The sequence below is a fragment of the Aulonocara stuartgranti genome (genome assembly GCF_965226115.1).
Source record: "Aulonocara stuartgranti genome assembly, chromosome: 14".
In the NCBI taxonomy this organism is placed as follows: domain Eukaryota; kingdom Metazoa; phylum Chordata; class Actinopteri; order Cichliformes; family Cichlidae; genus Aulonocara; species Aulonocara stuartgranti.
Window position 1 is genome coordinate 38711506 of NC_138950.1, and position 127076 is coordinate 38838581.

At 42.2% G+C, this 127076-nt stretch overlaps 3 protein-coding genes across 4 annotated transcripts; 1 reads left to right on the forward strand and 2 right to left on the reverse strand.

Annotated features, from left to right (window-relative positions):
- Positions 1 to 35453: 35453 nt before the first annotated feature.
- On the reverse strand, positions 35454 to 78577 carry brip1 (BRCA1 interacting helicase 1). Of its 2 annotated transcripts, XM_082502712.1 has the most exons (20): positions 78289 to 78577; positions 77861 to 77959; positions 76977 to 77088; positions 74600 to 74794; positions 72588 to 72730; positions 72300 to 72437; positions 65600 to 65872; positions 64236 to 64457; positions 63600 to 63799; positions 63385 to 63517; positions 63085 to 63239; positions 62805 to 62979; positions 62503 to 62643; positions 61998 to 62159; positions 48360 to 48522; positions 47629 to 47750; positions 38651 to 38763; positions 38489 to 38571; positions 38066 to 38383; positions 35454 to 36444 (listed from the first exon to the last, which is right to left on the reverse strand). In XM_082502712.1, the coding sequence occupies exons 2-20, from the start codon at positions 77951 to 77953 to the stop codon at positions 35714 to 35716; spliced, it is 3672 nt and encodes a 1223-aa protein (XP_082358838.1). In that variant the 5' UTR covers positions 77954 to 77959; positions 78289 to 78577; the 3' UTR covers positions 35454 to 35713. The 2 variants fall into 2 exon arrangements, with proteins under 2 accessions (XP_082358838.1, XP_082358839.1); XM_082502713.1 differs by lacking the exon at positions 65600 to 65872.
- Positions 78578 to 84180: 5603 nt separating this feature from the next.
- On the reverse strand, positions 84181 to 92440 carry ppm1da (protein phosphatase, Mg2+/Mn2+ dependent, 1Da). The gene is made up of 6 exons (XM_082504123.1): positions 91390 to 92440; positions 90273 to 90501; positions 87225 to 87349; positions 86794 to 86975; positions 86417 to 86641; positions 84181 to 86329 (listed from the first exon to the last, which is right to left on the reverse strand). The coding sequence occupies exons 1-6, from the start codon at positions 91913 to 91915 to the stop codon at positions 85943 to 85945; spliced, it is 1674 nt and encodes a 557-aa protein (XP_082360249.1). The 5' UTR covers positions 91916 to 92440; the 3' UTR covers positions 84181 to 85942.
- A 2805-nt stretch (positions 92441 to 95245) lies between these two features.
- On the forward strand, positions 95246 to 113876 carry appbp2 (amyloid beta precursor protein (cytoplasmic tail) binding protein 2). The gene is made up of 13 exons (XM_082504122.1): positions 95246 to 95677; positions 99912 to 100000; positions 101181 to 101332; positions 104595 to 104718; positions 106905 to 107073; positions 107163 to 107252; positions 107357 to 107424; positions 107504 to 107609; positions 107695 to 107819; positions 108209 to 108294; positions 108672 to 108862; positions 109627 to 109792; positions 110102 to 113876. The coding sequence occupies exons 1-13, from the start codon at positions 95540 to 95542 to the stop codon at positions 110362 to 110364; spliced, it is 1767 nt and encodes a 588-aa protein (XP_082360248.1). The 5' UTR covers positions 95246 to 95539; the 3' UTR covers positions 110365 to 113876.
- The last annotated feature ends 13200 nt before the right edge of the window (positions 113877 to 127076 follow it).

Genomic DNA, 127076 nt, shown 5'->3' on the forward strand with positions numbered 1-127076 from the left:
AGCAGAAGTTAACTAAGCCCAGTATGTATCTCCAGCCAGAGAAGCTGGGACTTGCAGTCCATCTGGAAGTCATTGAGGGGAGATCCGCTCCCCTCTCCCCTACGTCGCACTGCCCTTCTCTACTGTCGTCCCATAATCCCATCTAACAGCCGCCTGGGCTTGGCTGGCCCGTTCAGCACACTGATGGGCTTAGCTTGGCCCTCTTGTAAAAAAGGAAAGGCTTGGTTTTTCGGCAAGCCCCTCCAAAAAGACACTTTAAATATCTAAGGGGGATTTAATATCAAGTCCATTAGGGGTTTTCTGGGGCCCTGTAAATAGTCAATTAGTGGATAATTCTGATTCGATCCACATGCAGAGAGATCTGCCATACAAAGAATAGAGCCAGTCCAGGGGTGTTCTCATTTAGCTTCCTACCAGATTACCATTCGTGCGTCACAAGCACAGGGTGACACTGTGCATTAGCTGAGTGCAGGATAATGAACATGCTAAGGTGTTTTAAGTTGTCTTTGTTTTACTCCTTCATAAAAATGATTAATCGCATACAGGAGGCCAGAAGAGCACAACGCTTACACACAGATTACCCACAGTGGGCAATGCTTAGAAGAGTGGGAGGTTTGAGGACTGGGCCAAAAGGACACAGGCTAGGTTCAAAGCTCTGGTAGGGGGACATTAAACTGTTTGTGTCCATTGATCAAACATACAGCTGGTTGGCAGCGATATAAACCAAAGCTAAATCTCCTGTATAAAACAAGATTCCAGCATTTCAAAGTGGCTTCGGATAAAAGCGTCTGTAAAAACTAATTATCATTAACATAAATTCTGGGATTAGACACGTAGACAGCATTATTTACTTTTTACACCGGACAAAAACATTTCGAATCGGAAACTCGCGTTCTTTAGAAATGACGTACAAAGTAGTCCAGGTCATGTTGTGTTTCAGCTTTCGGTGCTTTTAAAGCAACTGAAATGTGAAACAAAACAAGAATTACTATCACAGTCCATGCCAAGCTAAGGCATGCAAATAATGTGTACTTTTGTGGCGTAATACAAATGAAACACTGCAGATTGCAACACAATGAAAGCCAGGCTGCATATCCTCCAAGTGCAGTCATAAATTAGCAAAGGTTTGGAGCAACAGTGCTCTCCAAATGTTCGTCGACCTCTTGTGAATAAGTCTAAGGACTCAACATGAAGCAAACTGAGAATACTTACTGACCACGTTCAAAGAAATGCTCAAACAAAAGAATTTTAAAAGAAAAAGCACAGATGGACTTGCTGCTGACAGAAAATGAGCGGATTTTTTGGCAAGAAGGGCAAGTGTGGACCTGTATGGGAGCAGCCATTATACATTTTTTATAAATAATTTTGAGGGTTAACATTAATAAAAAGTTGTACTGGCTCAATTTAGAGTAAAATATTATTCTTTATGTTATTTAATAGAAAGAAAGGAAACTGTACCCACAACTGTACGTAATTAAATCTTCCTGCAAAATGATGCAGTTTCATGAATTTAGATTTAATCCATTAAAAATACATAAGAGCAGATTTGTGGTTTGTACAAGCCGCCATGTTCCCCCAACTCAATCTGAATACACAAGCACATCTGCCTTCCAACTGACACGGGCTGCAGAGGTTGGGGAATTTGAAACTCATGCCTGCACCTTCAGATTAAAGATACGAACATATATGTTTCATCCTCTGAGAGCGGATCCCTTTCATCAAAGAAGCACAAATGCAGAGGAAAGAGACAACGCCACCAGCACCATATAATCCTCTTCCTTCTTGTGTCAGGTACATCTCCTGAACTGAAGTCAGGGCTCTGGCACATGAAAATATGCATAAATATGCTTATTTATTCCCAATGTTCTTTTTGTCAACAGACTAGACATGCAACCCTCCCATCTCCAGACAACTGACAAAAGACAGCTAAACAACACCAAGACCTCGTTATAAGCTAACATTATGCTAGCTGACGTTATGTTTGAGTGGCCTAAAAATCACGATTATATTATTACATTCTCACTTTGTATGACAGTTTATTCATTAAGAACTGGAGAGTCCAATGCTAGATTCATTACACTAACACTGGCAAAATATTTAAATAGCCGTGAATAGGTCTTATCCATTTTTCATTTCCTGATTAACAGCAAAGTGTTGATATTATTCAAATATGTTAAAATACAGTGAGTGCAAAATGTACTTTTTACAATTGTAGAAACATGCTAGCCAGTCACGGGAGTTATACGGTGCAGTCTAAATGTAACATGTTTCATCTCTTAGCTGGCTAAAACTTTTAACAGCCTAGCTAGGTTTGTGCAGTTCAGTTGGGAGGAGTAAGAAACTGAGACCCGCAGACTGCGATTAATGCAAACTAAGGACTTATAGCGGTGAAAATGTTATACATTGCTTTACACTTTTATACACTTTATATAGTCTAGACCATGAACTTCGGGGTGGTCTACAGTTCGCTGTAAGGCAGCTACGATGAGTCGGCAACTACTGAGACCATGGTTCCGTTTGACCAATAATTGTAAAGTATTATTTCTAATTATTGGTCAAACAAGAGACTGACAGGTAACTTGATGTGCCATCAGCAGTAATGAAATTTTACTTAGTTTTGAGTTTTGTGTAGTAAACAGAAGGGCCAAAATGAGTTTCTCCCTGGTTCCTGGATCACACTTAGAGATCGGGTAAGAAGTTCTGATATTTGGAATGGAACATGTACCACCGCACCTTTGTGTGTGTTCATAGTATTTTAAAGGTCTTAACATTAAACTTACCATTGGTTTCCCAGTCATAATACGAGTGCATATTCCTTTAGCATCAATGTTTCCCAGCTCCTCATTATTCTTACTATTTGTTTTTGTTCTCCAGCATGTGTATCTACCTTAGGTTTAGTTTTTAGTATGACTTTGTTTGATTTTTACAGATTCTAAAGTGGCTACAATATCTTCTCCGTTATTTGTTCCAACATTCAGGTATAAATTATTATTATTATTAAGCTCTGGTTTTTGTGGTTTTTACAAATATCCTGTTAGTCTGCTTCCAAAATTGAAAAAATGAGTAGGCAGAATTTAAAACAAATAAAAAATTTAAACACGCTTCCTTCTGCCCGATCTGATTTCTGATCTGATTTGGAAACACGGTGCTAAAATGCTGAATCCTGATAAAAATCTTCTTGAAAATCTTTCGATTGGTAATAAAGACAGCTAAACCATGAGCATGCCTAGATCTCCATTAAGACTTAACCTTTGGATCCCTAATAATGCCTTTTAATTAAGTCAACCCTCTTTCACCTCAAGTTGGAGCATATTTCATGCCTGACTTTCTAGGAAGGCATCCTGACAATGGAAAAACCTTTCCAACCCAACCAGATGCACTGCAGATTACCAGGTCAATTTAAAGTGCATGAAGGTGGTAGAGGAAACTTTCTTATTCTTACTTCTGCTTTTTTTCTTGCAAAACAGTATAACTGTTAACAAGGGAGAGAAAAACGACACACAAAGTGCCAGTTGTCCCTGCTCGTCTCTTGGGAAGACACACAATGTACAAACAGATTACGAAGGCATGTGGAATTGCAAGACAGTGGTATCCAATAAGGCAGCAACCCCTGGTGGCAGTGCTCCTCTTGGAGCACCTATACCCTCTACTGGATGAAATGTGTTATCTCAAATAGGGAGGAATTTCAGGCCACTCAAACATCTGAATTGGAGTGTGACATTTTTCTTTAAGAGACTAACCGAGTGCTAGAAAGCAAGTGGAATTCATTTCATAAGGTATTTTTAAACATGATTTATTCATTTTGAATGATGTATTCACAAAAAAAAAGTGTATTATATTCTTTGCCGACTGCCCCAAATGCATACCAACACACTGCATTCCTGAATGGACGAGCAGGTCACAAACAAGGTTCGTGTTTGAGTGTTCAAAGGATATGCTTCTTTTTTTCTGTCACGTCACATTTTGGGAACAATACGACTCTTTTATGCGATCATCTTAGTAAACACAACTGCTTTAGAAAACATTGTGTCTTTATAATTTTGTGCAGTTTTGAAAACTCTGTCACCACCTCCATGCACTTATATCTTATGTGCAATGCGTCATTTTCATAGGGCACAGAGGTCACGCCCATGCCACTAAGATGATTGTCCTCCATTTAGTCTGTAATCACAATACTCAGAAGCTCCTTACTGCTTCATGTTTAGCTGCCAGCCTGGTCCGGATCAAGTATTTACTTTGATAAGTACGGTTTACCGGGGATAGCATGCGTCTCATGGGCAGGTTAGCCAAGGGAGGAGCAATCCTCCTGAAGGTGATTAAGTACCTAAAGAAAGGCTGGTTGACAGGAATAAGGCACTAAGTTCGTCATTTTGCACGCTCTTACATAGGTGGAGCTCACGACTGGGTCAAAAAAGCACAGCAGCTATTGGTGAACCCTGTTTCCTCAGTTGAACAATGGAACATCTAGTAGTTTGAAAGGATTTGTCTATGTAAGTCTATTGACCTATAAATAAAGTTTCGTAGCTTTATCGGCCTTATATTTGTGAGAAGCAGCCTCTTTGATATTCTTCTTCTTCTTGGTTTACTTACTTTCGACACCGACTTGCTCCATCCAGACCTGACATGGCACATATAGTATTTTTGCAAAAGTATTTCATTCTGAAACATTCGCACAGACATCTCCTTGTCCAGCTGAATACAGAGGACACTTTTCTCTGGAGATTACACATCGTTTGCTCCACAAAAGAAATTGAGTTTGCCCCCCTGCCCCCCATTAACCTCATATCGCTGTTAATCAGGGTCTTGAGATGTTTTATGCTTAATTCTTACCAACTGCACAAACTGGCTGAGAAGGAGTGCGTACATTAAAAATGAATGCATAACTTTTTGGCTAGTTGTGCACTGTAATAATAATGTACACGTGGAACCTCGACAATGCGGTGCACGCCACTTTCCTGGAACCGCTGATGGGAAAAGCGTGCGATGCCTTTACAAAGTGTAAATTTCTACTTTACTTGGAATGTTCGAGCATTTTGGAACGCAACTCCATAACACAGTCACACCGGCACACAACTGCACGTATTTTTGATAAGATTTTGTGTTCATCGTGTCAAAGGGTTATGCAATTTCCCAAACATGCTGTGACAGAAAGAAGGAAAGCCTACTCTCATTGGTCGAATACTCATTTGTATAGTTAAAACACTGTGAACTGTAGCCAGTCCTTTTAAAACAGCAGATTAACAGCAGACACCAGTTTTCATTGTCCAATCTTAATCAGATGAAAGAGCACTAAGTTGTCAAATAACTCGAAAGTATTTAATCCTGTAATTAATGTGCTTGCAGGTGCTTGTGTATGTCACATTTTGATTTCTTAATGACTTACCAACGCACACAAAAATTGCTGTTAGGTTAGGCAACTGAAGGTGTAAAGTACAGGCCTTCCTGTTGTAGCACAGTCTTAGTAAATCTGGACACCAGGTGTCCTTACAGCAGGTGTCGGATTTTCAGCCAGCCTTTCCAGGACAGAGCCCTGTGTCCTGCAAAGTGAGCGCATAGTAAGAGGCCTAAGCACAGGTAAGAGAGGTAAACTTGGGGATTAAGGTCCTCAGCTCTGACTCCAAAGAGTCTTAGCAGGTGATTTGTGGCTCATCCCCTCTGGGCTTATGCTGGGACGATCTGACAAAGCTCGACCATCAAATCAGGTGTCTACTTAACGCAGTCCAGCCAGGTTGATGGTGGAGAATGCTCAAGAGTAGGTCACACATCCTGTTAGTATAGCTGTTTCAAAGGGTATTTAAAGGGTGATCCTATTATCCTGGATTGAAATCTGCATGTGTTCCAAAACAGGTCCAGGAAGGATTCTGACAGTGGTTGTTGGAAGGGAACATTTACAGGACACATGCTTACATGCATCAAGGTCATCGTGTCGGAAGGAATATGCAGTTCTTGGTCTGTGGGCGAGCAATGATCAGATGCTGCAAAAAGGTTAGACAAAACTGCAAAATGCAATATTTGTGCACATTCAAAATTGCCACTGTTGCCACTGGGCAGCATGAACAACTTAAGTGAGATCAAGATTATATCACCTGGAGTGAAGGATTGTGATGTGCACCCAAAAATGTACGAAGTCACAATATGACTTGTGGTTTGGTCACTTCCAGTGAAACCGGGAAATATGTTGTATGTTTTTTGTGTGTCCACAGGAAAAAAAATGAAAGAGGAGCTGGACAGGAACGTGCAGTGGAAGAGCATGGGGCCATTAAAGAACAGTATTAGCTAGAGCGTGAGTAGTCTCACTTGTGTAAACTGACTGCCTGCCTTTTATCAGCTCAAGAGTTTGTTTAGAGTCCTGTCGTGTAGCCCTTGGCCTCTATCACGAAGTAGGCAAAACAAGTAGAGTGATTATCATCACCAAGGCCAGGAAGGGTGGACGGCAACATTGGAACTAATCACAGCCATCTTGCAGTCCTTTTTGCGTTGTGACCTAAACTCATTTGCACCTCCTCTCCGGCTGGCCCCAGAGCATCATGTCTGATGTGAGAGGACGACACCTCCCCTTCCGCCGCCTTCTTCCTGCCAGCCTCTCCTCGTCGAATGAACTCTAAACATGCGCAATTACAGTTTAGGATCTCTGTCCTCATCTTGGGTTCAAAAGACATCTGCTCAGGCCACAAACGCACCGTCTCATGAGCTTTGAGCCAAAGATGAAGCGTTTCGACTGCTTGAGCTTTTCCTGACACCGTGTGTCTCAGTTGTCCAAAACAAGGAGCTGTTACGTGAAGAAGTCACAGAGTGTAGAGGCCGCTATCTCTGATGGCTCAGATAGCAAACCTTGGCTCCATGCTTTTGCTATCATGGACACTCATCTCACACAAACACACACAGCCCAAACAATGACTAGCAACATCTCTGATAGCACAAACAACATCCTGATATAATTACACAATCAGGAAATTAACAAGCCAGCGTGTCTGCTGCAGCAGAAGGATGGGCCCTGCGCTGTATGCCAGAGAGAAACCGGAAGGCAGAGAATGGGTGGGAGAGAGAAGGAGGGGTCAAACACCATTTTGATTGCAGAGTCCCTGAGGCCCAGGCCACTCTGTGCATCCATACAGATAACTGTCTGCCTGGGCTGAGAGATGACAACGGGGATAACCACAACGATTTGCCGTGCTGCTGTGAAATCTTGCATGGATGCTCTTTGTCCCCAGAGGATGTTTCCAACCATTCTGGTGACCCCATGACATTTTCTTTAATTCCTAATCAGGCTGACATTTTTACTTCTATGGAGGAAAATGTCAGAATGATCTCCCGAGGCAGACACTGATATCCATGTTTAGTATTTTGTTTTTTTAAATAGCCGTCCTGTAGTTTCTTTCTTCTGGTTTATCGCTCATTTTTGGACACCCTGTGAGCACGTCATCTAATCAGCAGATTGTGACAGACTCTGATATACTGATGTTCCAAAGAGAAACGGGCAGTTTTGTTACTTATTGGAACGTGACATTTAACCGACTTCCAAATTCTCCACAATTGCAGGTGCAGTTTGGGCCACAAGGCCAGCCTGTAGCCAGAGGAAGCTGGGTGGACCCTTCTTTAACAAAGAAAAAAAATAGTGGGGGATAAGTGAGCAATAAAAATTCTGATAATGGCAGCTCTGATTGAAAAGGAGAAACCGAAGCTCATGTGGCCAAAGAGGCCCCAGCAGCAACTGCATTACAAACTGCAACTACTGCAGTGTGTCAGATGGATAAATATCATCAGTGTTATTTTAATATTAATAAGGACTTGACATTATCAAGCAGCCAAATTAGCGTGTTGTGTGAGCATTCAACAACCGTTGTTACATTTGTGTAAAGCAATTATTGACCAACTGCAGGAAAATTATTAGGACAGTGATCAATGACGGCGCATTTCTCAACGTCGTCCAACACAAAGGCTGACTGCAAATTAATGAGTTCTCTCACGTTGCCTCTCCTTTCAAAGCTTATTTTTTTCCATTCACACTCGGCAACACTGAAAGGCCAAGACTGGAGAGAGCTTTAGCTAAGAGACAGCTGTCAAGCAGACTAAGAAGGCAAACACTATACTTTTATCCATGCTTATGGGTAAACATACACACACACAGACTGGCAGGCAAACATGTGCGCAAACACTATTGAAAAGGTGAGAGGTACAGCTCTCTCCGACACCCATGGGCGCTTCAGCCTGAGAATGTTTTTAAGGTTTAGGCTCCACTCCCTTGTTTGCTCTGCAGCTTACTCTCGTTGCACCTGCGTGCGTTTGTCTTGCTGTTGTATGTGTCAAAGTGTGCCCTCGCTAGGTGAGAGTGTAAGGGCCATGTTTTTCTTCAGATGACACGTGTTTACTTTGTTTCTTACGTTTGGGTTGTATGCTGAGGAGCTGACACCTTTATGACATCATATTATCAATGTCTTCTGTCCAAAGCAGCAAGTTTAACGAAACAAATCTGTTTAGTCAGAGCAGGAAGTAGAACCTAAAAAATGTACTGGTTTTAATATTTCTTTTTTTGCAAACCTACAAAACCTACCGATGGCTCTCGAATGGACCCTGGCTTGGCACAAAACATGAATAAATAAACCTTAAGAAGCTCGGACACTCTTTGTTACCTGTGGAGCACTTTATGTTTCACAGTGTACTGAATTAACTCCTTCAACATAAAGACACTGGTTCAACTCAAATTTGCAAGAGCATTGTCTTAATGTGATTATTATTTATTATTATTATAATACAAGCCCTGCAGCTGAGCCAGGAATAAACTGACCCTGGTCAAGACAGCAAAAAAAGTAACACAGGGTAGATCGCAGTGTGTGTCTACGTGGAAAAAAAATACAAACTACTTGATTTGTATCCAGTAAGGATGCCCAATATAGCCTCAAAATTATGTCACAATATTTCAAGGAAATTTGTGATTTGTGATATTTCTAATAATCCAGAAAAAAACAACATTTGATCATTTTGTCAAATCTATCAGAGCAGTGAGTTAAATATAAGAACAAAAAAAGCCTAGGTAGCATTTTTCCTGTAACTTGTAAGTTAAAGTATAACATAACTCAGTGGTGTGCAGTGACTTTTACAGAAAGCCACTCTACCCGAAGCTCACAGCTGATCTCAGAGCAGTGAAAGCAGAGCCAGCGGCAGCTTGTCTACCACACTAATCTCCCATCAGTCTTCCGTCAAAGACAGGAGGGTTATCCGCTACGTGCATGCGGAAACAACCAGAAAAAGCTGCTGGCCTCTCAGCTTGACAAGCTCAAGTGATTGTTAATGGGAGACGGGCAGGCCTGTGACATTGAGTCACACTACAGTTTCCAAAGGGATCCAAGGCAAGCGCGTTTCCAGCTACAATAGCCAGTTATGGCCACAAGATGGCAGTAATCTAAGAAGAGACACAAACAGGTGAGAAGCTTAATGACCGAATACTGTCTGAGACAAAGGAGAGAGGTCGCTTTCACGTTTGTATCTTTTAATTAATAATAATAATAATAATGACTTTATTTATAAAGCGCTTTCAAACAAAGTGCTGTACAACTAAAGGGATAAATAAAATAAAAGCGATACATAGCAATACAGGTAAGAGACACAATACAAGTTAAAAACAATAAAAATGTAAAAACTAAAAGCCATAGAATTAAGACATATAGGATAAGGTGAACAAATGTGTCTTCAGCTTAGTTTTAAAAACCTCCACAGAGCAGCCTGCCGAATATCTTGAGGGAGGTTGTTCCACAGAAACGGGGCATGAAAAGAAAAAGCTCTCCAATTGTCTTTTTTCTGGCTCTAGGAACTTTTAGAAGGCCAGAGTCCTGAGATCGTAGAGCACGAGATGGAACATAAAGATGTAAAAGGTCGGAGAGGTATAAAGGTGCCAGTCCATTTAAAGCCTTGTAGGTGAGCAGCAGGACCTTAAAATCTGCTCGAAGCTGACAAGGTAGCCAATGCAGAGATCTCAGTACAGGGGTAATGTGCTCAAATTTCCAAGTTCTTGTTAAAATGCGAGCAGCTGCATTTTGCACCATCTGTAGACCTCTGAAACTTTTCTTTGGTAGGCCAGAAAGAAGAGCATTGCAATAATCAATGCAGGAAGACACAAATGCATGGCCAAGAACCTCTGCAGTGTCGCTTGACAAAACTTGTCTGGCTATGTTCCTCAAATGATAAAAGGCGGTCTTTGTTATCTCTTTTACATGAGATTCAAAGGAGAGCACCATGTCAAACCACACGCCCAAGGTTTTTACCTTGTTCCTGCAATTTATGACACTGTCATCAATTTTCAAGCTGAAATTTTGGGACAAGTGCTGAAATTTGTGTGGCCCAATGACCATCAACTCTGTCTTATCAGTATTTAGGAGCAAGAAATTATCCGATAACCAGCCCTTAATTGCAGATAGACAACATTCTAGTTTAGAGACTTCAGCACAATTTCCAATGGTTAAAGGAACATAAAGCTGCAGGTCATCAGCGTAACAATGAAAGGTTACATTAAAAGAACGTAAAAGAACACCAAGAGGCAGCAGCTACATAGAAAACAGCAATGGTCCAAGTACGGAGCCCTGAGGAACCCCATGCCTCACTGCACAGGTCTCAGAGAGATCATTTTTAAAACTAACAGTCTGAGACCTCCCAAGCAGGTAAGATCTTAGCCATGATAAAACATTTCCTGTAATTCCAATAAAATGTTCAAGCCTATCCAATAAAATGCAGTGATGCACAGTGTCAAACGCAGCACTTAGATCCAGCAGTACCGTGTTCTGACTGAGATATTTTTGAAACTAATTCAAACGTACAGCTCTGCTACCACTTCCAACATAAATGAAGACAGAAACTAAACAGCAGTGACGTTTGTAGGGTTACTGAAGTTGGACTACCTGGTGTATAATGTTGTGCTACGTGATTGCTAGCGACACAGCTATGTTAGCATAACATTAGCACAGTGAAGCTGGAGGATGAACGCCAACTTTTTTTCCACTCGATAAAAGTTAACGTGAGGGATTCTGGTGGTCAGGGACAAATGCAATCGCATAGCAGGATGCTGTACACGGGCCAAACTTCAGTCAGGAGAACAACTGACATTATTCATCCACAATATGAGGTTAGTTATTAATATACTGCAATAACATGGGAATAGAGCAGCTGCGAGAGAATTCAACATTAATGAATCAATGTTACGGAAGTGGAGGAAGCGCAGTTTTTGGCTTTCCCCATATTTCAAAAGTGCTTCATCTCTTTGCTGTGACTGTCGCCCGCCATAATTTGCAGATGATAATGGTTGTAGCCGCTGCGATGCTTTCAACCAAAACAGACGCAGCTTGATGACATCATGTCTGTCGCGATAGAGCGATATAGTCAAAATCTCTATCGTTGGCCAAACCTTTCACGATTTTGAAGGACAAATAAAATGTTTGGGGAAACTTTGTAAAGGTTTTGGATCCATACGAAGTCAGTCTAAACAGTTTTCAAAATTCATTATGCAGTATTTTGAAATAAAACTGCTGCTGTAACATGACTTTTAAGACCCATCCAGACTGAATTTAACATAATTTAACACTTTCAAGCTCAGTTGGTGTGCCCGTGTCTGCTGCACTTAAATACTGTAGAGAAAATAGAAATCAGAACTCTACACACAATCTTAAATATGAATGTGAAGTGAAAGTATAAAACTGAACTACAGTAAGTTAAACCAACAAAAATAGGTCACAAAATGTACATTTTAATCATCAGTGAGGTTAAACTCCTAGACTTTAAAATACAGGAGCTCTAAAAACTATAGCCTCTGTGAACTGGAATCAATACTAATACTAATAAACAGTGTGACTGAGTGTCTGTAGCAGCTGAAATTGTACAGCATTTCCCTGTGACGGTGCTTCGGTGCAGGTAAAGAGAATAAAATAAATCACATACAGTGTCAAACTGTGCATGACTGCGAATCATCAGCAATCCCTTTGGTCATCCGAGCAAGCATCCCCTGTGGCTAGAAAGCAAAAACCCAAGCAGAGCAGTCAGAAGTTATGAGTCTTAGTAAGGAGCTGTGCTGATGTCATCTGCGTTGGCATTTTTCAAAATAAACTCTTCGTGGCTTCTCTTCACCTAGTGGCACCCCAAGCAAAACACACCAGTCTGGCTGCAATCTATCTCCGCATGTTTATGTGGCAAGCTAAAGCAGTGCCATAACAGTAAATGGTTTAGAACAACCCCAGGCTCACACGGAGCCATATTCTACAGATCGGCTGTGACCAGTTCTTTTTCCTGCTAGGTGGTGTTTTGAATGGCTCATCCCCGAGGACGCCGCTGTTTGTTTAAGCCCAGAAATGCTCTGCTTGTTTCATTATAGATGGCGTCTCAGCCTGGGACCCTTGACCGCCTCATCACTTTCTTTCATCATTTTTTCTCGCCCCTAATTTCAGTAACATTAAAACTGTTTGGACAGACTGGCAAAACAAAAGTGACAAGATGAACTGAACAATGGTGATGCCTTATCTTTCAGTAAGCCACTCACTTTAGGGAGCTTTATTGGGACAGCAAATGAGCAGAATTAGCTTAAGAAACAGATGTCTCTTTATTGCTGCTGACACAATAGACAACAGGGTAAAACCTAGCAACACAAGCCCAACGCTGAAGCCTTGGCGGCTACAGCTCTATCCACAACTTAATCAGGAGGGTCTCCTCAGGAAAAGTAGGAAAACAGTGCCCCTCTCTGTCCACACTGAGTTACACAAACAGGATAGGCCTGTTCTCTGCAGGGCAGCGTGTCAAGGGCAATAAGGCTTAAAGACTCAAGCAGAAGGTGGGCAAAGGAAAAGACAGTATGTCTGTAACACCTTCATGTCACAGAAAAGGGATTATTAGGTTGGCCTGTGATCAGTATACACAGACGCACGCACACAAAAATACAGACTGCCCATTAACTATAGACGTAGCTATTAAAAACACACCAGGGGTGCGAGGGGCTTTGTCCCGCAAAACTGGGTCAAGATTGAAAATCACAAGAGGGCGGAATAAAGGAAACTGCATACAAATGAGTGGTGTGGGGGTGGGCTTCTCTTCATGGTCTCTGACACCATCACCTGCCTACCCTCTTTGCACATGGCTGAAATTTCACACAGCTGGGATGAGACTAGCTTAAACCTCCCTTTGTGTTTCTGTCAATAATCATGTTTGCACTCTCATGATCCTACGGCTTTAGCGCTGGTAAGTTATTTGCCGCTGCACCTCTACCACCTACATGACTGACTGATGTATGGCTTCTCCGGTGCACGAGGATCAACATAGCAGTTACTGACATGTTTTCTTTGCTTTGTTTCCTTTCATCTCTTCAGACTGCCCCCAGTTTTACAGAGTTTTGATCAAACAGTGTCTCAAAAAAAACCTGAATAATAAAAGAAGAGCTTGGAAGTTCAAGTCAGGATCCTGAAAACACAGGCGCTTTGCTATTATAATCACATTAGGAAACCTGCGCTTGTTGTATAAAATGAGAGAGACTTAACTGTGGGAACTTCTCAGTCTAGTTTTAGCATGTTAAACTACTTGTTGTTAAAATGGTGCTACAAAGACAAAACTGCATTCCTCATCAGTGAAAGCAGACACAATGAAGGATGGTGCAGTGCTGACCAGCCATGTTTCAAAAGGTATAACGATGTAATAATCAGGAAAAAGATATATTTCTATGACACCATGTTCAAGGTATAAATACAGTGTTAGGAGCAAGAATGCTCTATACAGAATTAGAACCAAACAGAAAATCTTGATTTGGGTCACTTATTGGCTAACTTGTAAATTACAAACCATTAGCCAATTAGCATATTATGGATAATCCTTTTTGGGTGGTCAGGACCATAAACCGATCAGAAATGTTTTCCTACAGAATCTACAGAATGACAAAGACAGCTAATGCTATCAGGGTGGCTTTCATATAGTAGATAATAATGTAGCTTTATGGAGGCTCCACACTGGCTTCATCTTCCTGACCTGGACGCTACATCCTAGTTTTACACTGTCTATGGTGAAGACGGAGAGTGAAGAGCTTGGATGAGCACTTTCCAGATAGCGAATTCATTTGCAAATGTAGTGTGGCTCAAAAGAAAAACTACAAATATCTGCAGCATTTGGACCAAACAAGAATTCCTACCTGTGCTTACAATTTGATATGAAGTGTCTACCAGAATTATTGGACACTGTTATGTTTTGAAAACTGAAAATTTGACATATTTAACAAATAATAGTAGCAAAGGCTGGTAGAAGACTGAAAACATTCAGAATCTGGACGGCAGTCTTAGGACGACTATTATTAATTATTGGGTCCGTTTTCTTTTTGTACCCGGGTTGCTTCCCACAGTCTAATTGAAATTGATTTAAAACCTAACTGCTTATTATGGCTGATGATACTTAAGATGGTTCTCAGGTAGGCTGTTCCAAGCATCATGGACAACTTGGCACAGTTCTAGTGTGGATTTAGGCTATCTCAGGGTATCATCATGTAATCCAAGAATGACTTAATGATACCGAGATCCGTGCAGGCCAGACCATCTGTTGGTTGGATTCTGCTGTCTGACTCACTGTTCTTCTTGTGGCAGAAGATAGTGTTTATCAGCCTGGATGGATATTTTGGCTCAATGTTCCACTTTAAAAGAAACTTGGGACTGATTAGACATCTGCTTGAGTTTACTGAGTTGAAGGTATTGGAAAGAATTTGAACATAGAAAGTGCCTTAAACCTTTGTGCAGCACTGCATATATAGAGAAACTGTGACGGAGTACAGGTCATCTAATAACAAAGCGTGTAAGTACAAGGTATATAGAGTAACAAAGACACTGATGAGAATCTACTAATCCTTTTAAGTGAAAGACAAAGCTGAAGGAAGTGAGGCTGGAGGAAAGCCAAGTGACCTGGTGCAAGGCTGATCCAAGGCACTCTTCTTGTAGTTCATGTGGTGTGCCAGGAGGGGCAGGCTACTTCTGTAAGCTCTTTCAGCTCTTAACAGAAGCCACAACGTGCAGTTTTTCTAAACTAGCATAGATCTGACCTTTATGAAAAGGTTCTGTCTTTGAAAGGGTTATGCATGTCTTTATCCTGTCTTCCTTCTCTCACCCCAACCAATCACAGCAGATGGCCCCGCCCCTCCCTGAGCCTGGTTCTGCCGGAGGTTTCTTTCTGTTAAAAGGGAGTTTTTCCTTCCCACTGTCGCCAAAGTGCTTGCTCATAGGGGGTCACATGATTGTTGGGTTTTTCTCTGTATCTTTGTTGTGATTTGGCGCTATATAAATAAAATTTAATTGAATTAAATTGAATTGAAAGGGTTAGTGGATGAAAACGACTTCTAACCAGAGTCTTTAAATCTTTTTGTAAATCTCTACTGGAGTCTTGTCTGCAGCAAGACAGTATAAAACTGTATGCTTTATCAGCAACAAGTAGTTTCAGAGACAAATAAGCTGAAATGGTACCCTGAATACTTTATAGGAAGTCGTTTTCTGATGGAATGAATCCAAAAGAAAAAATAAAAATAGAACGTGAGAACAGTTCACCACTCTGAGTACAGCAAACAAAAAGAATCTAACACTAGACGGGCAATGACAGGAGGTTATTTAGAAAACCTGACTCACTTTGTAGCTTAAGGACAGGAAGGAACAAGCTAAAACGAGCGCGTTGAACAGGCAGTAGTATGCTCTTTATTGTGGCCTTCTAATATTTAAAAGCACTAGTAGGAGAGCGCTGTCTCACAACAGATCAAACTAAACTGCATTATCAGTCTTTTGGATTACACGTGTTTTTGAGCTGGCTCTGTCAGGTTGTTCTGTCTCTGCTACCTACGCTCTCACTTTTTAACTACCTACAGTCAATATTGACTCACACTGCAGTCAAAAACTCATTTTTGCTCATGAAGACTTCTAACACATTAATACTGAACTGTTGCAGCCCTGATGACAGCTAGTTGTTTCCTCAAAGACAAGAATAGGTGCAAGACTTCTGTACCTTTCCAACTGTTTACAGCAGCAAAGAGCAACTAACATACTTCACCTATTTTGAGTTGAATGAAAAGTGTGTATAACTAGACATGTCATCATTTGTTGTTTTTTAGCTCCAATCCCTTTTTCACTGAAGTGGTTACGTTTAGAAAACCATTAGTGTTAATGACACAATTCAGCTGGACCCGACCAAAACAGTGACGAGACATCGCTGCACTGTAACGGTGGAGTGTTGCATGTGCTGTATGTCATCTGTCTTTAACCATGAATGAAAAACCTAAGACTTGACATTTACTTGATGAAGCTGCCTATCCTAGCTAGATACATGCTACCAAGCTAAGCTGCAGCTCGCCAGCTAACATGGGTAAAAACTACAGGAAGCCGCTTTACTCTTACTATTGTTTATGTGCTGCCTGAAATCAAAGTTAGCAGAAGATGAATCAACTAACATTTCCTGGTTCATTTTCCTCCATTTTCTCTCAGAATGCATGCTTTTATTTGAAAGACCAGTGTGGTATTGGTATACCAATGACCTTTGACATTCCAGCAACTTATATAAGAAAGCCATATTGAGACCAAAATGAACATTGCAACAAAAATTGCAAAGAGCTGATAATACAGAACACAAAGCAAAAGAAAAAAAGATTTGGAATCCACACGTATCCGCTGGTTGACAAAATCTGGAACAGTTATTGTGATCGTGCTTTTTGACCTAAGACAGATTTCTAGCATTTCAGCTGGTAAATGCGTCGCTTCGTGCACGACCAACTTTCCAACGTTGACTCGTTTACACGTCACAAACAGTGCATTCATACAAATCTGTACCTAAACACAGTGTACTGCATTTTAGAACAAAACTGGGAATCATAAATGTTTTGTGCACAACTTCTCTGAACATGTGTCACGTACAAGTTATGAAGGCTGGTCTGTCTTAGAAAATGCAAACAATTCATTGCAGGAAAAACCCTCGCAGGACACAGTGGGACTGTTGGTGGGAGCACGCCAGTGCTCATAATGCTATGGAAAGGAGCACTGAGAACATTTAAACCAGGCTGTGAGTGTTTGCAACGGGTCTCTTAACAATAGGTCAACGGACATCTTGGAGTGGCAAAGACGGGCATGAATATTGATGCACTTTAGCTGGCCACTCATGTTCTGAAACTAAGGGTTTAGCATTTGGTGCACAAGGATTTAGGGGGCTTTTCCCTAAAATAAACAGAGATGGCTGCTGTTGCGGGAAGCGTAGTAATCGTGGACCTGTCACTATGTGCATACACATATATAATCTCTATTTGCAAGCATTTCATTCAACGTTATTTGTAGATCATTTTATTAGTCACAGGACTTCATAGTGACATATTTAATCAGGAAAATCGGAGGAGATTTTTCTATATATTATTTCCATTCTGAAGATGATTTCAGGGACATTTAAACAAATATTTGTCTCACACCACAACGGAGTGTGCGAAGCAGGGTAGAGCCGTGTCATTTCTCACAGGAAGTAGTCGTGTCCCTTCATTAAAATAGCAGAACAAACACGAGCACAAACACAATTGCTCACTTACTAAGCCATGCTTTCATTGTAGCACACCGAATAAAAGGCTGTAGGTTTGCTGAGTGCATTTAGAGAAAGTTACCTACAAAGTCAGCCAGGAGGGCACTTCTACAAAGAGATGGGCTTTTGGAAACGAAGGGACAATGAATCAGACGACCAGCTTCAAGCGGCACCTGTTATGGAGCAGAAGGACCAGGGTGGAGGATTGGAAGGAACAAAGGCCGAGCATTATGCTGCCGTTGTAAAGAGCAGGTAAGCCTGTTTGCTTTAGAGGTGTTGTCCCAGTTGCCCCAGCAGCTATGAATTGCGGGGACGCCCGTGGCCTTTGTTTTCTGACACGAACAGGGGGTGTTGAGAGCAAGCTGCGGACACTGATGCGTGACTGAATTCCTATTAGACTGGTAAAACTGGGTGAGTCTTCAGAGAGCACATTAATGTCCCGCTCTTATATGGGCAAACACGCATCAGTGCATCTGATGGAGCATCCCCGATAGAGGCTTCAGAGGACGAATCATGTCACTCGAGTGTTTTGGATGACATAACATTTCACCAAAATGACACGAGAACCGTGTGTGTTCGCCTTTTACTCTTCACAGGATAAAAGAAAACGAAATGTGTCCGTCGTACTGCCACCACGTCAGTCAGTAACGCTCTCTATCAGAACTCAGGTTAATTACTGAAATCTCAGAATGGAGCGACATGCCTCATCATAACAGGAAAAGAAACAGGAACAGGGAAACAATCAAGCAGATTTGAGTTAAGCCACCAGGCTATTGTAGAACGATATTGCACACTGCCCATACACGTCTAACACAAATTACAGAGCAGCTTCCTGCTGCAGCTTTCGTAGTAATCATAATAAAAACAAAACGTTTATTAGTATAGCAGTGTATTTTACAAAAAGACACAACTGTAAGCAACTGATGTAGCAAGAGCAGTGTGACACATGCATGCTCAGTAGCCTGTGGTAGCTGGGATGATGTTTGCAACTATTACACATACATACAACGACGATCGCAGATATGCACATGTGGACGCTGCAACCTGACTCATGCATCTGTGAGTGTGAAAATGCCAAAAGATATTATTAATGATAAGTGCATGCTACCACGTCACTGCACATTATAAACCACCTTTTCACTGTTTGAAGCTCGTCCCTCCATCCACAGAAGCACCTTTTTCTACGTTTTAATCTAACGTTCACACACTCTCAGCCTGCCAGGCCATCAACAATAAAACACAAATCACCTGCACTTGAAAGAGAGCAGCAGGCGCTATCGGGACACAATTAGGACTTTATGTTTTTGAAGTCTGAGCTTACGCATTCAGCTAGGGTTCTATTATAACTGGGAAAAGCTGCTGAATACCCGACGCAGAGCCCAGAGAGAAAGTGGAATCAACCTGTTCAAACAGAGATGGGCTGAGAAGTGTCATTCCCACGACGAGGTGTGCCAGCAAGCTTTGAAAGTATAATGAGTCAGGGCAAGCTTTCAGGTATGTTGCCACAGAGTTAAACACCGAGTGTGTCCTGTTTGATTTGAAGAGCTCCTGTTCTTAAATAGTCTTGTCTGTCAGCACCAGCAGATTCCACTAAGAGGCCAGAACAAAGAACTTTCCCGTCATTACTGCTTTGGGATTTCTCTCAATGCTTTGAATGGCTGTGTGGTGAAAATAGGTGTGAGATAACTGGAACAAGGAGGATATAGCGTGTTGTCAAAAACAGCCGTAGAGGGGCAAATGTTGGGTCGAGTCCCGCAACTGTCGGGAGCTCCTCTTTTCTTTGACGAGCCCACATGTTGCATTTGTGAATCCTGCGATTTATTATCAGTCCTCTTGAAGCTGCAACATGTTTTGACACAGTGTCCAGAGGCTTACTTAATGTACACAGACCCGGACCACCAACAGCATAGCGCTTTTCACTCCTCCGTTTCTCAACACATTACCTTGTAAATCTGTTAGTCCCCAACACTCACTTAGCTTTCTGACAGCTGTTAATACCCCAGCATTCACCTGCACTTTGTCAAAAGAAAGGCAGTCCATCATTCGGAGCAGAGAAAAGCAGAGCATTTAGCAGGGGATGAGTGAGAAGTTACATGTTTGATCTGCTGAAATATTTGCAGAAGGATTCCCATATGTAGAGCCAATTATGTGTGTCTGAGGGAGTTTCCCCACACCTGCCCGATGTGAGCTCCAACAGACTGCACAAACTCCACCCTGCCAGCACAGCCGTACTCCAAACACTTATTTTATCTGGCTTTATCGCATTGTGCTGCGAGCCTTTTTGCCCGAAAGCATGCTTATCGTGGATGATTGCGCAGCTCCCTGCATTACTCTCAAACTAAACTGTGATCACAGTAACTAAACACCAAAAATTACACCAACGCAGCCCATCACAAATCAAAAGTCACATCATCATCATCATCAGTGTCGGTGCTTTTGAACTTTCTGCTTGCAAAAAGGCCAGACGTCCTTTAGCCTTTTAAGACTGCAGCACACGGAGTCCGTCGAGTTTTGACCGGTCACAGCACAACACCTCAGTCCATCTCACACGAGCTCACATAAAGATAATTATAGATAACTAAAGCTAAAACTTACTGTAGTCAGCTAAAAGTAAAAGTACACTTCTAGGGACCTGAAAACAAATAATTTCTCGTTTTAGGCTTTGGCGATTTGGTGATATTAGATTAGATTAGATTAGATTAGAATAGAATAGAGATTACGTAAATGAAACGAACCCGAATCCCTCGGGTGGGTTCCTCCTGGAAATTCAGTTTCCAGTAGCACAGCACCGACAGAAGTTGAATGTTACAGACACAATAAAGGGGAATGAGAGTACAGATATAAGCATAAATACACCATATATACAAACAATACAGAATACATAATCTGGATGAATAGGATTGCACATTTGAGTGAGTGATTATTGCACCGTCGAATATAAGAAAAAAATATTGCAAATATTGCACAGTGAAAAAAAGCACTACAGCTCAGTGGTTCCCGCCCTCCCTTGCCCCCCTGTCTCCCCTCCCCTCCAGTGAGGAGTTAAACAGTCTGATGGCGTGTGGGACAAAGGAGGTTTTAAGTCTGTTGGTTCTTGACTTTGGGAAAAGCAACGTGTCGCTGAACAGGCTCCTCTGATTGTTTACGACCGTGTGCAGAGGATGCCCAGCATTGTCCATAATGTCCAGCAGTTTCTTCAGTGTCCTTTTCTCTGCCACTGCCACCAGAGTGTCCAGCTTCGTGCCGACCACAGAGCCCGGCTTCCTGATTAGTTTCTCCAGCCTGGATGAGTCCTTCTTTGCTGTGCTGCTCCCCCAGCACATCACATATTAGTCAACACATTAACCATGAGGAGGCTTTGTATGCTTGTATATGTGTGTAATACATGTTAACCCCCCCATGCTTCCTACTTCATCGTCATATGGAGTTATGCTTTACATCATTGCCTTGTCAGTCTTGCAGCATTCACATGGTTTATCATGGCGTCATAAAACGAGCACAGGAGTCATGTTTACTTTGGTTAATTAAAAATTATTAGTTCATGTTTAAATGAACCGAGCTTTAATTTCTTTCACCAGAATGGAAAATTCAGATCATCTGTTTGAGCCCTTCAGAAGCCAATAACTACGTCCATTATGGTGTTTTCAGCAGGACTTCTCGCCAGTGCCTTAAAACAATACAGCCTCCCAACACGGCTACCTGCAGTGATTTAGTCCAGCACTGTTTTTGTTACAATCCCTCCAAAGTGAAAGAGCTTGAGTCTCCATTGTAACTGTGAGGACTGCTGGGTAATTTACCATCTAATGGCAAATGGAAACGCACTGTTAAATAACATCCAACTTCTGCTTCTCCAGTATAAAAGTCTGTGACTAAGTATTCACAAAGCCTTTGTGCTAATAATTCAGTGCATCATAGAGCAAGATCCCTTTCCTTTGTGAAGCATGCCAGGATAATGGAGCGCTGTTAAAAGCTCGACAGGTCATCCGCCCTGACCAAAACCTCAACTTGAACCTGAGTCCTGCTCCCAAATAAGAAGCAAATGTTTTTTCTGGACAGATTTATGAGATACTGTCATTTAATGTAATGCAAACTATGCAGCTCAGTAAAACATATGCCGACTAAAAGTAGGACGGCGGTGAAAACAGGGTTGATGCAACGACCCACTAATCAAGCTGTCACGGAGAAAAGCTGCCCATGATGGTAGAATTTACCGTGGCGTGCCTGTGTGCACAGTTTACCAGGTTAAAGCTTTGTCAAAGAAGAAGCCTTATGTGAGCATTACCCAGAAATGTTGCCTGTTGTCCAAAGCTCTTGTAAAATGAGTAGTGTAAAAATTCTCTTTGGAAAACATAAACAATGCTACAGAGGGACCGTCTGGCTCGTTATCAGGGCTCATTTCAAAAGTTTGTCTTATGATGTGGGAGTTTATTCATGCCTGTGGAACAGACACACCACCAGAGTGGAGATGCTTTACACAAAACATGCGCTCCCACCTGGATGATGTCTCTATAATGGAAGGCCTCTCAAATTTCAGTAAAACACGGATAAACTCCATACTGTAGTTTCACAACACGGCTTAGTCGTAGACAAACCCAAACCTTTGCCACATCACCGAACAAAAAAACAAACCGCAACAAAGAAGACTCGGGACAGTTAAACTGATATAATCCTGTATCAGACAAGAACGGTACAATATTCCTCTCCCAACAGTCCAACTGGTCTCCTCAGTTCCCGGGCATTTTAGGACGGTTGTTAAAAGAAGAGGGGATGCTGCCAGAATTACAAAATTGGGATCTTTGTCCAAATATCAATTGTTGTGAAAGAAATTCCTGACAATCCAATTAAAACCGGAGATATCTGAGAGATGGACTGACAAAGAGACTGAGAGACTATGATGGTTAAAAAAAACTGAATCTGGGGTAGATTAAAGCTCTTAGGCCCATCAAATTCTTCCTCTCTGTTCACAGCAGATCAATCAATGCTATCAATAGGTTTATGTGGCAGAGTGAAACCTCTTATTACACCTCTAAATGAAGAAGTTCAACTGTATTGATTGGAGAGGAGAAAGGATGAGAACAATGCTACTCCAAAATCAATACGGGATGAAGAACATGGAGCTAGATGATTGTAGATGTTGCCATGACATACACACACTCACAGGGTGAAAACACAACCAGCGGCTTGTAATCGTGCATTGAAAACAAACCCGGTGATCTCGCCATTAATTATGCGTGTAATCATCTACCATTTTAGCTACTTACGGTAGTTTTTAGGGGGTTTTGTCAACATGGTTAGACTGGAGAGTATGAAGTTATGTGCAACTAGACAACAACTACAAAAACACTTCAACGTGATACTGCACAAAGACATTAAGACGTTTAATGGATCAGAGTTTCTTATCTCTGTCAGTGATCTACCATAACTAGGGTAAGGCTGCATAAATGGCTAATTGCCAGTACTTAATGGTCTCCTGCTGAGACCCCTTTACAATGTGCGCAACTAAAAAGGCATCAGGACTTCAGTTGACAAATGGTTGCCACAATCACACTTATAGCATTAACTGGCTTATGGTGTAAGCGCACTAAGATGAGCCCTAACAAAGGATGTCTATATCAAGATTAGTCAACTTATTAAACCACATAGGCAGATTAGGTGTCTAATTCCACTGACCCTCTGAAATAAATCTGGATTTTTTTTCCGAGGAGCTCCAAACCTCTGACCGAAGCCAAGTTCTAACAGCTGCTGCAGTAGACAGACCGCTAAAGAGCCTCCACAAACAGATGATCCGGTCAAGCAATCCTCATCAGGCTGCGCTTAAAGAAATCAATTTCATTAGCTTTTCGCTCTACGCAACACACTGACTGATTCCCTTTATTTAAAAGGATGTGTCAGTGAGTATAATTCGACTAAAAACACAAAAGTCACATAAATCTTTCTGTTCAGATTCCTACACGTTGTACACTTGCATGTTTTTATATTTTAGACTTCTAGTTTAAATATTACTGTGTAGTTAGTAAAAGGATTGACACCAGAAATATGAAATGTTATATTTAATATACCTTTTTACATTCTAAGAAAAAACTGAAGCGGCTGATGAAAGGTACAGACTTAAAATATAATAACTTTATTATAAGTCTGTTAGAATTAATGAGCATGTCGGTACTTTAAAAGAACTCAAATTGACGCATTTTACAGATTTACAGTTGTGGTAAAAACTTCAAAGTAGCTTCTGTAAAAAGACAGTCAAGGGCAACGTTGGTTGTGTGGCCATGTGTCTTAGATGGTTACATTTAAACAAGTAACAGTTAAATATGTCACTTATGAAACTAGAAACTTCAGTGATTTTATGTTCAAAGGGAAATACTGAACAGAATTCATTTTGTACAATAAAAAAAATCACTCACATGAAACTAATCACCTTTATCACCCACTGGGCCGTGAAGATTGGCTTTTATGAAAGGTCATGTGCTTGGGAGCCTCCATGTATTTCTGTAAGGAACATTAAAAAACGACTGTGATGCATGCAGTCACATATATACTGTATGTATATGAAATCAACTACAGAGAGAAACAGGTTTAGCAGGGATGTGCACACGACAAAGTGATAAATGATGAGAAGGGGAGGGGCGTGTTGTCACAACAATGGCAGATTGAGATGAACAAATCAAAATGACAATAGCCAATGATGATAATAAAGTTGTGGAGAGTGTGTCTCGCCCCACGCCAAGAGTGTTGGGCCAGTTAACTTGGCTGCAGGCTAACTGGAGTCTGGGTGTCTGGCCATTGCACCCAGACAGGCTCCAAAGCTTCACGTGCAATATGGTGTCTGTCAGTTTGAACATGAAATGTCTCGTGCAAGTGTTCAAAAAGCAGTGAAGGCCGGAGCAAAGTGTGCCCTAAACCCCCTGGTTGCAGAGGGGGGCGTTTGGCAGATGGGCTTAGTGAGATTCACACTGAGATCCAGATGGCCACCGCTCAAGCTCTTTTACAAAAAAACACCAATATTCGAAACTTTGAATAGATACGTACACACAAATTAGTCGTGCACAGCCGAGATTTAACGCAACCTTGTTTTCAAAACGAGTCACAGAGCAATGATGGCATGATATAAGTCAAATGTTGGAAGTGAAACATGCATTTTTTAAGTTTACATTGATTTGAATGCCGGCACATTTTTAAGTTGGGCCAAGGTATCTTTCATTGTACTAAGTAACCTGTTCCTTCTCCTCTTTAGACCAGAGATTTTCAACAATTCTGATTGGTCAGATCACAGCACAGGTTTCCAGTCCACCTTAACAAGCTTAAGGAAGCCAACAGTTTTTCTGGATCGTGTCTAAGTATATTTTTCTTTTTGTGAGGATTTAACTTAAAATGAACTGTCTTCACTGACTATGGTGTTCCTGAGCACACAATCATTTCTATGCATAATCATAACCATGTTCAGTGCTGACTGAACACCCAGCAACATGCTCGATGCACGCTCAGTCACCCAGGTAAGCAAATCTGGACGTTTTCAGTGGGGGACACGTTTCGTCATCCAGGTGACTTCTTCAGTCTCAGCTGACTGCAGGTTTCCAACCTTATAAACAGTGAATGAAGAATGGGCTGTGAGGTTCTTTCATTTAATAGTTGGAAAGAGGCACAAAGTTGATTTAAAATCAAGATGTTTGTGATTAAAGTGCAGTTTTAAAAACGTGTATTTGCTGGCTTGGTGGCAGCTGTCAGGGGGAAGGACAGGACACGCCCACACACAACACCTGCTGGAGGAACAGCGCGGTGTTAAATTATTTACTGTTTCATTCTGTTTGTACAAACCTGTTTGCTGTTTAATGACTAAAGTTGAACGCATTAACACTATAAATGACATTATTTATTATACATTATATTTGTTATTAGAATTATTTTCATGTTTTATTATATACAGATCGAATCGTGGGGAAAAGACTGGCGCAAGATGAGTATAAACCCAAAGATTTGAAAGTAGCAGAAACCTGAATTTTCTGGTGAGCTGGGGTTAATCTTTATAATCTCACAGGTCATAGTGTTAATCTGAGCAGCGTTCACATCATAAGATCTGCTGAAGCAAAAGGACTAAACAGACATGTCACATTTTTGGATGGTTTTCAATGAGACAAAGTGGTAGCAGTTAAATCGGTCATTAAGCAGCCGATTGCATCAGAGTCACGCTTAAGTCTAACTGTTAACTATTAACTCATAGCATGTAGTGATCATTTTAAGAAACATTCATTTTTTTTATTTACTTATTTTTTACAATGCAGCAAAAAATAAAAATCCGCGTGTCTTATGGTTAATATCTGTATGAATGTAGCGCATAATGTAGCACGCTGTGCTTTATCTGTTTCCTTTTTCTGCTGTGAAGACAGCTCAGACTTTAAGTCCCGCTGACCGTTCAGTTGCATTTATAAATGTTTTGTGTGGTAAATGAGCCTCGGGTCACACAACAAACTGCCTGAGTTAACCATTAAGTATGAAACGAGTCGGTCTTATTCACACATTCACAAACAACAAGCTTTTTGCATAAATACTTAGAGTTTCTAAATGATGCCATGAACCCTTAACATCGCCTAACATTTTTATACTTCGAGGAAAATTGTTTTACTTTCATTAAACATGTTATATATGAGCCTTTTACACAGGACTGAACATTTAGATTGTTTTTTTTATAAATGACATACAAGGAAGGAGCAACGCTTTAAATAAATGATGAGTTAAGTACTAACTAATATTTAATGTGTAATTCTGTGTGGTTATAAACGTGTTACCAAAAACTGCACATACAGAACCTGTCACATTTATTGAAAAACAGTTTATAAAAAGAAAAAAACATCAAAAGTATAAACTTATTTAAAACTAAAACTTTTATTGTTATTAAGCAAATAAACCGAAATCACATTTTTATACCCAAATTTGATCACAGTGTTCTTTGAAACGTCAGAAATGAATCAAGCATAACTTTAAGGCACTGAGACACTTTTCTCTGTTCAAGGATGCAAGTAAATACCTGTAATGTAGCATCATCTGAAAATGTATGGATAACAATAATGATCATATTTGAGCATTAACAGGTTTTGATGAAAGAGCTTGCACATAGAAGAAAAACTTATTAATATTTAGGGTAGCTGTGCATTAACTCTACATTTACTGTGGTCGAATAAACTTGTTATCGCTGTACATATGAAACTTTGTATAAGATTCTAAAATGTGGCCACAAAAATACAAAAGAATACAGTGGCACAGTGTACCAGTAAATAAATTAAAAAAGCTTTTGAATGTCTAATATAGTCAGGACATAAAACCAAGACATGCTGTGAGCTGTTACAGATTACAGGGAGTGGGCGTGCTCATTGATTAAAACTGAGCTCCTGCAACAGCAGTGTTCACTTGGTGGTACAAGTCAAACAACAATGCTGTCACTACCCAGATTATTTTCTTATTAAATAACAGCGCTGTGCAGACTGTCACCATAACACTGAATTTGCAGCACATTTAAATATGGATCTCTCACTGCGTTGTTTTCCTTTCAGGAAACTGAAAGGAAAACTGTCCAATAAAATGATCTTTGTGTGTCTGTGTGGATAGGGGTGAAGGGCATGACTTGCTACACTGCTGCTGCTCTGCTAATATAAACATATTGGCACAGTAAGTCCCTAACACGCAGAAGCAAAAGACATCATATATCAGAAAGAAGAATTCGCCTGTAGAGCATCTAAAATGAGCAGACAGCTGACGGGTTTAACTCCAGTCTTTAAAGTAGAGAAGTAGCTCAAGTATCTGCCTCCAGCTCTACTTTAGAAAAGGAACCACGGGTGAGCCTGAAGTCAGAGAGCAAAGAGCTGTGTTAGTATTAATAAGGTTTATGGGGTCTTTCAGATATAGCAGGTCCTGATTATTCAAGATTGAGAAGCATTTTAAATTAAATTAAATAAACTAATATGTATTCCCAGTCAATACTCTGACTGTAGTGTTCTGGATCATCTTTAGGGTTTTCAGGGAGCTTTTAGACTTAAACGTAGATTCTCCTGCACCGTTCGGCGCATTGGGTGGCAGATCTCTGTCGGCGCATTTGAAAGTCCTCCACCTTGTCGTGCAGGAGCAGCCTGGTTTGCGTCGTCCACGTGATGGTGATCTTGGGCAGTTGGTGCGTTTGTTGGTGTAGAATGTGACTTCCAGAGCGCATATGCCGCTCAGTCACTCTCAGTCATGGAGGGGTGTAAGGACGAGGACAGGGCCGCCTTGTTACAAGGGCAATGTGTGGCAGTCCAGAGGTGGACTTCTTCATTGGTGGCCTGGTCCCGGTAAGAGACCTGCAGGATAGTCTTGGCCATTGATGTTGGGCCACATGATGTTTTCCACGTCTCACAAGCTTTTAGAGTGACCTGATAGTACAAAGAACGATTGTCCAGCCAAGAACCAGCTTTACTCTGAAGTGGGCTGTTTCTAATTTTACTGATATTGTGGAACTGAATCAAGTCACACAAATGTATCTGTGTGATGCGCACGCTGAAGGACATATCCTAGTCTACAATAACTCCAAGATTTATCACAGTGTTAGTGGAGGCCGTTCATACTCTGCTTTTAACAGTCATAACTCAGTCACACGGTCAGTCCACCTGCCTGCTTCATTAGAACACATACAAACAAACAGATCTAGCATCATCCTGTAAAAATAATGTGTGTTAAGAACTGGGAGATGTGCCTGATCTCGAACCACATCCCTGTGGTGGTGCATCTCTAGAGAAGTAGCTTTTGCACTCCAGAAGCCTGGTGACAGAGTGGTCCTCAGGCACAGCATTATATGCTGTATGAATGAGAATGGGCAAATCATGTAACCGTGCTGACTTTAGAGGGGAGAAAACAGAGTGTTGACATGTTCACAGGAAATCTGAACTAAATCAGAGGCGACGTGTAAAGATGTGCGTTTACTTTCAACCCATCAGTTAAACTACTGCTGAGTCGGCCTGCAGAGCAGTCTGCAGGGCATTCACCGCTGAACGATTTACACTGCAAGCTTAAGTCTGCAGCTCGCACTTTCAGACAGCTGAAAGTCAAAGTTGTGCTGCACACAGACGTCAGTGCAGCAGGATGTATCCACCTCCTGTGAAAACATAGATGCTCTGATATACAAAGCATGCTGTACTGCACCTAAATTAAGACCGAAATAAAGAAACAAAGGGCTTGACTCATATTCTGCATCTGCGGTGAACAAACTGAAACTAAAGAGGAATTTCTCAGAAACCACCACGAGCCACAGGAAGTAGCTCCTTTTCACACACTGAATACTCGAGTCCTAAGAAGCTCAGATTTGTGTCTCTGGTGATGATGTGAGTAGAAAACTTTATTGTTGTTTTAAAGTTCTGACTATTAATCCAAAGCTTTGTCATGCATCCACAGCTTTACTTCTGCCAGGATTTAGCTAGTTATCAAATTTAAATTGTTTCAAAACATGAAGGATGTGAGGAGCTTTTCAGCATTCCAGCTTTTAGGGAATAAGGTTACAAATATCTAATCTGGCCGTGCAGTTGATTAGTTCTGGTTATGATAGCAGCACAAAGCACTGAATCTCACACAGGATGTGAAATGTGCTGATATGACTCACCAGTGAGAAACAGTCCTTTCTCTGTGCTTGTGTGAAACATAAAATCTGTGTCGACTTTAAGGCTCATGAAGAAATCACAACAACTTTTACTGTAGGTGGACGCCACACTCACAGGGCTCAAACGCTGCCTCCCATTTGATTGCAAACTTACTGCAAGGTGATAAATTATGTTTCTGGTTATGGAGTTTGTGGAAGCTCAGCAAAAGCTTGCACAGCGAGACATCTGCTGTGGTTTGACTGGTCTGACATCAGAGTTTAAATGCAACATGATGGAAAAATCGACTGTTTGTGCCATAGTTCACAGAAATCTGAACCAAATCAAGGCAAGCACAGCGCACAAACAGCAAGCTCATCTCTGCTGAATGCAGCTAAAACTTACCACTGCTAACTAGACATTTGTGTCAACCCTTGACAGAAGTGATGGAATCACCACATTTAAAAGCTTTTCATTCATCCTTTTTGTAACAAATAAAAAAAATCTCAGATATGACAATTTCCCATCCACCATAGGGCGAGAGGTGGGGTACACCCTGGACTCTCCACTAACTGCAAGTCTTTGGTCTGTGGGAGGAAGCTGGAGTACCTGGAGAGACCCCACACAGAAAGATCCCGGCCAGGAGGTGGAGTCAGACTCACGACCTTCTTGCTGTGAGGCAAAAGTGCTGAATTAAGTTGTTTTTATTAACTGTATATTTTTTGTAGATCAAGGAGAAGATAAAAAGACAGAATCATCATGTCATTTTCATTTCGGGGGGGAGGGCACCTGCACACATCCAAATATGTAAAATAGTTTGCCGTTACAAGAGAGTGTTTGCAGACCTTAACAAGCTGTTGCACCTGCCTGACTGACAGGAAGCATTGCAGCTATACAGGTGTTACATGAAACAGTGGCGAGGATTACACAACACCTCCAAGAAGGAGATCCAGCACACAGCACAGCAAAGGATGTTGGCTGTTCCCCCACAGCTGTAACTGGAGTAAGTGCAAACAATATGAGAAGGTCATAAAAGGAAAACATGCACGCAAGTATCAGAGCAACAGGACAGAAAACTCGAAGCAATACGCCCTGAAACTGGAAAACAAAAGGTTTGGTGTCTCTGCGGTTTGTTTATTAGGCACAAAGTAAAGAAAGCTGAATGAACATCCTTATTTCTGCCCTGGGTTGAGTTAAGCTCCCTGCACCATGTTTTAATCTCTTTACAGTAGAAACAAAATCCCAACCTGAGTAGAAAAATGTCTCACTGTGATTCGACACACACATACGAGTCAAAGATATCGATGCGTTACGTTTGGAGGACGAGACAGAGAGCTTTCACTCTGACTCGCCTTCCTGTTGACGACATCCAGCCTGCTCCGGCATGCTCTCTACACTGTGAACAACAAAGTGAACAAGACAAACGGTCTGCTTGTAATTCGGATCTTTTTTGTAAGAAATCTGAATAAAAAACTTAACAGAGGCAACACAACACAAATGTTTCCTGATCATTTCCTTTTTTCCTTATTTATTCAGTAAGACTAAAATTCTTGAAATGCAAGCAAAGACTAAAAAGCCCATGAAAGCATTTGACCTGCAAACCTGGTAGGGGAGACCGGGGTCAGTTGTAACGTGGGTCAGTTGTAACACTTCCAGTTTCTCCAATCAGGGCTAAGTTTCAAATGATGTGACTCATCCTGTGCATGCCCAACTCAGTTCTGCTATCACATGTGAAAAATCAGCACATTTTGTCAAACACAGACAATTTAACATGAAAAAAAGTAATTTGTATGCCAAAAAGTAAGTTTTTCTACTTTATTTCAATTTGTAATAGCATTATCTGCTTTGCAGTTAAACTCATCAAACTTAAATTATGTTATTTGTATGTCTATGGGGATATATTCTGTGTAGGTCTTTAGTGCTAATGTTTTAGCCGTTGGCTGTAATGTTAGCTAGTTCATGGCTATAGGAGTCTGGGTCAGTTGTAACAATAATGCAGATGTTACAACTTGCCACACTATTACTTTAACTTATATTAAACAAGTTGGGGCAACGACATCAGCAGAGAGAGGTTCACTGGTCGCATTTGTATATGCGGTTAATGCCATTGGCAACACAATTCCTCCACTGTTTGTGTTCCCATACATACATTATGCAGACCACTGTGTCAGAGATGGACCAGTAGGAAGTACTGGTAGTGGAAATAAATCAGGATGGGTGCAAGAAACAGATTTCCTCATCTTTCTGAAGCACTTTGCAAACCTCACCAAGGTAAGCCATGATAAAAAGTAATGGAATTGCGATGCTGGTGAACAAATACATTTTTAGGCTTCATTGTTATGTTTAAAATTGGTGCAAGAGTTGTAGGTTATAATGCCCACTGAGCCAATGAGGCCAAACTCAAGGAAGACCAATCAAAATTAATGAAATATTCAGTTGCAGAAAATTCCATAATTTGTCTTTTTTGGGGGGTTGGAATATGTTCAAAAGCTAGATTTCTGCATTCTGTCACACACACACACACACACACACACACACACACACACACACACACACACACACACACACACACACACACACACACACACACACACACACACACCTACATAAATGGCTCTAAGTGCATTCATGTGTTGAATAAACAAAGATTACATGTTAATGTTTTGTTAGTACCCTTATTTCATTGTGTTACATTTCACCCCAGGATATGTTACAACTAACCCAGAATAGCTGACCTATTTAATAGCAGAGACATGTAAATACTTTGCATTACATTTTGAAGAGCTCCAATTTACAGACAGAAATGTCAAAAATGTTACAACTATCCCCGGTCTCCCCTACTAAACTGGTGGTGGGAGGTAACAAATATCTGTATGGTTTAAGCACAGTGGTGCACACAGAAGGGCCGAATGCTACCACAGGGCGAGAGGCAGGGTACGCCTGGGACGGGTTTCCAGTCTGTCGCAGGGCTAACACACAGAGACGGACGGACAACCATTCGCACTCAGATTCACACCTAAGGGAAGTTTAGAACGGCCAATTCAAACGGCGACTAACTGCATGTCTTTAGTCTGTGGGAGGAAGCCAGAGTAGCTGGAGAGAACCACACAGACTCGGGGAGAACATGCACAGAAAGCCAGGTGGTGGAATCAAACTCAGGACCTTCTTGCTGTGAGGCGACAGTGCTGATGCAAAAAGCCCACATTAAATACCCACAGTTGTCTTCAGCAGGGCAAACATTTGGACAAAAACCATTCTGAATCCTACAAACTGCAGACAAAATGTGACATGCAGGAGAGCCAAGCAGCGTGTTGATAGATGAAGGGGCTCTGTTGCTATAAAACTGCACTATAAAAATGAGACTGTTGGCATTGATGGCTTTACCGAGTCCGAGCGCTCGTCTTTCTCACAGGCGCGCGAGTGAGGCGAAATAAAAAGCACAAACAGGCAGCGTCTGCTTGGAGTTCTGTGCCTTTACTTTGTGTTTTTCAGTTTCTATGTTTTTGATATTGAGATATTTTATGCTCTATTTACACCTTATGGAAGAAAGAACTACATGCTATCTAAATAAAGTGATTTGACTTCACCCAAGCTTTGCTTTGAACACACATCCAGAGCTTTGAGATCAGTGGCTCAACAAGGGAACGTAAGGAGCTCTGGCATGAAGTCCCTGAGCGTTTGAAAACAAGCATTTAGTTCCACTTTCTCTCACTTGGTGTGAAACCAGATGACCAAAAAGTTAGCTCAGCATTGATCATCTAACAGGTTATAATTGTTCTTTTAGATGTATTTCTTAATAAATAACTTTTCGGACGTATTTGATGTATGGGACTTGGTATGTGAGTTATTAGATCACATTTGTTCCTTAATAATGGGATTTTATGCTTTTTCATTGGTTCCTTCACCCATCCAGGCAGTGCAGATGCAAATTAGCTAAATCTTACATGCATCACTTCTCTGAGGACATTAATGTTCTACATGACTCCTGACAGCCTACCCACCCTTTGCTGGCAGCAGTCGCGACAAGGCGCTTTAACTTCTAAAGCACGTTGCTGCAGTATTAAAAAGAAAGCTCACACGATCCCATACAAGCACCTGATGACAATGGGACAGAAAGAGGAAAAGAGCTCAGGGAGGGCGAGTGAAGAAGCGCTCAGAGCGTCCCGTGAAGACCCTCAGCAGGGTGACCTTACCCAGCGCTGCTATGAGCTTCATCAAAAAGTTTTATGCTTAATTTAAAAGCAGGGTCCAAACTGGGGGTAATGACTGTTTGCACTTTGCTTCACCATCACAATAATTAATGACTTCAGTCTAAAAAAGTGTGGAACGAGCAGAAAGAGCACGTTATTGAAAACCTCTGATGGCACAGACCATTTCCAGCACCAAAATTGAATTTAGGCAAGCAGCAAAAATCTGTAAAATTACTGTTTTTTCTGTTGCATTTCCAATTTGTGACTTTGGCTCCAGTGTGTGTCTCTTAAATAAAAATGTTTTATAGTGTAACTTTAATGACTTGGTTAGGGAAAAGGCTGAATTAGGTTAATGGCAAAGAACACAGTCATCCACAGCCATTACTGGGCCTTCCTGTAATGCGGGTTCCCTATTAAGTGCTTTTAACACACATTCGCCGGCCTCTCCGCGCTCCGAGTTTTGATTATGTTAACGAGTGGTCATGCACGATTACATGTACAAGGGTCTTGGGTAGGCAGCTGACGAGCAAAGAAAGGCTTTAATGGAACACTTGTCGACTCTGCTCGTCTGTGCAAATCACACATTGGTGAAGCTCATCCCGTAATGAGACGAATCACATCAGCGTAATCACGTTTGATGTCATCGTTCTGCCTCCTTTCAACTCGGCCCGTTTGATGATTCTGTATTTAGCATTGGTTTGATTAAACGACATGCCCTCTTTTGACACAAACACTCAAGTCTGACCTTTACACTGATTACACACAGTCTGCTATGCACACGCACGAGCCACAAATACCAATTGTTCCTCTACAACTGGAGGATGACGGCAGGAGTTACCGTCAAACAGTCACACAGAAGTGAAATCAAATCTATGGAAATGATCGTGTCAATAACTAGTGAACCACAGCAGGGATGGGACAACAAATTCACTCTTTATCGACTTCCTTCTGAACGTTACCGGCTGTACTTGCTGTTGTTGAATAGTGCGCGATGCCGGAAAAGTGGGACAATGCCAGCCTCATCTGGATGAGCGGTTCGGATGTTTTGGCAGGGACGTCGAGCAGCCCTGGGCCTGGTGGCCATGCTGACTTGTCACTTCAGTCCAGTAGATTGTTTTCCGTAGATGAAGTTATTAATTACTCCATTTTTTCAATAAATTGTGTTCTGGTCACTACTGTGGTGATACCAGCACTACACAGATGTGCAGACGTCTAAAAACTATTTCTATCTGTAGAGAATCTGCTTGAATCACAAAGATTTAAAAAACTACAATATGCAGAAGAGCATCTCTGAACACAGCAGCTGTTACTCCTGGAGTCTGAGGCTACAAATGATGTGTTGCTGCATCATCCGATGGTGGGCTCAGACTTTACAACATGGATCCATTGTGCCTTGTGTCAGTGGGTCAGGTTGGTTGTGGTTTAAGGTGTAGAGGATACACTTTGGGCCCGTTAGTACAAATTGAGCATCGTTTAAATACCACAGCTTATCTGAGTGCTTTTGCAGACCACATCCATCCCTTTGCGACTACAGCGTAACCAGCTTTTGTGGCTGCGTTCAGCAGGATAAGGCGCCACGTTACGAAGCTCAAATCATCTGAAAGTGTTTTCTCAACATAACATTAAGTCCACTGGACTCAAATGGCAGCGCCGCAGGAACGAACCGTGGAACAAGAGACGCCGAGGCTGTGCAGTCGGCATGTTTGTAAAATCTCAGAGCAGTTTTCAGCGCCTTGCTGGATCCACGCCATGAAGGCTTATCAGTTCTGACGCCAGCAGGGGTCCAACATGGCGCTGCAAAGGCGAAACCTTGTGGCTGTTAGTTTTGCTGATCTGGCCCAGTTGAGATCAAACTGGTTTCTACGTCGCTCGTGAGCTGACATGACTCTAACTCGCCTGCCTGGACTGATGGCTGCTCAGCCATGTTGAAGAGGACAACTATTGACATTAATATTAGTTTAAGTTCAAATTAGTGACAAACTGACAGCTGTTTATGTTTTTATTTCAAATAACCAGCTTTACTCAGCTATGATAAACACACAACCTACCTGCTGCCAGCGGCGTAAGACTCATATCTGTTTGAAACAGACACAAAAACATCAAACTAAAAGAAATTGTCACAAAATCACCACAGGAATAGAGATGAACAATTTTATTGTGAACTAACAAAGTTTATGCAAATATTTGTACTTACTGCACAACAAATAATTACATGGTTGTAAATGAGACTGAAAAAAGGCCCGTCTTTGGTTCACTCAGACATCTAAAACATTCCCCTTCCTCACCCATAATCTACAAACACATCATTAAACAGGACTAAATGATGAACTGAATGTAGGGCTTTCTATTGCACCTCAGCTGATTTTAACATGAATCTGGTTTCCATATTTTGAATGTTTATTGTAGTGTAGGACCTTCTGCCTCGTCTTGCTGAGCAGTAGTTAGACCTGTTTGAGTGGAGGAAACGTTCTGTCTGGACCTGGACAGCCTGCTGCTTCTCTGTCTACCCTCTCCCTCCTCATACTGCTTCTGTCCTCTGACTTCTTCCTTCCCCTGCGACAGTCCTGCGCTCTGCTCACTGACTGAAACAGCACTCTGTCCATCCAGAGCCGAGGCGAGCCCTCGCACGTGGGTCTGCTCAGAGCTGAGGAGCTCTTCGGTCACCGAGGCTGTGCTCGTTGCTCCTTGGACCGACTCTGGAAGTGACTCTGCCTTCGTCTCCTCCTGTGCACCGCCTTCATCTCCTTCACCCTCAAAAAGTTCTGGAGTAAAAAACACAGTCTGGTCCTTTTCGTCTTCGTCTGAACTGCCTGCTGCAGGTGGTTCGTTTTCACAGCTGGGCGGGGCCGTTACTGGAGCGGGCTCTGGAGCCAGACTGGTTTGGTCTCCTCTGGCTTCATCTGAACCATTAGTCTTCAGTGATGCAGAGGCGATCTGCTGGTTTTCTTTGTCGTCACAACAATTGGACGTTTCCTGGCCAGGACTACTCGGTGCACTTCTTTTAAAAATGGGCTTCCTGAAGGTGTGGTTGGTGGGGCTGGAGGTGAAAATGGAGAACAGAGGCAGCGCTGCTCTTTTTTGAAGTGGGAGAGGCTCTTCTGAGGGACGGTGCTGCTTCTTCAACTGGTCTGCATCATGGAAAGAAAATGACATAATTTAACATTCACAAGGACACTTTTTCTCCTTAAAGCAGCTCGAAACTGACAGAACACACGTTTATACTGACAAGGTTTTGAGACTGTCAGCAGTGTGTGCTAGGAGGTCAGTTTATAAAGAAAGATATAGCAAACGTGAGCATACGCTCAATAGAGCCCGAACAAAGGTTAAGAGGATTTAATTAAAAGCAACAGTCCAACATCTGCTCATCAGCTCGCTCCAGCGCCACTCAGGCATGCAAAAGACCTTACAGTAATGAGGCAAGCCACTCAACTGATCCCATGGCCCCCCGCCCCCAACGTCCACTCCCAACTATGACGGGTGGGGGGGGCTACTGCTCCTCTACCACTCTATCCACCACACTGAACTCAAACAGACTAACAGCTCAACCTCGTCATGACCCCAAAGACAATGGGCGTCGCCAAGGCGATGTGCAAACACGTCACCTCGGCGTATTTCCTCCGCGTGATGTCATGCTCCGGCACACCCTTGACAAAAACGATACGCACCTTTTGATCCCCGTCTTTCAAAAGCGTCTGTGCATAAAAGGTCACGATTCATGAAAAATTTAGTTGGACTTGCCTCACACCGTGCAAATCTAACATTACCTCCTTCCACACATCTGCTGAAGGAAAAAGACGTCTGAAAGCGGTAGAAATCTCTCTATTTTCTGACCTTTATTTACACAATTTGAAACACAAGTGAGGACATTCAGCCAACCGGAATTCAAATCAGGGAGTCTGTGTGATACGCAACAACCTGACTACCAGGTCACCCAAGATTGTTGGACACAGATGTGAAAGACTGAACTGTGAAACGAACCCACTCTGTCTCAGTGGAGCTCTATAGCCACGGTTCGGTACGCGTCTGCTGCCTGTACGGTAACGAAGCCCCTTCTCCGTGTTTTTTTCTACATATGCATGAGAGTCCACGGACATCACGGCTACTTCACTGATCTTTTTAAAGGCGTCGTAAGTGCCGGTAAAAGAGACGCATTAAAGCAACATGAATTTGATTGGCACGTGTTCTTACTGCTGTACAGCCTATTGGTCAAATTTAGTATGCTTTTACACAATGCAGCACACCACAGTCAGGTCTGATAACGTAAAGCTTTGCCACTGATTTAGCAGAACGCTTTTAAAAATCCACATAATAACTTTTGTGATTCTTTGAAGGTTTTTGACATTTTTAATGAAAAATAAGTCCTGAGCTGGAATACATCTTCATGTCACTGGTGGCAAAGTATCTGGGCACAGACAAAAATAAACAAATCAAGAAAAATCAGGACTGTATCAAACATTTTCCCAAGTGCAGAAGAAGAAAGAAGAGGATGATATGCACAAGAAAAGGGTGGAAACACTATGGGTGCCTCCATTGCTACTTGGCCCTCAGTTACTTCATCGTTACTGCTCATGTAAACCTCTCGGTACCATTCAAGGCAGCATTATTGGACAGGCCTTAACAGAGAGGACAGAGCCCAGCTTTGATGATCCGAGATCTATACCTGCTGTATTTTTTAGGTCCTTCAATAAGACTTTAAAGAGATATTGATCTTCCCGAAAATTCGTCTCTCAACAGATCCATCAATCTCACCTGCTTTTTCTTTCTGTTCAGCTTTCAACTGTGTATGGGAACAAACGAGGTCGGCTGAGGGGCTTGAGTGCTGCTGGGGTTCAGGTAGTCTGACACATGAGATAGGTATCTGAGGTTCTGAAGCCTCAGGCAGACTATGTCCCTCTGCAGCGGCTGCTAGGTGGCTGCTGGGAGACGAGACAGTAGAGCTGATGGCCTGCCTGTCAGCAGGAGCCCCATCCATCTTCTTCTGCACCTGAGAGAATGCAACCAAAGACTGCATTGCGTCGCTGAAGGTGCTGTGATGCTGGACAAGCTGGCGGACCCATTTAGACAGACCTGAGATTACAGACACACAACAGAGACAAGTGCTAGCAAACATCTTGCAGTGGATAACCAGTGCCATCTAGTGGTAAAAGTGGGCGGCTGAATAGTGCAGAGTACCTGTGATGTACTTATTAGGATTATTCCTGTACCGATCATCCACCAGAATTAGAGCTCCCCAGTCATTCCTGTGGCGAATGCACCTGTAAAATCAAGTGTGGAGTTTTCATTTAGAAGTGCAAAAGGCTCAGTTTTAAATCTGAAGCAGCTGCAGAGGTTTACCTCCCCAGGGCCTGGTTCAGGGCTCTGTAGGCCTGAATCTCATACCAGCGACTGCCTGGGAGAAGACCTCTGGACTTAGAGTGCAGGTCATTGTACTTCATCTTCAGTTCCACCTGAAACACAAACAGAACAACTTTTAAATGTCTGTAAGTCACTTGTGTTGATGGAGAATATTTACAAACAACAGGAATAAAAAAATACAAAAACATTTCATCGAGGCTAAAATGAAAAACAAGAAGCGGTGAAAGCAAAACATCAGGGCAACACGACAGTCACATGCCTTTAGGCAGTGAGTGTCGGGTTCAATTCCCGGCCAGCCCAGGGCTCAACGGCAGAGTTCACCAAAATCAGACTGAGGTAAGAGTCGGGGAGGTAAGTCAGTAAAGCACAGCTCGAGTTAATGAATCAAAATGACTCCATACGGGTCCGTCGAGGGCTTGTTAATGAAGCTCAGTGGTGCTGCAGCTAACTTCTGTGGGGTTTATAAGGAAAGGGTGTGCTCGTATTTTGTTAATTTTTGTTTGTTTGTTTTCTTTTCCTTTACTTATGTTCTAACATGAGAAGCTTTTTTCTATTCAATGTAACCAGTTTTTGTGTTTCCCTTTTTTCTTTTCTTTTCGTAAACTGTATTCATAATAACTCAATAAAAATATTTGGAGTAAAAACTCAGAGGGCTCCTCAAACTAAACTGAAAACGAGTGAAGACGGCTCGTCTTTCAGTCGCCGGTGGTGCGGCAGGTGTCTCTGTTGAGTGTCCCGGGACGCTCAACAGAGAAAGACTGAGATGCAACCAGCAAAGTATGGAGTTGGAGGTCTACGACCCATGATGGCAGCAATTTGCATCAAATTTTGGTTATTGTTGCTCTTTGTTTTGATTTTTTTTTGCCCCATATTCATTTTACTGATTCAGTTTTTAAAACACCCAAAAATATAAAGAATGGTAACAAATAAAAACAACAAGCTACAAACGGCTGGTTTCTTCAGACCCAGAGTACAAAGTCAGGGAGTTTACGATGTGTGTGGAGGAGCTGTAAACTGAAAATGTCTAGATTTTTGTTTTTACTGGATGTCTGAAATGATCATTTCTTTACAAAACTAACTAAATATCTGGGTTATAAATCACAGCTTGGTCACGAAAGGGTTTCTGATTTGACTACAGCCAAACATAATACCCTGCCATACATATAACTGTATGGCAACACCTTTGGTAACAAGGATTCATGCACAGTTAATAATTAAGAACAAATTGAATTAAAACAGACTATGAAGGAGAACATCAACTGGGTAAACCTTCCCCCGAAATATGAGTAAGCTTGAAGCCTGAAGTGGTGAGGTATTGCCCGTCTGCACAGACAGATGTATTCTGAAAGGGTAACAGAGGGGCTAACGAGAGGCCATGACAGAGTAGAGCGGAGGTAGGAGGGGGCAGACAAGGTGGTCGAGGCGACATGAAGCATCCCTGCGCAGAAATGCCAGGAAAGCATCCATCCATTTGCATCTGTCGCTGCTGATTTTAGCGCTAACCTTTCAGAATTGACAAGTGAAAAGTTCAGCTGGCGTCTGACGGGATGCCGTGCAGGGCAGGCTGCTGAACGGGGCTCTAACTGCTTTTGACAGGTACCGTGTGTTTGCCCAGAGCCACCAAACACGGGGCCATGACAGGTACGGGCTGTTCCCTCACGCCAATCACGCAATGCCACTGTGGCCTTCCCGGGCTTGTGTGCGTAAACAAACAAGCAGAGTCACAGGAAATCCTAAATGTCACCCTAAACTTGGTTTGTGACTAATCACACCTCACCCAACAAGCATGCAAACATGCGTGCAACACCTGCTGCTACCTTGGAACACACTAAAACCAATAAAAAGGTTTTTATAGGTTGAAGACTGCAAGCCGACGCTTATCAAGAGATTTAAAACAATAACAGAGGTTTTCAGTAGGAGGGACGTCCGTGTGGCCGTATCGCAGGAAGTCTCGAAAACGCTGCCGGGTTCACGGTGAGAGGTTTGCCAACATGTGAGACACCAAAGCAGTTAAAGAATCTACTTCTAGAGCCCGAGAAAGGCCGGTAGCCTCGAGCCGGTGGTGTCATCTAAATCCAATCACAGTCCGTTTCAGTGTTCCAGCCATCACATCCCTGGTCTGTCCCATGTCATCGTCCAATCTGACATGACAGGTTGCATATGTGAAAAAGCCAATCCTGGCTGCTAGCAAATCTAACAAATGTGCAAGAAACCACAAGCTAGAAGGGATTAGTTAAAATGTCAAGAGATCGCTCGCTTGCCTTCGCCTTGTCCTCTACAGCAACCTGTTCATCCCTAAAAACATATATTTGACCACTAGGCATGATTCGCATCCGTTTGAGCTACATTTTACGCAGGGCGTGTGCATGCACGTCAGTGTCAGCGTGCACGCCCCTGGCAGTCCGGGACATCTTGTGCCTGTCACTGAGATTGCTGAGCGCCTCATCTGCCACATGTGGCCGAGCTGACAGCTGAGCGGCTCGTCTCCGACAGCCTCCGTGTGTGTGTGTGCTCACACTCAGGACATCAGACTAGGACATCAGGCTATCGCACTCCAATCTGCTCATGGATCAGCTCACACTAGAGCTTCATACAGACCTACTTATTCTTTAATTGTTCCTCTCAAAGGAAATATCCATGACTAGTATATGGGCTCAAATTGTGGTCATAAATATTTTGTACTTGTAACTCAAATGCGTAGTTGTGAGCTGGATTTTGTAACCTTGTAACCAAAAATATCAGAAAATGTTGTTTGTGCATCCACAGATGAGACTTTGTTACAAACTGTTTTTGTTAAGGTCTGCTCACAGATACATTTATGCGGTGTGAGTTTCAACTTACAAGTACAAATTTTTCTTGCTTTCAGCTGATTGGTCAATCACAAATTTAACAATCCAATCAGAGAACAGATGGGTTTGGCTGTCGGTGGGGTGCTTTACTGAGCTTCAGGTCCTCCAGCTTCAAACTGTATTTCCAGGTAACGCAGTTTGAAGCTGGAGGACCTCTATAGGAATATCCCATAGGGGTCATACAAGCTAGGTCCCTTAACCTTCGGTAGCTGTTGAAAGGATAAAGTTGAAATACCATTATTACTTTAACACACAGTCAGGGCTGACCCGGGACCACTGCTGCGAGTCACACTGTGCAGCATAAAGGCCCTTTCGCAACAGACGCACTCACCGCTGACTAAGAGCTAAGGATCCAAAACTTGTTGCGCTGGCCGCTGTGCTCTGTCGTGTACCAGATGCACCTGATCCTTGTCGTTCCAAAGCATGTATCTCTCTGTCTTTATGTCCTCTACAAGAGTTTGTGTTGTATTATCTTCAAACGTTCAATAAAAACGTATGGCTCATTCATAACGAAGAAAGCTTTGTAACTATCACAACTAGTGAAGAGTGTGTCATTTCCACAACAATGCTTCCCCCCCCCCCCGAGGTCCACAGAGCCGCTGAAAAGGCTCCGGAGGTCCCTGTGTGAGCACGTAAACCTGCAACAACAATTCACCAAACTCGGACACGCACAGAATGTTTTCCTTGTGCTGATGAAGGAAAACGCCGGCATGTGAAAGGGCATTTCCCCTTCCAGGACCTGAAGCTCAGTATAGCATCACTGACAGCCAAACCCATCTGTTCTCTGATTGGATTGTTACATTTGTGACTGACATGACATTGGCCAATCAGCTGAAAGGAAGAAAAATTGGGTCAAAATTTGTACTTGTAAGTTGAAAGTCACACAGCCACGGTGTGCGAGTGCAGAGTTTTACACGTCGTTCTTTGCTTCGTGTCTGTAAGCAGACCTTAACAAAAACATTCTCACGAACAAATTCTCATCTAAAGATGCACAAACATAACATTTTCAGATATTTTGGTTTACAAGGTTACAAACTACTCACAAACTCACAACTACACATTTGATTTACAAGTACAAAATATTTTAGTGCTGTCAGCGTTAATCTCGTTAAAATGGCATTAAAGCCATAACCGCATCAACGAGGCAAATCTCCGTTAGCAAGGATCGCCCCGTGCGTGGGGCTGGACCGCGGTGCGAGTTAACCGCGCTAAAATATTTATGACCAGTTTGAGCCCATACTAGTAAAGTCAGGCTGCGGGACTGAGCGTAAGGTTGAAGCTTGCTGATCTGACGCTTAAGTTCAAGTTGGCAGTGAATGGTAAACCACATCAAAAAGAACGTAGAAGCTGAACTTCTGCTTCAAAGTCGTCTTTGTTTCACAAGTTTTCTTGGTAAAAATCAGCTCGACTCTAGTGTAGGCATTAACTAAAGGTCTCGAGTCCTCTTTAAATTTCATTTTGGTCTTTGTCTTAAGTCAGTCTTGATTTAGCCACGATTACCACCTTTGATTACCAGATCTCAAAGCTGCTTGGATTAAAGGACACGCACGGCACCTACAAGGAGTAGCAGACGCGTGAGGGTGGAATTGGCGAGCTGCAATGTAATTGAAGAAACATGTTTTTGAGGTGCGGATATGTATTTAGTAAAAAAATTGGGTGAAAGGAAGTTACTCTAGCTAATGACATCACGATGACATATTGAAAAAAAAAAGAAAGTGACAGTATGTTGGACCTGGAGACAGCTCCTCAGTGATATTACCCTAAAAAACATATTTAGAAGAATATCCTATGATTGTGGGGTGCGGACAGGTGGGTGTGGGTTCGCTGAGCTGCACCAAATGCAAAGCAGACAGCAGACCCCGAGCTGCTGCAGGGTTGGAGGTTTCGGGGGGGCTGACTATCTATCCACCCCCAGGACTGCATGCTGTGTGTCAAAGCTGGACCAGCTGTGCGTAGGTGCAGCTATCACACTTCAGCCGCGCTCCCAGGACTTTTCCAGGCTCTCTTTAAATGTGCTAACAGAGTTAACAGTAACAGAAGGGCAACTGCATACATTACGATAACACCTTCAGCTAACAACAACATGCTAAAACACAAAGCTGTCTCAACCTTAAACACATGCGTCTGTAACGTGCAACCATGCAAATCTTTTAAAGTGTAAACTTTAGCGTTTATGTTGAAATGGTTCATCCTTCTGTAGATGATAAATCATCTTCAACCTGTGTGGATTATTTAGGACCAATATTTAAATAGCTCTTGTGAAAAAAACAAAACATAGTCACCACCAGGACAGCTTTTAATGAATCCCTGGTTAGACTCATTTGATCACATGGTCACGGTTGCTTGTTTTTAGCATTAGACGTCTGAGAGCTGCTTTAACAACACGGACAGTTGGTTGGTGTTGTTTCTCTGAGAGAATAAACAGAGTTTTAGACACTACTGAATAATATCACGAGAATGCACTAACAAAAGAAGAACGAGGATTAAACAAAGGATACTCAAGTGTTATGTAGAAGTACTTCAGCTACTGATGACAAAGCCACATGTACAGTGGCTTGAGCGTGCCTGGAGCATCCATCAGCACCTATTCTTGAGGAGTTCCATGAACTCTCCAACATTCTGCTAAAATCCCCGTTATCCATTCGTTTTAAAAGCTTACAGGCAAATGCTCTCGTGTCTCTAATAAAGGGCAACCACAAAGGTTGGCTGTGTTCTTCATTAAACTGAGAGAGATGCCTTATCAGTTGTAAGTGTCTTTTTATTGCTTGTTAAACCTACTTATTGTTTGACTTACTCACGCAGGACGTGACTGTTCACTGTAAAAACATGCCACTGGAAAAACTCAACATAAATGTAATACCACCTTTGGCAAGGCTTTCTCTGCAGAGGACTTTTCAAGTTCAACCTTTGATCTTTGTCACAATAACACAACAGGCCAGTAAAATGCTACGTGCTCCAGCGTCTACAGGTTATGCCCGTCTGGGAATGCAGGCCGCGCAGGCATCGAGAGCGCTGGAGTAGTTTAAATGGAGAGAACAGGGCTTACACCTCTTATCCTAGCAATGGGGTGCTGTCGTATAACAGCAGAATGAATGCGTTAATGTGTCTGGGTCCATTTGTGCTCTCAGGAGAATGCACAGGTTAGCACTAGTGCATGGAAGTGACTATGTAAGGATATGTCACATATGTGTGTGTGAGCCTGTATGCATTAAAGGAATGTCACTGTGAGACATGCGGAGTAAACGTGATCGCGTGCTAATACATGAAAGGTGTGCACAAACCCAGACACACTAAGACTGCTGGGAGAAAGCAGCATTACTCCTGGGAATTAAAGGCAGGAAAATCAGTGAGTAAAGAAAACGTTTTAATATGAGAAAGAAGAGGTCACATGATCAGCTCGTGAGGCACTTATTCGATCGTCATCTACACGTCAGAATTATCAGTGCATCTGTGTATTGGGTCGCTATGACCGGGGACAGAAGAGGCTGGCTTCAGGACACACACTCTGTGTAATGAGCAGAACTGCACCATGACAAAGATCACACTTCTTTGTAGCTGTTTCAGAAACAACATTAGTACAACTACAGGTAAGTTCTGTAACAGCTTTGGCTGCGTGCTGGTCTGGAGTACAGAGCCGTGTGTTCTCACAATGCTACAATCTTCCCAGGAGTGGATGTACCAGCAAATTCATCATAAGGTCCACCTGATGTTCAGAGCAACATCTCAGACTCTACGGGCCTCAATTGGCATGTAAAATTTAAACGTTTACCAGAGTGCACTAAGAACTGTCAGGAGACAGCACGTAGCAGCTCAGCTTAGGTTTGCAAACCTCGTGACTTCTGGAACAACGGCCTTTTGACAGATGCAAAGCACCACGTTTGACAAAAACCAAACTGTCAGCACGGTGGCAATGGGATAATGATTTGGGCTCGTTTAGCAGCCACTGGACCTAATAGAGAAAGCTTGGGCAAAATAGGGTCATACAAACTGGACAGTGATATCGAGCACATCAGCAAATCTACAACCGAATGGCTGAAAAATAAAGAATCAAGGTGCTTCATACATTCTGCACAGAACCCCATGAAAACTTTATTTTGTCATATCTACAAATATTGACTGATCTGTTAATGGCTACATTATTATAACTTTTGTTTGTTTGAACTTTTCTGTCCCTTAAAGCAGCTGTTATGTGTCTGACAGAGGTCTGTGTGCTAGTTTAGCATGTTATGGGAGCTAGCTACATAGGCTCAGAGTCATTAGTGTCAATGTCCTCTTCCTCTCAACAGTGTAATGGGGTTAGCTCAGAGACCTTTAGAGCTCCCAGGGCTTCTCTGGGGGCTGCCTCTGTGGCTGAAAGAGAAGATAAGAAGAGGACGGAAACACGACTAGAGTGCAGTACAAAAAAGATGGAAAGACAATGTGAAAGTCAGGTTTCAAAGTGATGATGAAAACAAGCAGACCGTTATGGATTCCAACACATTCAGTCCACAGTAAACAGAACGTTTGACAGCCAGTCTTTTCAAATATAAATGACATTTTTATGACTTCTGTCAGACTGCATCCAAATGCATTGTGTCACATTGCTGTATAAAGCTGAGACTAATAAAAATGAACTAGCTCCTTCTGCTACAATGGAAGCTAGCAATGCTGGTATAAACATAAGTGATATAGATGGGTCTAACGTGACTACAGTTCTGACACTGGGGAAAACTACGCTAACAACTGTGTTCTTGTTGTGTAACTAAGGAGGCAAAAATGAAGGACAGTCACGGTGAGAAGCAGGAGTGTCAGCAGGCCACCTGGTCACGCAGCAGCGATCTGTCTGTGGAGCTCTGCGCATGTTGCAAATAAACAAAGGCTGTTGATGCACAGTGTGTCATTAGAAATGCAGCATCTTCATGCTTGGTCAGCTCCACGTCCCCCTTAACTAGCTTTAGCTTCCTCAATCCTCCCCCCGGTGTTATGTTCCTGTTTCCTGTCTGAAACATCGCTTTCAACATACTGTGAGTCGGCTTTTATTGTATTTATTCCATAAATTTGTCAGCCGAATGAATAAATAACACCATATAATTCAGTACAACCAAAAACCAAACCACAGCAAAACTGTACAAAAGAGCCAGAACGACTCAGCCACACAGAGCCAATCAGAGCAGGATCACAAAGTGCTGGGGCGCACAGTTCGGAAAAGTTGGCAGTGCTTTGCAGACAATAACTGTAGGGGTCCAAACCTCCTCTCACACTAACACTGGCACAAAACTGTGAACTGGGAGCTTGGACAGCTCTTGGACCCACTTCTTCAACGCTAAAACCAAGAACACCCCCCAAAAATCAAACAAATAAAGAAAAATCAGCAAAATTGAAGACATGCCCTGAGAGCTGACAGAGGTGAAACTGACAGCTGAGGTGAAAAGCAAAGGTGAAAGGACCGAGGAAGCCTCAATCAGCCACACATCTTTCTACCCTGACAGAAAAGGTTAGTGAAAGCTTCATTGTGCTCTGACAGCAGGATCAGAAGGAGTCAAGGGGAGGAAAGTGGGAGGCAGGAGGGGAGGAAGGGACTGAAACTTAAAGGTCAACTTTATCTGCTAAGGACAGGCCAGACACGGCAACATCGCTTTGGGATTCTTTTTCATGGATCACCTAAAAGGGATGCTCTTATTTGGTGTGTGTTTGTGTGAGCGTGCACGTTCATGTCTGTGAGTTATCGTGTTCAAAGTGTTCAATACCAGAGGCAAAGAGAAAAAACTGAAGAGCAAAGAAGGAGATGCTTACAAACTAAACAGGCCCAACCTACACTGTGCTGCCAAAGCCACCCTTTCTTTACAAACAACTGCTTTACAGGTTTTGCACAGGCACTGTTAAAGGTGGATGACGCTGTGTCAGTGATAAACAGGTGGAGAGCTGCAGATGTTACATATACTGTTACATGTCTAACACTTTTTAAAAAAAATGATTTCTATCACATCACACTTCATGTTTTGCCTAATTATGTAAAAATGATTCACATTTTGGATTTTATAACATTAAAATCTTAAAACATTTTTATAGCCTGAGTTCCTGCAGCCCTGAAGCACACGCCCCACAGCTTGTTGTTGGGATTCTACTTGCCTGGAGGTCTTTAATGTTGGGGAAGGGAATTCCAACGGCGACTACTGCCCTGGCGTTGTCGTCCGTAAAATCAAGCCCTTCGCTCACTTTACCCCTACACACAGCAATCAGCAGTGCACCATCTGTATCAAACAAACACACGGCATGAGCCGTGAACATGACGTGGGAGAAGGCGTGTATGTGGTGCGCAACTATGTTCGAGTGGTACGACTCATTGAAATGGATGCTGGGCAGATCTAGCATCCATTTGAAGGATTCATTATCCAAGTTTTTGGATAGTAAAACAATTTCTGTCATTTACTTTTTTAGCCTCTAAACACAGATGTAACAAAGAAAGCAGAGAAATCCCCAACAATCATATGACCCCCTATGCCTCCCATTCGACTTTTAAATACTCTAGGAACAACAAGTAGGCCTGCAGTGTGAGAGCGAAGTGCTCTAATGGGATGATATGGTACTACAAGGTCATTAAGATAACCTTAATGAGCTTATAGATCCTCGTATAAGAATAATATTAAATCACAGCCATTGACAAGCCCCTTTCCAAACAGTGTGTCATTGGTCATTGACCAGTTTCTTATTAAGATTGCTTCTAACAGAGGCACACAAACTTTGTGACAATAACAATAACCTGCTGAATTCTGGATTATTCAGCTGTGGATTATGCACATTGAATCACTAGTAAACAGCAGCTGTTCCAGAGTCAGCATAACAATGTGTATCAGTCTCACCTTTTTCTTCACAGTATTTGATGGCACTGTAGTACGTGTGAAGCAGCTCATCAAAGTCTCCCTTGCCTCCACCACCACGGGGCTCTGTGATCACCGTTTTCTGTTGCTCTAGCTTGTCCCAGAGACCAGTTTTGGTCCATCGGTCTCTCAGTTTATCCAGCATCTGATTAGAAAACAGGAAATACATCACCACAGAGGATTTTAGCAAACAGAATGTCCATCCATCCATCTTCTTCCGAACCACCTCACTGACTCCTTTCGATGTGGAGGAGCAGTGGCTCTGCTCCGAGCCCCTCCCGAATGGCTGAACCTCTCACCCTATCTCTAGGGGAGAGGCCAGCCACCCTTCGGAGGAAACTCATTTCCACCGCTTGTATTTGCGATCACTACCCACAGCTCGTGACCATAGGTGAGGGTAGGGACGTAGATCGGTAAATTGAGAGCTTCGCTTTTACACTCAGCTCTCTCTTCATCACAACAGACCGGTACAGGGTCTGCATTACTGCAGCCGCTGCACCAATCCGTCTGTCGCTCCCTTCTCCCATCACTCGTGAACAAGACCCCGAGATACTTAAACTCCTCCACTTGGGGCAGGGTCTCATCTCTGACCCGGAGTGGGCACTCCAGCCTTTTCCGGCTGAGGACCATGGCTTCAGATTTGAAGGTGCTGATTCTCATTCCCACTGCTTTACACTCGGCTGCGAACCGTTCCAAGGCGAGCTGGAGGCCCTCACCCGATGAAGCCAACAGAACCACATCATCTGCGAAAAGCAGAGATGTGATCCTGAGACCACCAAAGTGAAAGCCTTCCACCTCTTGGCTACGCCTAGAAATTCTGTCCATAAAAATTATGAACAGAATCGGTGACAAAGGGCAGCCCTGGTGGAGCCCATCACCCACCAGGAACAAGTCCGACTTATTGCCGGCTATGCAAACCAAGCTCTTGCAACGGGGAATCACACTCCTCAGCCTCCCTGGGAAAGTCTATGCCAGGGTGCTGGAGAGGAGAGTTCGTCCGTTAGTCGAACCTCGGATACAGGAGGAACAATGCGGTTTTCGTCCTGGTCGCAGAACACAGCTCTATCCTCTCGAGGATACTTGAGGGTGCATGGGAGTTTGCCCAACCAGTCTACATGTGTTTTGTGGACTTGGAGAAGGCATTCGACTGTGTCGCTCGGGGGGGTCCTGTGGGGGGTGCTCTGGGAGTATGGGGTGCCTGGCCCATTGCTACGGGCCATTCAGTCCTTATACAACCGTATTTCACAGGCAGGTGTGGGCAATTCCTTCGTTATGTCATTATCAATTAAGCAGACAAAAGGCCTGGAGTTGATCTGAGGTGTGGTGCTTGCATTTGGAAAATGTTACTGTGGACAGAAAACATGTGGTCAAAGGAGCGCTCCATGCAGGTGAAACAAGCCATCCTTATGCTGCGAAAATAGAAAACAAACATCCGAGAAAGTGGCACAATATTAGAAGTGGCAAAATCTTCAGTTTGGTACATCCTGAGAAAGAAAGAAAGTACTGGTGAACTCAGCAATGCAAAAACACCTGGAAGTCCACGGTACATAATAGCAGTGTATGATCGCAGAATCATTTCCATCTCTTCACAGCAGCCAGTTACAACACTGTCCAGGAGGTCAGCGTATCGATATTCAAGTCTACCATAAAGAGAAGACTGCGTGAAAGTAAATACTCAGGGTTCAGGCTGTTAGCCACTCGTAATCCTCAAGAATAGAAAGGCTAGATTGGACTTGGCTAAAAAAAAGCAGCACAGTTCTGGAAAATCATTGTTGGACAGAGTAAACTAAGATCAACCTCTAACAGAATGATGGCAAGAAAAAAGTAAATGTACTGATTCTTTTATAGCGCTTTTCTACTCTCCTGGAGTACTCAAAGCGCTCTCTACAACACGCCACATTCACCCCATACACACCCATTCACACAAGCACTATTATCTATACTGTGAGTGCTTTCTAACTATTATTCAAACACATTCATACTCCGATGGATGCATCGGAGAGCAAGTTGGGGTAAGTATCTTGCCCAAGGATATTTGCCATGCAAACTGGGGGAGCCAGGGATCGAACCACCAACCTTCCGATCAGCAGCTGACCTGCTGGAAGAGGAATATCCTTGAATGGTCAAGCCAGTCCCTGATATTAGCCCAACTGAACCTGCATTATACTTGTTGAAGACTAAACTTTGGACAGACCGGCCTACAAAGCAACAGCAACTGAAAGCCGCTGCATCCAAAAGGAGGAAACCAGCATCTGGTGACGTCCACCAGTTCAAGACTTCAGGCTGTCACTGGCAGCAGACGGTCTTCAGCCAAGTATTAGAAATGGACATTTCCTTTTCAGTTTTAATTTGTCCAACTGCTTTAGTTCCTCTTTCTGTTCAACCCACTGAATTAAAGCTGAAAGTTGTTTCATTTAAATTTCATTGTGTGATGCACAGAACCAAAATTAGTCCAAATATTTATGGGCCTAACTGTATATCTGCAAATAAGTAACCCACCATCTTCAGACAGTGTCAATCTGTACCCTGTGCAAGGTACCACACTGTGAAATATTAATACACCTTCGAAGTCTAAAACAACCTTGCAACAAGAAAAGCAATTATGTTTGCTCCTGTGTCCTCACACTGCTTGGATTTCTTCTCTCGACTTTAACTTGGCAGAGAGCTGATGTATTCAAACCTCCTCTGCAATAAAAATCACTGTTGCTGTACTATTGTTAGCGCAAAAAGTCAGCAGCTCTCCGGGGAGGCACATTGATCTAAAAGCCCTCATCCAAGCCCCACTCGTGTTGGTCCTGTGCAGATTACATCCTTGAATAAGCATGGCTTCACAACCAGAAAGAGGCTTCACTGGCGTGGAAATGTGTTAGAAGGGTCAAATAAAAGTTCTTCTCATAGTCAGCAGAAAACTTCTTAATGGGTTAATAGTGTCAAACTGTCGATCGTAAGCTAGCTGCAGGTGAGACCTTCGGCTGGGAGGAATGCAGAGGATATTTGCACACTTGTAAACCTATTGCGTTCACCTGTGTTGCAACCAAAACACCACAAACCAGCAGACCTCAAACAGCACAGAAGTTTACTTTTTGGGTTTTGTGCAGTACTGAGGAAAACAACAGAAGCAAATGGGACAGCAGGGGAGCGCTGATATATTTTTGCAATCCAGTGTGACGGCCCCACACCGATCAAACGAAGCGTGGGAAAGATTTCATCAGGTTGGTGCCTACTAAAGCAAGCGAGGTCAGAATGTTTGCATCAATAAAACATGACTCACTCACTAAATATGCAGCATTACATCAACAAGGACCCCCCTTACGTGCATCTTCAACTCAGCAAACTGTTTGCCCTGCAATTGCTTTGCAGTGCAGTCTTAAGCGAGAGATGAATAATTCAGGTTATGTACTTTAGGCTGATCTACCACTAAACAAAACAGCCATTATCTGCCAGGCTGCGCTTGGAAAGGAGGTGATTCCACATGGAGATGAGTATGGAGACAAAATGTTCCTACTGATAAAACTGATGTGACGGAGTCTGACGGTGTTTTATACTCACTGCACAAAAGGTCGGGGTTTGTATTTTTAGCAATGAATAACACAAAGGGCCTTTCAAAATAAAGGTTTGTGGTGAACACTTTAGTCGCGGATCAGTTTGGGCAATCTAACGTCTGTAATCTGATTGGTCTCTGTATTGATCACCTAAAGATGATGACGATCGTCACAGTTCATCAGAAGATCATGGGGTTTTTAAAGGGATAATAGTCTCCTAATGCACAGACAGGAGACCAGTCTCGACTACAAACTGATCGCCTGGGCAAAAAGGCTAAAGTCCTGCAGAGAAATTAAACACAGAGGCCTTGGTAACCGCACTAGAATCACCATCTGGCAGTTAGATAAGCCTTTTTCCCACCTGATTGGCTGAGACATGGAAGTACAACATTGGTCCAATAGAGCAGCGGTCCCCAACCCCCGGGCCTCGGACCGGTACCGGTCCGTGAGTCGTTTGGTACCGGGCCGCGAGAGTTGAGGCTCAGGTGTGAAATGTATAGTTTTCAGGGTTTTTATCGGTTTTCAGCGTTATTTTGTTATCGTTTTTATCGTTTACTCGGTTTTCCTGGGTCTTTTCACGTGCGTTATGAATAAATTTTCTTTTTTTCGGTACCGGTACCGGTTTTATTTTGTTGTGTTTATCCGCGACACCTTAAAGGCCGGTCCATGAAAATACTGTCGGGCATAAACCGGTCCGTGGCGCAAAAAAGGTTGGAGACCGCTGCAATAGAGGACTGCGGTGGCGTTTTTAAACCTGTCGACTGCAGCCCCAAAAGGATTTGCGTCCTCCTGTCATGTCATTTTCGCGATTTCTTTTTAAATTTTGGTAAAGATTGTACAGCATACATCATTAACGCGTTAAAAATAATGAAACGAAACAAGAATTGGGTGCTTGATATTTAATATAATTCTGCCTGAATACTTCACTCTTCTTGGCAGAATTAATACAGTTCATATAGACTGGTTGTTTTCCCGGCACAGACCCGGCATGGTCCATAGCGTCTGACCACAGCAGCAGACCTGACCCTGGCTTTCAAACCTTGTGTTACTCGTGTGTGGTTCCTCACATTTACAGAGTTGTTTGTATATAGTGTGTAAATTAGTTGACTTGTAAATAGACACTGAAGGGCTGAGCTGATTTATTATTTTCTTGTACTGTTTCCTCCTGTTTAGGGAGTTAGGTGTAGCACGTGTCTTTTGTTTGGTTTTTGTTTCACACCTCCTTTCCTGACTTAGCTTGTTTTTGTTTGTTATTTTGTCCTTTGTTCACCCCAGGCTTCAGTTTTCAGTGTAGACACAAATAAACCACCGTTCACTTCAAAGGTTGGCTTCTGGGTATGGTTCACTTCCTTTCTACCCCTTATGTTATGTTCCTGTACCCCTAGACTGGGGCGTAACATATGGGATCATTTTCCTGTTGGATCACAAAATTGTGTCCAAGTTTCAACCATCTAGTGGTTGATCTGAGGTAAAGTTAAAGAATTTGGAGCTAGTCCTCCTTCATTGTTCTACTTTATGAAATGTGTTGGGGTGTTGAACTCCAGGCCTCGAGGGCCGGTGTCCTGCAGGTTTTAGATATCACCGTGGGTCAACACACCTGAATGAAATGATTAGTTCATTACCAGGCTTCTGGAGAACTTCATGACATGTTGAGGAGGTCATTTAGCCATTTAAATCAGCTGTGTTGGATCAAGGACACGTCTAAAACCTGCAGGACACCGGCCCTCGAGGCCTGGAGTTCGACACCTGTATGTTAGTCAGTCTATGACTGCTGTCAAACAAATCCTTTTATACTAGCAAACAAAAAATACCGGTTGCAGTTAATTATGTCCACTGGGAAGAAGTTAAAACGGCTTCGGCAAGTTACTGTAGAACCTGCAGCATTATTTTTTAAAAGATTTAAGTGATTTTATGTATTTTTCACTCTGTGTGGATTAAACGAAATCTAAAATCAATTCAAATTTCTGCAACATCTGTCCTGTACAAACAGTCAGATTTACCAAAGTTGGAATCGCCAAATTACCACGACATTCACACAAGGACTGCGGATTTTTCTTATTTTTTAAACACAATCACATTTTATCAGCTTATATCCTTATACATGCTGTCTTTGTACTATTCCACTCTCTTCATTTACATTTACATTTCTCAAATTCTTTAGAATTGTGGAATAATTTGGAATTTAAACCACCCAGTGGGGGTGCCATAGGAATACTTGTCTGCATTTCTTTAACATATCTGTAAATGGGTTAGTATGGAATAAAATGTGTGATGCTATCAAGATGCATGGCTGCATGTGTGAAAGTGACCATTGTACAGTCAAACAAATCTTCAACACCTTCAACAAACACTTTCAACCAGGAGTGTGAGACACTCAACACAGAAACTGCAGCCACCAAAATGACAGACATGAGCAGCATCATGAATAATTCAGGGGCATCATCTGAAGACCTGCTGTTTAGATGTCGGACCTTGGTTATAAAATGTTAATCTAACGAATAAAACAGAAAATTCTCCCATCCAGAATTTTATCATCAACTTAATTTAAGAAAAATAAAACAAGTGAGGCTTACCAATTCAACACCATGGAGACTATACTCGGTAAAACTGCTCATTTTTATATTTGTATAGGTATATATTGGTTAAAAAAAACTCTAATTATAATTATGTTTCACTGCACATCCAGGAGAAAAGCATTTATTGAACTTGCTTCTAAAAAGCAGCAAAGCTGTCATTTAAAAGTGAATTTATCTGTGAACCACCATGTTTAGACTTCAGCAGGGATCTCACAGCAGCAACGTTATGATGCCCGTACAACATGAATGGGAATGAGCAGTATTTAGCACATAGGAGAGCACAACAGTGTTAATAATGCATTGCCCTTTCTAGGCATGGTAGGTGCAACGCTCAGCCTCTGCCGTTGACGCAGTAAAGTGGGCCAGATCCTTCTGCCAACTGGGACGGGGTGGTGAAACAACGCGGCGGAAGCAGTGAACTGTAGTCTTTCTCGCACTTTTACACTTCCCCTCTCTTTCTCCCCTTACTATCGCTCCATCTTTCACCTCCTCTGCATCTAGCCTCACTCTATCTCCTTTCCCAGATCCCCTGTGTCAGTGAGCTACGTGGCGACACATCAGAGCTCCTCTAGTGCCTGCTGAATTATGGAAAGGGATAGGAGGCAACGGCATTAATGAAACATGCTGCTAGGAGCCACATTTCGCAGTGGTGAGGGGAGACGTGTTGTTGCGGCTTAAATTATTCACCCTCAAAATATCACAGCAACCATCACGCCAAGACTGGTGGCGAGAAGCCACCTGCCACCTCTGAGATGCCGCTCTTCCCTCGTCGTCTGCCCGGCCACATCGGCGGTGACAACAGAACGCTGCAAAAACGCTGCATGCTGCCCAAAGAGGAGGACGTCGTCTGCTACGACATCATCTAATTTTCATAAGAATAAATGTCAACTTAAGTGTTTTGAAGCATTATTCAGTTATCTTTCATTTCATTATAAAATGAGTTATGGTCGTAATCTCCACTTCGATGCGGTGGATCCGCTCAAAACTCGAACCTTTACTTCATCAAATGCCTTCCAAGGTGATTATAAAATAAAGTCCAGATAATAAGAAGTATCCACCTGCACCAATCACAGCCTGCCAGGCCTTTACTATCATCTCGTTCTCTTTATTGAATAAATCTGAAGATTTTTCTCCTCACAACTCCTGAGGTGTCTACCACAGTTTGGCCTAGTTTCATAGACCCATAAGAACTCTATAGGATTAAAACCAATGAATGCATTGGCAGATTATCATCTTAAAGTTCCAATCAAACAGTAGTGGTGTGCGGATCGATACTGAAATATTGATTCTTCCGATACCAGTAATTTATGTTCTAGAATCGATTCTCATACAAAAATATCGATATTTAAGTACTCTGGGGTAAATTTGTAGTTTATCATTAACAGGAACACAGTTAAGAAAGAAACTATATCATTCAGATCTTCTAAATTTGAAGGAACTACTTCCTCTTGCGCCTTTCATAGACATATGCAAAATACAGCTGTATAAATCTGTCGCAGCCCCTGGCATGCGCACTCACAACAGTGGTTGAGCGTAAACGGAGTCATGTGTGGACATTTTTTACCTCCACAAACAGCCAAGATGCGATTTTCGATACATGTGGCAAGACAGTGAGGTGTTGTGGAAACACCACTAACCTCGTCAAACACCTCAGAGTAAATCATATCAATGAACATGATGAGCTTATGTTGAGGCGAAGTGAAGAGGAGGAGAGGGACAGGTGCTACTAGGGCGAGACAGATGTCTCTCGAAGAGTCCTTTAGTGCTGCAGGCAGGCAAGGTGTTCAAACAGCGCAAAACTTCAATTTTTTTTTATTTCTATATGATTATTCTGCATTATTAAGCAATATGAACAAGTAGTCTGATGTCCTTTAATCATTATTAAGCTATATCCTTATATTATTACTACAATTACATAATACAATATATAATTGCATTATGAAATACAATGAAACATTAAGTTTTTGTACAGAGTATTGGTATCGGATCAGTATCGTCGATACCACCCTGAATTTTACTTGGTATCGGATTGGAAAGGAAATCAGTGGTATTGCACATCACTATCAAACAGCATCTTCAGGTCGTGTCATTGGACTACAAAAATGTACAAAAAGCATTTTCTCCATCCAACAGCTTTACATTTGTTCCGAACTCTCGAAAATCTCATTTAAAACCAAAGTGAACAAGAGTTCAGTGAAACATTGTTACAATGTTTGTGTCTCTGAGCCCAGCTTTTCTACTTTGTTCATATTTAAAGATGCGTTTAAATATGAACAAAGACATAAATGTTTAAAAACATATTTTAATTTCAAAATGTTGCTTTCTTTTTAAAAGGCATCACCACACAGATCACATGTTGTATTCAGACAGAAAGGAATAGCTACATTTTTACTGCACTGCTGGAATCACAATATAAGAGACGCTGTTAGAGTTTTCCTAATCATAAAAAGCTGTTGGGGGTTTTACACACACATACTCACAGTGCATAAAGAAAGACGAGGCTGTGCAACATTTTTGCCATCTGGTAAGCAAAAATGTACTTCATGCTTGAGTAAATTAAACGTCTTAACCAAACCAAGCAAAACCAAAGATCTTATATGAAGGAAGGTCAAGGAAGGAATTTCGGGGGCACCAAAATTATTAGTTTATTTTATATGTAGGAAAAACCGTGACAGTGTGGAAGTAAAATGACATAACGCTGTGTGCATATACACATTAGATGTGTTAGAGACTCCCATCTTCGGTTTTGGAGTTAAACTGTTGGTTTGACAAAACAAGCAATTGGAAAATTCCATCTTGAGACTCGGAAAACTGTGACGGTCGTGCTCATTATCCAAAATGCAAAGCAGCACTGCCCTATATTTGTTTTTACATGATCTGCATATGTATACTTTATTTCATTTCATTTATTTCAGTCGCGGTGACACGAACAAATCTTTGCTACAGTAGATTAGGCAACAAAGAGATGACTCGCGCACCATTTAATATGTGCTTTTTAACTCTGAAAATATGAGCCTTCCCGAAAAGAAGCCCCAGCTTAGTCAGACAGCCGTAACGCTGAAGTTTCCACTGTAAAAACTCAAATAAAACATCTCGGCTCTAAAACAGCCAGGAGGGATATGCTACACTGACCCACGCTCCCTAAAACAGACAGCGGCAGCCCCACACGTGGAGCTGTGATTGGTGCTGCTGAGGACAGTGGTGTTGCTGGGTGTTTGCTCTGTAGTCCGCTTTGACTTTGATTTGACACAAACTCGGCAGAGCCAAGGCGCCGGCGCTGGGTGCGTCTTCGCGCAGACAGGGAGGCGACATCACCTAATGGCCCTTATCTCAGTCTCCTTTAAAAGCATCTTTTATTCCCCACCATCTTTTCACCTCAGCAAAGCTCTGCTTTTTTCTTTTAATAAACCATCAGTCTCCCACGGAGCATCGGTCTCTTCCCTTGGCGGCTGAGACCAGACGGCAAAGCCTGCTGTGGTTTTAATGGGCATTAACTGGGGGACAGTTGAAGCCTAAGTGTTAAAAAACCCACAGCGTCTAAGGGAAACTGTGATTATGGGCTTACATGTTTCTTTATAAAACTAATGCTAATGTCTGCTATAATTCCAAGTCATTTTTTTCTAGTAAAACACTTAAAACTGCACCAATGCAACCTGTGTACTGTTGACTCGTATGTGTTTATGTGTGTGAATGTGAGGGCAGCAGCGTCTCGAGGGACACTTCTTTGGCACACTCGCCTCACTGCTCTCTCCGTCTATCGCAGAAGCAGCTTTGCACGAGGGGTTGATAGGCATCACCTAGACACACTGAACAGGGATGTCTGAAGATGACCTTTCTGTTGACTATGCGCACATAAAACGTGCACATCGCAGGCCAGACGGGACTCAGCGGCACCAACGAGGCCTCCGCGGACTCCAATTAATACCCCAGCCCTTCATATCCCCTCATCTCCTCATCTTTAAGAGCTGACTGCAGATTAAATATTTATGCATCAGCACAGAGAGAGAGATAGAAGACTCCTACACGGCTATCAATAATAAAAAAACATCCCACAGCTCATAGTCGCTGCTCGGTTGGCATCAGAGGCTGACAAAAAGGAAGGTAAAATGAGAAAACAACAAGGCTCAGAGTCTTAGCTTTCCCTCACAGTTTGCAAGCTGGTGTCATCAGCTCTTTAAGAGTGCAACTGGATAGCGAGCCAACAAGGACTGCAGAGAAATCAAATCAGCGATCACTGCGTGGGACATGCTGAAATTTAAGTCCAACATGGACCGCGCACACGTGCCAAAGGCAAAAGACAGAAATCCCAAAGGCAAAGCACAGCTGTGAAAGTCCTCTGTTTGACTCATCCCAGCAAAACAAGACATCAGTGACGGCTGGCTTTCACGACAGTGCGCCTTTCCATTTCAAACAGGAAGTGAGTGGAGAAGATAACAGCACGAGTGGTGGCCCACAGATGAGTGGGACACTGGCTGAATAAGTAAGATTTAGGTTATAAAAGATAAAGCTGATGATGTATTCATCAAAATGATTGCGTGCGATTTGAGGCAAGCAAAAAGTTAACATAACGCGGTTTCTTTTTCTCTTTGCAGGTTGCACGCTAAAAAGCACAACATGCATCGTATCATTGCTCCAAATGTGTCTGACGTGACTGACAGTCAAGGATTTAAACATTTTCCTGCTGCGTGGACGAGCCTGCATGCACAGAGACAACCATACAAGGATATCCGGTCTCAGTGACAAACAATATACAGAACCAAGAACAGAAAATATCTCTTTGGCTTTAACCTTTAACACACAGGGATTGTGCACATGTTGTGCTGCATATTCACTTCTGACCTTTTAGCCATATGTAACATGAACATGTACCACTGGAACGCTACATATGACTGAAAATAAGAAAAAAGCTCCACCTTGAGTGGTTCAGAGTGCCAAAAGATCAAATTGTTGGATGGTTGGACTTTATTCGAAAATAAATATTTCAGGTTACTTAAAAACATTTAGAGTGACTTTTATAGGGTTTCCTGCAGTTACATGTAACACTTTGGTAGTGGACAAGCACCCACGATGTCGTACGAAATCCACTCGGCTCTCTGTAAGCTAATGTGACAACTGAGCTACGGTGGACATGAATGATTCACAGCCAAAAATGAATGACAAACGTAGGGGGGACAAAGCCTCTATGAGCGCGCTCTCAGAAGCAGCATCATTAACTGAAAGAGAACACACTTCTGTGAGGATGACGCCATTTTTCCTTACAAGCTCCTCCATTGATCAGTGGAGATCTGTTGTAACATGCGATACGGCAGCATCTTCACAGTGGGAGTGGAAGGAATGCCGTCCCTTAAAGAGGTACTTTGTCTGTCACATGTTCTTATACATGCCAAAGCATTGCATGCTACCTAAATCTGTGGTCTCTAGCGCCTCCCAGTGTTAAGCTACAGCACTACGACTCATTTTCAGTGTGAATTTAACATCATGCAGAGGATGCCTCCACACAAAACAGATCGTTTGCTTGTAATTGAAAGTAAAAAGACAACAACAGTTTTATTTTCATTTATACTGCATTTGTTTGTGTTTTTAGGGGACTATTCCTTTGAGCTTAATAAATAATGTTTAATAGTAAGAAGAAATAAAAATGCCTACATTAAGTCATTTCTAGAATCTATTCTATTATGCACAGGAGCCAGAAGCACGACTGCAGATTATAGTCGAGTCGAGTCCTGAAGCACCAACAAAAAATGCTAACTGGTTACTTTTACACACTAAGCTGTCTACACATTGGTAAATAGGTTGTTTCTCTCACAAATAAAAACAGCTTTATATTGTAAGGTTACAATCCTACAATAATTCAAAGAGAACCCCAACAATCGGATGCTTCCTATGAGCAAGCACTTGGCGACAGTGGGAAGGAAAAACTCCCTTTTGCATCATGGGAGTCCCCCAGCAGCCTATTGCAGCATAGTGAGGATTCAGGGTCACCTGATCCATCCCTAACTATATGCTTTAGCAAAAAGGAAAGTTTTAAATATAATCTTAAAAGGTGGGGGCTGGTTCTGCACAAGAGGGGTGTGGAAGCTGAAGGCTCCGCCTCCCATTCTACTTTTAAATACAGTGGAACCCCGGGCTTACGAAGACCCCATTTAGTTACGAAGGCACTTAACGGCAATATTTCTGCCCCTGGTACGGCAAAATGCCCACGTAAGGTAAAGCCATACCTCCCGGCTAACGTCTTTGAACGTGTTATTCACCTTTTTCTTACTTGCAGATTAGACTACTGCAATTCATTGTATTATGGTCTAGATCAGGCCACCATCCATCGTCTTCAGATGGTTCAAAATGCAGCTGCTCGCCTGCTAACTGGTACCAAACGGAGAGAGCATATAACCCCAGTTTTAGCTTCTTTACACTGGCTTCCTGTCTCCTACAGGATCCAATTTAAACTTCTACTTTTTGTTTTTAAGTCACTTAATGCCCGAGCCCCTCCTTACCTGTCTGAGCTCCTCTCTGCCTATGCTAGCTCAAAACTAATGCTGTCCATCCCACGGACTAACCTCACATCCTGTGGTGATAGATCCTTTTCTGTGGCAGGTCCCAGACTTTGGAATAGTCTCCCCTTAAATATTAGATCTGCACAAACACTTGAGCAATTTAAATCTTTACTAAAGACACATTTCTATGCCCTGGCTTTTAACACACTATGACCCAGGCATTCTGGTCTTATTTGAATTAGTTTAGTTATTGTTTTAATTCTTTTACTGTCCTATTATTGTTTTTTTACTGTTATTATTGTGTTACATTGTTGCTTTTTAATACCATTTTTATATTGTTAAGCACTTTGTGCAGCATCGGCTGTTTGAAATCTGCTATATAAATAAATTTGACCTTAACGAAATAGATAAAATAGAAAATGTCAAAAAATTAAATAAAATTCCATAATGTTATGTACATGTACACATACGTATGCTTTCTTCAACTCCGCCACCTCTTCCTCCACCAAGAACTTCGTCTTCAGCCAGCATTGCATAACTCAAAAGGCGATGGAAAAAGGTGCTTCTACTTACGAAAATTTTAACTTACGAAAGACCCTCTGGAACGAATTAATTTCGTAAGTCGTTGTTCCACTGTACTCTAGGAACCACGAGTAAACCTGCAGCGTGAGAGCGGAGTGCTCTGTTGGGGTGATACGGTTTTAAGATGTCTTTAAGCTGGAGCCTGATTATTCAAGACTGTGTATGTGCAGAGAAAGACTTTCTGGATTTAACAGGGAGCCAGTGAAGAGAGTAAAAGGAATTACTAGTAACTAATAAAACTACTAACCAGATAATCGACCCCTGTGGGAGTTTACAATTATTTTAATTATTAAAATATTAAGTTCATAAACTATTTTATGAAAAAAATTGTGAAGGCATTGTAAAGAAGCGTTACAAATGTACAAACGCTAAAAGGTGATATTTACTAACTGCATGTTTGGGAGGAGAAGGTTTAAACGGCACATTTACCTTGTAGGAAGGCAAAAAGCAGAGCACACCCTTGGCCATGACCTGGCAGACGTGGAGCAGCAGGCCACCCACTTCATCCTGGAAGGCATACGTCTCTGCGTTCTGAAAGGTGGCACAGAGCTTCCTGCCTTGAGGTCCTGTGCCAACAGTGCCCACCCAAACCTGCAGAGATCAGACATATTTCTTATCAGAGACACAAACGTGACGCACTGTTCCACTCTCATGTGTGCTGCTTGATTAGTCTGCTAAGTTATCAAAGGTCAGCTTGTCAGCATTCCCTGTAATCGTATTAAGAAGATCCACAATAAATCAACTGTGCTCCAATTTGTTAGGTTACGCTGACATCTGCTGGACAAAAGTGGAACAGCGGAAGTGGAGAAAAGACATGTAAAGTCTTGTTTAGTCGTAGCATGCTATCATTAAATTAGAGCTGAGGTCAGAAAGCCTTGTGGAGCCTCTCACTACATATTTTTTCATAATGAGGTTTATGGGTAAACCCACTCACCTGAGACTTATTGATCACATGGTTGGCCTCCAGCTGGATGGAGAATTTCACACCAAGTTCAGAGGAAAAGGAGTCCATGGGTGACAGGGTTCCAGAGGTCAACACAATGCTGTGCACAGACCCACTCAGGTCAGAAAAAGCCTTGGAGGTTCAAACACAGAGAGAGATCATGTATGCACGGCCAAAACACCTGATGTGATGGACAAACTGCTAATCCTTCTTTCATTAAAGTTACGGCTTTTTCCTGTGTGTAGCCTCAGTAATCAGTTATCAATCTAAGTCAGCCAAGTCGACCGTCTCACCACAGCAGGGTTAAGGCACCAGAAGCTCAGCGTCAGGACTTCAGCCTTGACCCGGACAGTCTGGCGTCTATTACGTGGCCGAACTATAAAGCCCTGGGCGTCGGGGACATCGGGGGGAGCCTGGTTTGTCCAAGCATAGCTCTTCTGCAGAGCAACACGATAGTCGTCAGCAAATCTACAAACACACACAGAACAAGCGATTAAACCGTTAAACCAGAACAAGAAGGATTCATCTATGGCAGCGGCATCACTTAGCTCACATCCAGAGCGTGTGTCTGACCTGCAGCTGTCTCTGAAGAGGAAGTCGAGCACCATGAAGAGGTTTTTGAGCACAGTTGCAGTAGGTGGGCTGATGGTTGGAATCTGCACCACGTCTTCTCTCCCATTAACGACTCCAACACGCTCCTCCTTCTCCAAGACTGCTGCCAGGTTTTGCTGTCACACAGAAAACGCAAGAACGGAACAGTGTTGTCCACACGACAGCCTGGCAATGTTAGCGTCGCCATGATTACAGGATGTTCTATGTTAGAATGAATGAACCGTTTGGTGCTGCCCATTCTGGTCGATATGCTGTGCGTACCTTCAGAATGTTGAAGGTGTCTGCAGTGATGCCCAAAGTGTGAAAGATGCCCACTATATCCTTCCCACTCCAGACTTTACCGGCAGTCTCATAGCCGCGCTCAGACATCAGGCTTTGGCTCTCCTGGATCCAGCTGGAGTGACAATCAAAAGACATCCTGAGTGCGCGTGCTCGCTCGCATTAGGATGCGCAGAGAGACAAATGCAGTCACTGACTTGATCAGACTGTAGCAGAAGCCCCTGAGCAGCTCGTGTTTGGAACGTCGGATGTTGTTGTTGACCATGCTGTCCAGCTCGTCTCTGGACATCAGCAGACTCTTGTAGTCCAGTGTGTAGCTGGCGCTCTCCCTCGCACAGTCCTCAATGTTGTGGGCCTCATCCAGTACCAATATCTGGCCTTCCAGGTCAATCTCCATCTGGTGGAGATGGAAAGTAAGACAGAATCAGTGGCCTGCGATCTGGTTTGTTGGTGAGAGAAATTTACTCAAATCTATTTGTACAGTTTGAAATGTACACATTCAAAGTGGTTCACAGGCAAATATCAGGGAAAACGGAACATGGCGATCAGATATAGTAACAGTAGAAACTACAACAATGGTGTCATAGCTCTTTAATGTGGATTCATTAACATGCTGTAAAATTAAGTTGACTTTTGCCTCGTTTCCGTGGTTTTACATACGGAGTTTGCAACGCCACCACAGCCTGTAAAGCTTTTAAATGAAGGGGACAGGTTTCACCATCTTACGTCTACAAATCTGAGTTTGGACGTGGTCATACTGATGAAGTTACTTGAACAAATATTTTTGCTGACAGTCCAGAGCTGCTCCTCCCGCTCTTCTAAACTCTACTCACGCTTTCTCTGATCATTGGGTCCAGCAGGTAGTTATACGGACAGAAGATGATCCAGGCGCTCTGCATGAGCTCACGGGCAGCAAAGTAGGAGCACGAGCGAAGCCGTTTGCCCAGAGTCACCAGCTCCTCAATGTCCCAGGCTGCCCGCAACCCATGGACATGTTGTAGAGTGTTCTGGTCCCGCATCCTCTGCACACCGTGGTAGTAGCGGCAGGACCTTCCCTGCAACGCATGCACAGTGTTACAACAAGGTGTAACATCTCCTATATGTTACCAATTCAAAGGTTCATTTCTAAAACTGGGACTGTAAGATTTCGTAAAACATTGAAAAAACAGTCTTGATTTTTCTGAAACTCAAAGTTTGAAGCTTTTCTATTGAAATTCATCGTCCGAGCCACAGCCCCTGGCAACGTACTGGGATCACTGGCTTTCTTGTTTCCAACATGTGACACAAAACTGTAAAAACTAGTAAAAAAGAAATAAAAATCTGATTTGAACTTGATTCTAATGCTTTTACTTTTTCACAGCTACTCCACATGGTTACAATATCTAACATTTGTTGCATTTCTGTGTTGCTGTTCAGTCTCAAGTTTCCACTCTGTCCAGAGGTGACATACAGAACTTCAGAGGCTGCCTCTGATCAGGTGTTGCAGCAGCTTAAATGTCCTCACTCATACAGTGAATGTAAGCGGCGTGTAAAGAAGCGCCATCTCATGTACCAGCCCTCAGTTACTCTGTCAGCGAAGCTTTCGACGTCCCACCCTGTCCTTGGTGAATTTGCAAAGGTAACCTCTGACACAATAATAAAATAATCTCTGGATGAAACGGCGCGGTGCTACGCTCGACACTCTGCTGACACTGAGGCCTGTCTGCTGAAGGCGAGTTGGAGGATTAATGACCTCTCGAGCAGTCGGAGGGCGTTATGACTAACGATGGCATTAGCTGAACCATGAATCTCTGAGCGTGTGCAACATGGTAACCAGAGCCGACCCTGAGGTGATGAAGACACATTGTATGATTGACACACAGTAAGGGGTTAAGGCTGGGACAGTCATTTCATATGGGAAGCAAACACCTGCAACGACACTGTGATTGACTCCTTACAGCAGGCGCCTAAACTCTGCCCAGTTTAGGAGACTACAAGCGTCTCATGCCTCTAAAAAGCATTTTCCTCAGTGGCTCTGACAGAGTGTTAAAGTGTGTTCTTGCTGCTCCTCTGGGTCGATACTGATGGCAATTACAAACAGGCATGGGCAGTGAGCTGCTAGCTTGTTGGAGCAACGAGTGAATCTGCCTAACACATGTTGCAGGACAGATTCACTGCGAGAGTCTGCGTGTGTGTGTGTGTCAGTGTTCATCCTCACATCCTTGGCCTCCAGCAGATCCTTGCAGCGTTCATTGCGGTTTGCGTGAGGCACCACGTCTGGGTTGACACAGGTGTGGTCTCTGCTGGATAAGATGGTCATAGGCACGCCGCAGTAAAGGGTGCGCTTCAGCTCATGGGTGATCTGAGTTATCTGTTTATGTGTGCGAGTGCCAAAGAAGATCTTTGGAATCTTTCTTCTGCCATCTTTCTCTTTATCCTTCACGCCATCCTCGGTTGAAGCGCACGGGCACTGCGAGCAGGGTTCAGGAGCCTAGTGGGAGAAAATCATATAAATACTAATACTTGGCACTTTTGTTTAACAGCATGAACCAGATGTTGCTTCAGGAACTGAAAAACATGCCAATGCCAACTGTTGCTTTATGATAAATATCACTGGTCCACAGCAGAAATCAAAGGCCACTAGTATCGCAGTCTTAAATCTCATTTTCTTGCCTTAATTCTGGATTTTCTGGAATAAATAAGACACATTTTCTTCTCCATCACTGCTTGCTTTGGCCTAATATTATGTATGTGAACATTTTCAATGAATTATGAGGAATATCACAACCACCTCGACACCGTTTTGCTCCTTTGATAAACACACAGGCAAGCATAAAGAATTTGCATCCATACACAAGGTGTCCCGTCACTTTTCACCAGGTGACCTTCTCTCTCTGAAAGATGATAGGTCACCATTGTGGTGGCTGAAAAAAATCTAATTGGCTGTCCGGCGGCGCGGTGGATCCTTTTTTCCTCCGGGTCACAGGTGAAGTGCAGCCGGCATGGCTTATGAAATTGATCCTCTTTATGTGTTCGGCCGGTTTTTGTTCCGTTTTAAGTCATCTGATCTTTGATCACTCGCACATATAATGTAAAATCATTGGCTTCTCCAGCCAGGAGAGTACAAATCATTATCAGTGTTATCAGCCTTTAATATTAATCTAGTCTCTCGGAGAATAAAGTTAAATGTATCCCAGCGAACTGATGAAAAGCTGATTTACAAAAACATTTATATATTCACTTAAATTCATTTATTTCTACCAGACTTTTTTCTTTAATAACATTTTGTAGTAGAAACATTTTCTGTGCTACATTTATTTTGAAACACCCCAGCTGAACACACAGGTTATGGAGATTATTAACATTATATTTTATTTATGTAGCAAAAGTTCAAAAGAAGCAGCATCTCTTATTATAATTATGGGAGAGCCATTAGGTATTCATGTGTCATCTACACGGCTCTCCACCATCATCCACCCTGAAACCATCAAACACATCTTTGTTCACTTCAGCAACATCAGAGGTGTTTCTGCTGGTCTTTCAAACGTCTTATAGAGGATATGCAAAGTCTAAATTATATAAATTCATTAGTGCTAAAATGCTGAATGGTCTCATGCTCTGATCACCTGATCTGATGTGCAGCAGACGTCACAGTTGCTTAATATATATAAAATGCTACGATCTAGAAATCTAGCTCATTTCCATCTCCGTGGTCATTTCCTGGGCCCTACTAGAGTAGCTTTGCATTTTTTTTCCAGCATCATAATAAACCCTATTTATCTTATACTATTCACCCTTAGTCTTTTAAACTTGTCTTCTTTTTTGCTGTAGTTCACAAACAAGGTTAGAACAGCAGCGTGCAGGGCAGTCTGAAGCTTTTCTCAAACATGCTGTGTTTGATGTGAGCAGCCACTATTCTAATAATACACATAGTACATGAGAAAAAACAAAGAGAAGCAGAGCCTGCAGTCCAGGGGAAGAGTATTTTATCCCTTCAATTCAGAATTAACAGAGGATGAAAAGCTCCGCGTTCACTGATTTCACACTGTGTTAATGAAGAAAGCTGTTTAAGGGCAGCAGAGATCTTTACTAACATGACAGCCTTTAAATTGTTAACCAGCTAACAGTATAAGACCAAAAGGTCATCGCTGATACAGACACCTTATCCACTACATGATATCATACTTTCCGTTAGCACAAAATAAATGAGGGCTAACGTGTTTAAGTCAGAGTTCTGTGCAAATTATATGAAGGATCCACGTAAGAATGACTGGTATGTGATGTCATGCATTGCAGCTTATCACGAGGATGAGGAGGTAGCACTTCTGACGACAGACGAGCGGCTCCAGTTACCCGGTGGCTCAGATTTTCCTAACGTGTTTGCCCATCAAATATTACAATGTGTGTTGGAGTGCAGGCCAAAGAAAGCCCTGAGAGAGCCGCCTCTCAGAGTTAAGAGGGATAACGAGCCCTGAGCCCATGTGAAAAATAAACAGAGGTGCTGCGGGGCCCCAACACCAGTTCGAGTTACCTTTCTCTGCTGAAACAGTTACGCTCCACAGTCTGGGCCCCGGGCCCGATCACCTTACCTGCTGCTGCCACGTTAAATAGAGCCATCCAAATATCCTGCCCCAAGATGGCCAATAATTACTTATTCATTGGCAGGTGGGGGGAGGAGGGGTGGGCTGGAGCAGTGCAGAAGGGCTGGCTGATGAATAGAGGCCCTTGTGAAAAGCTGCAGCAGGAAACAGCTGACACAAGAGTATCCTTTTACGCGGCTGCCTCCTGAGATGCCAGGACAACAAGGCTTCGAGCCTGGCCCCACAGCCCAGAGCAGACACCCCCTAGAAAGGAATGCAGATAACTGGCAAAAAGGCCAAGAGGGGCACAACCCTGCTCAGCAACAACAGCATAGTCCTGAACATGGTTCTCTTCTGAACCTGGAGCAGCTCCGTTGGTGTTACTCTGAGTGTGCAGCTACCTGCGGGAATACCCTCATGCTCATCAATGCTCTTACTAACATTGCATTTACAGGTCCACTGCATGGCACAGAGGTACTTTCAGCTGCTTTGCTACACTAAGCCTGCAGGGCACACCTACTCTGCCAGGTGTAAGCGCACGCAGCAGCGAGAGCTCTGGAACTGACAGAACAGAGGTCAGCAGAGTTACCGAACACCTCCGAATATTCACAGGTAGGCTACTGTTGCTCTGCTCCCTGCCAACACCTGAGAGATGGAAATCTCACACTCCGGGGGGCCAGTCGGAGGGCACACAGGGGCTGCAGGCAGTTGATCACTGAGGTATCACTGGCGCCTCTCGCTGGACGCCAATTTGCTCCTCATTCCACAGCTTTCGAGAGGCCTGGAATTCATTCCAGTAAGGGTGGTCTTCAATAGCAAATAACTCTGAAGACATGACACCCAACACCCCCGCCTCCCGATATGGCCACAGCGTGCAGGTAGGGGCCCTGGCAAATACCTGCCCTCCAAAGCACCTGTTTATCCCTCGGGCGCAGTAACCAGCAGGTGAACCCCATTCAATATTTATCCCCGTGGCTTTCACAGATCAGCAGCCCAGGCGAGGCAAACCCTCTTAATTAAAACTGGAGCTTGCTTCAAAGGGCCCCATTCAGGCCGTCAGTCAGCGCTCACAGGACAAAAGAGCCCGGGTCACGTAGCTGCAGGGAAACCAGAGAAGGACGCACTTCTTCATCTTCACTTTCCCTCCTCCTCTTTTTCCACCTCCCACCATCTGATCCCAGCCACACACCTGCGGCAGGTTACGATGAAGTTGTGAGAGTGTAACCACCTCTGCAAGCTGTGCTGCAGCATCCTAAAGCCAAGCACGCCTCAATCATTAGGAGCAACTTGGTAGTCTGTCCAGAGAGAACCTCCAGATATCCACTATTGATCACTTTTGTTTTTGCCCGTCCCGTTCACAATTATTGTCTGAAGGCCAAGAAAAATGCCCAACGGATTTGTTTTCCCAAGTGGATCATTATGGCTTTGCCAGACTGGTCCACCTGATTCATCTTTATTATTTATTTATTTTTTACTTTGAAGTTATTACAATCTGAACAGTTATGACCGAGGGATGGGAAAGATGTAGACAAAAGAAGGGCAAGAAGAGGAGAGGGAAAGAAAAACAGAGGGGAAGAGGGACAGAGAGAAAAGACGGGAAAAATCCACTGCTGCAAAAAAGAAGAAGAAAACAAACAAAAAAAGAGAAGAAGACGGTAGGAGAACCGCAGCAATAAGCAAGATGAGCATAAGTATAGAGGCAGCAGCCAGGCAATATAGTGTGTCTGTGAACACCTGTGCGCTTGTGCTCCAAAGGTTTCTACATGCAACGATCTAACAGGCATGGAGGAGATCTACTGATCACTAACGGTGCCGTGAGACCTTTGAGAACATGCTGTGACTGGTTCTGCTTCACACAGGACAGCGAGTAAAACTTCTCATTTGCAGGAGACGTCAGAACTGCTGACTCATAAGAAATGCTCTGCATGGAGAAACTTGTTCTATCTTATTCTTCAAAAAATTCAACACATTTTGAATATTCTCAGTAGAAGCAGCTAAAAGAAGCAGTCGGCTTATTAATCAAAGTAAATGAATCAGCTACTATTTTAATAATCGTCTCAAAACTGTTTGGTTTTTTTGCATCTTTTGCAACACAGTAGCTTGTTACATTTTTTACTAATATGACTTCACATACAGTAAAACTCCCCAAAATATATACATACAAATATGACACAGGAGTGATGGTGTTGCTAGTTGTTCAACTTCTGTTTGAACAGGTTGTTTCCCTTTCCAGCAGTTTGAACTGAACGTTGGCCGTCTGACATGACAGCACTGATTTCCCTCATATTGTAAAACTGCAGACTTTTACAGACTCAACAACATGAAGGTAAACCAACAATGACGGCCTGTAATATTAATTATTCAGTCTGTTTATCCTTAATAGACCAAAGAAATAATACTACATGATGCTAAATACTACTGTTTCCTAGAGGGGTGTCACCATAACAATCACTAGGATCACGTCAACAACCCACCTATGATAACGCTGTAAATTCTAATTTTGTGAAGTCATTCGATTCAGACTCGGCGCCACGCACTTTCATTTTCATGTTAACAGAAAAGATAAATACAACCAGATTTCTGATGAATTTGACTCGTGACTTTTTTGCCATTACTTTGTTGTTTTGTAATGTTTCAGTAGTATTGTATAGATATTACAAGTGTTTGGCCCATTTTAGTCTCTGTTATAAAACGTTACATAAAAGGATCAGCGTAGTCTTGTATGTGCATGGATTCCTTACTCAGCTTTTCTGATAACTGCACTGCTGCAACACTGTTCAGACAAGTTCAACAGGTTATTTGTGATACTATCTATATATTACATTCCATAATACTGACAGATTTTCTTTCATTAATTAATTATGTTAGAGTCATTTTGTAGGGCTGACTGCTGATTACTAACTTTGTGTCTTTGAAAACAGGATGGTCCCATGTTTATCCACATTAGACATTTATTATGTTCAAATTCCTTTTTTTTGTGACACAAAAAGTTGATGGCACTCATATCCTTCCTCATGATTTCAATTCTTTTAAAGCCATTTGAAATAAAAACACATTTTATGGTGAAAGACATGAAAACAGCAGTGAAAAGTACAGCGCACACGCTGTTACATTTTCAGTTAGGCCGAAACAAGTTCGAGCCTCTGACCACAGTCTCTATCAATCTGGTGGAGTATACCGCCACCCAGTGGTGATGCTGATTATCTGAAAACCTCTAATATGATCGAAGCGAGAAAATCCACCATAAGAGGGTCAGCCCGTGGCACCGTGTAGCAAACCTTTAAAGCACAACTAACACCAGTGTAACGATGTCTCAGTGAGCCAGCACACAGGCTGGATCTGTCTCACACACAGCATTTTCACAAAGCCTCTGCAACAGAACATCTCAACTATCAGGCTCTGGTACGGTTGTCACGATACGGGAATTTCAAACAGAAGAAAACCACGGGGAAGATCGTGACCCCATCCTGGAACAACAAAAGCTGAAGAGGTCATATCCTGACTTGTTAACCTGTTAATTTTCAACAGATTTTCTAAACTCAAACAACTAATATTGGATTTAACAAAATAGGTATTTGAGATCAAGCTTGGGGGGTTTATTGATTTACAAATTGTTTAAATCATTTCATTACACATGGTGAAGTTAATTACTGTTTAAGTTACTGTAGAATTCAAAAGAAGAGCATTCATGACATTTGGATGAAGACCGGTATTATAAATAAAGAAGCTATAATAAGCAGAGCGCTCACTGACAGACTGCAGCGATCACAGGCTGCATTGTAAAAATGACCTCACAGGTGGCTACAACAAAACAGGAAACACACTTTAATAAATGAATGTAAAAGCAGAAAAATTAGAGTTTGTCATGCTGTCTACATCCACCAGTCCCACTGCTGCGCCTCAGTCTGCAGCTCTGCTTTTGCTCTGATTGGTTCTCCACACTCTGAACTCTGATCAGCTTCACTTCCCCTGCTGCTCTGCACAGCCAGCAACCCTCTGCTTCTCCACGTGTCCGTGATCCGCTCTGTCACAGCTCAATATTCCATCTGCCAGTCGTGCAGTTTGCAATAATTATTAATCTTTTACCTGACTAGCGGCTATGTTAATAATAACAGATGGCTAATGTGGCTATCGGGTAATTGCTAATAGTTAAACAGCTAACGTTAACCCGTGTGCTGGTCAGGTTACCATTGATGATAACTGTTTAATATTTTAATGTGGTTGAAATGGGAGCTGATCTCTGAAATTCCTCCTAAAGTGGTGTTCAGTGTTATGAACTTTAACTACTTCAGCTATTAGTGAGGAGAGGACCTGTGAGCCTGTCTGGATCGTACTCACGCAGGAAGTAGAGGAACAACCGGGAGCTTGGTGTTTCGTCTCGGCATTCCAACTCTGAGGTCCCGCTGGCTGGTTTTCCAGCTCCGGCTCATCGTCTGTGAACACGACTCCCTTCTCCAGTCGCTGCCTTTTACGGCTCTGAGAAGCAAACACAGGAAACTTTACTGATCTGTGCATTTCTTATTCTAATGAAACCAGCACAGAAGCTGCTAATGCTGCATACGATCACTGTTTAAATGTAACGCAGAGTAAATCTGGTGTTAGTGAACAACAGGCATCGGTGCCTACCGTGTTCTCTGCAGTGCGGATGCGTTTCCTGTCTTGCTGGAAGTCATCATCTTTCACACAGTCGGAGCTGAGAGATGCCTGGAACTTCTCTGACAGTCGAGAGGCTAGAGACTGTTTTCTTCCTCCTTCTTCTGGGAGAAGCACTAAAACACAGAAACAACACATGCAAATGGATGTTTTATATACAGTTTACACTGGTTTAATGAAATGCTTTAAGTGTCACAAGCCTCTGTGATGAGTCCTTTAACAACTGTGCCGTTGTTGGGAGGCACCTGTTGCTCCAAAACACTGGTGTTGGTTTTTAAGAGCTTAAATAATTTAACTAAATTAAATTGATGTAATTCGGACGCCAATCTCCTGGTTAAAAATGTGTGAATTTCCTTTAAGTCCACCAAAAGGATTCTAAAGAACGTATTACTTTATAACCGAGCTAATGAGGATACACAGGGTCGACTGACTATATAACAAAAACATTGTAACTGTGAGTCGTTGTCATTCTAATGCCAAAGTGAAAGTTATGCCGAGGTTAGCTGGTCGTTGTTGTAGTTTTTCTCTGTATGTTCTGCTGCTGCATTTCCAGATGACTTCATATAAAAACTAAAGTTAAGACACAAATCTGGACTAATGGTCCCAGGGGGGGTTTTGAGTATCGATTTTCCGATTAAAATCGATTCTAGCTTGAAATGTGATATCAATTCATTAAAATCCTGAATCGATTTTTAAATATACATTTATTTAGCCTGAAACGCCAGAATCTCAGGTTAAACCTCACAAGCTTTCGACAGACACCAAACAGCTAAAGTGAGAGCAGGCACAGGGATTCTGCACAAAGACAAACGCAAAGCGCGGACCCGCCAACGCATCATGAGGTGTCGGCTTTCCCGACGGCGTGTCCGACCGTGGACGTGCCGTCGGGGCTGAAAGCCGACAGCTCACAGATTCTGATGCGTCTGATTGCGTTTACGTCTTTTTTTGCGTTAGATTCTGAGTGGCAGGTTTTGTCTCTCCAACCATCCCCCTGACTTTTCCTGTTTTGCTTCCACCACGGTGAAAATCGCACTTCCTGCAGAGCTCTCTGTCTCTCTGTGTACTTCGAGAACAGTTTCCCATCTAAAAATCTCTGTTTTCTGCATTATTCGCTTGCTTGTTACGCACCAGTCTACCGTTATGTACAGCGCTGTCGGCCAGTTTTTCTTTTTTTAATTTAACTGACTTCCAACAAGAAAGTCGTAATAAAATAACTTTGCACTTCTGTGTTTTATCCTCAGTTACTTTGACACAAAGGCATCTGCTGTGATGCTCACACCTCTGATGACGTCTCACAAGTGTCAGCTGTCTTTTTATAGATATAAAAATATAGAGATGTGCTGATAAATGCTCAGAATTATAATATTTCTGACTGTCTGAGGCAAAATTTTCCCGATTCAAATCAAATCAAATCGTGGATCGAACCGAATCGATCCTAGAAATCAGTGGCGACACCCAGCCCTAAATGGCAGTAAGTGAAAGGGTGATTTAATTAAGGACATGTTCAAATATCAGTCATCCTTGGAACTGTTGTGATTGATTGGATAGTCCGTGCAAGGAGAGACATACCCACTCTCCCTCCTATTTAATTATTCTGCCCACAGAAATAACATTACTAATGCCAGAATTTCAGATTTGCTCGTCTGAATTTCTACTCGAATGCCCCTTAAAGACGGACTTTAAGTCAGAGCAGCCCAACCAGCCCCAATTTAACAATCAAAGATAGTGGCAGTGGACATAAACACCAGTAAAACTGTGAACCGTATCTGTGCTGACACAAATAAGCCATACACAGAGCACTGACCGGGTTCTGCAACGTTTTTAAGGACAAAAACCAAACGCTGCACTGTGTAACATAAAACTGCAGGTGATCAACAGCTAACTACGAGTTAATCGAGTGACTAGTGGCTGCAGGTACCATTGTAACAACAGGAGTACAGGTTCAGGTACTGTATGTTTCACAACTAAAACCCAGGTCTACTTACTGGGTTCTTGTGCTGAAGTCGACGGCTGAGCCGTGTCTTTAGAGGGTGACACAGTGAGGTCCACAACAGCATGTTTGTCTGCTGCTGTTGCCTTGTTCCTGCTGGATTTGCTGTGACACCCACACTTGCAAGACGTGGGGGAGTCGGACTTGTGGCTCTTGTCTGGACCGGTGCTTCCTCCTTCCTGCAGTTTGGCTATAATCCGATAGTGAAACAGAGAACTGTCAGTAACATTGACCCTGAGTGGCTATTAGTTTTTTGGGTATAAGAAAAAATGAAATTATACTTACAAGAAAACAGTAAGAACAAAAGAAATGAGTCAGTGGTTAAACTAAAGTCTTAATTTACCCATTTTGCTCAATATTTTTATCACATGAATCATAATTTAAAATAATCCGTACTGATCTTAATCCATTGTTTGAAATAAGTCATTTTAGCTCCCTCATCATTACCTTTAATCTAATATTGTTTTAATAGGCTGCCAATCATAAACAAGAGGTACAGTGGGGCAAAAAAGTATTTAGTCAGCCACCGATTGTGCAAGTTCCCCCACTTAAAATGATGACAGAGGTCAGTAATTTGCACCAGAGGTACACTTCAACTGTGAGAGACAGAATGTGAAAAAAAAATCCATGAATCCACATGGTAGGATTTGTAAAGAATTTATTCGTAAATCAGGGTGGAAAATAAGTATTTGGTCAATAACAAAAATACAACTCAATACTTTGTAACATAACCTTTGTTGGCAATAACAGAGGTCAAACGTTTACTATAGGTCTTTACCAGGTTTGCACACACAGTAGCTGGTATTTTGGCCCATTCCTCCATGCAGATCTTCTCGAGAGCAGTGATGTTTTGGGGCTGTCGCCGAGCAACACGGACTTTCAACTCCCGCCACAGATTTTCTATGGGGTTGAGGTCTGGAGACTGGCTAGGCCACTCCAGGACTTTCAAATGCTTCTTACGGAGCCACTCCTTTGTTGCCCGGGCGGTGTGTTTTGGATCATTGTCATGTTGGAAGACCCAGCCTCGTTTCATCTTCAAAGTTCTCACTGATGGAAGGAGGTTTTGGCTCAAAATCTCACGATACATGGCCCCATTCATTCTGTCCTTAACACGGATCAGTCGTCCTGTCCCCTTGGCAGAAAAACAGCCCCATAGCATGATGTTTCCACCCCCATGCTTCACAGTAGGTATGGTGTTCTTGGGATGCAACTCAGTATTCTTCTTCCTCCAAACACGACGAGTTGAGTTTATACCAAAAAGTTCTACTTTGGTTTCATCTGACCACATGACATTCTCCCAATCCTCTGCTGTATCATCCATGTGCTCTCTGGCAAACTTCAGACGGGCCTGGACATGCACTGGCTTCAGCAGCGGAACACGTCTGGCACTGCGGGATTTGATTCCCTGCCGTTGTAGTGTGTTACTGATGGTGACCTTTGTTACTTTGGTCCCAGCTCTCTGCAGGTCATTCACCAGGTCCCCCCGTGTGGTTCTGGGATCTTTGCTCACCGTTCTCATGATCATTTTGACCCCACGGGATGAGATCTTGCGTGGAGCCCCAGATCGAGGGAGATTATCAGTGGTCTTGTATGTCTTCCATTTTCTGATGATTGCTCCCACAGTTGATTTTTTCACACCAAGCTGCTTGCCTATTGTAGATTCACTCTTCCCAGTCTGGTGCAGGTCTACAATACTTTTCCTGGTGTCCTTCGAAAGCTCTTTGGTCTTGGCCATGGCGGAGTTTGGAGTCTGACTGTTTGAGGCTGTGGACAGGTGTCTTTTATACAGATGATGAGTTCAAACAGGTGCCATTCATACAGGTAACGAGTGGGGGACAGAAAAGCTTCTTACAGAAGACGCTACAGGTCTGTGAGAGCCAGAGATTTTCCTTGTTTGAGGTGACCAAATACTTTTTTTCCACCCTGATTTACGAATAAATTCTTTACAAATCCTACCATGTGGATTCATGGATTTTTCTTTCACATTCTGTCTCTCACAGTTGAAGTGTACCTCTGGTGCAAATTACTGACCTCTGTCATCATTTTAGGTGGGGGAACTTGCACAATCGGTGGCTGACTAAATACTTTTTTGCCCCACTGTATAAACACCAAATCGGTGGGGCTTCTATACTCACAGCCAGAGCTATGAGCGGCTCTGGCACCATAAAGAGTTAAGAGCAGAAAAACTTTAAGACCTGGTTTTAGACTCACAGGGAGTCTTCGTCCATACGCTAAGCTAAACAGTTTTATGAGTATCCACTGGAGCAGTTTAAATGTGACAGAAAAAGCAGATTTCATTGTATAGATAAAGTGCAAGTATATCATCCAACTTGAATTTTACATGTACATGCACTCAGTCATACCAGGCTTACCAAACTGTGCATGCTGCCAACCCAGGGCTGAACAAAGCAACGCCAAGCTCTTTCCACTTCCAGTTGGAGACTCTAGTAAACAGTACTGCCCTGTGTTCAAACCTCGTACAATCTACAAAACAACAGAGAAGAGCTAAGTTAAAACATACAACGCTGAAGTGAAAAACAATGAAATGTCGACTACAGCCACGGTTTATGCTCCACATTATAATGTTCAGGGTGATTTTTGTTTTAACCAGTTATCACGTTCCCTGCGAGCTAATGTGAATGTGAGATTAGGATCTTGGAGGACTGTACAGGAGTATGTCTAGGATGGGTGAAAACCTCCCTTCGCCTATCTCAAGGGAAACATGTTATTAAGCTTGCAGGTGTAGCAGTCTGTTTGCTTTGTGCAAAGGGTACATGTGACTGTGCAACCATACCAAACTTTATGAAGAACTTAGGGAGAAGACCCAAACTTACATTTTCAAAATGCAAATACATGCATAAGTCAGACAAAGGAACAGCGAGGTTTGCAGGATCGTAGTAGAAACTATGCTATGATTGCATGTTGTGTATTTAGCTTATAATAAAGTGGTTTTCCTGTAAAAATTGTTTTGATATCCAAACTTAAAAAAAAAAAAATCAAGAAAAAAAACACATTACTAAATAATAATGTATAATGAACGGTACTAGTAGTGAGTCAGATCACAGCAGACTGTTGTTTTTTTTGGTAAAATATTTTAATAATGTAGTGAAGCAGTGCATCAGGAGGTGAGCGTCATTTAATCAGCATTAAGTGTGGTTTTGAGTTTTTTCATGACCAGAGACATTGAAAGAAAGACACGTGTAGCCTGGCACAGCCTCTGTCACTCCACAAGCAAGCACAGATGGATGCGACTCACTAAATTCATCATAGCCAGCTGGGACGGGTAAGCCTTGCAGGGGAAGTGGATCTTCACCCCTCCAATGGTGTACTCCACTGGTGATGAAGTCATGCTCGCCTGTCCCGACAAAAGTTCAGAGTAACACGAGTTAGGTGTGTAAGGTACAGTAACATACAACTAACGCACTGCGAAGTAGCCTGCAGTAGTTACACTATTTCTTCTGTCTGAAGACGTCACCCAGATAGGTAAAGCTGGAGAAAGTGATGCGTTAGCTTGAACGTTTTTGCTCGAATACCAAGCAAGAGCTAATACTACGAGCTGCACCATTACTGTACTACTAGAGTATCCCATGGTTACACTGGTCACGCCTGTCACTAAAGACATATATTTGCATATTTGTAAACAAAACAGCAAAATATACAGCTGTTTACATCTTCTTTACTTACTGTGATTCTTCCCGCTCTCACAAATCACGCTAAGGATCCGGACAGGAAGTCGACTACATTGCACATTAAAACTTCACGCGAAAGCTTTCAAAATAAAACTGGTATTGGAAAAGATCACGAAACATGTTGTACGTTAAACTCCCATTTGCTCTATATTCTTTTGACATGTTAACTTATACAATTCTCAGAAGTTAGGCAACGTTAAAAATACGTGTGCAATAGTGTGTACAATAATGTAAATTCATCCCGCTATTTTACGCTTTTATTATGAATAGTTAGCGCTGACCAGTGACTGCAACTTATGTGGCTACAAAACGCCGGAAATTACGTCAGTAAACATTAGCGCCGTTGACTGGAGAGTCACGTTGTTATTCCCGGAAGTTTAGCGGGCAATTGGAAAAAGTGAAAGGAGGCCGACGGTGCTGCATTTCAGTAGTGATCAATAAATGCATTGATCTGCAATAACTTGTATACCAGAGTGGAGTACATGTAGTTAAATCTATGTATATCTAACTATTATATAATATTCAATAATCAGTGATAGCTTCTTGACATATTTAAGCTTTCATTACCACATTTCTTTTACCATACTTATTTTATTTATTATTTTTTTAAACATTGCATGCTAACCAGCAGCAGTCACAACTTAATATTTATTGTTGTCATTTTGATTGAATAGAATAAAGTTGGCTAATATTTCACTCGATAATGTTTCCATGTTTTTAAGAGTTTTTTTTCTTACAAAGTAGCATCAGGGCCCCATTAATAAATATAGGTATAAATTAGGGGTGCAACGATATTCGTATCGATATTGAACCGTTCGATACAGTGCTTTCGGTTCGGTATGCATATGTATCGAACAATACAACATTTGTAATTTATTTCATCAACTTTCCTTCTGACGATGCTGTCTGTGTTGAGCGCTCAGTGAATCTGTGTTCGACTACTCCGCCTAGGCTGCACTGTTGAGCGCAGATCCACTGAGCGTTCAACACAGACAGCATCGTCAGAAGGAAGAGCGCAGGGCAAGCTAGCGAGACAGAAGTTAAGCTCTCCTTGCAACATCGCAAATTGACCCTCCCCCACCCTCATTCAGATCTGGCATTTGGAATTATTTTGGTTTTCATGTGACGTATGACCCTAAAGGTAAGCGCGTCATGGACTAAAGTAAAACAGTATGTTGGATGTGCCACGCAATGCTCAATTACATGGGTGGGAACTAGTGTGTTAGCACAGTTAGCTCGTTAACGTGTTGGCCGTCTAGCCCCACGCAGGGGTAGCTCATTAACGGAGATTTGCCGTGTTGTGGCGTTAACGTCATTTCAACGAGATTAACGCTGACAGCACTAGTGGGAACACAACGAATATGACTGCACATTTACGCCGACATCATCCTAGTGCAAAGACAAGTGGAAGCAGACAAAAACAACAAGCACGCATGCTACAAACTTTACCCGAGTCATTTAGACAGCCGTTAGCACAGGATTCTCCTTATGGGGACCTGATATGTTTAATATTGTGGCGAGCTCAGACAAGGAGGAGACGGAGGTATCGTTTGGTCTTGCTTCCCGTGAGCTAGCCAGGGAGCACAGCCGTTTATTGACATCTGCAGAAGAACACTGCAGCTAGCTAACTGCTCAGCGCAGTAACGCACAGCAACAACAACACACAGGGCGCCCTCTGACCCTGGAAGGACACACCGTTGCAGCGAGAGGGCGTCACCCGTCACTATGGCAACATAAACAAAACATAACTGTACAAACAGAACCCCGAACAGCCCTGACCCGCTACAATATGCTGCTGAGAATATAGCCCAGAAGAAGCGGATAGTATAGCTTTTATTTTGGAAAGAGCCATTTCTCTGTAATAAACTCTCTTTTCCAAAGATGAGTGATTCCTCAATCAGATACAGGGCTCGCAAAATCGCTAGCCCGACGTCCCGGGGCTAGCGATTTTTCCAGTCGGGCTACCAAAATCTATCTCTTCCCTGCCCGTCGGGCTATTGTAGGAAGCAAAAATATATGTCAATGCTTTTGCATTCTTTCGGAAATGTAGCTGGGTAATTATGTCATTGGCATCGGTGAGCCACTGTCAATATGTGACATATTGAAATCGCGTTTGAATTTGCGCTTGTTTTTTGCTTTCACTTTGCAATCGTGCGAACTGTGTATAGAGAGCGACAGCACTGATCTGTGAGTGATGATAATTTGTGCACCAATTCCTCTGACATCGTCTTATCAATCGTTAGCTTACTATGCAAACATGACAAGTGAAATCTCCCGCAGCTTAAACATGTGAGAGGTTGATCGCGCAGAGAATCGCTGACCGTTATGTGAGTGCGTGTGTAAAAGCAGCAGGATATATATTTTAGTTCTGCTGAGCCAAATAAGACAGGTCAGGGTGAAGAAGTGACAGCCAAAGAAAAGCTTACCACAAAACGGAGAAGTTATGACAAATCAGACTATAAGGCAAAAAGAAAGTGCAGCTTTATGGTTTCATGGACAAAAGAATTTCTGTGGCTGCGATATGACGAGCTATATAACCAGGGCTGCACATAAGTGGTCCGCAGGTGCGCATTCGCTGTCAAAAAACCCCAAAAAAAACGCGCACAAGATATGAAGTTGCAACGCGTGTTTGCATACATAAGATTTTCTGGAGGAGGACAGACATTTGTTTAAAACTCTTAAAGATGTCGAAGAAGCTCCTTTAAGCAATTACTTTGGTGTTCCTCCACCTCCAAAGAAATGTCAGAAGGAGTCCGAACCACAAAAGAAGCACGTATTCTCGGAAAAGTGGTTGCAGGAGGTGAGCTGGCTTCAAACAAATGATGAACGCACAGAGATGTGGTGTGGAATGTGCCGTGAAAATCCCACTCTAGCGGACAACAACAGTGCTTTTTATATGGATGCAAACGCGCGTTGCAACTTCTTATCTGGTGCGCGTCTTTTATTTTGACAGCGAATGCGCACATGCGGACCACTTATGTGCACCCGTGTAAATAACATAATGTTCTGCCGGGTGTGTTGTTGGTTTTCTCTCGATTTCTGAGTCGACAAGCGCCTTTGTTACTGGGACCAGTCATTTTAAGAAAGGCCCCCATTAGAACCCATGAGAAATGCAAGAAATGCATTATTGCTCAGTCTGCAATATCTTTCCCAGAACAAACACCAACTGCAAATAACATACTAAAAATAAACCTGAAAAATCTGTTTAGAACAGCGTACTATGTTGCAAAGAGTGAACTACCACTGGCACAATGTAGCAGTCTTTGCAAACTTCAAAAAGCAAACGGCCTCGATCTTGGTTCCACTTGTCTCTTACCCGTGACTTCAGTGGAAATTTCAAATTCAGGATCTGACACAGACTGATTCATGTCCTACACAGTTCTTACAAGTTCATAGAAATTTCTGTTCAATTAGAACCAAGTATTTGAGTTGATGATTGTAATTTTTATACAATGTTGTAATTTGTGTTTCAACAATTTTTTGATTAATGTTTTGTTTCCTTTACAATATTATACATTAATGTATAATATTGTAAAGGAAACAAAACATCAATCAAAAAATTGCTCTATTTTTTATTCGGGCTACTTACATTTATTTTGGGCTACCAAAAACTGAAGAGTCCCTGCCCGAAGGGCTACCAGGGATTTTGAAATTTTGAGAGCCCTGAGATATATTTATTTTTTTAATTACTTTTGTTTCAGCAACATTAAATTTAAAAACTGTACTTTTGAGTTAAAATATATATTTATAATTTTAATAAATGACAAATTAAAAAGGCATGAACATTTTTTTTGTATCGAAAAAATATCGAACCGTGACACCAAAGTATCGAACCGAACCGTGAATTTTGTGTATCGTTGCACCCCTAGTATAAATGATCAAATTTCAATACTAAGGTTGAAATACTATTTTGAGATATAAGCTGAAAAATATTTTCAGAGTAAAGTCCAAATAATAGTTTCAGAATAAAATTCAAATGTGGAAATTAAAGCCTTCTACAAAATGCCTTGTGTAGATGAGATGGTGAAATTGTACTTCATAATCGGTTTTAGTCAAAGGAAATGATTTCTCTTTTAGCGCATCAACACAGTGTGGTGATAAATATAATGACATTGAAGAGGTGGTGCAGAAAGTTGGAACTGTTCAGAAGGAAAAACCACAAAACCCTGGAAGAGTTGGAGAGATTTGTACAAAATGAAATGGCTGACAATGGGAAGATGCAAGGACACTGATGGTAACACCCTTGTACAAAAAAGAGGATGTGTGTTGAACCACAAACTCATCTACACAAGGCATTTTATAGAAGGTATAGGAGCCGTGAAGGTTGTTTGCCTTGAAGCAACAACTCAAAATAGTATTTCGAGTTTAACCTTTTTTCTGAATGTGATGATATGGTTTTGATGTGTGTTTGGGAGTTTTATCTTGTTGGAACACCTAATTGTATCCAAGTTTCAACTGTCTTATTTGAGGGGAAGTTAAAGTATTTTTCTTCATTATTCTGTCCATGGTGTGCAATGTACCACTGGCAGCAAGATAGCCCCAGAGCATGACACCACCACTACTATGCTTGACAGTTGGTACAGTTGCTGTACAGTTGTTAAAACCTAGCATATCTCTTATCGTGCAAATGTCCGCTTCCCACATGCACGATTGATTTTGGAACAAGACAACATCTCGTGATCAGCAATGTCCTAGTCCATAGCCATGTAAAACTCGCTTCACTGTGGATAGCAATGCTGGTTTTCCAGTAGTTTCCAGTTCTTGACATGTTTGAGCGTTCGTGGTTCCTGGGTTGCTTCTGCACATCCTAACCAGTTTCCTGTCATCTGAGCGTGACAGACTGGGTCTACTTGTCAACATTGACAAACTGGTGACACATCCAGTTTTACTGAGGTACAACTGAACTAATGATGTTGGGCTCTGAAATAAACACTTCTCTGTCTTCTCTTTTACCTTTACTTTGTTGGTCAAAGTGCTGTCAAACAAATCCTTTTTATGATGGGAAAAAGAAACTACCAGTTATAGTCAGTCATGATCACTAAGAAGTTAGCAGGCTTTGGCCTTGTCACGTTGAAAACATTTTACAACCCGCAGCACTATTTATCAAACGACAAACTGAGTCTATGTATATATTCTAGTCAACAGATGAGGACAGAGTTCTTAGCCTGACTATGAACATATTAAATCTTTGTTATTTCCCTTGTTGTCCGTTAAACAGAGCAAAGAATTTTTACCACAGCTTTTCCAAACATTTTAGTTTTATTTTGGATGCTTACATTATTTAACTTTGCACACAGAAACAAAATAATTTCACAAAAACAAAAAAAACCAAGGTCAAACTTATTAGCCCCCCTTATGCTAACGAGCGGTTGTGTATCTTTTTTTGCAGGACAACAGTCTGCAGTGTTTTGCTATTTTTTTCAACAAGTCTCACACAAGCCTCCTGAACAATCCCACCCATTCTTCTTTGGTCAGTGTGTCACACTCCTCCAGATTTCATGGTCACCCACAGACTTTGGACTGTCTCTAGCTTTCTTCTGGTGCAGTCAAAAACAAGGAAAACGACAATAACATACTGAAGAACATCCTGAACATGTTCTGGGGATACTCTCTACCACTTCATCTAACTCACTCCAGAACTTTAAGGAGCTTGAATAGAAAAGCGACTGGACTCCTTTGAGTTTCCTGAAGACGCCTTGAAGACTCGAGAAAGTCTTTTCTATTCAATCTCCTTAGATTACCATGACTGAGAACCTACACAGCCTTACTCCAGAATTCCTCTTTCTCTTCTGACGTTCAACCAGTGGGACATATGCAATGGCAAATGTTTTTTTGTTTGTTTGCATAATGATTTTTTTAATTACTAAATATTTTCAAAGCGTTGTAATTAAGTTACTTCAGAGAATTTATTTTATTTAAATAGGTTCATTTCCAGATAAGTGTTTTTCACATTTACATTGTACACATGCACTTGGTGTTAGCACAGCTATCCGAATCAGGGAGGTGAGTACTTCGATTAATAAGCAAACAAAAAGAGGAACAGAATTCTCAAATATATATAAAAAAATCATAATTGAGGAATTCCAAGCCAAGCAACAGACTGCATTTACAGAGTATGTCAAACATGAATCATCACTGTATAATTTAAATAACCCACAATGCTACAAATTCCTGTTAGAAATTGCACTTAGCTCAGTGGAAACACATCACGTAACAAAGACTGAGAAGTTTTTCTTTCCTGTGTAATGGTCGTTACTCTCTCGCAGGAAAAATCTGAATCATACAGGGCTCTGTCATGTTTTCCTAACTATACTAAGCTCAGTGAGTGATCTATTCTAAAACGATTTTATTATTTGACATCCTCAATTTCAGACTAGCTGCATTGTTTGTTAAAAGCAACTCACTCCTAGAGACAATGAACGTCACCATAATAGTGCAAAACAGTTCTCTTAAAGTCCATCCATGCAGAGTGTATTTAATCACAGATGAGCCTTGTGCATACATTGGTAACTATACAACTTGCGCTGCAGCATGGTGGGACAACAGCTCGTAGGAAGGCGAGTATTAAAGAAACAGGTGGTGCAGGTGGTGATGTTGTGTTGCAAATGAGATAAAACGAAGTGGCAGGATGAACTGGGGGAGCATGACAGTTTCTTCTCTGCAGGGGAAGGTTCGTGCACAGTGAAAGGCTGGCAGCATGAAATAGCTCAGTAAATGTTACTTGTAAACATTGTTTGCAGTGCCTCACAATTGAAGAAGATTTCCTTTAGGGCCACCAGGGTGTTCACACAGAGAGAAGTTCACTATTATAGACACATGTACAGAAGCAAAGGGCTGCCAAAAAGCTTTTTCTGAGAACTTATACCAGGTGTAGGAAGCAGGCTCAGGGAAGTGAAGACACCAAACAACAAACATTAAAAACATAATCGAGGGGATGCACCTATCCCTTAAGATGCACTGTGCAATTAACAACTATTAGAAACCTCACAGGGTGGGGGTGCATTATGGCAAATGAGAAAACATGATACTTGCAAACATTACATGTATTTATATAGCAACACACACAATGTAGTAGCTTACTGGTCTGTGATGGTAGCAGCACCTTCAGTTTATATTCAAGGTAAGTCTCCAGTGATTAAATAAACTGATAATAATACATAAATATGTTTAACACAGAGTGCGCACACAATTTTGTTGACAGAGTGATGAGTTGGAGAAGAAAGAAAAGGTGAAGCACATCTAAAAGGAATATTACTCTAAGATCATCATACAATAAAAGAAAGTAGAAAAATATATATATTTGTTCTAAATGAACAATTCAACTTACTTTTCAATACTTGCTATAAAATGCATAAGATTTTACACCAGCAACATTATTTAATGCTTACAATTGTTACTAGAAACTGAGGTGACATAAGACACATTTCATCAGCATTTCAGGAAGGAATTTAAAAACAAAGACACAAAATTCATCCAAAACAAACTTTTTATAAATGTCGACTGTTTGAGTGGTGAGCAGTGAGTCTTCCCTCCGTAGGACAGTTGCTTAGAGTCGTAACAATATGCAGGAAGAAGCTGCAAACTTATGGAACAGAAGCACCACTGCAAATGACGGTGACAGTGGGAGGGAGCAGGTGTGTGTGTGTGTTTTAGCACACACATACTGTGGTACTTTTATGCTGCTGGAGAATGGAGGAGACATTATTGGTGTCTTTCTGTTTCTTCTCTGCGTTGTGTTGCACCAGTGGCGGTCTTTCGGCAGTCCTGCGCCGGGCTTTCTTTGCCAGCAGGCCCGATGGGCTTGATGACACGTCAATAGTTCTTTTTCTGGTGGGTGTCCTGCTGCCAGCTGTCCTGTCCGTTGCACTGGACAGGGCGGGCAGCTCGGGGCTGCCGTTTGAACACAGCGGAGTCAGAGCAAAGGGGTCAGATAGATCCATGTGATAAAAGCTGTTGCTTCCCGATAGCCCATCTCGTCGCTCCAACGCAGAGAAGAGCTCACATGTGGCCGCGGGAGAGTCCTCCTCTGGAAGTCGCTGTAGAAGAAGACAATGGAATAACAGTCAAGTCCAGCACTTATATGTGCATACCACACCTTAAACCAGGGATCTATTGTTCCTCACCTGAACAAGAGGAGTGTCTGCGCGAGATATGGAGGTGGGGGGACACTGAGACACCTTGGCTAGGTCTAGCAGCACTTCCTCATGGTGCAGGGTGTCCTGGCAGGTCCCAGGCTCTTGCAGGGCAATTACTATGGCGCTTGTATTGTCTGCACGCAACATCCGCTGGCGCCACCGCAGCAAAGCATGACTGACCAGCTGCCTGGCACTTGAGACCCCACATGGTGCCTGCAGCAGTAAATGCTGTTAGTACACCGACTAACACGGCTGATATGAGGTGGACATTACTTTTTACTTATGGGCTATAAGAGACATCAACCCACACATGCAGGAACAGGGCAACCATCTATACTGATAGCAGCTAAAGCATAACCACTCACCATTTCCTCGTCATTATTCTGACACATGGAGATGGCCTCTTGAGGAGGAACCATATTCCACAGACCATCGCTGCCCAGGATGATGTAGCGATGTTTTTTAGGGTCAAGAACCACCACACTAGTGTCAGGCTCTGGAGAAACTACAAACTCTCCACTGTAGAAGTCGTAACTCCATAGATCGCCTGTGGCAGAAAAGGAAAACTTTAATGAAGGAACTACGAGCCACACATGCTGTGTGACTCTGAGTCTAACCATCACTACCCTTTTTCTTGAACTTAGAAGTAGCCTATTTGAACAGAAGCTCTACAGAGCGCAGACTTTGTGCCCAATTGCTAGTGAAAATAAAATCATGGTTCTGGTACTCTGTTTTGTATTATTCTAGTCATCCTCACAGCTTCTTCACTGGGATTACAGTAAGTTAATGCTCCTACCTAAAGCTCGAGCTACTGCCAAGAATGGTATCTGGTCGATCACAGTACTACGACGGACTGGACCATTGTGGCTGAGTCTTGGCCTCTTCCACACCACCCGATTCACCCCAGACTTCTTGATCACGCTGTTCATACAGAGAGGAGAGAGAAGCTGCCATTTAGAAGAGTCAGACTACAGCAACAAGAATTACACACAGGTGCCAATCGATTCAATACACCCAACAAAAACAGTCATACACATCACAAACACACAGCCTTTTAAAGACAGACGTACATTTTTGACCTGCACTAATAGTCCAGTAGTGTGTGGCTTCAAGGCTGGGTTTGAGTATAGCAAGTCCAGTCAGGTATAGTTAAAGGATATTAATCTGGTCAGGCAAGCAATGAGACAACCTCCAAAACAGGAACATTTAGAGCAGCATATTTATCTAGCAATGTCAGAAATAATACAATTCTCTCTTGATCAAACAAAAAAAGGTTGTTACATTCTATCAGCACATTAAAGTTTTACTGAAGAATTATTAAAAATTGGCATAAACTGTAGCAACATTTCTTTTAAATTAACAAGCGATGGACTTGGGGGTGGATCTGTAAATTGTTTTGTCTGTTTGTTCAGAGTTTATCTTCAGTTTCTGTCCCTGTTACATTAAAGTTTAATAATCACATTTAAAAATCAAGATTTCAGATTCTAACTGAAAAATCTATTTAGGTAAATGACAATGAAAGACAGTATTAAAGATGATATTTAAAACAAACTTTTATTCAACCTATGATGAAGACAGACTGGAGCAAGACTGAAAGGATTTTTTTCTTCCGTCCTGTTTTTTTTAAGATGAATGTCGTGGTAATCAGTGACACGTGTTCATATTTCTTTGTGCACGGTAATAAAATCGGGACACTGCTTCTTATTTACCCGTTCCCATGGTAATTCGTTGTGTCGGGGCTCTGTTGATGATGGCTTTCTTTCCCTGTTCACGTATGCAATTAACTCAGAGTAAAGATACTCAGAGTGGAATGTTTTCAGAGCTAATCAACTCAGTTTTACTTTTTAACTTAGAGACTGTTGTTGTTCATGAAAACATGTTAGGGCCCTAATCAGAAAGCTTAAATATGAAGAAAAGCAGAAACAGTGACAAACACAGTAAATGGGAAATGGACTGGTACTTTTATAGTATTTTTTTATATACTAAATGAGCACTCAAAGTGCTTTTTACTAGCCTCACATGCATCCGTTCATATATAAGCACTTTTTTCTATGCTAAGAACCGTTTATAACATTTGTGCACACACTCACACTCTGATGGCTGCATCAGGAGCAAATCAGGGTTCAGTATCTTCCCCAAAGATACTTCAACATGCAGACTGGAGTAGCTGCAGGAAGACTGATTCTGAAACCTTCTGACTGGTAGATAACCTGCTCTGGCAACCACAGCTGGCCTCAAAAGCAGCTGTGGCTCAAAACAATGCTGTTTGATTAAAAGTTCAAATGAAAGCCGTCTGTGTGCAGATGAACTTCTTTGTTTAGTTTACAACGATCTTTAAATTGGGCAGATTTCTGATAAACTCTGCTGCAGGTGGACAGCCCTTTTCAATCTGCAGCATGCAGGGTCGGGTCTAAAGGGGGGGCATGGGGTGTACTATAGAGATTGGCAGACCACGTGGCTTTTGCGCATTGCATGCTGGGAACTCGTGGCAAAACAATCCAAGTACCGCATCAAATGCAAGCATTTGCAGCACCGCAAAACGTTCATTCTCCGGTTCCAATACCTTCTTGGTTTTTCTTTGCCCCCCAAAAAAGGAATGTACAAAACGAAGGAGAACAATGCCGGACCGTACAAAGACAGACTTGATGAAAAGTCAAAGAAAAGATACGAGGAAAAAATCAAAGGAGTGAAAGGGTCAGACCCTTACGAGCACACAGAGTGGACAAAAGACGTTAGCGTGCTGCCCAACTTTCACCACGCTCATATTTATAATTATACGCTTCTTGGAGTGAGCGGATACACTCATGAAGTTTAGTAACTTCAGGTCACTGCAACGAGCCCAGGTACAGTTTACCGACGGATGGGTACAGGACCTTGAAATGCACCGTGTAGAACAAAAGACCATCGTACATATCATAAGTTTACCAGTCTCACAAATTGTCGAGACTGGTAAGTGACAATAATATTGTATGCTGTAATCGTACTGGGCTATTAGTGATACAAAAAAACTGTTTTACCCTGTGGAAAAGTATATGTTTTTGTCAATGTACCATGGTAATAACAGAAGCGAAACGCAATATTGTGTCAGGACAATTCACTGTTTATGCACAATAAACAAAGGAGCATAGCGCGACAATTTCTGTTCAGCGCCAGACTTGCTTGTAACCTATATCACCAATTATGTTATGAAAAATGACGTATTAACTGCTACAAAACACTGACCTTTGTGGAAATGTTTGGAGCAGACTAACATGTGAGCTGGAGGGTTCTGGGACGTTGTATTTGCTCTTTGAATGGCTGCAATCCAGTCCATCCGTCACCTCTTTGTTACTTCGGAAACATGGCTTGAACAATTTCTCTTCAACGACGTAATCCGATAACAACCGATCTCTTTACCCGTCGGCTTCCCGTGGCTGTCATGCGACCGGCTATTGCAGTTAATAATACAACAGCTTCTTGACATTTTTTGTGTTTCTTTTTATCGCTGTGTGACTGATTTCAATTGAAAGCCTGCGTGCGCTATAGTACCTCTTGCCACGAGTTCCCAGAATCCTTTGCGGTTTTACCCCTGAATGACGTCACATTTTCAATCTCTATACTGTATTTCTCTTAAAGCTCAATTAATAGTTATTTGCAGGTTTAGACTTTTAATAACATTTACAAATAACTTATGTTACACTATTATAGATAAAATAAAACAGCAATATATAGAGTAATGAAAATTTGTATTTACCCCATAGGACAGTAGGACAGATAGGACAGTAAACATTTACAAGGGATCTATAAAACTATGGGGTCAGTTGGGGGGTGGGGGTGACAAAATGTTGGGCTGGGCCCTGCTTACCTTCCTCCTAGACCTTCAATACGCTCCCTCTCTTTGGGAAGTTCTGGTTTATGGTCCTGCGTGACTTCCACAGCTCTGATGAATGGGACTGAAGGGTCCTCCTGGACACCTAGAACCACCGCAGAGTCCCCAACATGGGCCACATACATGCGGTTTCCTCTGAGCACCACTACACTGGCTGTGGTACCTGATGTACTAGGAAGGCCTGTAAGTGTCTTTGGCCATTCAGCTGAAAATACAGAAGGCAGAAAATGAACACAAGCTTATTGTTTATAAAACATTACTGCACAGTGTTGTGAGGTACACCGAACAGACAGGTAGAACATACTGGCTTCTTACATATCAATGTGCACTGATCTGTTTTTGTTTACCACGCTAAAAGAGATGTATGTGACCTCAAGGTCGGTTTTTATTCGTCCAGGAGGTAGTTTTATAAGCAAAGTCACACATGCGCTGCACAAGCACTTTGTGTGTGTACATATAATCTGTGACCAGCTGGAAACAGCTGACAAGTCCGAACATATCCAACCAGACACCTGAACACACTGCCGTGGTCCAAGGCATACACAGACTAAATAGAATCGATGAGGCGTTAAAAAGGGTAATAACTACGTCTCTGTAACGACACACTAGATTGAGGCCAGTGAGACCATAACACTTTGTGGGTTTCCATTATACATTAGATTGTGAACATACTTCTGAACTGTTCGGTGTCTGCTGTGACGGGCTTTGTTTGGCGAATACCGGGCGGCTACAGCTAACTTCGTTAGCTCCGCTAATTCCAACATTTACTTATAACTTGATCTTAATTGAACAAACAAACAAACAGAGCCTGGGCACAATGGCGAGGAATTTGCTGGGGTATCTGGCAATTACCTAGCTCTCTGGTCGAGATCTTTCTTTTTAAGGCTCTACTGAGCCCGTGGAACATTCTAGTAAATCCGGCTTTCATAGAGCTAGCAATGAGCTACGGTCGGTCAACACTCAGCTGGGTGTAGGCCAGATAATATAGTCTGATTTTGAGGTTTGGCGTTAAGTTCACGTTACTTAAACACAGAGAAGCACAAAGTAGTAACAGCTTTTACGTGTCACAACTTAATAGTTTTAGTAAACTTACGCAGTTTCTTCCACATAGCATGGTGGCATGCTACAAACCCTTTGCGTATGGCAGAGCAGACCTCCCGGTCACAGTCTGACCAGAATCCCCGCTGTTTCTTCATGAACTCCCAAAGATAGTCTCGCGCAAACTGCGCAGCCTCGCGACCCCCGTGACCATCAAAAACGGCGAAGAATGCTACGGAACGGCGGGAACAAGTCGGGGTGTTCGGCTGAACTTGCGGCGTGCTTAGATCTCCTGGTGACGGCGTTTCTACCGATATACCCTCGTCTTCTGTTTGTACGAGTTCACTGGATGCGTTTAAAACCTGCGGGGACTCCACGGTTTTATCGGCCCGGTCGGGATAAGTGTCCCCAGCCAGAGAATTGAACGTGTAGTCTCTCCGAATGTTCTCCTCTGGGTCACCCGTCGTCGGCTCATTTTCTCCCGGCTCAGGCTCTACTATGACCTCGGTCACATCTTCCATGTATTTCCTGCCTCCTTGATCGGTAAAAACACTCACTCGCATCAGTAATGCGTTTTCCATGGCTCCAAAGTTGAGGCCCGCTCCAATTTTATTTAATATTGTTAGTATATAGAATAGAAAGACAGTACAAATTATCGCAGAGCCGCGTCCTGCCTTTGTTTATGTGGAGTGTAGTAGGCATGCTCGAGCGTGTTGACGTCAGAATTTCCCTTCTTCTTGTACGTAGACGTGGCAAAGCAAGTGCAGCTGTCACCGGAGTGCTGTTGCCCTCTAGAGGTCTTGCTCCGAGCCAAACCGCGACTTAAGAGCAAAAATATTGACTTTAATGGGGTGGTCACGTCAATATAAGGTGGTCATCAAAAAGAAACCGCGTTTCCAATCTGCAAGCGTATGAAACCAAATGAAATCCTAATTCTGTCACTCTTGGTGGTACACATGCAATTTTCCAGTTGGTCACCGCAGGTCAGGTCTAGTCTGCAGGCAAGTCAGTGCTGGGGAACGCGAGGCTTTGTCAAAGCAGAGGTTTCCAAACAGACACACTTCTCTACAGTGACACCTACTCGACACTTTTGCTGTTGTCGCCGTGATCCTCAGCAACACAGACAGGTATTGCACATTTCTAAACAAAGTTAAATATTATACCAGACTGTCAGTAATTGTAATCAACTAGTATATTGATGCATGCTCAATCATCCAGATAAGAAAGTTCCAAAACGCTGATAATTTTCATCTGGAAGTAGCGTGGAAAAAACGTGTCGTCACTCATCCAACTGTCAGCTGACTGCAGGTTTCCCCAAATATTATAATCAGTAGTGATGTCTGAATAGTGGGCCGTGAGCTCAGTTTCATGATGATTAATGCAAATTGTTGTGAGTACCAGCACTTTGACTCTGTAGTGTTTGATTTCAAATCCAAATAGAATAAAATTTAAAGTCAAATGGCACGCAAATAAGCTTCACTCTGTCACATTTATAAGCACTAAATAAACCCTGTTTAGTCAATATCAGACCTGACAGTAATACTGGCCCTATAGCACGCTCTAAATGTGCAGCAACTATGTAAGTTACACAAATGGTAATTAACCTATATGTAAAAGCTACCCAAAATGACAAGGTCGCATATGTGGTGAGCTAATGCATTTCACAGTATCAGAACAGTAATGGAAAGCCATAAGAAAAAGGAAAAGAATCCAGCAAAACGTGACACAGAACATGAGAGATACATCTGGCCCATCAGATGATTCATTTGCTGTTACTAAAGCCTCATCAGAAATGATTTCAGGAGAAGAGTGGCCGTTTAGAAGCCATTCTTATAAAAGAGAAAGGTTTGTCTTGTCTTGACTTATAATCTTGGTAGAATTCTAAAAACTATGTTTTAAGATGTTTCAATAGATTGCTGCACCTCTTTAGCATTTTTCTAAAAACATATAAAGAAGTGAGAGGTGGCCCATGATTTTTGGACAGAGTAATATCCAAGAAAAAACAAAACTGGAGCTATATTTGTCTTCTTTCCAACCGACACCACTATAACAAAAAACAAGAAGCATTTTATTCTTTAGAGACATCCTACACCCTCTGAATGGCATTATTTTGGAGAAAGAGTCATACTGAAGCGGTGACAGTGAACCTGAACACTAGTGGTGTGCGGATCGATACTGAAATACCGATTCTTCCGATACCAGCAATTTATGTTCTAGAATCGATTCTCATATTATAATATCGATATTTTAGTACTCTGGGGTAAATTTGTAGTTTTTCCATTAAAATGAACGCAGTGGAAAGAAACTATACAATTCGGATCGTCTAATTTGGAAGGAACTACTTCCTCTTACGCCTTTCATAGTCATATGCGGAATACGGCTGTATAAATGTGTCGCAGCCCCTGGCGTGCACACTCACAACAATGGCTGAGCGCAAACAGAGTCCTGTGTGGACACGTTGTTGTGGCAACACTACTGACTTCGTCAAACACCTCGGAGTAAATCACATCACAGAATATGATAAGCTTATGTTGAGGCGAGCTGAAGAGGAGGACAGGGACAGGTGCTGCTAGGGCGAGACAGACGTCTCTCGCACAGTCCTTTAGTGCTGCAGGCAGGCAACATGCTCAAATAGCGCACAACGTCAGTTTTTTTTTATTTCTATATGATTATTCTGCATTATTAAGCAATAAAAACAAGTTGTCTGATGTCCTCTAATCATTATGAAGCAATATGGTTATGTTATTATTACAATTACATAATACAATTATATATTGTATTATGAAATGCAATGAAACATTAAGTTTTTGTACAGAGTATCGGATCAGTATCGCCGATACCACCCTGAATTTTACTTGGTATCGGATCGGAAAGGAAATCAGTGGTATCGCACATCACTACTGAACACACCTCAAAGCTTTGTTGACCAAGCAGTGGTGTCTGTCATTACTGCTTGTCCTTCTTCTGCAGTCATCTGACCTCAGCCCAGTTGAATATATATGGGACACTTGGTTAAATTGTATTTACATAGCACCAAATCACAACAACAGTAGCCTCAAGGTGCTTTATATTGTAGGGTCAAGATCCTACAATAGTACAGAGAAAACCCCAACAATCATATGACCCCTTATGAGCAAGCATTTTGGTGACGGTGGGAAGGAAAAACTCCCTTAGAACAGGAAGAAACCTCACGAGGAACCAAGCTTGGGGAGGGGCGGCCATCTGCCGATGACAAGCAGCTGTGGAAGAGAGCCACAGATTAATAATAACAAACAACTGAGGAAACATCTGTGATATTACAAGATGCTTTTTAGGGCTTAGTCTCACCATACTCAGTTACCTTGTTCATATGCACCAGTGGGGTACATGTAAATGCTCCTTTCATTAAAGGTAAAATATTCTGCATATTTTATATAGGTTCAACATTTCACTCAAAAAGTTCTCTTAATTTCACAATAAACGAAATCTAGACTCACATTCACCTGTTGTAACAAAGTTTCGAACCTACCTCAGTGTAGTGCATTTTCATTTCCCCACAGTCAGTACTCCTTATTTCTATTTAGACACATTTTGTAACACATTTCGACATTTTTGGTGCAATGATTGGCTGTCGTTGGAGTTTTTCTAGCCACATTAAATATAAAGGAATTGTAATAAATTTAACACATTGTATACGAAATCAAAGCGCTGGTCAGGTACATTAACATTAAACAAGTAAAGGATTTTTGTCTTCTGTTGCCATTTGTTATGATATGTGTTTGTTATCTGCCAAATAAGGAGCGCGGCTTCTTCACGGAAAGACGAGTGGGTGGTTGGTACATTGCTTAAATGGGCAATCGTCGGTAAATTCATCTTTTTACTTTATGTGAAGTGTGACTTTTTACTTGGAGCCTGTTGGTTCAGCATCGACTGCACAATGACGTCATTGCGTCAGCGCCCGTGAGTGTGAGCGTCGGGACGGGGGCACGGAACTGCTGTAGGGTCGACGAGTAGTCGAAGATGAAAGAGAAGGATGGAAATGAAACAGCGGTTTTTTAAATCGAGACACTGACTTGTCTGCAACAATAATATTCGTAGTGTCAATACGGAGCGAATGTTGCATGAGGACTCGCAGAAGAAGGGCTTTAATAGTGGTAAGGTAGTGAATGTAAGGAGAGTTGAGGAGGGCTGTAGCTTCTGGGGCTTTTTTGGAGAGGGAAAACAACATGGCTGCGGTGGAGCTCGAATGGATCCCAGAAACGCTGTACAACACTGCTATCTCGGCTGTGGTGGACAACTACAGCCGGTCAAGAAGGGACATACGGTCCCTCCCAGAAAATATACAGTTCGACGTCTATTATAAGGTAGGATTTTAGCAGTAAGGAGACTCTCAATGATGTGACAGCTAACATCCTGTGCGAGCTTCTGTGGTCGGCTGCTAACACTGCTTGCTAACGTTAGCGAAATGTCGGTAACGTTAGACTAGCTATCGAAAATTCCTCCTTAGGAATCTGATTTGGCTAACGAACAAGTTATCCAGCCTCGACATTACAGAAAGCTAGTGTGACAGTGTGTGTGTTGAAGCGAATTATTAAACTGCATCGAGACTGTCGCTAATTACCCAAGTATCCATTTAAATGAACTGGTTCCGTGATGTGTGGTGTTTTTAGTGTTGTCATGTCCAGGTCTGACCCACTTTGGCTAAAGTGACGTTAGCCGTTCTCACGTATAAAGCTCCTCGCTTACAACATACGTGTGCTTTTACAAACAATCACCATCAGCTTTCCATAAAGACGGACAGCGATATTAAACCACTGTAACCTCGACAGCGATTCTTTCCTTCTGATACGTGTAGTTGGATAAGTGTCACACCGAGGTCAGGCGTGACAGACAGAGCAAGGATTTTAAAAACATGAAGGTCGCGAATACAGCATGTTTCACAGTTACTCGATCTTCACCCACCAGATAATTCCAGATGCCCATAAAATGTACACTAGGATCTGATATTTGTTTAATCTACGGGTGCATCTTTAGATCCTTTATTGATGTATACCTGATGTGTAACTCTAATACTTGGACGAAAAAAACCTTTAGTCCACCCAGTCATGGTATGCTAACTATTTAGTAATAATAAAAGTAACACCATATGTTAAAACCAATTGCGTGAGAAGTGTAAAAATCCTTTGAGTGTTCTCTTTGGGGTTAATATTGTAGCCACAAATATGTGCAAATGTGTTTGGAGATTTTGTTTGTAGTTGCATGTCATTTGGATTGAGGTTGTAAATATAAAAAATGTAGTGTAACACCAATCTATCAAACTGAGAGGCCTGTCCAAAGAACTGATTGTGACTGCAATAACAACAACTTGTCATCATTTCCAGCTGTTGAAGAAAAGATTTCAGACTTCTCAGCCATTTCTGCATATTTACAGATTTACTTGCACATTAGTAAATCTAGGTACACTTAAGAATGCAATTATAGCCAAAAACCATTTGCAGATTCCTGTAAACATCACAGTAGGCCTGTAGACAACCGAAGAAAATCATAGTCAACTGAAAACAGTTTTCAGCCAATCGATTGGATGCAGCGCTCGAGGGAAATCTGCGCATCATTTTTAGATTAACTAAATAGGCCATAGTGCACTGAGTGTATTCAAGCCTCTCAGCTTTATTAGTTCAAGTAAACAAAGTGAACCTAGTTTGTTTTATAAGTATGGCAGACACCAGGTTAGTGTGCTGCTGTCCATATTCATATCTTTTCTGATATTGGAACAAAATCGTCAGTGTAGAAGTATTGTAGAAAAATAGTTACAGGCAAAAATGCCCTTATCTTGGATCGATCTTGATTTTCCTGAGAGATGAGGTTTCACATCCAGCTTGGCGTGGTTGCAGTTAATTTTACTGGCAGGTGTTAACCTGCAAACTGCACTGTGTCCCCCCCCCCCCAAAGAAAGAAAAAAATAGAGCTTCATTAAGACAGGGGGCCAATGGAGCTAAGAACTGGGGCAATTTGGTAACTTTGATTCATGTAGTCCTTCTGTTAATGTGCGCCTCTCTGTGTGTCTTAAGACACAGATGGAAAAATAATTAGTTTTACTCCACGTGTCTTAAGGCTAAGTTGGGAAGAAATCGGGCATTGTGGGTTTCTGTGTGTTCTGATGATTTATAGAGCAGTCACTGGAAATTCAAAACACTGCCTACTGACCAATCAGTGTTTAGGAAAATGGTGTCTCTTCCAGGAAGATCCCTTTGGATAGTAAGAGGGTCTGAAGTTTTTTAGTAGTGTCAGTTTGTTTTTCCCTGATGAGCAGTAGTAAGGGGAAATATTCTTTATGAATAAATATTCATATTCTGTGTTCCTTGATTATTATTAGGTTTTATTTTCTCATTGGTTGCAGATAATTTTAACATTAAATTATTCTCTAAAAAAAGGCTCCTCTTTGTACTTGTTGACCTTATTATATTCAATTTGCAAGCAGTGGTTTGAATTCCATTTTATTTATTTATTCTGAGCTTTTTTTCTCGCACCAACAACACGACAACAGCTGGAAAACAAACTAAAACGGTGCTTTTGCAGTCTTGCTGACCAAAGTGCTTAAACGTTCAGATAAAGAAATGATATGCTGAGTGTGTTAAACTTACTTTGTGCTGCAGGTTCCAGATGGAGTCTTTCTTGAAAAACAAGGGTCAAGGTGACATAAAACCTTCATTAGACACTGTCAGTGGTTATGGTATAAAAGTTTATTATAAATTTTCTCTTGTCTAACAGTAAGAATTAAACCTTTAAGCTGTCAGTCAGCTCGTCTTCACACTTATGGAAAAGGGGAAGAGAGCATTTTCAATTGTGTTTGTATTGATTCATTAACATTTTAAAATACATGTTTATTGTCCTAGTGGGCACAAACCAAAGCCATTTCAGAAGCAACATTAAACACAGACGCTATCTGAAGCGCTGCTGGGCAGTTACTTTAAAACCCATACAGACTTGAATGGGGAGAGAATTCTAAGTTTAGGATAGGTTAGGCTTTTATTGTCATTGTACATGTACAACAAAGTTTTGGGTGGTCTGCACCATCTGTGCATTTCAGTGGTCACTGTGACAGAAACCCAGTAAAAAATCTTTGTTTTTCCCTGAAAGTTTTTCTTCTGCTACAAATGCACATAATTTTGTTACTTTCTTACGCTTTCGTTAACATTTTCTCCTTTTATATAATGACTCTGGTGCAAATCCAGCAAAAGCATGAATAAATATTTTCTGTAAATAAACCAAAATGGGTTTTTCCTTAGAGCTCAGATGCCCCAGTTCCCAGGAGAAACACACTGACATGAAGTCTGGGGCATGGACTCGATGTGCTCAGTGCCTCCTAACATGATTAGGAAAGCACAATAACACAAGTGCTGGTTTACCCATTTTGCTGATGTGTTTTTGATACGATATACTGGAGTTTTGCTCAGTGTGCTCAAAGTCTGCTTTGGACTAATTCATGTGAAAATGCTGCCACGAGTTTAAGTCATTACAATAAATTGAAGGTACAGCTGTAACAAAAGTGTCAGTTTTCATCAAACACAAGCTAGCATCTAAAAGCTGAGTGCTGTGGTACTGTTCTGTGTGCACTGTGGAGGTTCCTGTCAGTTTCAGCAGTTTGCTGAAACATAGCACATGGTGAATTCACCTGCACTGACACTGATTTTTACCAGCGTGCCAAATCATCCTGAGGGCAACATGAACATCTGTGGAGTTCATGCTAGAATTTTAAGCACCGTTCTAGACAATTGTCACTGTGTTTTTACACACACTATGAAATGGTGACACATAAATGGCGCACACACCTAATATCATGAAGTTGTCTTGTCCACACTGCACATGTTTTCCTGTTTCTGGTTCCCACTGCCCTCCACAGCTAGGTGACTACTTGTGAGTAGAGCGTTTGACTTAAATTACAAGCACTGAAAGGTTAAAGCTGCACAACCAAAATAACGCCCCAGTACAGCAGTGGCTGCAGTACAAGTTTTCATTAGGTGAGATTTCATGTAAGAACCTTGGAGAGAGACATCTGTGATTAATAGTTTCCGTCACAAACACCACTATGGTGAGCCATTCGTGTCAAGGATTATATGGATTATACTGTCTGTGTCCACAAGTGTACGAGGGTCTATTTAATCTGAGTGGTGTTGATTTTCTTATCAGATGTGATTGTGATGCTCTGTATGGACATTCCAGGCAGACTGCAAGCAGAGTTGGAGGGTGGGGTCCACAGCAGCCCACGTGCATGTCCATAAACAAGCATAATCCTGGCTCAGTATAACAGTTTCCAGCTGCGTGCACTTTGATGACAGGCCAGACATCAGCAATTTTTTTTTTTTTTTGTTTTTTGTTTAAGATCCTGTTCAGCAGACAACATTGGTTGCATCACTTAAAGCAGAGTAAAAAATGTTCAGCTTCACTCCTGTAGTTACAGGTTAGACTGTCATTTACCTGCAGCTGAGACATTGGTTCCCCTGCACATTAAGAAATTTGACTTGTACCTATAGAGATGACATCTGTTGTATTGTTACTGAATCTCATTTCTCACTGTGTCTCACTGTGCTGTGCTCTCAGCTCTACCAGCAGGGTCGACTCTGCCAGCTGGGGGGAGAGTTCTGTGAGCTGGAGGTGTTTGCTAAAGTGCTGCGGGCTTCAGACAAAAGGTAAGAACATAATGGGGCCAAACTGTGCCCATCACTCTCCTAAAGTAGTTTTCACACTTCCACTGCAGTCCTGAGCAGGTTCAGCAGAGTCTGAGATTAACCATAAACTGCAAGTTGATTACCTTTGAGATCAGTTAACTCCGAGTACGTTCACCTTGAGTTTAGTGTGTGCGAGTAGGGAAAGAAAGCCACCTTCAATGGAGCTTTGATAGCACAATTCACCATGGCAACACGTTAAATGAAAAGCAGAACTTCTATCTTAATCCAGTAAAACGAGGAATATTAATATTCCTAACCTTTGGAGACCCTTTGGCTACTAAACATAGAGGAAGTATACAAGTATATGTCACTGTACACTGGGATGCTAAACTTTAAATTTAGGAGGGTAGAAAAGAGTCATTTTAATGAGCTCTGGCCACTTTGTCATCAGTAAAGATGGTATTTGGAGTTTGGTGAATGCCGGTTTTTTCATCATTCACCAAACTTGCATTTTCATTTGTTCATACTGGAATCCTCTTTTTTTTTTCTTCTTCTTTTTTTTCCAACAGTGGATGGAACCAGTTTTTACACTGGAACCAAGCATAGGTTTAGTCGGGTGCCCTTAATGATGTTAAACATGTTTTTAGGTAACCAGAGAAATCTGTTTTTAGCTCTTTTGAAACTCTTGTCCACTCTGTTAAATGTAGTGTTAGGCAGGCTGATAGGTGTGAAACACTAATGATGCTGGAACAGAGAGGAAGGAAGCAATGTCCATCAACCAAAACTCTAATATTGTGATTGCTTCCATCATATAATTTCTAACTAGAGAATTTAAGGTCTTGTTTGTAGATCTTTGAAAACACATTTGGCACCTATCATCGTAGACATCGTTTCATGTGAATCTTCTTTAGACTGAGGAATGCTCATATATGGAAATGAGATCCCTTCTGTATGACGAGGACATCAACTGCGTACACTGACCTGTTGTTCATTTCTTGACGGTCCCTTGTGTGATATTCTTACTGCTAGTTAACTGTGCCAGGTGTTCTGTACAGTAGGGATGGTGCCATGCTGTCTACGGCCATGACTGATAAGAATCTGTTTACGCTAAAAGCTGCTTGTGGACTGGATTTTTTTATTTTTTGTGTTTCCTGCAATTTGACTGTTGACCCGATGTCTCCCTTTGACTTCATCACTGCAGACACCTCCTGCACCACTGTTTCCAGGCCCTTATGGACCACGGTGTGAAAGTGGCCTCAGTTCTGGCAAACTCCTTCAGCCGCCGCTGCTCCTACATCGCCGAGTCTGACGCCCACGTCAAAGAGAAGGCCATCCAGTTTGGCTTTGTGCTGGGTAAATGTCAGGGCTGGGCAGTGGAGGCTTCAGATAAGCACTGTGTGGGATAGAAGTGCAGAGCTGTCCTTATGTTAGGTGGTTGATAACGTACAATATAAACAGCATATAATGTGGGCCATATTAGGGCTGTGCGATATGACCAAAATCTCATATCCCGATATAAGACCTCTATCGTCCCGATAACGATATAAATCACAAAAATGTAACATTTTCTGTAAAGTCTGTGAATCTCGGGCAGGTGAAGTGTTTCCAGCTGCGCGTCATGTAGCTGGAGTCGAGTGTTTTAACCGATGCTGAAACGACACATTTTTAGACATAAGTTGTAACGGCGCCGTTTTCTTTGTGAGTATTTATTACACGGCGTGCTGCGGGGAAAAGCCTGTTCTAACGTTTGAGTCTAAGGTTTATTTTTTAGCACCAGACGGCTCTTTTTTACTTTTCATCTGTAAATAATCTGCATCTTTCACGTGATTCAGTTTATTTTGAAAAGTCTCAACAGGATCTTGAGCTTTATTGTGAAAGGTTTATGTGGAACATAAACAATCGAACACGCGATGGTGTTACCGTCGTTGTTGCTAACGACAACACATAAAAACAGGCGCTTGTCCGTCCGTAGTGTGGTGATATTAAATATAAGAGAAAGAGAGAACTTTAAGAAATTAATATAGCCACTACAGTGACCATCAGAACATGAACAAATATTACCGTAAACAGTTTATTTTGTGACACCACGAAACAAACGAGAGGGTAAAATGAAACGATAGACGTTTTTATATAGTCATCAGATACATATCGTTATATTGAACAGCCCTAGGCCATATGTATTATGATAATACGTTATTATAATAATTGTCATGTAGGGCTGAACGATTATGGAAAATAATCTAATTGCGATTTTTTTTGCCCCAATATTGCGATTGCGATGCGATATGCGATTATTTTTTAAGGTCTTTGTCTTCTGTATTATTAAACAAAGACAAGCAATACATCATATAGTATGGCCAATACTATATTACATTAATTTTAAACTGTTCTTTCCTGGAAGACAGACCTCTGTTATGATGACATGAGGTGATGCATGAATTGATGACTGACATTTTTATTTAACTTCTTCAATCACAACAGTATATTTGAACATACACAATAGTTTATTTTTAGCTTACAAACATCTGAGCATAAAGTGCTGACAAGGAACCCTGGTGTAAACATTAAAATGAAAGTCAGTACAATGTGCAGATTGCAGAAATATACATAAACAAAATCAGTGGCTTTACCACACTCAGTTTTTCGACATCTGTGAACTACTAGACAGTCATTCAATTAAAAAATAATATTAAATAAATAAAACTAATAAATAAAAAATACACACATCTTACTGATCTCTGCAGTCAGTAACATTACACATAAAGTGCAAACATAATAGCAATTGTATAAACACACACACAAACACGCCTTTAAAGTTTAAAGGCGTGAAATTGGACGGTCTAGTTCTGATTAGCGTCACCGCTGTCTCGGTGGAGTTTAATAAACTCGGCCGTCTGCTTCTTGCTATCTAAAATATAACCAGACACTGGTGTAAATTCTCGACTGTCTCATACTTCTGTTTAATAAGTTTTCTGTTTGACGTTTAGTCAGCTGTGTGAAAACCAAGGAGGAACCCACCCGGGGGATTAATAAAGTTTTATTTTATCTAATCTAATAACTTTAATCTCAGCCAAACCGATTTACTCACGAACAAACAAAACACTGAAAAAAGCCCAACAATAACATTTTTAGGTTGTCTAAGTGACTTATATATCACGTTTAACCCGAGCAGCGAAACTCCGCGGTGATCTGAAAATGATGTGCCGGGAGTTGTGCCGTTCTCGGCCGCATCAGTAACCCTCGAGCTCCCGGCTAGCTGTCGAGCTGGTGGGTAGCAGACGCCTCTGAAAACGTCGAAGCACTTTTGCAAATATGGGATATCTTGATAAACCGAGCAGATATTTGATGTTTACACAACTACTTTCTCGCCTGAAAATATGTTAAAAGTTTATTTTGTGACCCAGAAAGATTAGTATGAGTAATTTTAAAACTTAGTAGCGGCCGCCATTGCTGGAAACTGGAGTTTGGCTGGGCCGCGCTATGAATTCTGGGATATGGTAGTAATTTGGACAGCCTTCGGCGCGTCGCTGTGACGTAATCGGTCTACAAATGCGGCCTCAGGAGGATGCAGCCCATGAATTTGGACATGTCCAGAGTATAATCGCAGCCTTTGCGGTTAGAAAATTGCACTTGATCATGTCGCGATATTATCGCAAATGCGATATATCGTTCAGCCCTATTGTCATGTCATTGAGAGAATTTAATATTTGAGCAGAGTTCTAGCTCCCATAGATCTCTGAAACATTAGTCAGTGAATTCCAGATACTCCCCATCTTAACTCATTATGTGTATAAAGCACACCTGTCTGCAGAATCAGTTTCTTTCCAGTTTCTCCACCAAAGAACAAAAGTCTTCCCACATGACATTAACCCAAAACATACCAACAAGGTAACAAAGGAGAGGATAAGAAGAAGCTTGGCATTCCTATATGAAATTTGTGGAGTGAGCCGAAGCCTCAAGTTGCTAAGCAACAGCCAGGTTTTAGAGTTTCTGTAAAGAGCAATGGGCCAAAATCCCTACAAGAAACATCTTACTGCTGTGCTTCCCAACAAGGGTTTCTCCACCAAAATACTAAATATTTATTTCACTTAGAAACTGATTTGCATGTCATTAACTTTTACATAATGTGTGTTTCTGGATTTTGGGTTGATATTCTCTGTGCCTTAAAACTTTAGAGCAGGGGTGTCAAACTCAAATACAGAGTGGGCCAAAATTCAAAATGGAACAAAGTTGCAGGCTAACATTAATATTTATTGAAAAAAAAATCTTCCTCCAGATGTAAGAATGAATCTTTTCTTATGGACTCAAATAGGTTTTGCTGGAAAACTGAATATGGAACAAGCAAAGTATTAGTATTATACAGCTAATATATATATTAGCTGTATAATACCAGTAGGCCAGCTCTAATAATAATTTGGTATGGCTTCGCAGGCCAAATGTAATTAGGCTGCGGGCCAAATTTGGCCCACGGGCCAGAGTTTGACACCTATGCTCTAGAGATTTCTTTCTAAGTGACCAAACTTCCAGTCAAAGTTTGGTTTTCTTAAGACCCTTGTGCTATGACCAGCAGACACCATAGTTGTTAGGCAGATGACTGTCATGTTTCTGTTTGTAGGTGGCTTCTTGTCTGATGCGGGCTGGTATGGAGATGCAGAGAAAGTGTTTCTGTCGTGCCTGCAGCTGTGCACGCTCCACAGTGAGGTCCTCCACTGCTACCGGGCTGTGGAATGCTGTGTCAGGTCAGTGTCAAAGAGCTGCTTTTATTCACCAGGGAACTCTGTGTCCTATAGTTACAATACCATAATTGTTAGATGTGCCAGATATGATAGAATAGAATAGAATAGAATAGAATAGCCTTTATTGTCATTGTACAGAGTACAACGAAATTGGAGTGCCACACCCTTGGTGCAAGTTTCAATAATAAATATAAATGTAAAATATAAAAAGTACAAAAAAAACAATCGTAAGTACTCAAACAACAGTATGTACAATATATACAGGATAGCAGCATTAATATGATGACAGTATGAATAGCAGCATAATATAATGACAGTGACGGTATGGAATAGGTTCAATTGTTTTTGTGCTTATTTACTACGGTGATAGCTCTGGGAAAGAAGCTATCCCTGAATCTGTTTGTCCTGGTTTTATGTGACCTGTACCGTCGGCCTGACGGTAATAGTTCAAACAGTTGGTTGCTGGGGTGAGAGTGGTCCTTGATGATATTGCCAGCTCTGCTGAGGTACCGAGAGTTTGCAGTGACCTCCAGGCTGGGCAGAGAGCAGCCAGTGATCTTCTGGGCTGTGTTGATGACCCTCTGCAGTACTTTCCTGTCCGCAGCTGAGCACCCTGCATACCATGTTGTTATGCCGTACGTTAGGATGCTCTCTATGGTGGCTCTGTAAAATGTCACCAGCAGCCTCTCCTCCAGGTTGTTCCTCCTGAGCACTCTCAGAAAGTGGAGACGCTGCTGGGCCTTTTTTTTACCACCGCTGTAGTATTTGCAGTCCAGGAGAGGTCATCAGATATCTGCACGCCCAGAAACCTCATGGAGTGTACCCTCTCCACACAGCTCCCGTGAATGTAAAGTGGGGCCGGGTCTGCTCTGCCCTTCCTGAAGTCCAAGATAAGTTCTTTAGTTTTCGTGGTGTTCAGTTGGAGGTTGTTAACTGAACACCACTCAGTCAGTCTGTTGACCTCATCTCTGTAGTCCGACTCTGTAGTCCGATGATGTTACACAACATGTGTTTTCTCCCAGAACACTTAGGCGTCTGACAGCACAGCTTGAAATGTTAGTTGTGAATAAAAGCCACTGAGTGATTCATATGAAGAGCTGTTAAACAGTCTGTCTTTACATTTTTTTGATTCTTATCAGATGAAAACGGATAAAACACAGAAACTGTATCTCATCACAGACGGTTAAGCTTTCCTTCTGAGTGGAAGTAGCAGCTATCTGTCATGGAGTAACAACACTGTAACTGTTATAAACTAAAACAGCAAGATTGTTAGAAGTACCATGGGCCCATATTTAAGGCCTTGTATATAAATGAATCCTAGCAGATGGTATTAATGAATAAACTGAACACTGTAGAGCTAAGAAAAAGCTGCAAAAATGTTTGATCCAGATGTTTCTGTAGCATATTTGGTCCTGACGGGTGTGTTGACCGGGCACAAACATGTAAGCTGTGGTACAGTTTTATATGAGCTCTGCTGTCTCTGTAGTGTGTAACCGAGTGGGTGTGATGGGTTGTCCGTGATGGAGAGCAGTTTGTTCAGTGACCGCCTGTCCCTTGCTGCCCAATGACGATTCCAGATTAGTTTGTTGATCCTGCTACATGTCTACCAGCATCCCGAGAAACTAGAGACTGTTCATCCGCCTGTTGTACACAGCATCACTGTTGGGTTCTCCAGTTTAGTGTCCAGTCATTTAAGTGAACTATGGAAGTCAGCAACCATCTCTTTGTCCTGGGGACGTTCAGGAAGGGGAGATTTTTGTTGGACCATCCCACAAAACGTCTCACCAGTACCTGTACTCTGACTCCTGCCCACCCAACCACTGCAGTGTCGTTAGAGAGCATCTGCATGTGGCTCGATTCCCTGTTACACTGGAAATCTATAGTGTAGAAAATCAACAGGACTGTCCTGTGTGGTGCCCCAGTAGCACTAACACCACATTAAAGATGGGCTTCACCATCCATACAAACTGAGGAATCCAGGAGACGGTAGCAGTGGTGACAGCCAGCCTGAGCTTCTCTCATACATGCACACACACATGTTGCAAATTGCGGAAAACTGAATCCAGTTATTTTCAGGGAAACCAGTGCAGCAGTTTCCTTCCACAGCTTTTGTTGTTTTTAAATTGACAGTTATGCAGTAATACAGCAGATAAGACTGAGACTGAAGCGTCCCTGTCTTCTCTCTTCAGGCTGCTTCATGTCCGTAATGGAAACTGCAAGTACCACCTTGGGGAGGAGACCTTCAAGCTTGCTCAGTCTTACATGGACAAACTAGCCAAACATGGCCACCAGGCCAACAAGGCAGCGCTGTACGGCGAGCTCTGTGCCTTGCTCTTTGCCAAAAGCCACTATGACGAGGTGTGTAGGTTTGACCACTGAGGTGCTTTACAGTTTTGATACTGAGACAACTGAAAGTCCTTTCTGTCTGCAATGACCTTGTCTCTCAGGCGTACAGGTGGTGTATAGAGGCTATGAAGGAAATTACTCCAGGGCTGCCTGTCAAAGTAGTGGTTGATGTCCTTCGCCAGGCCTCCAAGGTAACACTCACACATGTATTTATCGCTCAGATCAGTCTTTGTCTGAATTTTTACACTAGTCTTCCAGACACATGTGTAAACTGTGGATTGTCTCTTCCCTGCAGGCCTGCGTGGTGAAAAGAGAGTTCAGAAAAGCAGAGCAGCTGATCAAACATGCAGTGTTTCTAGCAAGGTAACCCGCTGGGTGTAATGAAGACTCGACAGGGTACTTTCTAACATCGCAGTTTCTGACTGAAAATATTGTCTTACAGAGAACATTTTGGACACAAGCATCCCAAGTACTCCGACACGCTGCTAGATTATGGATTTTACTTATTAAATGTGGACAACATATGCCAATCGGTTGCTATTTACCAGGTACGTAGAGCGATGTGCTACAGGAGTATGCTCTTGTTTTCAGTGATGTTATTTAATTCAATCTTGTCTGATGTACAAATCCCAGACAGCGCTGGATATCCGACAATCGGTCTTTGGGGGGAAGAACATCCATGTTGCCACAGCCCATGAAGACCTAGCCTACTCCTCATATGTGCACCAGTACAGCTCTGGGAAATTTGACAATGCTCTGTGAGTGCATCTTCTAAACTCGGCTAATTACATTCCTCATGAGCTGCCTTGTAAATGTAGTCCAACACCCAAAGTCAGACTCTGGTATTTGGGTAATGTGTATGCAGCTGCACATATCAAATGTTTAACTGTACACACGGGCAGACGTAAAGATGACTGGAGATGCCTGTTGTTTGTGTAATTAATCATGTGATGCTCCTCGTGTATACAAAGGCTGTGAGTCAGCATTGCCTAATGGTGAGACCTTTGATCCACTTTTGGACCGTATGAGCTGCAAAACAACTTTGTTCAATGGAAACACTTGATATTCTTGGAAGTGTTTGTCCCCAATATGTAGAGTTTCCAGCCAAGTCTGAGTTACACGACTGAGTGCTGTGTTTGTCCCTCAGATTCCATGCAGAACGTGCCATAGACATCATAACTCACATTCTGCCTGAGGACCATCTTCTGCTGGCCTCCTCTAAGAGAGTCAAAGGTAAGGCAGGCAAAGTGGAGAGTAGTATTATGCTCGTGTGTGTGACTGGCTGCTTGTAATAAAGTACCTTGAAAGAACAATTTAAAACTGGTTCTTTGCTAAGTTGTCTATTCGTAGGTCAAACTTTTGTGGTTTGACAGATTAAAAAAACATTCAGCAAGTGAGTGAAAAAGCAGCCGATGTCCAAACAAACAGTTTGAAAGAGCTTCAGGACGCCTGGAGAATTATTGATTAAGACCAGTTTACATGGAGTCTGAATCCTTTAAAACATAAGAAGTTAGGGATAGCTCAAGACTTTTGCACAGTGCTGTATCTGTTTGAAGCTGTGCATTATGTCTTATAGACTCTATCCGCGTTTGCTTGTTTTTCCCCAACAGCCCTGATTCTGGAAGAAATTGCCATCGACTGTCACAATAAAGAGACAGAAGAGCGCCTCCTGCAGGAGGCTCACGACCTGCACCTCTCCTCGCTGCAGCTGGCCAAGAAGGCTTTCGGAGAGTTCAACGTACAGACAGCCAAACACTATGGCAACCTCGGACGACTCTACCAGTCCATGAGGAAGTTTAAGGTGAGGAGGACATGTGTGGTTTGTAATATTTGACACAATAATTAAAATTAAGGGGCATAAACCATCCCAGCGTGTGCCAGTTGTGCTGCCTTGTGATAAAAATAATCTCAGTGTAAGAAAAGGTCAACGGCAGAGAACAGCTATTCCACATTCACCTCATCTTGATTAAGAGATGAGTGTTTGTGTGAGAGTGAGTCACATTGTGCTTTTACAAGCACAAACCACTGTTTGTGGGAGACTGAATGGTTTTTGCTATTTAAAGCCAGAAATGATGAGATGTGAAATATTGTCATTGCAGTTGGCTGGGATTACACAAATATCAGAGTGGTGCACATTTATAAAGAGTGTGCACCAGTCTTAGATGCTGTCTTTGGCCTATAAAAAGCCAGAGTGGAGGTTAAAAGTAATCCTGCAGAAGTTCTAGTCTGCAGCTGAAATGACTTTGGGCAAGTATCTAATATCCTGCTGTTAATGAGAGACTGACTTGGGACTACACGTTATTCCTTTTAGTCCATTGGAAATGGACTGGAAAACAATTTAAGTGTGAAAGGCCATAACTTGCTTTCAGAGTGTAATGTGACAACTTTACTTTGACCCAGTTACAACACTTACAGGCACTGAACCACTTTTTGTTTTCAGTGGAAACGTAGCTGGATGTTTGATTTATGGGAAAGGCCATGGAAACCAAATAAATATTGCCTTTGAGTTTTGTCTTTGTTTGTGATTCATATCTCTTTGTCTTGCACACGTATTTGTGTAACCAGGAGGCAGAGGAGATGCACATCAAAGCCATCCAGATTAAGGAGCAGCTACTGGGCCACGAAGACTATGAGGTGGCTCTGTCTGTGGGTCACCTGGCCTCCCTCTACAACTATGACATGAACCAGTACGAGGATGCAGAGAGGCTCTATCTGCGCTCCATCGCTATCGGTCAGTAAGAGCAGAACAAGTTCACGTCCATGTTTTTTAGTGTCACAGTAAATGAGGCCCAAGGCCTGGGTCCTGATGTTGCTTCGTCACAGAACATGTTGTACTGAGATGCATCATACTCAACCTACTTCTCAGTTAATTGCCAAGTTTTGCTGTTATTGTTATGTAATCATTTATGTAGAGCTGACATTAATCAGTCCAACACCTGACGTTACTTCGCTACAATGGAAGAGGGTAACATTATCAAAAACGGGGCTCGAGTCAGAGAGACTGAATGAAACATGGTCTGTGATGTTTCTGTCTTCACAGGTAAAAAGCTGTTTGGCGAGGGTTACAGTGGGCTGGAGTACGACTACCGAGGCCTGATCAAACTCTACAACTCAGTGGGAAACTACGAGAAGGTGTTTGAATACCACAACGTACTGTCCAACTGGAACCGGCTGAGGGACCGGCAGTTTGCAGTGGCGGATGCCCTGGAGGACGTCAACACTACACCCCAGCAGACCCAGGAGGTGGTACAAGCTTTCCTATTGGCCCAGAGCCTAGGCCCCACCCGCCCCTGTCTCGGCTGATTGGTTGACCGAAGGAGAAGAGAGGAGGGAAAAGAGACAAGTGGGTGGGTTTTAGCCTGGTGTGGACATGATTTGAGCCCAAAATGTGATGCTTCAGTTTCACACGGATTAGTAACACAGCAAATTCAAACATCACTGGCAGCTTGGTTGACTTTGTATGCTGCCAGTACACACACACAGACATACACACGTTTTCATGGAATAAAAAAAATAAATAGAGAAGACACTTATCAAACCTCATCAACACACTCTCACCATCAAGATGCAGTCACTGCGTTTCTCCAACAGAAAGAGGACACATGCCCGAGACTGGGGACTCGAAAAGAAACGTCAGACGTCCTATAAGGATGACGCACGACCTCCTCGCCTCTCATCTCACTCGCCTTTTTCTTCCTGGACAGCAGTTTTGCTTTTGTACCGTACCAGTGTAGCTCAGATCTCCGGGAGCGAACCCGTGTTCTCAAGAGCTGCACGACAGCATCTGTGGAATACCTGCACATCCATCAGCATCACTTGGCAGATCACAGCTGGAAATAGTTGGATATTTTTGACACTTGTACAGTTAAAGAAAATACAGATTGTACTCTTGAGTTTTATTTGAAGGCTTTTTGTTGTTGTTTTTTTCTTTGCAATTAACTGAACGCGAACCCTCAAAGTTGCGTGGAGGAGAATGTGATAACACCAGGTGTGGTTTTTACACACAACAGGTTTTCACAGGTCTTTTTTTCCAGCTTAGTACTGACATAGCATCATTAAAATGCCAATAATTTATATGCAAACATATGTTTATGTAGCCCTTTGTTTAAGTTTTCTTACTGAATGAGAAATGGCTCAACACTATGATAACAAGGGACACGGATGGGAGGGCAAAGAGGAAGCTGCTACATGTGCAAAGGCTCCGCAGCCTCGCTTTGTTCATCTTGAGGCTGTATGTGTGAGTGAGTGAGTGGAACACAACTCTCGGTGCCCAAGTGCTCCACCGATGACTACCAGCCTTACACCAGCTTGCAGTTATCTGTCTGTAGACGGACCCATATTTTGAAGTGCTAAATAAACTATTATATCCTTAACGGCGCTACAGTGGGGACCAATATTGTGTGCTTGTGTGCGTGTTTGCATAGCAGCCTGATTATTGTGCATGTGGCCTCTCTGCTTCACACCCTCCTGTCAGAAAATCCCATTAAAGTTCCTGATATGTTTTTCTGTTACTGGCCCATCGTTCAGAGTCTCGCTGTCCAGAATCTCATCTGTTGCTTTATTTAAAAGCTCAGCTTCGGCTGGTTTTCAGTTTTACTCGACATCTTAGCTCTATAACAGGGGTGGGGGAACTCCAGGCCTCAAGGACTGGCGTCCTGCAGGTTTTACATGTGCTTGATCCAACACAGCTGGTTTAAATGGCTAAATTAAAAAGGTTTCCAGAGGCCTGACAATGAACTAATCATTGGATTCAGGTGTGTTGACCCAGGGTCATATCTAAAGCCTGCAGGACACCAGCTCTACAGCTGCCATGTTGGTATTTTAAAGCTAACTTAGGCTCTCTAGTGGACAAAGTATGCAACGGCCATTACATACTTTGTGCCGAAAGGGCTTTAAAGGAACATGTTCTTATTTTTAGACTGTAATATTGTATCTTTTCATTATTCTCAGTTCTAAATAATCCTTATTGACCTTATCCTGAGCCTTGGGGCAGCCACTCAAGTCAGTGTCTATCTGAAAACAGCTCTTTTAGTGCCTCTGTCTCTCTTAAAGCCAGCTCTCTTCTGCCTGTCACACACAAATAGTTTGAACAGCAGGTGTGTAGCCAGAGCTGTGTGCGTGACTTAACCATGTTAATGGGTTTGGCTCACTGACATGAGAAAACAGAACATTTGAACACCTAGTTGGTCCATTTGAAACCTGTTTGGATTTTGTTCTGTATATTTGGAGTAAGCTACAGTGCTGCGACAAAGTATTTGCCTCCTGATTTCTTCATTTCATGCATGTTTGTCACACTGCAGTGATTAAGATCATCAGACAACATTTAAAATGAGATAACATACGTTTTTAATTGATTTGTGATTTTTGGTGAGGGACAAAAGAACCTACCTGGCCCTGTTTGAAAAAGGAAAAAAACAAAAACAGCTTTTCATAAAAAGAACATCACAGTAAGAGCATGTGGAGGGAGTGGGAGTGGAAGTGGGCTGCTTGGATGATTAAGGATCTGGATGGAAAAAGGAATTCTGCTCTCGACGTACAGCTCGAGCGTGCTCGGGTTACGCAGCAGAACAACACAATCCCAAATATACCAGCAAGTCCATGACCTTAACAGGTTGTTCATGGCCAACACCCCACCAGTGCTCCTCCATACTCGACCAGTTTTTAGACTTTAGGCCAGGTAGGTTTGGATAACTTTTTACCCTTAATCCTAATTTTGAGCTTATTCTGGTTATGTCTGTGTAACATTAACAGTTGTATGATGACCTGAAAGTGAGACAAAAATGCAAAAAACAATGTGTATATCAAGAACGGGGCAAGCTCTTGTTCACAGCACTGTTTATGTACCTGTGATCCTGTAAAGCCTTCCACTGCAGATGCTTTCAGTCTAATATTTAGTCCACAGTTTGGGAATCACCAGCTTCTCTGGATGGGATTTTTTCGTTAGTGCAATTCTAACATTACACATGGACCCTTGTTTCACTAAAGCAGTCTGTCAATATAAGAGGTGAAGGAGAAATGAGCGCTTAAAGAGACGCTGCGTAACAGTGGCGTGAAGAAAGGCATGGACGCATGCTGTAGCAGATGAAGGATGAGATTTTGCACAGTCGAGGCTGAACACAGGCTGTGGAGATTCTGTGCAACGTTACTGAGAATGTGATGCCATGGATGAATAGTCCGCTGTTAATTTAGTATTTAGTTTGTTTTGAAAAGAACGAATGAAGAAAACGAGCTTTGCCTTGCTGTTGCTTCAGTGCTGTCAATGTCTCCCTCTGTAACAGTGATGTGAGGGGCTGTAGCTGAGGAGGAGGTCCAGCTCTCAGCTAAACACTCAGTGCTTTGGCTTAAATAGACCCCCCACCCCTCCACCTCTGAGTAGATTTCTTATCTACAGACTTTACTTGTAAACAGGTGCATACAAAGAGAAGGATCATGAATATTTCTTTGTCTTAAAAAGTGAATCATGGAGAAACTTTGCATGATTTGACGTGTGTGCTGTGAGGGCTACGTCTGCATCTTCTCCAGAGGATTACAAAACAGGTCTCGGCAGCAGTTTCTAATCCAGCTTCGGCTGAGGTGCAAGTTCCTTTTTCCTGCTTGGCCAAGATGATCTGCTGATGTCTGAAAGGGAATAGTGTAGTTCAAGTGGTGGTGTCGGGGGTGGGGGGCGCAGGACAAAGTTCAAATTGAAGCTGCGATGTCTCCAACAGCCCGCTTCTCTCTTCAGAGTTCAAAGGAGACGTGTGGGATGTGTTCACTGTTGTCCTGTTACTGCTTCACTGTTAGCTTCAAAAACATTAAAACATCGTTGACCATCACAGTTTCCCTCTTTGCTGTCCGTCAGCTGTACACATCTGGACTTCACCATCCCAGCAAACAACAGGACACTTTTACACTGATGAGATGAAATATTCAGTTTATTTGATTTCAGTCCTTCAAGTTTTCTTCCTTTAAATCTGGCTTTAAGTATAGGTGAGTTATAGTGCATAATACAGCGAGTGGAAAGGAACTTCAGACTTTACTTGGAAATTGCCATTTTTGGCAATTGCCACTACATTTCACTGTGAAACTTTTACTCCTTTTATAGACTAGCCTTACAGCTTCCATCACTGACATTTTACACACAAGACAGATTTTAAAGGGTTAGGATTGCTGCTATACAAATCATAATCTTTTTTTTTTTTACATATATTTGATCGTGCTGGAATTAAAAGTACACCCTGCAGAGCACATAAAAGAGGCAAACGAGGTAAAGTGTGCATAGTAGCAGGCACAGGCGGACGATCTTCCTGCGAGCATGCAGAGGTGGGATGCCCAGGATTTGTAAAGTGTTCACTCTGCAAAGTGCTTCTATTGCCGGGCATAAATGAGGGTCGTTAGATCAGGTAGCGAGGCAGCAGAGAAAGCCACAAGGTGTCTTTGGATCAAGAAGGCAGATCTGTTGACGACTGCGGCTGTGAGTCTGATTAATCCAGGTGAGAGAGGGTGTCTGATGTTGAGAGGTTTAAAACCTGTGATGACCTCATGTTACATCACTGATGATGCATCCCAGCACACTAGTCTGTCATGCAGACCTCAACCAGGCACCGCTCATCACCCGAACACCACCATCACTACAGCGAAGCACGGTGGGGGCAGGATTACACTGTAGGGATGTTCCCTCTAATTTTTCATGTGTCTGAGCGAACACACAAACTCCCTGAGTGGTCTCTTGGACCACTGTGAGCAACAGCAGACGTGTGCACTGTGGTCACGCCAGCATCCAATCCACCCAGGTTACATGGTTTATTAAAGTAATCAAATTACAGCATTTATGTTAGACTACTTTTAATTAACTGCTTTAGCCCACTTACAATGATTTTTTTTTTTTTAAAGAAATCTTGTTCATGACCTGTGCAGCATGTTAAAACTATTGGAAGTAAAAATAACTTAAACTCCAATTTTGAAAACACAACTTTCTAAAAAAGAAATTTATGAAGCTCTGACTCATATCATGAGTATGAGTCTGTGGTCTGGGAGAGAGTCTGTAACTCTGTCTGCAAAATACAGTAAATAATGACCAATGCTGGGCAGTTAATTATATAGTTACTTCTTCAAAAAGGTAACTGAGTTATGCAAACAACAACATTTTTTGCAGCTGTTTACCTAAAAATGCAGCCAAGGCGTTTTTTTTTAAATAAACATTTCAAGCTATTTACAGAACACAAATTATTTGTGCCACTGCAAAAAATAATTCCTGTCCACTATGAGATGAAGGAGAACAACAGCCTGATACCTGCAGGCCTGACAGCAGCAGACGTATCACTGCTGTAACACCTGTAACATTCAGCAGTCGCCTCATTGTTCTGACACACAACAAAACTATTGACTACACTACACACTAACTACACACTGACTACACACTAACTACACACTAACTACACACTAACTACACACTGACTACACACTGACTACACACTGACTACACACTAACTACACACTGACTACACACTAACTACACACTAACTACACACTAACTACACACTGACTACACACTGACTACACGCTGACTACACACTAACTACACACTGACTACACACTAACTACACACTAACTACACACTAACTACACACTGACTACACACTGACTACACACTAACTACACACTAACTACACACTAACTACACACTAACTACACACTGACCACACACTAACTACACACTAACTACACACTAACTACACACTAACTACACACTGACCACACACTGACTACACACTAACTACACACTAACTACACACTAACTACACACTAACTACACACTGACTACACACTAACTACACACTGACTACACACTAACTACACACTGACTACACACTAACTACACACTAACTACACACTAACTACACACTAACTACACACTGACTACACACTAACTACACACTAACTACACACTAACTACACACTGACTACACACTAACTACACACTAACTACACACTAACTACACACTGACTACACACTAACTACACACTGACTACACACTAACTACACACTGACTACACACTAACTACACACTAACTACACACTGACTACACACTAACTACACACTAACTACACACTAACTACACACTGACTACACACTAACTACACAAGATTCGCACTAAACGTCGCAAATCTCTCACATCTCAAAAACACGCCGTCACTCCTGTTTTTACCGTTTCTTCCCACAGTAAATATAAACAACGACAGTATTCAGTAAAAAACAAAGAAACATTGCAGATATTTTTATCATAACTCTGGTTTTACGTGGCCGATCAACACAATTTAAAAACTGGTATAAAGTCCACACTTTTCCCTCAGTTGTTCCGTGGATGAGCCGAGGTCTCCCCTCTCGCCGCCGCCTCTGAACACACAAATACAAATTGCATGTGAAGCAGGAGGTGCAGATTTTTTTGCTATTGTTTTCTAAATCCAGGCTTGATCACGTGGAGGTATTTGGAAAACTTTTTTTGGCCAGCGGACGACTGTTGTCTCGCAGAAAGTCAAATCAAATGTATGCGATACACAATCAATTCACAAGAACACATTTAAACAGAAGGTGCCTGATTTCAACTAAACTAAATCATATCATCACGTTTGGTTTTTTTCTTCTTTCTTGTTTTTTTTTATTTTTAAATTAAGCATCTTCTAATGAGAGTGCAAAAACAGTAAAGAAAGAAAAAAAAGAGACCTCTTTCCTCTCGATGGAAAAATGCACCATGTCGACCAATTTTTTAAAAAAAGTCAGCATCTGGGATTTGGTTGTTTAGGAAGAGGGGAAAGCAAGACAGCGAGAGAGAGACAGAGATCGATAGCCGGTTTTGAGATGTGGGAGATTTGTGACGTTTAGCGTGGAGTGTATAGTTAGTGTGTTGTGTAGTCATAGTTTTGCTTTGTGTGTCAGTGAGGCCACTAATGACTGTCACAAAGGCACATTGCAATGTAAACACTGTCACCAGGTGAAAACAGGAGCAGTGCTACACCTGTTGTCCTCTTGTGGTGGACATTTTTTTTACTGGCACAAGTAGTTTGTGGGGCATCTTATTGTGACACCTGATTGTTCTTTCATTTTAGTTATAGTAGTATTTTTAAATGGTTGTACCACATTTTAAAAATGCCAGATGTATTGGTTGCATTTTCAGATAAATAGTTGTATATGTTTATAAAATGTGTGCACAACTTTTAAAAATGTACAATTTATATTTGCATTTCAAGTTATAAAAATAATTTACTCAACATGTCTGTGGTTTTGACAGTAAAAAAAACCTAACTACTAGGATTTTATGGGGTTTTTTTGTGTGATTTCAGATCAGTTGTGTTAATACAGTAAGTCAGTGAAAAAACCAACTAAATTCAGACACATGAGGTTGAGCTGAAAAGAATGATACCAAACAAGGCAGGAAGAAAATAAAAATGAAACAATCTGAGGGTGAAATACAAATGTAAAATCAACAGGAGTCAAAAATGTCCAGTTATATTTTGGACCTCAGAGGGTCAGCCTAACAAATCATGAAAAGTTAGGTTTGGATTTTTGTTCACGACGGTGCAGATTTCTGACATTTTGTGTAATTTAAGCACGTAACAATTTGTGTGAAACTGAAGTTAGCACTTGGACTTAACGCTACAAGCGCCACTTCAACGACCACATGGGATCTGTACAAGACACAAACTGAAAGCATTGGGGGATATATTACACCACAGGTGCCGTATTTGTGGGGGTAGTTACAGAGGTTGTAATTTTTGCAACGAGACTTTGGCTTTAACCGAAGATGGGGCTCCAAGTTCTGCTTTACTTAACGAAAAGGCGCTCTGTCACCCAAGAAACACGCAGGCGCAGAGAGAGAGAGAGAGCGCGTCGCCCTGTAACCATGGCAACCGTAACGCTGCCGCCTGGAACAACAGCACGTAGCTGTCAAACAAAACCAAACAGTCCTGACCCGCGACAACATGAAACAGGAAAGTACCGCAGTGTAATCCATTTATTTCAACAAAGTAACTGTATCCTGAATACCACCTTTTTAAACGGTAACTGTAACGGAATACAGTTACTCATATTTTGTATTTTAAATACGTAACGGCGGCACATGTATTCCGTTACTCCCCAACACTGTGTGTGTCCCATATAATACAGTGGTTCTCGAAATGTTTAGGCTTCCTTCACCCCCAGCACATCACATAACCATAGGGCAAGAATCCAAATTGAATATAGCCTGAATATAGCGCCACTATATACTTTTTTGCTGCATAAACCATCTTCTTTCAGCTTTGGTAAGGTGCTCACTGATGTCCAACTGAACCCCTCTCCCTCCAACTGGTATAATTTTATATCCATAGCTGATCATTTTTAATTAAAGAATGTATCACACCAGAATTGGACACGAGAAGTGTGGACAATGCTGCCTTGTCTGGCAAGTCTTGATTTCAGCAGGACATTTGAACGGCAGGATCAGAATTTAATGTGAACAACATAAATGCATGGATTAATCCTGCCTGTTGGTAGAGGAAAGTTTGGTGAAGCACGACAGAAGATTTTGTTCCTGATGAAGGAAAACAAGACAAAGAGTGCTGAATTAAAAGAACCGTCTGCCCAGCTTCAACGCGCGAATGCTACTATTAGGGAGATGCAAAGGGATCTCCAAAACATGGAGCAAAAGAATCAGGCTGTCACGGTTGTTAAAGAGTGGACTCAGGCGCGGAGCTCAGAAATAATGACAGTGCATTTATTTACAGTGCAGCAAGGTGACAACAGTTCAAATGTGCAACAATGGTGATAGTGCGTCCCTCCTTCCGTGTAAGCCCGTGCGTGGTAGTGAGTGCCCGTCTCTCCTCCAAGTGCTTCCTTAGTGTCCGTGAATCCTCCGTCAATCCCAGGCTTAGTGCAATACTCCAGCGCTGTCTGTCGCTCAGCCACACCATTAAGTAGCCCTGCTGAAGATGGTAGTTGATTGGCAGCAGCTGGTGGATTGACCGCGGGTGCGGCAGCTCCGGGCGAAAGCACTTCCGGGTCGGTACATTGTAAATAGCTGTACTTTGTGTGAAGTTGTTTTAATAAAACAAAAAAGAATAGTATATTTGTTTGTTTTTCTTTATTATAGATCTATTCACATGTACACAGCAATCACATAAAAATGAAATGCAAACTATTTACATCGCACCACACAGCTGTCATCAATCTTTAACCACAACATGAAACATTACAGGCTATTTAGAGCAGCACGTTGTTTCCAGAAGTATTTCCCAACAAGTTCAGGAAGGCACACTTTACGAAAGAAGTCTTGTGCTTGCTTTAAGCGCGGTTTCCAGAAATCCACAGCAGGGAAGACGCGAGTCACAGCAAGGTCTCTCTGTGTCCACACAACGAGGTCACAGTGGCTGGCGCCCGTAACAAAGACTCAGCGTCTCTGTTGTGTAAACACGCCAGTGATTGGGGTAATGTGGGTGAGTGTGTAGTGTAGTTGGTGTAATAGTTTTCGACTCCACACAGTCACTGCTTTGCTGTGCTTCTGCAGCGTATCCAGTAATGGTGACAAATCCTCCAGCGTTGCAATAGGAAGCTGCTCTTAAGCGCAGAAAGAATTGTTTCCAGGGATTTCTATTTGTATCCAGCTTGGCGTGCAGGATCCTTTGTGTAATCTATGCTTACATATGTATTTTACACACAGACAATGTGAAAAATACAACACATTGCTATGGATTGATGCTGAAAGTGCTAATTGCACTAAAAAATTTAGCTGAAAAAAAAAAAAAACACCAACTAAATAGATAAGCATGTCTGTTAACAAAAAAACCCAAACGCTTTACCCAACTGGGGTTTTTCAACTACCTCAGGGACAAAGCTTTACCAAAATCTTCCAACTCAGACCCTGTGACAAGGTCTGTGAAAACCACGTTTTTATGCCTGAAATACTACAGTACTACACTCCCACCAGATGAGCTCATGCAGCCTGTCACGAACCGGGACATACAACCATGACAAAACAGGAGATGCACACACAATTTATTGTGTTATTAATTTAGATGAACTGTGCTAATATAGTATACCAAAATGAAAACAATAACTCAAATTTCAGATATTTGAGGTAGTGCTGAAAATAATGGTGCCAAATAAGGCAAGAAAAACATATTTTAAAGGTGAAATATAGAGGTAAAATCAAAAATAGTCAAGAACGGCCAATTCTACCCTGGACCACAGAGGGTTAAATTTGAAAACGGTTTAAAAACAAACAAACATCCCCATTCTAAAATGTCATGTGACAATCTGATTCATAAAGAGTGATGATGTCACAAGGACATGTGATGATGTCACAAGGACATGCCTTTGATCCTTTGAAGTTTTTCTATAAATAGGGGTCAGGAGCAGCAAGTTTTAGTCAGTTTGTTCGCAGCCTTCAAACGTTCGACCAGAGATACATTTGAAAGTATTTGTAAACCTCTTCAGAGTCACTGTGCACAGGATTAAAAATGGATCCACGAGAACACCAACAAGGAATAAACAATTTTGCTGCCTCTCCTTCGAGGTCTGGCCGGCCACTCACTGCAAGAGGTAAGCCTGATATGACACGATCCATTGGTGCCTCATCAGTCCAAAGGACATTACAGGAAAACTCCGACCTACATGCAAAAATTAAACAAATTGAAGAAGAGAAGCTTCAACTGGAGGAGAAGTGTAGACAATTGGAAGCACGAAATCAAGAGCTGGAAAAACAACAGCAACGCCAGCCTTGCACAAAAATTATTAGTGAGGCCTGGGAAGTAATGTTTGGTGAAGCACGAGAGAAGATTTTGGTCCTGATGAAGGAAAACAAGACAAAGAGTGCTGAATTAAAAGAAACGTCTGCCCAGCTTCAACGCGCGAATGCTACTATTGGGGAGATGCAAAGGGATCTCCAAAACATGGAGCAAAAGAATCAGGCGCTCCAAGGAATGCTTGATGAAGCTATGGAACAAACTGCACAAATCCTCGGACAGAAAAAGGAAGGGGTCACACAAATGCAGGACCAACTCAAAGGCATAAAGAAAAAATACGAAGTGCTGAAAGTCAGGCTGGATGAAACAGAGTGCAAAAATAAAGAGCTTCTTCAAGAGAAAGAGCAACAGGAAGAAGAAAAAAAACGTATTCTCCAGGACTTGGAGAGAAGAAATGAGCAGTTAGAAAAGATGCACGAGGAAAAACAACAGCAAAATACAGACAACCGCAATCTATTAAAAGAAATGGAGCAAAGATGCCAGAAACTTGAGAAGGAAGTTGAAGAAACAACCGATCAGCTGAGAACCCTCATCCTAGAGAAAAAAGTGGTCGTGGAAAAGCTCATGGAAAAGAAGAAAAAACGTTTCCGCTTCTTCTGGAGGAGGGACACTCCTGCTTTTTCTACTTTTTCTATTTTTTCTACTGCAGATGTCACCTCGTCTCCCTCCACCTCTGTTCCATCTTAATTTTCACCTCTCCTCTCCCCTTCTCTCCTAACACTTCTTCCCTCTCTCCTTCATCTTTTTTCACCCCAACCAGTCCCGGCAGTTGACTGCCCCTCGTGAGCCTGGTTCTGCCGGAAGTTTCTGCCCGTTTAAAGGCAGTTTTTCTTCCCCACTGTCGCCTAGTGCTTGCTCAGAGGGGATTGTTGGGGTTTTCTCTTTTCTTTTTTTTCCCTTCTTATTACCATTTTCCTTTATTTACCGATTTGTTTTGTTTACTTTTCTTTTACGTTGTTTCTTTATTTACTTGTTTAACTTTTTTTCAACTTATGTAATAAACTAATAAACCAATTGAATTTATCCTCTGCGTATTTTACATCTAATCTTTAAAGAATATTTCCAAAACATTTTCAAACATCACGATCTGTCTTTTGTTTGCTTGTTAAAACCCCGTAAATGGTGAAGTAAAAACCCTGTGATATGGTTTAAAACATCAAAATAGACTAAACAACTAGTCTAAAACCAAGAGACACTTAAATATTAAGTTAAACCTCTGGGGTCGCCGGACGCGTCGGCGCGTCAAAATCACATGACCAATTTAAGACGACACAGCTACAAGATGCACCGATTCAGAGGCTGTATCCCAATTCAGGGTCTGCAGCCTTAAAGGCCGCATTTTAAGGCCGATTACGTCACAGCGACACGACGAAGGCCTAAAAATAAATGTTGGTTTCAGTTCTATGAAGCTTTGAGTATTTTGGATTAGTAGCACTGCTGTGTTTGTTGCATCATATTGCTGTAATTGTTTATATGCTTTATATATTCTGAGGTAAGTTGATCGATAGTGTTACATCATATTCTATAAGGATGTTATGTGTTTGTGTACTTTCTGCCCAGTTTGACCCATTTAGCAGAAGCCAGCCTGGTTCCACTTGCCTCTTACCCGTGATTTCAGTGGAAATTTCAAATTCAGGATCTGACACACACTGTTTCATGTCCTACACAGTTCTTGCAAGTTCATAGAAATTTGTGCCTGCCCGAAGGGTAAGTTTCATGTTGGACTCATGGTTCTTTGTTAGTCCAGTTTAGGACAATGTCTCTGACGTATGTATCATATCAAATATATGTCATATCAAAACAACCCCACACCTGCAGTTGTTTCAGTTTTTCACAGGTGTTTCCTGTCAGCCGGTCAACCTCACTCAGGTGGACATCCATATCAGCCAACCAAACGACAAGCTCCTCCCTCTGTGCTTCATATCCCTCCCACTCTGAGACCAGGAGCTGAGAGAGAGAAAACAAGGGTCAATTATAAAGAAGAGCGAAAAGTGAAACCTCCTGAGAAGGTCTGACTCGCATACCTGCAGTCGACCTATGATTGGCGTTCACGTCATCCCAGCGGCGGCCGCACTCCCTCGCCACTGCCAGCAGCCAAGTCTGCAGGGTGCCCTGGAAGAGCAGAGTTAATGTTCGACTCCTCACATCTCCAGTGGTTGTACACGTTGTCATTAACGTGGCTTCACTCCACATCAGCCGCTTTGCTAAAACACCGGTGTCAGCACATAAGGACGCTGTCAGCCTGTCAGCTACGTTGATTAGCTGCGTATATACGAATGTGAATCGCATCATTGGCTGGACTGTGGGATAAGGTGGCCTCGTTCTGATCCCATACGGGAGCAGCCAGTCACTCACTGACTAACACTGCAAAATAGAATTGTTAAAGTATTAATTTTAATTTCAATTCAGGTCAGAATTTTTTTCCGTGCGCAACGCAAATTTTCTGTGCGCAGAGACCGTGCCAGCAGTGCGCAATTGCGCACGCGTGCAGCTTAGAGGGAACATTGCACTGTAGGGATGTTTTCGGCAGCAGGAACTGGGAAATGACTCAAGGATGAGGGAAAGAGCAATGCAGCACCATACGTAAACATCCTTGATGATAACTTGCTCAAGGGCACTATAACAGGACAGTGATGCTAAGCACACAGTTAAGATAACAAAGGAATAAATGGTATATGCCACATTTCTCTAGAAGGCTCTGCTGTTTTTCCTGCAGCAGCACGCAGCTGTCCGAGCGGACGTTTGAACAGTGGAGAAGTTCCCACGTGAAGAACGACGAACAAAGTGCCAGCCACTGCAGCACCATGCTGCCTTTCCAATACAGTTACATTAGCAGATAATTTCCTTTTCTCGGGATGTAACGGCCACTAAACACTTTGCACACACAACACATTTACAGTAAACACTGCACACATTTGCTTTATTAGATTTTTACAGTAACGTTGCATTTTAAGCCTTTTAAATGGTCAAATAAAGTATATAAATATATTTCAAATGCATTTTATCTAACCATCAAAGTCTTAAGTCTCACAGATTTCCCTTTGGTAAACTGTCTTTCTGGGGGAATAACAGCAATGACAATGCAGGTGTTCAAGTACTGCTGACATTCCAAAGACTTCCTGTCCCCTCTAAATGACAAAAGCATTATTCCACAGTGTCAAGGTAACAGGATGAGCCTCATCTGCCAAATGCAAAATCAAATGTGATTTAAAAAGAGAAATCGAGCTCTTAGTTTCTTCCAGGTGCTCGATGTGTGTCCATATGCACCACACCTGCAGAGAAAACATCTGTGAGAGAGTTCTCCAGTGGACCGTTTGGGTTCATGTTTCAGACACATGAGCGTTTGCCACATAACCTCAGCTGACAGAGCCAGCACTCGGCCTGCAACCAGCAGCAACATCCCCACATGCTGGATCCACAGAGGCAGCTCCAACCAGTGGGACAGCCCTCCCACTGGCATGGATACAGCCACACAGGGAGGCAAGCCGCCCACCACCCAAACTCCCAGAGGTGTCCGAAACCCCGGCAGCAAGACATTTATGTGGAGCTGTGTACCAGCACTAGCTCAAACACGTTGGCAGGAGGATTACCGTTTGCCATGACAGCCTGTACGAGTGGGGGGGCTGCTGCCGAAGCTGTTCTTCCACTGCGCCCCCGGGTGTTGTGGTTATCCATGAACACACACCACTCCAGTGCAGACACCATCCAACCCCACAGCAATTCAATGCACCACCGCTGTTAGTGTGGCACAAATGTTAAGGCGGCAAAGAACTGCAGAGTTTTTCTGATTCCTCTCGTGTTTTTGTGATTCATCTGCCCCCCCCCTCTCATTTCCCCCCATTCATAAGCTCCTCCTCCAAGTACTCCTCCCATCTTCAAAATACTCTCTCCCTCTCTGTCCTTCTGCACGTCCTTTTCAGCTTAATGTCTCTGTTGGTTGTTTTCTCCTTCCTCAGTCTCCACCTTCACAACTCATAATACGCCTTTACTTCACCTCGCTGCTTATCCCACTTTACTTTTGAATACTTCCTCATCTCACCACCAAGCCTCCTTGTTCCATTTCCTCTGTGCAGAGGCTGCCCCGAACACCTCCTCAGCAGGTTGATTACGGTTTTAGTCACCAATACCTCATCTCAAGTCTTTCCTGACTTCTGCACAACATTTTTTGCTGGTATTTAAGTACAGCCTCGTTTTCATCGCCTTGTGCATGTGTGATGATGTGCTTCAAACGTAAGACCTTAAGCAGCAGACTCCACAGCATGCCTCTGCCCAGGTTATCGACAGCTACATCCAGCCATGCTGCAAACCTGGAGGTCAGGCCCAGCCTCCTTGCCAGCCAGCCGTCCACTGCTGCACAGAGAACAGTGGGGCTTAGATGGGATTAAACAGTTCTTATCTGCACTAAGAACAGTGTGAAGCTCATATTCAAGCAGCCCATGCAGACAGTTCTTACTTGTCATATGGAAAACACAAGTGATAAAAACTTCATCAAAGCTTAATGGACTCCGCCATAATATATTATTGCTTATAGATAAAAAGCTGGTGTCAAAACATCATCACCAGGACCCTGAATTCACCCGCAATGTACATCAGGACAAAACATGGACTCACAAAGACCAGCACCTTACTAATACCTTAATAATGCTTAATAGTGCAGCATTGTTATAAAGTGCTACACTTATTTCCTGAACGTTTACATTAGTCACACATCACTGTCAACATTATATTCAAACAGACCATTTATACTATCATATATAACTCACTGTAGCTAATTCATTTCTACGTTACTCCCTTCCTTCTTTGGTTATTTCAGCACTACCTGCACAGTTACGTTGTTACATTATCTGTGCAAAATCGACAAAAATCTGTTTCTTCAGTTATTTATAAAGATCTGTTCAGGGTTTACGGATGGGTGACAAATTAAAGGAAAACTTAGCAAAGTCTCTTAGTACAGTTTTAGGATTAAAATAGGAGCTTCCATGCTCTGTGAGAAAAGAAGGAGGACAAATCAGGCCTGATTGTTTAAGACCTTGTATGTGAGGAGCAGGATTTTGAATTCTGGATTTAACAGGAAGCCAAAACAGGAGAAATCTGCTCTCTCTTTCTAGTCCCTGTCAGGACTCTTGCTGCAGCATTTTGGATCAGCTGAAGGCTTTTCAGTGAGTTTTTAGGACTTCCTGATAATAATGAATTACAGTCGTCCAGCCTGGAAGTAATAAATGCATGAACTAGTTTTTCAGCGTCACTCTGAGACAGGATATTTCTAACTTTAGAGATGTTGCACAAATGGAAGAAAGCAGTCTTACATATTTGCTTAATATGTGCGTTGAAGGACATGTCCTGGTCAAAAATGACTCCAAGGTTCCTCACAGCGTTACTGGAGGCCAAGGTAATGCCATCCAGAGTAAGAATCTGCTTAGATACCATATTTCTAGGCTCTTCAGGGCCGAGTACAATAACCTCAGTTTGATCTGAATTAAGAAGCAGAAAGTTAGCGGCCATCCAGGTCTTTATGTCTTTAAGACATTCCTGCAGTTTAACTCATTGGTGTGTGTTATCTGGCTTCATGGACAGATAGAGCTGGGTGTCATCTGCATAGCAGTGTAAATGTATGCTATGTCTTCTAATGATGCTGCCTAAGGGAAGCATGTATAATGTAAACAGAATTGGTCCTAGCACTGAACCCTGTGGAACTCCATAATTAACCTCAGTGTGTGAAGAGGACTCTCCATTTACATGCACAAACTGGAGTCTATTAGATAGATATGATACAAACCACTGCAGCGCAGTACCTGTAATACCTACAGCATGTTCTAATCGCTCTAATAGGATATTATGGTCGACAGTATCGAACGCTGCACTAAGGTCTAGCAGGACAAGCACAGACATGAGTCCACTGTCAGAGGCCATAGAAGGATCCTTTTAAATAGTCCAGAGTATGTGAAGCATTGTGGGTTAATTTATTATTAAACTGAGGCAGATAAAGTGCTTGAAGTTTACAGAATAAAGCGCTGTATGGTTAAAGGTAACTTTGAGTCTAAAGTGCCTTATGTGGTCAGTAAGACCTAAAAAAAGTATTTTAAATAGTCTTGAAATGCCCCTCTTCACATATGGTACATGTATGATCAACTGCATATACCTGCTTAGGAGAAATGCAGAAATTATTCAAGTTATTTTCAGCAAAGTCATTCAAAAGTTGTGCTCACAGATCCAGCGAGCTAAGCAGAGGGTGCATTACCATCAAGAGATACACGCA

What these genes read in the sequence shown, in the direction of transcription:
- brip1 (XM_082502712.1), bottom strand. Translation starts at nt 77,953, where the DNA reads ATGACTTCATCACCAGTGGAGTACACCATTGGAGGGGTGAAGATCCAC. An exon ending in GACTTCAGCACAAGAACCCA is followed by an intron (nt 72,731 to 74,599) that starts GTAAGTAGACCT and finishes TCTGTGTTTTAG; the next exon opens with TGCTTCTCCCAGAAGAAGGA. An exon ending in TGAACAGAAAGAAAAAGCAG is followed by an intron (nt 36,445 to 38,065) that starts GTGAGATTGATG and finishes TCCATGATGCAG; the next exon opens with ACCAGTTGAAGAAGCAGCAC.
- ppm1da (XM_082504123.1), bottom strand. Translation starts at nt 91,915, where the DNA reads ATGGAAAACGCATTACTGATGCGAGTGAGTGTTTTTACCGATCAAGGA. An exon ending in ATTGAAGGTCTAGGAGGAAG is followed by an intron (nt 87,350 to 90,272) that starts GTAAGCAGGGCC and finishes CTGTATGAACAG; the next exon opens with CGTGATCAAGAAGTCTGGGG. An exon ending in GGCAGTAGCTCGAGCTTTAG is followed by an intron (nt 86,976 to 87,224) that starts GTAGGAGCATTA and finishes TTTCTGCCACAG; the next exon opens with GCGATCTATGGAGTTACGAC.
- appbp2 (XM_082504122.1), top strand. Translation starts at nt 95,540, where the DNA reads ATGGCTGCGGTGGAGCTCGAATGGATCCCAGAAACGCTGTACAACACT. An exon ending in AGTTCGACGTCTATTATAAG is followed by an intron (nt 95,678 to 99,911) that starts GTAGGATTTTAG and finishes CTGTGCTCTCAG; the next exon opens with CTCTACCAGCAGGGTCGACT. An exon ending in GGGAAATTTGACAATGCTCT is followed by an intron (nt 107,820 to 108,208) that starts GTGAGTGCATCT and finishes TTTGTCCCTCAG; the next exon opens with ATTCCATGCAGAACGTGCCA.